Consider the following 144179-nt stretch of genomic DNA (forward strand, 5'->3'; position numbering starts at 1 on the left):
TGTCCGTTTCATCTGTAGTCTTATAGTAGCCTACCCTTCAACTGATATTGAATTGGACATTTTCTTTCACTTCTGCCTGAACATAGCTATCCTGTGCTTTACAGGTATCTATTAACCAGGTAGTCGCTGCAGGTGGGGCTCTGCCAATGCACCAAAATTACCTACCTGAGGAACCTACCAGAATGTAAGTGTTAAACGTGGCAATCAGTCTGTCTATAGCAGTGGTCTCCAGCCCTGGTCCTGGAGAGCTACAGGGTCTGCTGGTTTTCACAGTGACTCTGCACTTCATGAGTCAATTAGCGCAGTTGATTACACAGTTAACTCAACTCACCTGGTGTCTTGGGTCTCAACCGGGTGCTGATTTTAAGGTGAAAACAAAAACCAGCAGACCCTGTAGCTCTCCAGGACCAGGGTTGGAGACCACTGGTCTATAGTAAATAAGGGAAGTGGGCTGCTAGTGCCCCGTCTGCACTGGGATATTGCGCCCCCCCCCCCCCATGATCTCTGCTCGCAGTAGAAGTTGCCCCTAAACACTGACACAGGGCCAGCAAATTTAATGAATGAGTGAATGCATTTGATGAGAAGCAGGAATACACCCTAGATAGGCCGCCAATCTAATCTATCTACTGGGTCGGTTAATAGTCAGGCAACTTTCCCTTTGTTTCCCACTCACTGCGTAGGAGCACAGGTCACAACCCCAGAATGATCTCAGCAAAAAATCAGACAACACAGACACTTAACATGGAAAAAATATTTATTTCAACAGAGGACTTTCGGGAATCTACAAGCCAACACCGGGTGTGAATGAAAAAGGATGAAAGTGTGTAAAAAAAATAAAAAAAAAAGTAGATATGCGAAACAACAATATCTAAAATATTTATACCAAAGTGGGTGAATTCCCTGATGTTGAAATTCATTAGTGGCGAGACATGGCTGAGTGATGACTCGTACACTTACAGATTAACATTAATACGCTTTGGCCGATACCTCCTGCAGTCCCATTACCAATCGTTGTCTAACTTGTGCTTTTTCCGTAGATTCGTAGAACATTATAATGACTTCTTAACAGCCCACTTTCTCTCCTTTGGAAAATCCAATTGATGCAAAACAGTCATTAAAAAAAAAAAAACTTGAACATCAACAAAGAAAATAAATTAAAAAACACCTCAAGCTGTGGCACACACAACACAGTATTTACAAACACAAAGCACTTTGAAACCGAGGGAAAAAAGGACAAAGGGCGAGTTCGGACTAACGCGGACGTGATTTCTCTGTGGTTTTTGGCCAGATTCAGTGATGGCCTTGAACTCACCCTCCTCTCAAATATTGGTTTTCTCATGGAAAAGTTGGCGGGTCAGGCAGAATAGGCCTCTACAGAACCAGCCTGAAAAGTGTCAAGATGTGGCAACTGAGCAGAAGCAAAGGATTGTGGGAGACTGAACTGTGAAAAGGAAACATCTGGAGGAGGCCATCTTGTTTTTGCGTAGGCTAACCTACGATTTGTTTCAAGAATTTTTTTTTTTTTTTTACAGCTGAAATTGCTTTTCAAATATACTGTGTACAGAGTACCATGAACAGCAAAATACATTTACAATTTCTTTACAGCTTGTTAAAAGGTCTTTCTTTTTTAAAATACTCTACCTAAACCATAAACAATCTAATAGTAGACGTTTTCATTTGATATAGCTTTTGTTTTCGTCTCAGTACACGTTTACTTTTAACATTAGAAAACAGTGCAATATTACATCATGTACACAATGTATTTTATTATGTATTTTTAAGTGGAAAATACACACGCCTTCAACCTGAGCAACCTGTCCTTTCAGCAAAACAAAATGGCAGGAAGTCACCCTGTTTTGTCGATGGTAATCACACTGGCATTTGTTCATGCATGGTGGCGTTACCGCGGCAACCCACACAGGCTTCTCCGAGTATATTTCACACGCAGAAGGTGACTTTGCTTTAAGAGGCTTATTGTAAAATGTGCAATGTTTAAAAAACTTGGCCTCTAGGGCCAAGCTTCCTCCCCAGAGGACTGCAAGATTTGGATTTGCACCTTAAACACAGATATCAAAATTGAATAATCTATTGATTTTTTTTCTTCTTCTCCCGCGCCACACCAAGTACCGAGCAACTACCACATTACTACATTTTTACTGCACAGGGTAAGTACGAGAACTCGGGCTTCATAAAATCAAGTCAACAGAAAAAAAATATACAGCAGGACGATGAGTGAAATGCCAGGCATGTCATTTCAACATCAGTCATTATATCCTAGTAATTATCATGAGGAAAAAAATAATATTTATGAGAACCGGAACAACGTAAACAGCAAAGTATCCATCACATTTTCCTATTGAGTACTATTTACTTTTTCCAAAAGTCAAAATGTACTTGTTGTCAATCAAGAAAAAAAAGAAGGAAATATGTGCAGCTACAAGCATTTGGCACCGCTAGGCTGGAGCAAGCCACTCTTCACAAACACGCGGCCAACCTCCAAACCGTCCGCCAAACAAGCAGAATTCTTTCGCAAATGGGAACAAAAAAAAAAAATGTTTGTACTTGTAGGTTCCAGACCTTCAACATTAACGATTGAAAAAAAAAAAAAAAAACGGCTCACGGCAAACGACAGAATAAGCGTTTACACTTGCATTGCAGAAATGAGGAGCATGAAAATGTTTTGAGGAGGTGAAAGAGGGTCCAGGAGGAGGTGAAAGAGAGTCTGGAGGAGGTGAACGAGAATCTGGGAGGAGGTGAAAGAGAGTCTGGGAGGAGGTGAAAGAGAGTCTGGGAGGAGGTGAAAGAGTCTGGGAGGAGGTGAAGGAGTCAGGGAGAAGGTGAAAGAGAGTCTGGGAGGAGGTGAAAGAATCTGGGAGGAGGTGAAGGAGTCAGGGAGAAGGTGAAAGAGAGTCTGGGAGGAGGTGAAAGAATCTGGGAGGAGGTGAAAGAGTCTGGGAGGAGGTGAAGGAGTCAGGGAGAAGGTGAAAGAATCTGGGAGGAGGTGAAAGAGTCTGGGAGGAGGTGAAAGAGAGTCTGGGAGGAGGTGAAAGAGTCTGGGAGGAGGTGAAGGAGTCAGGGAGAAGGTGAAAGAATCTGGGAGGAGGTGAAACAGTCTGGGAGGAGGTGAAAGAGTCTAGGAGGAGGTGAAAGACAGTCTGGGAGGAGGTGAAAGTCTAGGAGGAGGTGAAAGAGAACCAGGGAGGAAGTGAAAGACAGTCCAGGAGGAGAAGAAAGAGTGTCTGGGAGGAGGTGAATGCAGATGATTCCTGGTCTTCAGAGAGCCGAAGGAAGAGCATGTGTCCAGAGAGGACGGCCTCCTTCCAGAAGAACGCAGGACTGTCCATGTGTTTGCATGAAGAGTGGTCACCAAGGAATGAGTGTGTGTGTGTGTGTGTGTGTGTGCACGTGAGTGTGTATGTGTGTGTATGAGAGTGGATGTGCAGTATGTGTGTGTGTGTGTGTGTGTGTGTGTGTGTGCATGTGCGTCTGTATGTGTTTTATATGTGTGGGGGGTTGGCAAATTGTCCCTTAGTTCTCACAGGGCAGGATGGAAGGCAGTCGCTGGAGGCAGGCGGAAGGTCCAGGATGAGAAAACACATTTCAGTGACTCTGGAACCAGAAAAATAAAGATGCTTCACTTATATGAACCACAGGTGGGGGGGGGGGTGGTCAGCCGCTAGGCCTGAGAGCTTACCGCTAACATTCGCTGCAGAGGTTACCCGGCCTTCGTGTCCACCATCTGCATCTGGACGTTGACGGGCATGGCCTCCCCGCCGTACCCGCCCTTCGACTGCATTTGGTTCTGAATCGAGTTCACCTGAAAGGGGAAACGCGTCAGACCTGGGTCAGGCGTGTACAGGCGTGCGTCTGACTCCAGAGATGCTGCCGGTCCCAGAAAATGTTCCGAACAAACAAGCTATTCACCAAATATGAATTGTATTGAAATTGTATACAAAATTGAATTGTAACCTGCAGGACCGCTATTTAAAGTGTAAAGTATTTAAAGTAATTACTTGACATAGGTGTGGAATACATTACATGTAAGTTCTGCCAAGTGGCTTTCATTTATTTTAAAAAAATCATACAAGTACATTGTGGTATTTTTAAGGCACCCCTCTTACTACTTGTACATTATATTTAAATGTATATTAAAAATAATTTTTTTAAAAATGATCCAACCAGCATTAACATTTAAGCTTCCGTCTAACAGGCCCGAGGGCCAACTCAAACAGACACGCTCTGATGGGACAGCACTGAATGCACGATTCAGCATTCCAGGCTGGAAGGGCGAGGGAGTCTGAGGCGATGGCAAAACTTCCTGTTCTGTTCCGTCCAGCCTCAGGACCCAGCACGCGTGACTGACAGACGGCACTGTTAGCCACGGCCAGAGGATTCTGGGTCGTGCAGAAATAGCCTGCTCCCCTAGAAGCCTCCATTTTGTTTCTGCGAGACACACAGATGCCACCTCTCTACAGCGCATCTGGCCCGTCCTTCAGTCACATGACCATCAGGCAGAGACACTTCAGGCCGCCGCCCCGTCAGGCTGTTACGCGTCACGGGCCACGGACGAGCCTGGACTCATCTCCCCATCCCATCCCACAATGCAGTGCGGTCGGGTCCGACCCGCGACTCACAGAGTTCATCCCGCTGAAGAGGTCGCCCGAGCCGACGTGCGCCGTGTGGACGAAATTCGTGGGCTCGCCGATCATGCTCCGGTCGATGCGCCGCCGCCGTTTCTGCGGGGGGGGGGGAGGGGGGGGGGCAAGAGAGAGGTGAGAGAGAGGCGATTTCACACACATCACACAATGCTGTGCTATGATAGTAATATCAGGAAATAATGCATTACATTACATTACAGGCATTTAGCTCTTATCCAGAGGGACATACATAGTATCCAATTATACAGCTGGATATATACCGGAGCAGTGCAGGTTAGGTACCTTGCTCAAGGGTACAACGGCAGTGTCCTACCAGGGAATCGAACCTGCAACCTTTAGGCTACAAGACCAGCTCCTTACCCATTATATTACACTGCCGCCCCCATCACAGTAATAGCAGGGCTGTGTGAGTGTCTGCTAATGAGCTCAGCTTGCGGCCCATAAGATGGTGCAACATACGTGTGGCAGGCTGGTACTGGCAACGGCTAAAACGGATATTTAAATATAGGTTATTATTGGCCAGTGTAAGTTTATGGAACTGTATTCCATCAACATCATGATTATTATTATATAACACACCTCATCCAATGCAGCTTACACATCTGCTACACAATACCACCCATTTATACAGACAGATATTTCACTTAAGCAATTCATGTTAAGCACCTGCATCAACATTAGTTCTGGCACACTGGCAGACCGGGCCCACAGAAATGATTCGCTTCGATAAATAATTAAGAGGCCCTTTAAATCCCAAAATGAAAAGCATAATACTTCCGCGAGCGGACAGCAGGAAAACGAACACGTGCGACACGTGCCTGCTTATGCCTGCGAGCGTGGTTTATGAAAGAGGGGAGCTCACAAACGACTCTCCTTGGCGGGATACAGGCTTGCTCTCAGAGGCCGCTTGTTCTGTTTTCATGTAAACACGCATCCCTCCATTCACGGAAAAACGTAAATAAACTCGACTTTCCGGGACGGGTGAACCGGCCGCTGCACAACCATAAGGGCCCGTCAGAACAATTAGGCACGGTGACGTTAACTCTGGCGAGCGCAAACGGGCGTCCCGCTTCAGCGGCAGCGCTAGAAAATCTGGCGGACCTACGCGATCGCTGGAGCGGGGGGCGTGAGGACGGGGACGGGATGGGAGCTGAACCCCTCTGAGCAGCAGGCTCTTTTCTGAATGTTTTTTTTTTTATAAATTCAAAGTCGGTGTTCAAGAACTCAAGAACGCTGCTTTCAGTCTCCAGTAGTGACTGTGACATCATCAGCGTTAGAACGTTCAGTTTAAGAACATTCTGATGACATAATTGTGACCTCACACCTTCAAGCAGGGGTGTCCAACTGAATCCCAAGGGGGCCGCGGTGTCTGCTGGTTTTTGTGGTTTCCTTTCAATCAGCTGCCAATTAAGGCCTTGAGAACAGGGTGTGTGGATTCCTTAGCCAATCAATGACTTAAAAGAAACACTTGTGCTGAGAAAACCCCAAAAAACCAGCACACTCCGCGGCCCTCCAGTACTGCTGTTTGACACCTGTGCATTAAAGGGTTAACGACAACAAGCTTAAAACAAAACAAACATTTCATAACAAAAGGATTCATATCGCTGCATGACTGAAAATGGCCACTGTGATTTATGACGGACAGACACTAACAAGCAGATTAATTACAGTGGCACTGCAGTTCAGACGCATCACATAAATTATGAATATTACTCTTGCTGCAAAGATAGTACAATTTTATGCACTGCATCAAATCTGAGCCATCAATCAAAATATCTCAGCCATTGGGACATGTTGTTACACGGTTAGGCTGTTTATTGATGCACGGTTGTCCATAGCCAGAATGGTCCTGCAGGCCTAACAGGCTAAGTCTTAAATAAACTGTAAATTTCTCACCGAAAAGGATAAAATAACATCCACGACAGAGCCCTGCAAAATATTCTATCCGGTTGAACAGGCCTTATTGAGGCTGTCTGAGTTATTATTTTAGTCCTGTGTAAATAAAGCTGTGGGTAACCGTAGAGACCACAAGGCAGCTCGATGGATCTTAATGCAGCTTGTCTCTAAAAGAGCAGGGTCTGCTAAAGGTGGCCAGGTCTCTCGTGTGAGCGCAGCGACGCTTCCCAGACACACGTTTCACAGCAGAACCAAAGGTGTACCCCGGGTCTGGTTCCACCGCTGGTTCGCGAAACCCGCCAAGGGCACTGCGGGCTTCGGTTCTGCGGAGAGGGAGCGTTTTCCACGCGCACACACAGACAGACACAGACACACACACACACACACACACACACACACACACACAGAGCACTCAGCCGCAGAACACGCGCACACAGCGAAACCCAAGCCGGTAATGACAGGTTTCCAGGAGGAGGAGGAAGCGAAAACTAAAAGCGTGGTTTTCTTCTGTTCACCGCAAACTAGCCTGGACGCCACAGTGGAGGGGGAGAGCCCGTTAGCATGGGGCGAGCCCGTTAGCATGGGGAGAGCCCGTTAGCATACAAAGCCCGGTGGCATCCAGACCAAAAACCTGAAGGAGAACTCCAGGCACGCGAACCTCCGTGACATCGAAACCGCCAACCACCCCCTCGCACACGACTCAACGCAACGCAGAAGAGAAAGTGCTGAACACAGACACTGGAGCTGAACAAACACAACTGCGTTAACTGAGCACAGAGCCGCAACACAACCTCGTTTTCCGCGCTTTGAAATCGTCCGACCTCGTTCACCAAGCAACATACTGTGAAGCAGCTTCATATACATAAGAGAGAAAAACAAAGGCTTTAAATGGCTTAAAATTTATATTTAGAACGGTTCATGTTTGTGTGGAACAGACAGTCCGTGTGTGACACAAGCTGAGCACAGCACAAGTCAAAATGAAGCTGAGATCACAATTAAACCTCTCCCCCCTCACTGTGAGAATGCAATTCAATGCAGTTTGTGAGAAGTCCATCTGCTTATGTGTTACAGACTGTAATCTCTACCGCTCCACCCACCCACCCCCGTGTATATACAGATGTCTAGCTGATCCTGTACAGTTATGATTAACCACACGCGAACGGCTCCGAGTTGCTTATTGCTTCTTGTAGGTTGATTACGACGTGCTGTGATTCTGAGAGTATCAGACTGGATCTCCTTCTCTGTACAGTGTAGTGTGATTACAGACTGTGATCTCAGAGGCTGATTCTCTGTACAGTGTAGTGTGATTACAGACTGTGATCTCAGAGGCTGATTCTCTGTACAGTGTAGTGTGATTACAGACTGTGATCTCAGAGGCTGATTCTCTGTACAGTGTAGTGTGATTACAGACTGTGTTCAGGCTACTCTACATAGCGCAGACAGCGATTCCTTTGTGGTCAGACTGTCCTCAGTGCAGACAGAGTGGAACAGCGGATCCAGCGTCTCGTACATTAATTACGCTTTCAGCGACCCTACAGAGCGCTACAGGATGTTGCAGTGTCCAGCACTGTAATCAAGCATCCCGTAGACAACTGCCAGGGACCGTACAGTGATGGACAGTGTATTAAGCACTGCACAGGATCAGTGTATTAAACGCACAGGATCAGCGTATTAAACGCACAGGATCAGCGTATTAAACGCACAGGATCAGCGTATTAAACGCACAGGATCAGCATATTAAACGCACAGGATCAGCGTATTAAACGCACAGGATCAGCGTATTAAACGCACAGGATCAGCATATTAAACGCATGACTGAGGCCCGCTGTCAGCTTGAGTCAGGCCCTGATCCTGTATCATCCCCATATCATCACTCCCCGCACCCCCCCAGATCCCATACCATCGCACCCCACCCCCCACCCCTCCATCCTGTACCATCCCCCCCCCCCCCCCCCCATCCTGTACCATCCCCCCCCACCCTCCCTTCGCCCCCCCAATCCTGTGCCATCACTCCCCCCTCCCCCAATCCTATACCACCCACCATGTGCCCCGCCTCCCCGATCCTGTACCAGCGCTCACCCCCCCACCCCGTCTGTCTGATGCGTATCACACTAGCGCTCCCTAGCGGTTTCTGAACAACCTCTTCCTGGGGGCCTGTTTCTTTTTGTAAAACGAAAAACACTGCACACAGGACAGGCTTCTTCCTAAACAAGGTCTGAATAAGACTGTACTGCAAGTTACTAATCGATCTTCCTACAATGTGTGACTCTAACCTGTTTATTCTTTCCCTAGTGAGAGGTATGCCGACTTTGTGTAGTTACCGACCTGATGTCAATTTTAACCTGAAACACTTCTTATCTCACAGATCTAAAGGCACTTCAGTGCTGTCAGAATTCAGGCCCTCTGGGCTGCTAGGTCTAAGGCTAAACCATCACGTGGTCACATGGGGTTTGACTGCTGCCATTTTGTTTGTTTGCTTTGTTTTTGAAGTCTTGAACCGCACTGTAGTTGTAAAAGCAGGCATAACGAGGCATAACGTGAATGCTTTTGAAAAAAACAAAAACAAATTCCTTTCTTTTTCATTTCTTCAGTCGTTTTTTTTTTTTTGCATTTGTTAAAATAATAACCTGCGCGTGCAATTCAGCGTTCCTTCTTGCAGACGCGTGCGAGTTCGTGCATGCTTTAACGCACACAGAGGAGACAAAAAAAACCCCACATCACTCAAACACCGCTGCTGCTGCTGCATCTGCAGGACAGTCACATGGCCAAAGTCCCACGTCGGCAAAAAAAACGCAAAACTTACGGTCATAATGAGATATTTACTTCCTCTAAGGGGACACAGCCTGATCACAAGGTTAAAACGCAGCCATTAAAATAATCTGCTTCCATGTTGTTTTTGCTGTTTTGTATTTTATTTTAAGTCGAACGGGATTCTCCGCCCTCCTGCTGGTTCCGGCAGGGAAGAACGGGCTCAGATCCAGCTCTCCTCGCGCAGCCAAACCTCATTTACACACGCGAAGCGGGAACGCTCCCGTAACCGCAAAATACAATGCAAATGGGGCTGCAAATGAGCGTATCAGCGCAATTAAACGCCGGCAGTTAGGAGGGAAATTAGTGTGAAAACTGCCGTCCTTATCTACAGCTTGTTTAAGAGTGGGAGTGCGGGTTGGGGTGGGGTGGGGGTGGGGGTGGGGGGGGGGGTAAAGCATGGGAAATAAATGTGCCATGGGAAACAACAAACTGCAACATTTCCCCCCCCCCCAAATTTCTTCCACTCAATGTGGCAGTTGTTCCCCAGTGGCTCTGATTGGTTCTGATTGCTGATGGCTGGGGAGGGGGGAAGAGGGGGGGGGGGGCAGGGGAGTGGTAAACTGAGGGGGGTGTGAGAAAGTCAGCCCTCCATATTCCTACTTGTTCTGGGTCCTCACAGTGGTAGAGGGTTAGGTGCCTAAATGAGAAGAGGGGCGGCCTTCTCAGCCAATCTGTCTCATCTGGGTCACAGTCACACAGGCTCCTACATCTCCGGCCCGAGGGGGACCAGTGACCTCATTTTTTTTTCTCTCCACCATTTCTGGCCGCACCAATTAATGTACAGAGCCCGAAACTCATGATGTCATACAGGCACGGGGATGTTTAATGCACGCAGAACAAAAAAACAGGGGAAACAGGAATTAAAAGAGAACAAACATTTCAATGAGTGTGCTGCATTACAGGCCAGTTAAATGCGGAAGAAGAGAACTGCGACAGACGGAATTATCGTGTATCAAATGAGGTCACGTGACAAAAGAAAACAAAGCGTCTCCATGGTTTCCAAGCGTTTCTAAGAACCCCACTGTTGTAGGTCAAACCCCCTTTGCAGGTATTCATAAGACGGGTCAAATTCAACTGTTTCGGCTTCAGTGTCGGGGAGTCGAAACCTTCCATGTTTCTCATATAAGGATGAGGACCTGGTGAATCCGCAGAAAACCTGGAGCTGCAGGCCGCTCTTTGAGAAGAGCGCAGACAGCGATGCGTTTTAATGGCCTGCAAAAAGCATCCATCTGCTCGGGAGGGATTAAACATCTCAGGGGTCTGATATCCAAAACTGAACGTTTGAAAAGAGTTTAAAAAAAAAAAAAAATTTTTTCAATGGCTGAACCTGGACAGAAATGGATAAAATGTCCATTTGAGACAGACCAGCTTCTATCCGTGACAATATTTACTTCTCCAGAACGACACTGAGTTGCGAGGCAGGTGCGCTGCTCGGCTGTGAACCGCATCCTGGGATAAGCTCCGTTTTAGTCCTACTTTACATGTGTAACTGTACGTTTAATCTGTGTGTAACCTCTTGAATGGAACTGCCTAAGGATGCAAAATGAATTTCAGTGCAAACTGACAATAAAGTTGTATCGTATCGTATCGTATCAGGCTGAGAAAGTTTTAATGTTTTACGATGACTTTAATAATTAACTCTTGATCGTCAACGCCTTGACAGAACGTCAACAGGACAACAACCCGAAAAACGTTTGCTGCCACATCGTTGACTTTTCCCAGCTGAGTTAAAACACAGAAAACAATGAGACACCGAAAAGCAGTGGACTTGGTTGTGGTCAAGTGCAGTTTGCACGGTTACCGAGAAGACGTTTTTGACTGGTCCTAAACGCCAAGCTTCGCGACAAATGTTCTTCTGATTTGATTCTACTTCTGAGCTCAGAAGGAAAAGATGCGATGGCGCACTGAAGGATCTGCACACCGCAGACCGGCGAACCGCAGCACTAAAAACACTCTGTACGAGGCTCGGGCTACAAACAGGTCCGTAGAGTACATTTAACGTCACAATAACCGCTCACGTTACGGTCTCTACAAACTGAATAAACGGGCGGCGACGAGCGGCTGAATCTTAATAAAAAATGCGGGAGGTGGGAGCGGGAGATCGTTGCGTTAAAAACCATCTGTGTTTACAAAAACCCACCGGTTTTATCCGCTCACGGTGTTCGTTGTTCACAGCTGCGGCTCTCCTGTAAAGATAACCGGGACACCTGCGGCCTACGGGCCTACGGGCCACGGGCATACGGGCCTGGGCCTACGGGCCTACGTGCCTACGGGCCTACGGGCCTACGGGCCTACGGGCCTACGGGCCTACGTGCCTACGGGCCTACGGGCCTATGGGCCTACGGGCCTACAGGACCAGCACACACCTGGGTTCTGTCAGCCCAGATGACATCACCTAAACCGTGCACCGGTAACATCGCAGGCTAGTTACGGCTAACCCACCTTCAGTGCGAATACCAATTATTTTTTGTTCTGTTGTGTGTCAGACGCAGCGAGGGGCATCCCCTGATAATATTTCATTTTTTGAAATAAAAAAAAAAATGTAAGAAAGACATTACATTTATTTGGCAGGTGCTTTTATCCAAAACGACCTTCAATGAGTGCATACCGAAGGTCAGTGAAACAACTACGGAACGCAGGCCCGATAAGGTACAGTACTCCTTACGCAACAGCTATTCATAGCCGTGAACACGTTAAGTCCAGCTCACACAGTGAACATTACTCTCTGACCCAACCCACCTTCGGTGCGAATACCCATAATGCTCTGCTCCACCGAAAGGTCAGCTCTATTTATTCTCCACTCTACTGCATCTTTAATGAGACAACGGCCTCATTGTTCCCTTGTTATCTGTGCTTAGAGCTCCTTCAGCCACTGGAATTTTAATAAGTAAAATTATAGCAGTCTGTGGGCTGGATGTTTAGCAATTTTACACACTGTAGGTATAAACCCAAAGATATTAACATTAACTCATTAACAAAGCTACCCACTCATATCCGAGTTACACTATAGTAGCAAAAAATAAAAAAAGAGATCTCTTGACATCTTTTTCCAGGTCTCTCTTGTTATCTTTCTCCAGATCTCTTGTAAAATAGATAAACGATGAAATAACCTGGTTAAATACAGACCAGACGAAACAAATATCCACCACGTTCTATTTGACAAAACGGTTGCACTGGCAACAAAGGCAGAGAGTGCAGGACATTGAAAGTTTTTGCGAAGCGTAGCAGTTTGGACATTTCTTTCCAGGAATTAGTCAAATTGCAGGCAGCAGACTACACCAATTACACTTCACTTAAGTACAGTAATAAAGTACCTTTTCTCTCTGGCAAGAATGGGTTTACCCCAGACCCCAAAGTCCTCAAAGACAGGACCATCAACAGGGAGCCAGAATGAATTTCTCAATTCAAACGTAATTAAAATTTCCATGAGGGACATGATTCAGGTGAGTGCCAATGCATGGATCACAGAGTCTACTGCTGCAATGAGGCCTACTGTACGTGTGTGTGTGTGTGTGTGTGTGCGCGGCTGAATGGAGTGTGTGTTCTGTCCAGCCGCTAGGAGTGTGTGTTCCTCCCTCAATTTGGCTCCCTGTTTAGGGCTCAGGGAATACCTGTCCACTTGTTTTCATCTCCTCTGGAAAGTGTCCACACTCCTAAGTGCCTCGTGACAGACTTATGGTTAATGGCTCTGCAGTAAATTAAAATTGATCGGCTGTGTGATTGATTGAATGATCGAATGCATGGATGAATATACACACACTCCATCTACAGGAGCCTTGCCAGCCATGGCTTTAAATCAGTGGGGATGCCAAGAAAGCCACCATAGAGACCTGAGTCACAGAGTCACACTAGGACACAAACCCGAGAAGGAGGGGGGGGGGGTGAAAGAAACAACTTCAACCGCCTTGCACAGAAGCACACCTTACCCCACAGTATAATATACAATACATAACAAACAACCTGAATTTGGAACTACAAGTCCCATAATGCACGGGGCATCCAGAACTGTTCTGGGGGGTGCGGCAGCGGGTACTCACCGGCTGGGGCTGTTCCGCTATGCAGCAGTTGAAGCACAACCAGAACTCGCTCATGGCGGACACCCCGAAAGTGGCTCCAGGTGCGAGGCGTCCTCAGGGAGTGGTGCTAATCCCAGGGGAGGGAGGGGCTCCAGTGTCCGGGGGTGGGGGGGTGGGGGGAAACGAGGCGGCCGGCGTCGGTCTCTCTCCACCCAGAGGGGGGGGGGGCGGAGAGCGGGACAGGCACAGACAGACAGACGGACGAACCGGGAGTCTCACAGCAGGCGTTTCCAGGCGCTGTCAGTCTGACCCTATGGCGAGAGAAAAGGATAACACAACACCGTTATTTATACTTTTAACTCTTTGATGAGTGGGATTTTCTGGGATTTTTTTCCAACGTTCTAAGTCAGTGTTCTAGAACTCAATCGCGCTCGGTCGCCAGCAGTGATTGTGACATCAGCATTAGAACGTCCAGTTCAGAACACTCTAATCACATATTTGTGACCTCACAGCTTAAAAAGGTTAACTCTGCAGCACAGACAATGGATCCTGGGAATCCCTGCAGATGAGTGAGTATGGAACACTGCGGACCCTTGACGGAACAGGAAGGTGAGCTGCAGGGACCGGCTGTTTCCGCCGCACCTGTGTTTACGCTCTCCGAGGCGTCCGCTTCACCGCCAGCGACAGCGTCCAATCAAAACGTCCGGTTTAATTAGCGCTCCTGAGCGGGCTGCGTGCCGCACGCCTTCCAGACCACAGAAGAACGTGACGCCTTCCGATATTTCACATCAGCAGCGACAGTTTTACACGCTGGGGGTTCAGGAGAGGTTATTGGGCAGGAATGACCAGTCGCGGGGGTCTCGAAATGACCCTTATCACAGCTGGCAGGACCGAGGCTTTCAGAAAGAAGAGAGGGAGAGAGAGAGAGAGAGAGAGAGAGAGAGCGAAAGAGAGAAAGAGAGAGGGAGGGAGAGAGAGAGAGAGAGGAGAGGAGAGAGAGAGGGAGAGAGCGAGGAGGAGAGAGAGAGCGAGGAGAGAGGGGAGAGAGAAAAGCGAGAGAGGAGAGAGAGAGAGAGAGAGGGAGAGAGAGAGAGAGAGAAAGAAAAGGAGAGAGAGGGAGAGAGGAGAGAGAAGAGGAGAGAGGAGGAGAGAGAGAGACAGAGAGAGAGAACGAGAGAGAGAGAGAGAGGGAGAAAGAGCGAGAGAGACAGACAGAGGGAGAGAGACAGAGAAAGAGAGAGGGAGAGAGAGAGAGAGAGAGGGAGAACGAGAGAACGAGAAAGAGATATAGACCCTATTGGAAAGTGTGCACCCCAGGAGCATCAGCCTACAGTAGGAAACTGCTGTTTACAGTAACGCAGTGATAAGCAGTCTGATTTAATCAATGGTGTAGTGCAGAATTAATTACTGCCGAAGCTCCCTGTAATCACGACCCTCCCACTCCCCCAGTGCAGTCTCTCAAGGAAAACAATAGGCTGCTTTTTAAAACTCCCACAATGCACTGGGGCAGAGTAAGTGCCTGCACACTGGAGTCGTTATTCTCCCGTTCCTCCACTGCTGGGCCCTTTTTTTTTTTTTTTTAAAAAAAGCGCATTTCCGCGTGAAAAAAACAGACCAACTGTTTGTTAGAGGAAGTCCGCAGACCCACGATCCCTTGCGCTGAACACTGGGACTGTGGAAAAGCCCATTCGGGAGTGAATTTGGGCGTTACACGTTCCTCCTGGGACCGCGAAACGTCACGCTATCTGTCCCGTGTGAAGCCGCTAAGGATCCCTGAGGGTCACAGCAGAGCACACATGCCCAGATCTCACTCTGTGGTTTTATGTGTTTGAACCCAGAAAAAAAAAAAAACATGATTACACTGCTGGCCAAAACGCACAGCGTAGTCATTCCATAGTAACGCACGAGCAAGGCAGTAAACACCACCATCATAGAGAAGAAATGCAGATGATGTTTCGTTTAAACTTGCGAGGATATCCCATCTCTCTTATGCAGCATGAGTCATGGTTTAACTGTGGTTTGGTGCGATTAGGGTGTTTTAGATTAAATTTTCTTCACTCATAATTCCTAACCGCAACTTCAAAGTGGGAAAACATCTGCATTCCACTCATCAATGCATCACCCTGAAAGCTTTGTGTTACTTACAGCTCACAACTTTCAAAACTGTCTTCCAAATGAGATAAAATAAGATCAAACACTTAATTCAGTCGTCTCAGTCTGCACATTTTCCATTCGTCTCAGAGGCAGCCACATCCATCAGGGGTCACCATGCACTCCCAAGTTAGAAAGTTTAGGAGCACACTACTGCAGCCCAATTAGTACACATGCTCCTAATTTATATCCCCGGTTATCACACATAGAGTTTCAAAAAATGGGAGCACTGTAGAGCCCTGCGTATTGTTGTGCAAAAAAAAAAACTGAAAACTAGCACTAGAAATCAGTGGAAGAAAAGTGACGTCATGAAGCCTAAAGACCACAGCGAGTTCTGCAGCAGCCTGTTGGGGATGCAGCTCCCCCAGCAGTTACAGCCGTGAGAAAACGAAGACAGGACGACCCGCTCCTTTACAAGCCGCGAAAGTGTAACGGTGACGTTTCGGGCCTGCTGGGGCTCTGCTCTGGCGGGACATCCATTAATAGCCAGCTCCTGCCGAAAAGCACACAGACAGAGGCAGGAAATGGCCCTCCCCCCAGAATCAAACACAATGTTCTGTGCCGTGACAGTCTGAGTCTGTGGGAGTCCTCTAAGGTGTGACATCACAATCGCACGCTGGAATGTTCTTAACTGAACGTTCTAATGCTGATGTCACAATCAGTGCTGGTGACTGAAAGCAACAGTTCTTAGAATTCTGAGTAAACGTTCCAGTACATTCCATAACATGAACAGGCATTTAAGCAGACGCTCTTATCCAGAGCGACTTACACAACATTGTACATCCATTCATACAGTACTTTGCTCAAGGGTACAACCCGGGAATAAAACTTGTGACCTCCAGGTTACAAGACCAGTTCCTTACCCACTATACTACACCGCCACCCACAAAAATCCCATGCTCCAAAGGGTTAACACAAGCTCTCTGAAGGAAAGGGGTTAACCAGGCTTTCAAAAATCGAATCCATTCCAGCACTGGCAGCGGGGAGCACGTTTCACCCCCCCTGCAGGTTATTACCCAGCGATAACCCGCACTTGAACACCTTCAGCTGAACTCTGCAGAAACACCCCCCCCCCCCTTTAGAACCAGGGAGAAGCTCCCCCACCCGTCAGACCGGGACAGAAATCAGAAACAGGTGTGGGGGGGAGGGGGAGGGCGGGCGTACACCTGGCGGGCAGCAGACTCTACGCAGCTGTACATTCCTGCACCCCCCACCCCCCACCCCCCCGGCACAGGGCAGGTGAGGTGCTCCGTTCGTCTAGACACCCTCAGCCTCGTCTCCCGAGGGCTGCGTCGGGCCCAGGATCGCGCCCCCTTCTGCCCCCGGGGGGGGGGGTGGCAAGGGGGGGGGGCTCTGAATCAAAACTCAGCTCCTCACAACTTCTGCAAATCGCACAATTCACACTCGCACAGTTCACACTCGCACACAGCAGGAACACCTCTGGGGCAAAAACAACCAAACTGGCCCCAACTGGCACCATTTTGCAGATAAATTTGGACACGTTTGCGACATGTTCACATCCCACTGTACACAGGATATTCATCTGCGTCTGTTACATACACATACAGTCCAAACCGCGACTGTCCACAGGACAGTGGGATTAATGTGGAAATGGTTAATACACGAAGTGGCTACGATAACATCTTATTCAGGCCGAAATGAAAGCCAGAAAAGTGACCGTCTCCCAGCTCCCCACTGTTCCCACGTGCACAGAACAGTCTGGCGGGGGGAGGGGGGGGGGGCATTTCCTCACACAGGTTGAGCGTTACCTGACCTGCACACACAAGCCAGCCACAGAGCTATGGCACACCCTGAGGCCAGGATAAAATGGAATTTCCATTTCCTACATTTAACTCAACACGCTCTTACGACATTTCTTTTAAAACAAACACTCAAAGGATCCCCTTACAGCCACTCACCAATGCTTCACAGAGCAAATGTTTCACAGAGTGCCAGTGTAGGACGGAGAGGTAACTAATGTGTAACACAGGATTTTGTGTTAGTGGGGGGAAAAAGTACTAAGTAAAGCCTTCATTTCCTGGTGGGATTTTGTTTAATCGATGGTAAACGAATACTTCCGGGCACATTTTTTCCCCAACCAGGACTAGAAGAGAAAACCTTTACCCTGAATCCCAAAGCAAGTCTCCTAATGATCTCTATAAAACAACATTGACAGATGACAAACATAACATATTTAGTGACATCAGCCCTCTCGCTCTCCGCAAAATCGCAAAATGTACGCATAAATCTACAAAAAATGTACGATTATTATAATACTCCTACTCTGTCCCAATAACATAATCTGGTGGAAATCAAAAGGTATCGGTCTGAGAACTGAATTTAAACGCAGATCAAACCCATAGTGGGGCACTGTCACTGCTCCCCTCAGTGATGTGGTTTAACCATAAAGAGGTAAATAAGGGTCTACACCGGTACATATGGATAGTATGTAAAATGCCGCCAGTAGAGGGCGCTGTGGAGCAGGTACAGGAGTACATGGGAAGTACAGTGCTGGGGACTGGGGGGAGGGGTGGGTCGTGAACTGCTGGCGACCCGGGTGGGGCTAAACCTGAGGGTATTCAGAGCGTGTCTCGCCTCTGAGTGCCCCCCCCCCCCATCACAGCCACCTCGTCACCCCCCCCCCGAAGCTACCGCAGAAGAGTAACGTTATCGCTTATCCAAAAAAAAAAAAAAATTTTCCCTCCTTCCATTACCGCAACTCAGTCCTTGGTTATTGGCTGCGTTCCCGCTAACGATAACGTTTAAAAAATAAATAAAAAAACCCCCCACTTGATCCACAAGACTGATTTTGATGCTCACGCGTACGCTTTGTCACTGAGAAAACTCACAGGGCTCGGAATGCAGGAACTGTGGTGAGAGGGTTACGGTAACCGTCGGTAACCGGACAAGGAAGACGCTCCTTCTTCTTCTCTCACTGGACAAGGAAGACGAGCAGTTTAAATCTTTGCATCATGTTTTCGAAGAACGCTTACTTCACGTGAGCCTCCCCTGATCACGATGAATGATTGTAGCTCAGAATCTCAGATCAGCCCAGATCTAAACACACTGACTACACCGGTGTGCTCAGTTTGTCACATCCAATTTCAAAACACACTGAAGCGCTGTACTGTCTGTACTGAATAAGTCCCGAGTCTGACAGATGTCAGTCACCATATTGAACTACACTTAAATTAAAATCAGGCATACAGCAGACAGGCAAAATGCCTACAAAAGCTTAGGCTACACTTTTACATGCATTTGACGGGATACTTACTGAAGTAATTCAGGCTCAGTACTCTGCTCATGGGCACAATGCCAGTGCCTCAACCCGGGAAACCCGAATCTCGCCCTGAGTGAGGAGGGGCTGGTTCCCTAACCACTAAACTGCACCGCTTCCCCGTATCAACGAGCTGCCCGCAGTAACAGCAAGGCGATTACATCACACGCTGATGGCAGCTCTGTAAGGAAGGGGAAAGAAAGGATGAGTGTAAAAGGGTAAATCCCTTTCTCCCCCGGCCTCTGGATAGTCCAGCTTACGCAATGCCCTGAAGACACGAGGATGGGGGTGGGGGGGGGGGGTTGTTGGACTCCTTGCTGAGATCACGTTGTGCTGCCTGTTTAGCACAGCACAGTTCCTCCACCGCGCCCTCGAACCGCAGAGCTGGAGGGTTTAAGCTCCGCCTCCCAACAGGCCACGCCCCGAAGGGGACCCCCAAAAGACTTCACCAGCCTTCTCCTCACCCCCTAACATGAGGGATAAGAGGTCTAAAGCAGGGGGTCTCAAACTCCTGTCCCGGAGGGCCACAGACTCCGCAGCTGGTTTTTTGTGATTTCTTTTCAATCGGCAGCCAATCATGGCCTTGGGAACAAGGTGTGCGGACTCTTCAGCCAATCACGGCCTTGGGAACAAGGTGTGCAGACTCTTCAGCCAATCGGTGACTTGAACTAAGCACTAAAGTGCAGGAGCCCTTCAGGATTTGAGTTCGAGATCCCTGGTCTAAAGGCTCCCGGGGGAACTTATCAGACCGCAAAAACAACGCCTCCACATTGTGAAAGCAGGAATTTTATTATCTGTAAAATATGAGGAACTGGACAAGTAGTTAGAGACCGGTTTAACTGCCCGGGGTGGCCGTTACAGTATCTATTCATGAAAGGAAGTAAATTACAAAAGTGAAACGCCGTAAAACTCACGGCAGAGACGCACAGATGGAGCATAAATATTTTATATTTGCTCTTTAAAAAAAATAAATTTATTCCTCAGCTGATGTAAGCGCTTCAAACTTGACTGATGTTATTGTAACAGGTTAGTTGAACAGCAACATCATATCCAGGTCCTGAAACACATTTTGTTCCGCATACAGCTATCGCAGGACAAAAACAGGTGTAAACATGTTTTTGTCCTGTGATATTCAATAGTAGTTTATACTACATGTACAGGCCTGAGCAAAGGGATCTAAGAACAGCTATTTTGGCTGTGGCTTCAAATTCAACCCACCAAAACCAATAAAACTTGATTCTATCCAGGGAAAATAAAAAAGGGAAAAGAACATGGTGTCTGTGACAGACCAGAGGGAGAGAAACCGTCCTCCAACGGTGAGGCCGCGTTTAAAAAAGCCTCACTTGAAAAGACTGAGAAAGAAAAACTGAAATAGACCAGCTCTTTTCCAAGGATAAAATCAGAAATATATTTCATTACATTACAGGCATTTGGCAGACGCTCTCATCCAGAGCGACGTACAACAAAGTGTATAACCATAACCAGGAACAAGTGTGTCGAAAACCCTAGAGAGAAGTACCGTGCCAAGTGCAGGGAACAACAGCATAGTTCAACTGAAGGATAAACTGATTAATACTAACATAACGAGAACAGCAACAACGCAGTCTATTGAAAAAATACAAGCAGTGTTTCAGGATCCTCAGATCCCTCCATTAACCCTTCGAAGAGCTGATTTATTTTTTGGATTGTTTTTTTTTTTTTTTTAGTGTTCTAGAACTCAACTGCTTTCAGTCACCAGTGGCGATTGTTACATCAGCGTTAGAATGCTCTGTTAAGACCATTCTAATCACACATGTATGATCTTACTTTTTAAAAGGGTTAAATACTGCTCAAAAAAGATTCTTTCGTGTCCCCCTGTTCTGTTGCCCACTCTAGGTTTCTGAGAAGGTCCTGCTCTGCACAGAACCCGTCAATCTGCACAGCGTTTGTCTTGGGGAACCCAGAAGAACCCTTGGAACTACGTCTGTTATAAGGCCTTTATGTCTGTTATAAGGCCTGCTGTATTTGACAATGCCCCTTAGGGCTGGATGCAGCGTAACCTAGATTTGGACCCACTCGCACATCAATCCACAAACCCCAGAACAGCAGAATGAGGGATAAGTAGCAGTTCTCAGCATATACTGTTCCCAGTAAATAGCTTCTTACGGGCCTCCAAAGTTGTTATTATTGGGGAGAAAAACACAGGCTTGAAATTAATAATGCTACTCACGATTTTATGATATTTTGCCCAGTGATGATATAAAATTTCACTACAAGAGGAGGGGGGACACATAAAGAATTCCAGAAATTACGATCAGTTTAAAACGCGACAATAGCGAGTCTTTAGAGGAACCCCTCTGAGCTGGGGGAATGTGTCTATTGTCCCCGAGAGAGAGAGAGAGAGACGGGGAGAGAGAGAGAAAGAGAGAGAGAGAGGGAGAGAGAGAGAGAGAGAGAGAGATGCAAGTCCTCCTTCTGTTCATCATCATCACTCACTCCCGAAAGCCCCAGCATGGTGATGAAAGTGGCCCACATTTCAGAGGCAGAGAAGAATGAAGTCCCCATCACTTCAGCTGGAGTAACGGGAGGGCTGGGGGGTGGGAGTGGTGGGTTAGAGCTGGGCCATAAGGACACCTCCATTAGTGACCATCCATAAAAAGAAACGAGGCACTTGAAATGGGGGGGTGGGGGGCGTTTCTTTGGAGCCAAGGACACTTTCCACTTGAGTGGGTCCCACTGCATTGTGTGCAGAGCTCTATTGAGGACATGGTGTGGTGGGGGGGGGGGGACATGTCTCAGAGTACAGCGCAGATCTGTGCTTCAGGTCTTTGGGGGGTGGGTGGGGGGGGGGGAGGCAGGGGGTGAAAGGAGGAGTGGAGCAGGGCTGGGGGAGGTGGACGGGGGAGAGGGCCTGGAATAGCATGGATAGACACTGTACACAGTACAGCGCAGATCGTGCTTCAGGTCTTGGGTGGGGGGGGAGGCAGGGGTGAAGGAGGAGGAGCAGGGCTGGGGAGTGGAGGGTAGGGCCGACAGCATGAATGACATGTACTCAGTACCGCGCCCGGGGCCACATCTGGAGTGATTTGGGCTAATGGCAGAAAAAGAAAAAAAAATCCCTGAACAAACAGAAGGACTGGCGTGCGTGTAAACAAAACACAGCAGCACGAACGAGGCCCCGGCCCTATTTCTGAGGGCGGGAAAAACACGCCTGCCAGGTTCCTCCACACCAACCGCCATTTTCAAACGAGACTTGCACAAGCGAGTTTGAGTTTGACGCGGTAACGCGCTCTCGAGAGTACGGACCTCAGACAGCAGGTTTCCCAAGCAGCTGTGTGAGTGACGCGGTGCGTCTCTGGGATTCCTGCTCTCCGAGGACTCTTTAGGGTCCCCTGTAACCGCTGGAGCGAAATTCGAAAGGAAAGAGGGAGGAGATGTTCACCCGCCCTGGGCTGAGTGGAGAGGGGGGGGAAAACGGGCCGTCTGCAGAGCGGCTAGCTGAGAGAGCGCCGGGTTTCCCTCGCGGCTAGAGAGCGGCCGGACGGCGTGGAGCGGAGGCTGTGCCACTCTCTCTCTCTCTCGCCCCCTCTCTCTTCTCTTCTCTCCCTCCCTCCCTCCTCTCTCTCTCTCGCTCCGTCTCTCTCTCCCTCTCTCGCCCCCTCTCTCTTCTCTCCCTCCCTCTCTCCCTCCCTCACTCCCCCTCTCTCTTCCCCCCCTCACTCCCCCTCTCTCTTCCCCCCCTCAATCTCTCTCTCCTTCCCTCTCGCCTCCCTCCTCTCTCTCTCTCTCTTCTCTCCCCCTCTCTCTCTTCTCTCCCTCCTCTCTCCCTCCCTCTCGCCCCCTCTCTCTCTCTCTCTCCCTCCCTCTCTCTCTCCTCTCCCCCTCTCTTCTCTCTTTCACTCCGAGGAGCCCTCACCCCGGGACGTCTTTGTCTCCCGCTCAGTCACAGGTCACCGGGCGAGCGCCATTCACGCCACCGCTTCCCCCGACGCGGCCGACGCTTCGCAGCCCGCCAAAAAGGCGGCCGCACCGCCCCCCCGGGTCGGCGGGACGACGGCCCTGTCCGTCACATGCAGGGTTACGTAAGCTCCGCCCTCTCCCAACGCAATTGGCTTAAAATCAGATTTCCCCTAAAACAGGCTGTTCCTGCTAAAAATGACAGGAAGCAATGCTTGCAATCCTGTAAAAATTAAATGTTTAAAAACCCGATTTTGGAAAGAAAAACAAAGGCTAATCCTTTTCCCGAAATCCCAAAAAAATCACTCTAAGCCCTTGATAATACGCTGCCAGGGCAAACAGGCAGCAGATTTACTCCCCTCTCTGTGATGTCATCCTCTCGTGGCTCCAGCGTGATAACGGTAGAAAAATTAGGAATATATCCGTCAGACCGTCTCCAGCTGGGGTGAATCCAACACGAGAAGACGTTTCGTACTGATAATCATTAAGAACACAGAGGGCTGACAGAGCTGGAGGCATAAATCCTGCAGGACTGAGGAGCTTCTCTCCTTGCTGCTTGCCAGACTCATTTGCCAGAGCACTAAACGGGACAATCACCCGCCCTGTTTTTGGAGGGTGGCTCTCATTCCTCCCTCCCAGACCACGTTGCCACGGCAGCATTCGCCTGACCGGCCCCTCGGCAACACTGTGGCAAAGAGGGAGGCGGGGGGGGGGGTCCCAGGACACAAGATCTCACAATAGGCGCACCCCCCCACTCTTACTCCTGAGTGCACAGAGGAACACCGGTGCATTGTGGGCCAGAACACAGTCAAGTCCTGATATGCCGCAGACACAGAATCTACATTGACTAAAAAAGAGCGGCAGGCTGCAGTTCATAACTCCCGCCACTAGAGGCACACACTCCCTTTCGGATTCGTATCCCTTCAAAAATAGCCAGGGCACATTTACGACAGCAGAGAAAGAATCCACAGAAAAGCTTAGCTTCTGTGTTTGGTGAACCCGGTGTTACAAAACCACAACTTCAAACAGGCCCACTGAACACGGGTGTCGGGTAAACTTCAACGACGTCGGAAGTAACGCAAATGTAACACTGTGTGTAGTTGTGGCAAACGCGGTGCTTTGAACAAAAAAAAAAAAAACAGCTTGGACTGGGGTACGACTCACAGTGAGAATTCAACACGGATCATATCTCTTATGTTCCATGATTGCAGCCAAAACACTGGATGCGTTTGCCAACACCACACCGAAAAAAAAGTATTCCACACGTTCTTTTTGCGACAGAGGAGCCCCTGGGGGCCTCGTACAGTAGCTGGAGTCAGGCTCTGATGGTGGGGCAGGCCTTTCAGCAGGAGCCTGCAGCTGCAGAACTCCACAGGACGGACGATGAATCATTCTTCTGTGCATCTGCTGCACTGTGCGGTCAGGATCAACAGCAGAACTCTTGTGCGAAACATGATTTGTGAAGGCGAACGCAAGGCCCCGTTGATATGAAAGTGTGATTTTAACGCTGAGAAACACACACAGCGAGCCTCGAGCCGGTCTGGCTGCGGTATAATAACGTGACTGGAAGCTGGAAATTCCTCATCTGCGACATGACAATGACTCAGAACAGGAACCGCGAGACAAGCGTTTAATTTCACTATCACCAACAGAAGTCGAGCACTCACTCAAGGTCTAACGATTCATCTGCACGACTGGAATTATTAAACGGTATAAATGGACTTGGAAATACCAGTAGTATTTCAAGTTGGATTTCCACTATTAAATTCTTTTTTTATTTCACCTAAATGAACATCCTTCTTTTTTGTCCTCAACAGTGCACAACTGCACGTGAACTTGCGGTGCACTGAACTGCACATAACTTCCTTGTCGGTCCCCACAGCGTCTCATATATAATAACTTCTATCGAAAGTCCACAGTCATATCGCACCTACGACATTCAGCGGGAGATAACGCACTTCTGCTTTTCTACCAGAGAATTTTTTTTACTAAAGAATGGCTTATCTTCCCGTCTCTGCGAGCTGGGCGTGAATATTCGTGCCTCTTTCGCGTCCCGTACCTGCCGGGCCGCATTCTGCCGGAGGTCTCGCCGGTCGACACGGCGAGTTCTACGGGTCAGATGCTCTCGAGAGCTTAAAGCGGCCATATGGCCACACGTAATCTATGCGGTAATCTTTCACAAGACCTTTCTTCAAATCGCTCTTACATAACAGGAGGTATTATGGGATGTGCGACCCAGCGGAGCGGCCGCTGCACCTGAACCTCAGAAGTCAGCGATGCTCCTCAGCTCCTGAACGATCGGACCACATTAATCAATTAATCAATCAATCAATCAATCAAATTTTATTTGTATAGCATATTTCACAGCAATTGTCACAATACACTTCACAGACAACCCTGGCCTAAACCCCCACAGGAGCAAGCCTAAAGAAACAGTGGCAAGGAAAAAACTCCCCGTGGCAGATGGGAAGAAACCTGGGAAGGAACCAGGCTCAAGGGGGGGAACCCATCCTCCTCCGGTCGGCTCAGGGTGTAGATTGGTTGCTCGGTGACCGACATGGTCATTAGCGCACCGAGGCCTTCTGTAGGCCAGAGGAAGGCCTCGGAGAGCAAATAAAGGCCGAGGAGGACAGACACACCTCGGACGTCCCTCATCTCCGGCATTCCGACACGCTCCGTATGAAACAAAACAGGGAGATCACCGCAGGGCCTCGTTTCCACCGAGACCGGTTTTCCGAAAAGACCGTGCAAGACACGGAAGACCAGGAGGCCTCTCTCTCTCTCTCTCTCTCTCTCTCTCTCTCTCTCTCTCGCGTGTGGCTCTCGCTCGGATGGGCGGATCTGGACGGAATCGCCAATGACGCTTAAAGAATTCCTGCTGAAAGTATGCGGTCTAAAAATAAGATCCAGAAAGAGCAGAATCCCCCCTGTGTGTTCCCTCACTCTGTGGGGGGCGGGGGGAGCATGGTCTGTGGTCTGTTGATCGCGGTTTGGTTCGGGACGGCAGTGGAACAGGGAGATGGGAGGGGGTGGGGGTAGGGGGGTGGAGGAAGCGGACGGATTAGTCCGTACTGTGAATGTGTACAGTCATTGGATTAACAGGGGTGCGATGCAGCAGTGCAGTACGGCTCAAACACGCACATAAACAAGGGCATTCCAACAGCCACCCGCATCTGCTGCCTCAATACCACCCCGCCCCCCCCCACCCCCCTTAGTGCCGCATTTGCCTTTCGTGCCAAAAAAAAGAGAAGCAACCATCGGACCCTCCTAGCCCCCCCCCCCACCCCCTTCCCCCCATCCCAGTAATGCTTCATTACATTGACTGTGTGTGTGCGGGGGGTGGGGTGACGGAACATCTGGGCCTTTTTAATTCTGGGAGTAATCCAAATGAATCCGTCTCCACATCAACAAACTCCTACCCCTCGACTACCCTGCACCCCCCCACACACACACCCCCCCAAGCTGTTTGTGAAAACGTGGACAGATTTAATTCCTCTGCATAACAGCAGACGCCCCCCTCCCCTTCCCCCCTCGCTGGTTTACGAGAGGTGATGAGCAGGGCGGCTGAGAAACGTCAGTAAACCCACCTCCCTACCCCCACCCCCCCCTCGGATTAACGAGGAACACCATGTACCAAGCTCTCCGCACGCGAACGTTTCGCGGTATACGGAAGCGCTTTTTCCGCACCGCCGCGGGGCGAAACTAAGAAATCCGCCCCCCCAATCCCCCCCGTCCCGTCCTCTCTCTCTCTCCGCCCGAGGTGCCGACTTCACGCCTTTACGCAAGGGCCAAAGGTCAAAGGTCGTGTACACACGGCGCACGAAATTCCCCCCCCCCCGACGCCTCGCTGGAACAACAGCGGCCCGCTTTGTTCGAGCGGCTTGCGGAATGCTTGGCGGAACGGCGAGCGATGCGGGCGCCGCCCTTTTTGCCGTGAGGCGCGGGCGTTTCCCTGGCCGCGAAAAAAAGCCCGTTTGGCGGGCGAGGTTAATTATCGACGCGGCGGCGGCCACCACCGAGTGCGCCGGGCCTTTCGGCTGAACTTCAGAGGGCGTTAGGCAAAAAAAGGGTCTCCAGGACAGGTGGAGGGAAAGGCTCAAGAGAGACTGCAGTAGAGGAAGAGCCCCCCACAGTCACGGGGTGACGGGCATCATAGCCTCTACTGGTGAAGAAGGTGAAGCACACCTGCAGTACTCAGGGAGGGAGGAGAAAGAAAGGCATCCATGGCGACTGTCGGTCAGTCACCTCCAGGATCCACCTTTCGAGTCTCAGTCCATTCTTGTGAACACGCAGATAGTGGCCAAAAAAGGGGGAAACTAATATAAAGGTCACCTAAACAGGGTCTAAGGGCCAGCATGCGCTGCCAGATCAGCTGACATCCACTGCGGCAAACGTTTCTGCAGGAGGGACGTGGAACCAGACAGTCAATCAAACTCAACCCGTGATGATGAGAGCTGGAAAGCATTCCAAAACTCCCCCAAAAATTCCAAACGTTCCAGAATTTCCCATGAATGCATAATATGGTTCAGGTCTGGTGACTGAGAAGACCACGGCACATGGATAACATCATTATCAAGCTCATCATCATCAAATCATTGAGTGGTTGCACGTGCTCTGCAGAAAAGAGTTTACTTCCTCCAACTCCACTTTGCACAAGCAATATTTACTTCCTGAACTTGCTGTGTGGGTTTTCCGTTTATTCTAATGGGTATTCTTGTTTTGTTTTGCACGTCTTGCGTGTCACATGTTCAAAATAAAGATCAATACAATTCAATTTACAGGGGGCATCGTCATCCTGGAAGAAAGCAGCTCAACCCTAACAAAGCGCACTTCATTCAACACCTAGAGATCTTGTTGGGCTGCTAATTGGTCAAGTCAGTTAGGGTTGAAATTAAAACATACAGGATGGCAGATCTCCAGGAACAGGGTTCCCCCTGAACTACAGTATTCACGCTGTGCACATTAAGCACCAGTCTGCAGCTCTAAATTAATACAACGGTCGGGCCAGACTTGGGGCAGCACTGCCAGACGCTTGCTATCGAGCGAGCTCTCACATCCAAGTTTTTTTCAGGTGAAGGAAATTCAGGACACACTATTTACAATTACAATCAGTTGGCAGACGCTCTTATCCAGAGCGAGAAACATTTGCGGTGTATGTTCAGTGTTACTCTCAGGAATGCAAATATGCAGTTAATGATGTCTCTCAGAATCCCAGGCTGACCTCACTTTGCATACTGTTCTTTGTGAAACATCAGCAAGTTCAGCAGTCTTAGTCACTGAAGCTCCTGCAAAATATGCCCCAACAACCAGCCCTTGTTCACAGACACTGAGGATTCATCTCAAAGCCATGCTGGTCACAATTACATGCAAGCAGGCCTCCCAAGCATTTTTGCACAAAACCCTGTGCATGCTGGGATGTTTTTTCTTAAATAAATCAGGAACCACGTGTGTGTGGAAGCGCCAGTTTGCATATATTTGTGTTCCTCATTTAGCTCATTCCATCTTATTGTCCAATGCCTGTATGCTGGAAACAAACAGTATCTTGGCTAATACCCATGCCAGGATACACAAACTCAACAGACCAGGGTTAGGGTTAGGGTTAGTGTTTGCGTCTGAAGATGGACAACGATTCTGTTGTCCTGACAACTGTGGGGCCAGTACAGGCAAACATCACGCCCAGGAGACGTGACCAGGGAGGGGAGAGCCAGTCACCTCGAGGTCACGGAGCGAAGAGACCTGGCCAGGGAGCAGGGTTTGGGGACGGAGTGGAGGTACGGAGGAGCTGTTCCACTCCCTGCCCTGTAAGCCAGCATTACGGCTTTAAACGATGTGAGCACTGCGAGAGGAAGAGGGATCAGCCACGAGGACGTTGGGGAACCCTGCAGACGAGCAGCTCGGCCGCACTGTCATGCTTACATGCAGGGGCTTAGTCACATGGACAGGGAGACGAGCAAAGAGCAAGACGGTCCAGGCCTGAGAGAACCAGGGTCTGGTGGTCAGGCAGAGGAGACCAGGGTCTGGTGGTCAGGCAGAGGAGACCAGGGTCTGGTGGTGAGAAAGAGGAGGTTCAGAGGTTGTATGGACAGAATCTGCTCTTACAGCCAGTATGTAAAAGAAGGAGTGGTGTTGAGTTCCTAGGGTTGCCCGACTGTTACCCCTATAGTCTTCTTACTTCTTAGCAAGAGGCCTTGCACGGGTGAGGACTCAAGTGAATTAACTTTGGTTTCTGCCTGGATGAACTCCAGGTGACGGTCCCCCGTCCAGCAGGAGGCGTGCAGAAGACGCGGATGGCCGTTGGGGGGGGGCGGTTTAAATCAGTACAAAAGCGTGAAAGAACACGGAGGCCATTTCCAGGGAGCTCCTGTGTGAGGACGAGCGCTGCAATGACCCGGCGTGTCTCCCAGCGGCCATTTAAAAAAAAAAAAACAAGGCTGGCTTTCATACCCGGCGGGATCACGGGATCCGCGTGGCCGGATTCCGCTCTCCGCCGAGGTCGGGCACTCAGTTTCCAACGGCCCCTCGGAAAAACAAACCGCACTGTGTACGTACCAGAGCCTAGAGCTATAAGGGTCTTTCAGGGTCCTAGTTTGACTTAGCATAGGTTAGGTCAGAGAGTAATGCTTACTGTGTTCCTGGCTATGAATAGCCTAACTGTTACAAAATGAGTATTGTGCCTTACTGGACCTGTGTTTTGAAGTTGTTTCAATGACCGTTGGTATGCACTCATTGAACGTTGCTCTGGATAAAAGCGTCTGCCAAATAAATGTAACGTAATGTCTTTCTGACATTTATTTTTCTTCAAAAATGAGTTATTATCAGGGGATGCGCTTTGCTGTGTCTGACGTACAACAGAACAAAATAATAATGATAATGTTTATGGGCTATACCACAAAAACAGAGAACTGAAAAGTGGCCACTTTTCAGGTAAGGGCAGCCTGAAGACGACGAGTGATAAAAACAGTTCCGAAGTCTGTACACGGAATCAATGCGGCACTAGTATTTAATAACCTTTCTCCGAACAGGACTTTCTCAAACACTCCTTTTTGTGATATCCTGCAGGCAAGCTCAAAATCAGCTCTTTATTTTCAGTGTGTGCACTGTCACTATCATTTGAGGGTACATTTGTCTCCTGCACAAAAGGAAACAGCTTTTTATTAACTGTTTTATATAGAATTACACTCTTAACCTTTTGCTTACATTTTTTTTACTTGTGTTTTTATTGCAGGGCTTCGTGTGTTCCTAGCACTGGCATGAATGCAACGCAGGCTATTTATTTGGAATAATCAATTTTCAGCATTTACCAAAAGATAGATTTTTTTTTCCTCCATACAAACAGTAATACATCTAAGGGGTACACATTTAACACAGCTAGTGTTTTATTTGGCTTAATTGATAAACGACTGAGTTTTACATTGTCGTGGCTGGCAAATTAAAGTTACGAACTTATCTCGATTGTGGATTCTTGATGGTAAGCAATAGCAGCGGAGGCAAGATGACTTCACCACCGTGTAGTAAATGCAGTCAAAATATATTTCATTTCTGTGACCTAGCCGGCTGCATTACCTGAGGTTATGCATTTCCCCACATTAACTCAAACCTCCATGGGTTACGTTTGCAGGCAAGAATAATTAACCCAGTGACCAGCCTTCAATTTCAGCTCCTGCGGATCAGAGGCATGTTACTGGATAATAAAAGAGGACCCCATGCCCCATGCACCAGAGGGACAGAGGGGCTACTCCATGTTAAATAATGCTACTCCACCCCCAAAATCCACACCCCCAGTCACACCTCCCACTGTGGGCGTGACCCTCGCAAGAGGGAATCCCCCAGCAAGAGGGAATTCCCCGGAACAACGGGATACGCAAGGAATTCCAAAGTCAGCACTCAGATGCTCCGACCGGGACATTCAGATGCTGAACGCAAACAGACTTCTTTTGCCCCCAATTAGTCCCCCTTCACCACCTCCTAACGTACACAAATCCAAGATAATTTCCACAGGTGTGTTATTCCTCAAGATTAACCCTTTAAGGTGTAAGATGTGATCCGAATGTTCTCAGCTGAATGTAACAATCACTGCTGCCGACTGCAAGCAGTGGAGTTCTAGAACACCGGCTTAGAGTTTTGGGAAGGAAAAAAAACACATTCCAAAAATCCTACTCTTCACAGGGTTATGGCTTAGGGGAGTCATGGAAACCAAAGTTCCATGTATCCTACACTACAAAGAACTTTTTCCATTGGTGATAATATTAGCATTTGTGAAGTTAGGATGCACCCTATTATGCCATAGACAAGAATGCCTTCTTGTATGCTTCAAATAATTATTTCCAGGTTTAGACATTGGGCAGTACTGCAAGGTGTTTCATGTAATGGAGCTTTTGCATTTGAAATGTGAATTAACACCGACGGTTCTCCTTCTCCGCCTGCGATGAAATGTTGTGGCTTTCCCATGCATGCAGAAACCAGTCACCGAGGTAAAAATAAATAATTCAACAAACATTTATTAAATAAAACATACCAAAATGATTTTTAAGGCATTGTGCGGTCAGTCAACCCAAAAGCAAATTTCAGTGCCAAGTTCAGCCACAGAAAAGAGATTCCAGTCAAAAGAAAGGGGATGCTTGCATTAACCATTCTGTTTCACAAACCTGTTTGACTCTGTTCAAATGAACGGCCCATAAACACGCTCATATTTTACTTACTATTTAAAATGGAGGCAGATTTGATTTATGCCCGTTTCCCAACATGACTAGGGAAGGGACATTAATACAGGTTTGGAAAAGCCTCAACAGAAAGGTTTAGCACCGCACCTGAACGGTTGTCCGTTTGGTTCGTCTCTGCGATACGCCCCTGCCACAAACGTGTCTTCAGAAACTTCCTCGTGACCGTCAATTACATTACCGGTCATTACATCATCACATACTCGTGCAAGAGCAGCAGTGGTCCATTGTGGCTGATCCCCCCGTCGGAGCTTTCTCTGCTTCCATCCTATCAGCGGAGTGGCAGAGTCTTACGTAAGGCCCACTTCACATGGGAGAACACCTGCGGTCAAAGGCACTCTAGAATCTCACGGTTATGTCCGTTTGGGTGGGCAAAAAGGACCTTGCTACACGTGGTTGGAAAACGAATTCCCTCAAGCACACAGTGTGCTTTCGAAACATCTCATCACCCCGTCCGCTCAGTATCACGAGGTCCAAGAAGCAACACCGGCCGTTGAGCACCACCACTCAGGAGCAACGGCACTTATTAGAAGCAAAGCGTTGCGTCTGCTGAATGGAAACTCGTCCTTGAGTCCTCGTAAGAACCGTGACACGACACACTAATCTTTCCTCTTGCCCTCTTGCATCCAATTATGATGTTGAGTCACCTCTTCAAACCGGATCAATTAGCCTCTGAAGCCACGCAGCCAGGCTATACTCTGCCATGGTGGACTCTTCCATAATCCACCTTCACATTAAGGTCCAGTAACCTGGGAGACTGGACAATTCCCCCAGAATTGTCAAGAAATAATTTATTTAGGCCTAACTTTTGTTGACATTTGACTTTTTTAAAAATCTGGAGGTATAGAAATCGGAAGAATTATACAATTCTAATTTTCAATAAAAGGATGCCAGGAAGCAAACAATCTGCATTAGTTGACAGGACGGAGTGTAGCACAGTGGGTAAGGAACTGGGCTTGTAACCGAAAGGTCGCAGGTTCGATTCCCAGGTAAGGACACTGCCGTTGTACCCTTGAGCAAGGTGCTTAACCTGCATTGCTTCAGTATATATCCAGCTGTATAAATGGATACAATGTAAAATGCTATGTAAAAAAGTTGTGTAAGTCGCTCTGGATAAGAGCGTCTGCTAAATGCCTGTAATGTAATGTAATGTAACAGTGTAAATCTGCTTTTTGCGGACAGTGTTCTGCTCCAGACAAGTCTACTGCAGATTTGCGAAGTTTTACTAAACTCTCTCAAAGTAATTTCCTTAGGTGTTACGTGTTGTATACTGTGAGCTCAAATAAATTGCATTTATGCGTGGCACTGGGTAAAGTAAACCATAGCATAGAAAGACCAAGTGAGATCTGAAACATGCAGGTCCAACAGAATGTCCTGCTGAAACTGACACTGGCCTCTGTGGAATTTCACTGAACAAGCAACAATCTTGAGAGACAACAATCTTGTCTTGCCTCCTACTAACCGAATCACTGGTGGAAGAAAGTAATTTCAACATCTGAAACAAGTTTACCACAAACCATATCAGAAAACCAAAGATAGCCTCAGTGGAAATAAAATATACCCCCCCCCAATGATTCTATCGTGGGAGTTTGTGTAATGGCATCTGGGTTTGGATAATGGTGCCCTACCACTTATCACAGTTCTTAAAAAAATTCTGGGCAACTACCCAAAAAAATGGGTACTGGCAACTGACAGACAAAACACTGAGCCATTTCACCCCAAGGGATCCCCTGGCTATCTCCACACAACACCACATTACATTTGATACCACTGTGAGCAACCACATCATTGAAATTTCCCAGGGCACACCTATTCATGCAGTCCTTCACATTGCAATATTTTCTCAAGTGCTGTCAAGCTGCTTGTCATGCTGAGTTCCTGATCTGAAAGCTTGCCTTCTGGCACCAGACCTGGGTCAAATACATATTTCTTTTGGATTCAACTACTGTTCTGTGCTCTATTGATCTTGCCTGGGGCAACTGAGCCTGCCAATAGAAGGTGGGGTTTGCATTTGTTTTGAGAATATTTCATTGGTTCCAATACACCAGCCAAGATCAGTAAAGGGTAGAAAAGTATTTGAATCCAAAACAAATCCGTATTTGACCCAGGTCTGTCATGCACACGTTAAAACGTCTCACATCAGTTTAATCCTCCATCGAGCACAGGAGTCCGTCTTTGAGTTTCAGCGTCCTGCAAGAACAGCACTGTTCAGCGTTGCTTTCATTCTCAACTGAGCACCCACACCTGGCCATCGCATGATCAGCAGGCCGCTGGAGCGAGGTATGATTACCTGGAGGGAATGTTCCGGAAGAACCAGAATTTTGCACGTTGGTTGCAGAGAGCCTGGACTCTGCAGTGGGGAACACTGGAGCAATAATGACTGTGGTTTTCTGACAGAGCGCTGTGCCCTTGTTCTCATCCTGAGGTATTGTGAGGTGATTCATCTCGTGCCCTCGGGGAAAACATTTCTTTCAGAGCAAATCCCTTCGCACACTGAAACTACGACTCAGATTCATCTGCAAACCAGTCCTTCCTGATGTGTAACCACGCAAGTCCAGAGGGGTACAGTCTCACAAAAGCCGCCCTTGGCTGAACCCTCAGTCCCACTGCATCAACAGGGACATACATTTGAAACAATTACGGGCAAATTGTGGGGAAAAAAAACGCTTGTGAAGGACCTCCATTTTGGGACACGGTCCATCGCAACAAAGCTCAGGCCTTATTCGCAGATACCTGGCAGTAATGGAGGTCCTCCCTACAGCCGGCCCGACCGAGAGTGACGCACCCAATCATCTGTGCTGACCGGTTTCCACGGCGACGCATTCTTAACTTAATGAAGGTCTGCCTTTGAAGACGGGAAAGAGGCTGAATCAGCAGATCAGCTGGGAACAGCCCCCCCGTGAGCAACCGCCCGAGTGGGCGGCAAAACGCCACGGCGCTCCTGTCCCCCCGCCCCCCCACACACAAAACCCCAGCCACAGGTCTGTCAGTCCCCCCCCCCCCCCCCCCCCATACAAAACCCCAGCCATAAGTCTGTCAGTGCCCCCACCCCCACCCCAAAACCCCAGCACGTCTCATCCCCCCCCCCCCCCACCCCCAAACCCCAGCCACAGGTCTGTCAGTGCCCCCCCCCCCACCCCCAAAACCCCAGCCACAGGTCTGTCAGTGTCCCTCCCCCACCCTACCACACACAAAACCCCAGCAACAGGTCTGTCAATGCCCCACACGCCCCCTCCATCCCCAAACCTGCTGGATAAGGAATCCACACAGTACAGCTCTGTGTCATCCTCCAAATAAACTAAAAGCAACAGTGGCAGTGATATGTACACACCCCAGCAACTGCTGAGGTTCGCAGGCTTTCAGACAGCTGAGGAGGACTAGACTTAAACATGAAAGGAGATCCTATAAGCCATGCCAGACCAGCCCTTAGAGCAAAAATAATAATAATAATAAATTCCTCTCCCATGTTTCATCCTCAATGGGATATTGTTGAGATGTGCTATTCAACACTATCATTAGCCTCCGGGTGGATTTAACCTTTTCAACTCTGAAATGAAGGCTCTTTTTTTTGGGGGGGGGGGGGGGGGGATGTACACAAAGCAAATATTTTGCATTAACAAAGGGATTACTCTGACCGCAGCACATCAAATTCCATTCAGAAGCCGTTTCAATAGGCCAGCGAGCACTGTCCCCATGAAAACATTTCATTCTGACCAGGGGACTGAGTCACGACTCTCTCACAAGTCAGTGAGCCACTATCTGTTCCTTCATAAAGAGTCCCACTGTCCGGAGAGCAAGACATCCCCAGGACACGCGCACACACACACACACACACACACACAATGGATCAGCTGCACTGAGCACCATCACGATACCAGGGTAACATGATATTATGATGTCGCGTATCTTACTACCTCAAATTGTCAGCAAAAGAAAAATTAGCAGCTACAGAGCTTACGGTTACATCAGATTTATCAACGTCTTCTTCATGGTCTTAAAGGTGCAGAGCTGAATTAATTTAGTTTTTTTTTTTGTTTTTTTTTTTTTAACTAAGAACAAATAATGAAAGCAAGGCCTCAGATCAAGGTTGGTTCTGCTCTTATAATTTATAACTCAGGATTGTTTATTCATACAGTTCCTTGTTTCTGAAAAAAAAAAAAAATTTTTAAATAAATAAATGCCAGATTTGAACTGAATTCAAAACTGATGGATTTCTCATCCCTTCATTGCTATTCATTTAGCTGGATGGACAGTAATGGACCAGGAGCTCGTTTTGTAAATAGGCTAGTGGTTTTTAGTTGCATTCGCAATTAATGTCATTCTAATTGAAAGCGGAGGACCAGCATGCCTGACGAAAAAGAAGGGAGAGAGGCACCGTCTGATCTGCAGGCTTACAGACCCCGCCTTACCAGTGACAGACCAAACAGCCTAACGCTCAGTAAAACCCAGCAGCTCTGAGCCTTACCAGCGACAGACCAAACAGTCTAACGCTCAGTAAAACCCAGCAGCTCTGAGCCTTACCAGCGACAGACCAAACAGTCTAACGCTCAGTAAAACCCAGCAGCTCTGAGCCTTACCAGCGACAGACCCAGAACGCCTAAACAGCGCTCGAGTAAAAGCCCAGCAAGCTCTGAGCTCTTACCAGCGACAGACCAAACAGCCTAACGCTCAGTAAAACCCAGCAGCTCTGAGCCTTACCAGCGACAGACAACAGCAACGCTCAGTAAACCAGCAGCTCGACCCTTTAACCACGACAGCCAACAGTCCAACCTCAGTAAACCCGCAGCTCTGAGTCTTACCAGCGACAGACCAAACAGCCTAACGCTCAGTAAAACCCAGCAGCTTGCTCCAGAGTCTCACTGCAGCGACAGACCAAACAGCCTAACGCTCAGTAAAACCCAGCAGCTCTGAGCCTTACCAGCGACAGACCAAACAGCCTAACGCTCAGTAAAACCCAGCAGCTCTGAGTCTTACCAGCGACAGACCAAACAGCCTAACGCTCAGTAAAACCCAGCAGCTCTGAGTCTTACCAGAGACAGACCAAACAGCCTAACGCTCAGTAAAACCAGCAGCTCTGAGCCTTACAACACAGCGACAGCCCAAAAACAGCCTGATACCGCACAGCTAAACAGCCAGCCAGTAACAGCGCTCTGAGCCTTACCAGCGACAGACCCAACAGTCCAACGCTCAGTAAAACCCAGCAGCTCTGAGTCTTACCAACGGCTCGTCTTTTTTTAGTTTCACTAAGACAGGCCTAAATGATTTACTTTGACTTCATTTTCAACTGTGTCTGTCATCACGCTTCAACGCTTTTAACGTCTTATGCTGTCCTCGTTCCGTTTTGTCGCACACTCTATTTTTGTCACGACAGCTCTTTCCTTGTCATCTCTGTAATGTACTTTGAGCTGAAAATATACTGGAAAAACTACTCTCCTGGGAGACTTTCAGCATGTGTATTTTCGAGGCAGGTAGATGAATGTGGGAGAGCAGATTTGGGAGGATCTGCAGTGTAGTCTGGCAACCGGAGCGTTGTCTATTCGATCCCCGGCCTTTGGTGCGTGGGGGCGTCCTTGATCAGGACACCTAACCCCTAATCACTCCTGCTGATGAGCTGGTGCCTTGCATGGCTGCCTTTTGCCATTGGTGTGTGTGAGTGTGGGTGTGTGTGAATGAGTGAATGAGAGGGTGTGTGAGTGTGTGTGTGAATGAGTGAATGAGAGTGTGTGTGAGTGTGTGTATGACAGGCAGGGCTGCCTTTCGCCGTTGGTGTGTGTGTGTGTGAATGGGTGAATGGGAGGGTGAGTGTCAATGGGTGAATGGCTGAATGAGAGGCATTCACTGTAAAACGTTTTGTGCAGCGGCTGCAGGCAAACGCGCTGTATAAATGCAGTCTATTTACCATTTGCCACCACCCCTCTGTTTGTCGTCCCAAACTTCCCTTCCTTTCAGTCGGTCTCCAGATGCATACATCTCACCCAGAGCGCGGTCGAGTTGAAGCTCGGTCCGGCAGAGACAGCGAGGACGCGAACCCAAACGGCCCAGTCCAGGATGTCACCGAGCGGGAACCCCCCCCCCCCCCCATGTGGTGCAATGTTTAAGCAGCCAGGTATACCTGCTGCCTGAATGCAGGGCGTGGCCCAGCTCTTTTGTTCCCGGGCTAAGGTAACCCGCATTGTCCTGAACATTTAATCTCTTAAAGCTAACAAGATACAGTTAGGCAAAGAGCATTACGTAAAAAGAGCACACTCTGTAAATTGCACAATGTGGGACAGTGCATTCATAAGGCTGAATGCACTGAGGATGAATTACATTCCTATGGACGAAACAAATTTGCTAAAGTTACGTTCAGTACATGTGCTAAATGTACCCTATAATCTGAGAATCCCCTTGAACGAAGTCCGGATTAAAAAAAAAATTTAAAAAAATGGTTGTGCTGTCACATGAACTAATCCGCAGGTATGACGTGCCATGTGCATCTGTCTGCATAGCCTAAATCGAGTCTGGAATGAAATTCCAAAACTTCCAAGACGAGCGCCAAGACGCGAATCCCTGACCGTTAGCATTTTCATACAAGAGAGAAAGGGGTCTTAAACACAAGACCATCTCCTAAAAGGAAACACATGGATGCTAGATTAGATTAGAGGGTTAGAGAGCACCCTGCCAACCTTCCTACAAACATTCTGCTTTTCGTTGAAAGGTACAATATGTATACAAGGCCGAGGTTTTAAAACAGAGCAAGCTAACAGAAGTACACAGAACTGGCGTTTCCAAATGACGGGGGCAGGGCGGAATCTAGGGGTACAGCAGCCCATGTGACGATGACCATGAACCATTACACACAACCGCGATTAGAACCCAGCGCTAAGCATTCTGGGATTTTCTTCCCAGCATCAGCTCCCGATAAGGAAAGTTGGGCCGAGAAGGTCTTTCAGGACAAATGAGCTGGATCAGAGCCCAGGACCCCATTACTAGATCAATTCAAAAGGGGCACATAGGACAAATGAGGAGGGGAAGAAAAAAATCGCCGATGCGTTATCGTCCCGGATGGATTGGCATATCTAGCTGTACAATAGCTTGAAAATGAATACGATGTAGGCTAGTTGTATGTAATTTTTAAAATGTCTTTAGAAATACAAATATTCAAAAATAACCCCCAGGAGGGGATTAGTCGAATATACCACATGAACGCCAAGTAAATAGCAGCCAAAAAATGACTAAAGAAAGCTTGCAGAGGTCATATTACAGTCCCCCTAGACCTGCACTTGTGCAACACTTGCTCGAAACTACACAAACACTGTAATTATCTTGTTGCTTTTAAATTTGCGTTTCTGTTCCCTTCCCTGGCGTTTCTTCCCCTACCCCCCCCCCCCCCCCCACCCCCCACCCACCATGAGATCACAGGCTAATTCAGGTCTGGCTCTCTCCTGGTTCAAACCCGAGCTATGATGTAACCTGGATGCCAAAATGCCTCAACCCCTCCTGATCTGCATAATAATACACATTTCATACCCTGGACTTTCTATTTTATCAGCCAGTTTATAATACTGCTGGCTATACCTGCCCAACCAGTCAGTCTATTTGCTCCGAGAGGTTCTCTACATTGTCTACCTTTCTACCTACCTTTAGCTACCTTTAACTACTGACACCTGCCCAGCCAACAAAAATCAATCACGTATTTGTAACCTCACACCTTAAGGGGGTCTAAAGCACACTTCGGTGCAGAAACACAAAGGAACCCATCAAGCTCATCACAGGTGTATTGTCTGCAGGTAAACCGGGGTTTTGGGAGAGAGTGCAGCACTCCGCAAACAGAGGCAATTGCATAATCATGATCTATGGAGAACGCTGAAAAGAGCAGAAAGTGTGTGGACACGAGGATAGCAACACAAGGCAACCCAACAATGTTGCTGCGTCTTTTTCCACATGGACACGTTGGGGCTTTAAAAGTGCACTGTTGCATCTTAAGTGAATGGAGAAAGGGTGAAGCGCTGGACTTTCCTGGATCCCAGGAGCTGCACAGAACAAGCAAAATCCACCATTATTGCACCGACGGTACTCAGGGTTCAACCTCATGATCGCTCAGAGCAAAAACGGGCAGGGGATTCGGACGCTGTGCACAGGCACAAGGGGTTTCTTTATAAAACTAGCCACTCGAGGCATGTGACACACAGCCAGCAGGGATGACCTTTGACCTTTCTCTCTCTCCGAGGTGCGACTCCAGCACAGCTGAAACAATGAGGATCCTCTGGTCACTTGGCAACGTGGGGCGACTCGCCTGGTCTGTTGTACTTGGGAGGAATTTTTCCTGGGGGGGGGGGGGGGGGGGTTAGGGAGGAGGGGCGAGGGTTAAAACAGCAGAAGAATTCTGACACGCAATCCAATTACTCCGAGTGCTTTAACTGGCAGACCCCTCCAAGGAGTTTAAGGCGGGGTCACGCCGGATTTGTCCGAGGGTTCGGAAGCCCTCCCAAAAAAAGGCCGGTTGGGTTAAGACCACATCTATAGGACAGAGCTGGCAAATTCCAGCCCAGCAGACCGCCTGCCTGGGAGATGAGTCTCATCCAGGGACTAAATGAAGAGGAGGAGAGCAGGCCTGATGTTCTCTGTGTAGTGTGAGTGCAAGATTCAGCTGACCTGCTCAGAGTCACACCGACGTAAGACATGACTTAGCGCTTATCCAAGCCTTACAATATGCTCTCATTCGCAAGCAGTAGAGGTTAGGAGTGTCTGCTCAGACCTCACATCCAGGTGAACCCGGCAACCTCGACTGCCAGACATGTTTACTCTGAGCTATCGCACTCAGAGTACACACCACTTTGTGCAGAGCATCATGCGCTAGCTGCAGAAAGATAAACCTGCCGAAGCTCATCCTAAATGATCGACTGACTCAAGCACGTTTCCCCTTAGTTTCGCCTTTAGGCTTCTGAGATGAGCTAAATCACAACACTCTGTCCGCACAGGGAGACAATGCACTGCACCAGTCCGTGATGCTGTTCTTGCGCTATGTTAGCAAAGCTAGGTACACACTGAGACAGCGAAAAGCTCTTCTTTTTGGCTGAGGCCCATTGTGAATGCCAATATCCGCTAATAAAGTTGTCGGACATAATGAAGGTTCAATGGATGAGATCTCTTACTAACGAGAAATGCGATGGGAACGGTTGCGTGAGACAAATTAAAAGCAGTGATTTTGAGAACGAAGCCAAACCTCCTCACTCCGGAGGCAACAAAAAAAAAAGGAACGTCCCAGACTGTTTATGGTCAACAGACAACATGATGGACACAAAGATGCACATCCACAGCGATTGCGGAGCGTGAGGTCGACGCAAACGAACAACCAGAAAGGAGCGCCATTTCCATACATACCCACAGAGCCGCGAGTAAGCTTGCTGGAGGCGGGATGACCGCTAACCACTAAATTAAACAGGCCGTTACTGTGGCCAGACCGCAGTCACGGCAAACCCTGGCCTTCAGGATCCTGTGAGCAGAAGCCGAATAAGGAACTCTGTTTGGCTCCTTTCTGGCACGTGACAAACGTGTCAAAACCGGAAGGTGGAAACTGGGATTGAAACCCATTACCCACACTGCACTGCCCGCCCCCCCTTCCCTGATCCTCCACCTGATAGGTCTACACTACAGCTGAGGCTGACCTCTGTGGACTCGAAGCAGACCCACCTGATCTCTATTCCTCCACCTGATAGGTCTACACTACAGCTGAGGCTGACCTCTGTGGACTCAAAGCAGACCTCACTTGTTCTCTATTCCTCCACCTAATAGGTGTATCCTACAGCTGAGGCTGACCTCTGTGGACTCAAAGCAGACTGACCTGTGTCCACTCTGTGGCCAGCGTTTTTCCGGCAAATCTGGCTCGACTCTTCTTAGGCAAGAATGAGACAAACAATCAATAAAGAAACTAGACAGTGCAGCTCAGCAGGGCTCAAACTGTGGGCATGGAATCACTGGCTGGTTGTGACAGGTGTTATGGTGGGACAGAACTTTTTTTAACCATTGTTGCTTCTACCATGACTTTTGTCCCATCTTTGTTTCTACCATCAATTTTTTTACAATCGATGTTCAGTTGGAGAAAAAAAAAAACATGGTTGCTATTCAAAAGCCAGTTCCCTTGGAACATCTGTCAGAACAGGGTGCTGACCACACGCTGACTCAAAACGTGAGTCAGCTCACACATCAATAACCACCGATGAGAATCTGCACGAAGAAAGGGAGCTGTGTAGGGTTATGGTCAATGCTCTGGACCAACAACATCAGAGGTTCAAAGGTCAGTGCTGATCCACCTTTTAGCAAACGTGCAGATGGTGAGTAGGTCCAGGAAAAATAGGGCATAAAAATGGAAGCCAACATCCATCAATGTGAGACCTGAGATCTGAACTAGTCCTGCCCAGGCTGAAAGACTCAGAGAGGAAGAGTGTGGACAGCTGACTCGGGGTTCAGTGCCAATTCCTGACAGGATATCAGAGCTTCCTGAAAACCACCAGAGGACTGAAACCAGAAACAGATCGGGGGTAAGATCAATCAAACCCCAACGACACCGCCACGCGGCACCAGCAGTGGCGCGTTCCTCAGGAATGATCCCCACAGGGACAGCTTCTCAGAGCAGCGACAGGAGCCGGCGGCTATCCTATTGTGTGGCGGAAAATTTAATAACGACTCCTAGCGCCCATAGAACTGAGGGCTGAGATCAGGGCTGCCCAACCCTGTTCCTGGAGATCTACCGTCCCACAGGTTTTCACTTCAACCCTCATTTGGTACACCTGATTCCACTAATTAGCAGCTCAGTAAGATATCTCTATTTGCTGAATGAGGTGTGCCTTGTTAGGGTTGGAGGGAAAACATACAGGGCGGTAGATCTCCAGGAGCAGGGTTGGGCAGCCCTGCACTAGATCCTCTGACAGACAGGTTTCAAAAGACTTCTGCTACACTCACAAAACAAATTGCTCAGTGAGTCAGGTTTATACAACCAGCACAAATAAATGCCTCATTACGGATATGACAATATCAATAATGAAAAGCCTTTCACTGAATGAATATAGGTCTGGACTGAGTGGCATTCCACTTGACTCAGCTCCAGGCTATGTGTTTAATATTGGCTTCATCACAGTGCCTGATAATGAAAGGCCAGCTAAATCAACACCATTCATTTCCATTAGTGAAAAACCAGGACATTTTGCTTTTGATTCTGGCCTGTAAAAAACTACAGCTTCACCATTTAGAGGACTGGACAGAGAGACACAAGGGAAAGTGATGAAATAGTCTGTTCTTCAAAGAAGAACTCTGGTCAAACATTACAATCTGATGTGTTTCGTGGGAAGGAGCAACCACTTACAGGTGCAACTGAGCATTTCAAACTGCTGCCTCTAAACTTAGAGAGTGAGCACCTTCTCCCAGCTGATGCAGCCCAGGAGCTATGCCTTTGCATGAATGACGAAATTCAGAATCTGCAAATGAACCGCTGCTTTCCATGCAGGCTGCTCTCCGATCCCTTCAAGAGTTTCTGTGAGGTCACAGGTGTACTGCCTGTGCATGGGTGTGCAGCACGAGTGTGATGCATGTGCATGGGTGTGCAGCATGTGCACGAGTGTTCTGCATGTGGATGGGTGCCCTGCATGTGCACAAGTGTGCTGCATGTGCATGAGTGCACTGCACAAGTGTGCAGCATGTGCATGGGTGTGCTGCATGTGCACAAGTGTGCTGCATGTGCATGAGTGTTCTGCATGTGCATGGCTGTGCTGCATGTGCACAAGTGTGCTGCATGTGCATGGGTGTACTGCACGGGTGTGCTGCATGTGTATGGATGCACTGCACAAGTGTGCTGCATGTGCATGGGTGCATGCACGGGTGTGCTGCAGGTGCATGAGTGTGCTGCATGTGGATGGGTGCGCTGCTCTGGCAACAGTTAGGCTATACCCTGTGACTCAGTGACCCATTACAGACAATGGACAAAGCAGGGAGTAAACCCAGTCTGTCATTATGTTACCCTGTCTATCTGGTAAGTAGACACCTTACTCCGGGGTGAACAACTATTCCTAAAATGTAGGCTACACGTTATGTAACCCATTCATGTGGCCGGAGTTTTAAGTATCTTTCTCAAGAGTGCAATACCATTCCATGCTTAACTTTGACTTACAGACCACTGGTCAAGAACCATGCTAGTCCACAGACGGTCTCATCACAACGCCACTGTATTGTCATTACAACAACGGGATGTTCTCTTGACGTGGTCAAAAACTGGAAATAGGCTAGCCTACATCCTCCAATATTCATTTCTAACCAGAAGGAACCAATGTAGGCTTCACCTTATTTTCAACCTATCACAGCTTTGCAAACTTCCGCTTGTCTTCCTAAATAAGATCATTCAACAGAACCCTGCCACCTATCCCTCCCTTTTTAAAACTCAGTCTTTCCCTTATGAGCATTTGGAATGACAGAATGAACCCGCCTTACGACATTTGAACTGCAGTCTCCTACATTACCTTTAACAGACAGGTTTCTTTTCCAATTTCCTTTCCATGTATACCCCAAACTTTTCACGTTTCATTTGCGCGTGTTATTAATGCGCAATCTAATGTCTCCTCTGCAAGCATTGTTCACTTCTTGTTTTTCTTTCTTAAACTCGTAAAATTCGCATTTCATCAAATGGCTACACGTAACGTGTCAATGGTGTTCAAGATGATGCATTATGTACTGTAATCGATACGGATACCTGTTACATGACAGACAGACGATAAACAGAAACAGAAAGATAGATCAATCGATATATAGCTGAATAGATCGCCGTTGGGAGTAATTATATTGCACAGGGCACGTTGCGCTCCTGCAGAGGCTGCGTGACCGATGTTCAAGTGGACAGAGGACAGAATTTTTAAACCGTTTCATTCATTCATTCATTTCTATTAGGTCCGAGAACCTCGAAACCTGAGGTGCAACCCAGTCCTGCATGTCACATTATGTCAGTTAATGTACACTAAACTGATTTCCTTAAAGCAGCACAATTAATAAACGAATTAACAACTTTGAGGCTAGACTAAGTGGTTGGGTAAAGTAACTGGTTGCAGGTAGCGCTGAATGATGTCATGCAAGTTTCATGGCGCAAATCAATTGGTAAAACTCTAATATGCGCATAATTCTCTCAATGTGATACAAATCTGTCACATTGCAAAACGCTTAATTCATAAAATAAGAACAGCATAGTACCTAACCCGTAATGGAAAACTTATTAATGTCAGTCAAGCCACGTTAGGAAAATACCCAGTGAAAGAAGCTATTTGGTAAACACGAATCAAAATAACAAAGTTAATGCACAGCAAAGGCAAGGGGAAAGTCAAATCACTTTCGTCTGTCATAATTTCACCAGGACAAATTATTGAACTTATACGTTAGAAACAATGAATGACAGCCAGCCGTAACATTAACTAGCAGTCGAATATATAACAGTAATCAGGAACGTATCATCATTAACGTTATCAAAAATGTAATAATAAAGTTAATGTTTTTTTTATTTATTATTAGCTAAATAAATGTAATGTTATTGGCAACTGGATATATAGTTAAGCTACCTACATAAACCTAAGACCATAAATAAACTGAAATCAGATGGATAGCAAACGTTAGATCTGGGGCCATTGCTATGTAACCCGACAGCTAAGCTACAGTCGATAGCCAACAGCATATCCTACTGGGAAAAGACAGGCATCAGAATGAATGGACTGACTCTTGTTACCAACCCAGTTGGATGAGGATAACGTAGGCCAGGTCACGGTCTAATCGTCGGTATATTCACAACAGGGTACTAGCTAACTTTAGCGAAAATTACCTCAGATCAACCTGTACAATCACTGTTTACCCGCCGGCGAACTGGTAAGTCACACCGACACAAACGTTAGCGAGCTAACAATGAGATTCAGTCATCCCCGCCCCCCATAGAGCATTAGCTAAAAAGCTAACCATCTATTTTAGCGCACATTAGCTATGACAAATATATCCAACATAACTAGTTAAACCATCAGTGCCATTATTAGTTAGTCGACTTTCTTGTTTCAGCAATCTGTAAAAGATGGGGAAAGGCATTAAAACTGCATTCTTACCGCTGCCGGCCCGTCCAGCTGATGATGTCCAGATAGCTAAGCTACCTTATACAATCCTTTCCACCAAATGCGGAAAATGGTGTTTCACCTGTGTAACCGGGCAGATCTCTGTCGGACGTGCGCTGATTTCCCAATGCAAAGACGTGTGCATGCAACCAGCAATTTACCAAGCTTATTAAAACAGAAGCGGCAGCGCTGCCTAAAGCTATATCGCAGAAGATGGCGACCGAGCCAGTGCTGCAGAAGACGGGGAGGAAAAGAATAGGGCTGCTGCTGGCGTTTTCAGAGAAGTTGAATAGAGAGAAATCTGTCGCTATCAAAAGGAGGAGAGCTGACAGATGGAAACACTCCCACCGCTATTGCCACAATCCCACGCCGGAGAGAAAGAGAACAGCGCCTCCCATGGTGGAACAGTGAACGTCAGAAGCAGTTGACTGTACCCTGTCTCCCATAAAACGTTATTTGTTCCCATATCTGAACCAAAGCCATTGCATTTTAATGTTATGGTTTATCTTTATCGGTATTTAACGATTTTAATAAGTAAGCATTCAGGGGAGGTGTAAATGGATGTTTTGATTTGGACATATACTTCATGGGAGCTGTATAGGAGCTGAACTGGGAGGAATGTCGTGGATCGTGGACCTAACATATTACTTTCAAAATCAAAACAATTGTCCAATAAAACAGCAACTACAAAAACATTCTACATAGTACCATCACTTTGCTGTGCTGGCACAAAAAATGTGAAGGACTTTAGCATGTTTAGGCAGTTATGCAGTTAAGGGTTACACAAGGCAGCGTCACACCTGAGATTTCACCATCAACATGCTAGGAGGAAACTAACTTATATCATTCAAGTCAAACACGGCTATTGTTCAACAAAGAAAGAATGTAAAAATAAATAAATAAATAAAAATCAGAGAAAATCTTGTCAGAAAGACGTGTCCAGTAAATGTGAACGTTTTAACTTAAAATAGGTCTATTTGTAATCTTGCACCGAGCCGGAGAAGCTTCAGTATGAAGAACTCTTTAGAAAGAGCAAAACTATTTTTATGTTTGTGCTCATACGCGTGTCGTGGAACTTAACTGCCTTTTAAGGTGAAGTGGAATCCGAAACACAGCCGGCTCACTGTCACAGACTAACCCCTCCGCGCCCCCCGCACCCCCCTCTCTGCGATACAATCCCAGTAAGCGATTTTCAGTTTAAAACCCGTATAATAGACGCCTAGATGACTTTCAACGGCTAAAATAGAATTTTGGTAAATTTTGTTGAAAAGTAGGCTAAGTATAGTTTAGTAGATGGCTATATCATAGCCTAGTCGTTGTTTCAACGTCATGTAAACGACTACTGAAATGCGGTTTAATCAACGGCTAAACTTTATATAGCCTATATAGATCAGTGAATATTTTGCGTCAAGAAATATTTCCGTCTTAACCACAGCCACGCTCCTGGGAAACACGTGTAAACTGTATGTCTGTTAAAAATGAAAAAAAAATAAAAAATAAAAAATCTGTTTAGCAGACATTTTCCTGCTTATCAAAGTCACAGGAGTATCATACGCTGCTCCCATCCTCCTCAGTATTCCGAAGAAAACCGATCACGTGGCCTCTTTGTCTTGGCATTGCTTCGCACCGCATGATTACATCCATCAGCAAAGTCTTTTGCGGTCCGCCTGATTGCATTAGGCTACACTTCTGCACTAGGATTACACCACATCTCTACGACTGGCTAATTACATTCAAGTGGGTATGGGCGTTTTATTGTGGTATTGAGGTAATGCTTCCATTAGTGAATCATTTTTTAAATCACTACCTGTGAAACATAACTGCTTCTAAGAGGGTACTTACAAAGACTATTACCCCATAAGCCTATGCATGTCTCTGTGTTGTTCTGATTTTATTTCCTTTTTTTAAACAATTGTTTTTGTACGTCTAAGTGCATAAATAATTAATGTAAGTTTAGCAGTCGAAATTCCACTCCTGTTACATTCACATTAGCAACTTAAAGCAATACTGATGAACACACAATTTATTCTGTCTATTTGCCAATGTCCTATTGCATAGCCTTATCATATTTCAGTATAATGTGCGAGTGCAATCATAGAGATAAATACGATACAAGATACTACCTCAGGGAAAGGAGGGGCACAAGAAAACATTTTAAAAAACTAAATAAGCAACCAGAGAAATGCAGATAGACAGCACAATTTGCCGCCTTCACCAAATGGAAGCTAATGATTTTCTGTCTGCTGTAGCTCTTAAAGAGATTGCCTCCACATAAAAGAAAGACAAGGACACGACTGGAGGATGGGAGATATGAATTATGAGATCAATGTAGAGTTAATTAATCTGGACCTTTCTATTTTTAAGTGAAGAGAAGGTGTCCACTGGAATGAATGATGGCAAATCAAACTCAGCACAGGCTACTGTATGTGATTAGGCTTGCCAAGCCAGCTTCAAAGCTATAGACAACAAAGAACTACAGAGGATTACTGCAACTAAACAAAGGGTTCTTGCCAGTGTTTATCAAATTTGTAATCACTTTAATACAGCCAATTGCAAAATTGCGAATTACTTTAAAAACATGTTCCAGCGTCCCTGGGGTTAGTGTATCATTGTTAACCTGTTTGAGAGGTCTGAAAGGATTTGACTTTGTCCAGGTGTTTATGAAACTCTGTGGGTGAGCTTCAATATGCAACTACTTTAACAAACAATTTATTTGTGATTGGCATAATTATCATGATTTTTGACACTGCTCACCTTACCGCATCATATGATTTTGGAGTTATCGCAATTAATACACCTGATGCTACAGACCATTTGGCTTTTCTTGAACTCTATTAGTTGCCACAGGTTGCTTGAGAAGCTAGGAATTCTGGGCCCCCTGAAAGAATATTTCTTTGGAAATGGAATAAAAAAATTTTTTTTTTTAAACTGTGGGCCCCTAGAATTGTCACTATCTTTCACCCCACTAGCAACAGCCCTGCCTCTAGTGAAAAATGGTGGTGGATCATTGATGCTATGGTGTCGTTTAGTATCTACTGGACCTGGGACTCTTGTTAAGGTCAATGGAATTATGAACTCCAGCAACAACCAAGTCAATTGGGGAAAAAAAAAAAGCCAGGAGGTTCAAACTTGGCCACAAGCTGATCTTTCAGCAAGACAGTGAACCCAAGCATACCTCAGAATCAGCCATGAAATGGATTGCTTCGGGAGTGGCCATCTCTTTGGTAACAGTCCAGATTTTAACCCAATCTAAAACTTGTGGTTTGAATTTCGTAAGTGCAGACCAACAGATCTGAAGGATCATGAAAGATTCAGTTTGGAGGAATGGTCTAAGACCCCCCCCCCCCCACCCACCCACCCAAACACCCAAACATGTTCACCAATCTCATATTTAGAGTTTGAGAAGTTTTTTTGTGTGTTGATTCTGTTGAAACAACCAAAAACACATGGTTGTGAATTAAAATATATTTCTCAGTGCTATTATGTCACAAAGTCTCTTTTGTAAATTTTTAATTAATAATGTTAACAATTTTGGAGGGCCCTGTACTAGAACACCTGGCATGACATTGCAGGTGAAAGGTGAAAAAATGGAAAACATCCTGGTCAGTGATATCTGCTATATTTTACAGGTACTTTTCAACCAACACCCAGTCAAGGACTTCTCCTGCAGTCAAAGTGAGACTCTTTCAGCAAATATATTGCCTGCCTTGTCAATATTGGTGATAAATAGTTTTCAAGAACAAGTTTAAACAAGCCCCAATAACACAAACAATTCACACTGGAGAATCTGGCATATCCATCTGCTGATTTAGCAGAACTGACAGGCCTTTGAAAGTCACCTTCAAAAGGAATTGCGGGAAATGGTCTGAAGCGGACAAAAATAACGCTAACAGAAATGTGTGTTTTAAAAAAAAAATCTCAGCGTCATGAGCAGAGTACCTCTACAGTTTCAGACTGGCACTGTTCAAATGTTCAGTATTAATGAAGCCAGAACACTTTAGGGTTTACAACTAAGGCAAGCTACAAACACAGTTTGGAGCACGCCCTATTTCCAGAAGAGATGTTTACCAAGTACAGTGTAGGTATCCATAGTGAATATTATTTAAAATGGTAAATAATTTGTGATACTGTATCAATACAACAGTTGGGAACCAGGCCGAAGTTGAGCACTTTAAGCAAACCTCGATTTACTGTCCTATAGCAGATTTATGTAAAACATAGAAGAACACTGCCACCTAGTGTCAGCCAGGGTGACATCAGGACAAAAGAGAACTTACGGAAAATTTCTGACAGTAAAATCTAAAGTTTGGATGGCAGGTATGCAAGTTTTGGCAGGGAATTCCCCACACATATTGATTTGCTTCACTGCATTGTTCATCATCATTTCTATTATATTTTAAAAAATAAAACCATGGGTGGGGTTTGCATCTTGTTAAACCGAAACACTACTTGTTTAGTTTTCCTTTGTATCCCAGCTGGAGACGGATTGACTCGCGTTGCAGTTGTTCATGCAAGTTAGGATCAGGCTATCATCCAGAGGCAAAAGTCTATCTCATTAATAAACCTAGTTTTGATTTAGCTTTCAAGCCTGATGACTAGATACTAGTGGGGTTGAAAAAAACCATCATCTGCTTGCGTTCATTCGTGCTACCAGAGAACACGCACTTTTTCCAGGGAGACTTTGAAATTATGTCTGCATGCAAGGCTTTGTTTAATAATTGTATTCAGTAAATTGAAAGGTTTTGGACATTTTTAATAAAATCTGGGTTTAGGGGGCTAGTTTTTTGGTCCTGGTTACGCCCCTGGTTGTCCCTATAACCAGGCCTGGGAAAGACCCAAGGGTGGCAGCTCTAGGCCAGCTGCACTGACCTCCCACTGGTGTGAGCTGTTGGGAGAGAATACTGGATGGTAGGCTGTCCATTATTTCTGGAGAATAGGGGGTTTGTAAGCGGGGTATGCTTGATATGCACTCAATGACCTTCTCTCTGTGCTCTTACACACAAACAGTACTACAGTGTGTCACTGCAACACGCAGCAGTCAAAACAAACACGGTTTTGTGCGAATCCTGATAGTTCAATAAATCAATTAAATCACACCGAGTTCTCACAGGGCTGAACCACACAAACAACTCAATCCCCTCCGCAAAACAATGCAGGAGGTGGCAGTTTTATGTGTACCACAGACATTTATTCAAGTTTACTCTGCAAATTAAAGCAAACAAAATGTATATTAATAATAATAATAATAATAATAATAATAAAAACAATAATAATTACAACAAGCTAAATCTGACAAATTTGGTATAAAAAAAGAAAGAATAAAGCAGCGTTTCTTCTTCTTTCAAACAACAGGCTTGATTGGTTGGAAAAGCAGTTTACATAGTAACGAGGGAAGAAAATAACATGACTCATCCAAGTGCAGAGAGGTCCGTTCCTCTGTAGTCACTGTCCCAAAAGAATAAATTAGAATGGAAGCCGCATGACTCCCTTCCCCCCCCCCCTCCTCTTCCAAAACACAGATTCTACAGGAAGCACCTTTAAAAATCAGGTCTTCTTGGGGTCGTCAAGATAGGGTGTATTTTCCAGGAGCAACTCTTCTCTGGGCCGAAGCACTGCAAGAAGGTAACGGAGAATCAGACGCCATTTTATTCTTCTGAACCACCAAATGTTCTATTAATCAAACTGTCATCTATCTATACACACACACATGCATTCTCTCTCTTTACAATTAAAAAAAAAAAAACACAGCTTAAGAAATGTCAAGTAAAGCAGAATGAAAACTTAAGGATTAATTGACATAAAATGATGATTAAATTCTGGAATTCGGATTGGTTTAATAAATATTTAGAGAAATTAAACTCCAGCAACAAAGAAAAATGTACACATTACAGACACATTGAACAGTAAATCTGAAAGAAACCAAACTTAATTAACTTACAAATCTTATTGTCGTCCACATGAACTCCCTGTATTACTGTCTTGCGAAGAACAATGTCAACATCTGACGCCATTTTGATCATCTGGGGGGGAAAAATTGTAATGGCAACACTTACAGTACATTAATACTTAAAAACCGTACAAAATTCTGAAAGTTTTGTAAAAACATCTTAAGATAAATTCAACAAGTCAGCAAGACAAATTCAATTTACACGTTTCAAAAAACAGTACCTGATTTATTTTTTCGTCTGAAGTTTCTTCTTTGTTTTTTCTAAATTCTTCGTTTATTTTCTGTCTTGCAGCTTTGGGGGATTAATAATGAATACACTGATGAATAAATAGCAGCCATCATCACAAACATTTTGTTTTGATTTTAGGTAAAGTGACATAACATCCTAGCTATGTTAGCAGCATGTAGTGACATTACATGTAACCAATGCCACGATAAAATCCCACCAAAGGCATTCACAGAGATTAGCAATATAGCGAACAACCCCAAGGAACGTTCTAATGAAGATCTGCAGCTGGCCACCACTCTTAAGCGTGATAAAGTAGCTAGCCATCAACCTTGCTAATATCTATTAACCTTAGACAGCCTTAGACCGTTCAAAAATATATTAAAAAACACATTAATTTAGCAAGCAAACCAGGCGCTTAAATAGCAAAAACAACAGGACATATAAAACGTAACGTTTAGTTACGATAACCAATCAACAATAAGACAATGTGAACATACCTGTCAAAGCACGAATATCGTCTCTGAACACATCCATTCTCGTTTTGTGGAGGGCCTTAAAAACTCTTAAGACCTGTGCAAAATGGACAAACGTGAAGTTTGGCTAAGAACACTGGCAGTTAAAAAAACCATACACCAACACGAGTAAGGTTCACTCAAGGTAAGCCTGCCAACCAGTTAAGTTTCTTTTGAATATTATGAGAGTTGGCTGCAGTGAAGTTCATCTGGCATCTGTTGACAAGCAAGGAAATGACACAAAGAACACTTTTTTTAAATACAAAAAAACCACAAGATAGTCAACGATCTAATTCCTGACGTGCACAGTGAAAAGACAAAAGGAGACCTGGTCAATATAGCTAGCCACCTCTGATAACTGTTCCCCCTTCTCACCTTCAAGCGCGACTCCATGTTGACTTCGAATATCTGAAAGCTGTGCCGCTGTCAAAGCGTGATGCGTCCTCTTCTTCTTCGGTAATATTTAATAGCGGCCAGTTACCCGACCATCGTTACATTACCGCCACCTACTGTAGTGGAGTGTTGAGACGAGGTCGTCGGCTAAAATATTTACTTCCACGGCTAAAACTTCCGTATACTTGCGTAATTTAGCTACCCCACAGAACTTCAACAATTTGAAATGGAAATACGTCTGTCAGTCCTTTTCCTGTTAGCATTCGCATGTATTGACACTAAACTGTTTCATACTGTATGGTGCCATTTAATCTGCTATTACTATTTATAATAGCTTTACTATTCATATTGTACTGGTTCTTCATTAATATACTGTGCATCGGTCGTATGGAAGATGTGTTTGCTTTTTAATTTCCTACAACACAAACACACTATGTATTTCATGAGGTGAAGCTGCTGAATATTTTTGAGAGTTGAAACAAATGGCGTATAACGTGAGAAAATCTACATAATATACATTACCAAGCTCTCCATCATACATTCATCACAACGACTTTCTGTTGACGCTATGAAGACAGCAGGTGTAATTGCTATGGGATATGGCTTGTTTACTTCCAGTGAAACATACTGTTGAAAGTTTATTTTTAACATGGGATCATTTTTATATCAACAATTGAATATGCAGGCAGATTTGTGTGTTGATTTCTGAGATGCCGCTTTTGTTTAGCGTTGTGCATGTGTGTGAACGTCAGACGTCTAGAGACACCCGAGTCACTAAATTGCACTTGAGTCACGCATAATTTTACTTAATAAATATTCAGGACATCGCTTATAGCGTGAAATGATATGATCAGCGCTCATCTAAACTGTAAACGAGTGGCGAACACGAAGAACAAGTTAAGGCAGCATCGGTGTAAATGAACAAATGTGTGCAAAACATGCGGTTATCATGAGGAAATCCCGTGTTAGGACACAGGTAATTCTGCGCTGATACCGTGAACTTGTTGTCATATAAGCAGCCAATCGACAGCCTCTCTGCAATTTTCATGAACCAATCGCACCATGCTGACCAAAAATTGGCTCTGTCCTGCGAGCAGATAGATCATTTGTTTAATCAGGGAGTGGCTTTGTTTTTAGTTGCACTGTCCCTTTTTTATTAGTCTTTTTTTTGTACATACATTTCATCAGACACAAAACAAGACCAGGTTAAAACCTAGTACATTGGCTGGACCTGACACACCAATGGTGTGACTTAACAACTCGGCCGACCAATGGCATAACTTCACCACTCGTTCAGTCATTCACTCAGTCAGTCAGTCACAGACAGTCGCGTTTTTAGGGTTGGCCCCGCTGTTGCGGTCCAGCCAAAAAGTTTATTTGCGCTCTTCTTATATGGCCAGAGATGTGTTTGGGTCATGCGACAGCATGAGACACAGGCTGAGTTACCAAACCATGGCACATACCACTCACTCTGCAAACCTACTGTTTTAAAATAAAGCATTTTATTTAAAGCACATGCAGTTGTATCACATATCCCACTTTGCCATTGCTCTGTACAGCATACAAAAGACATATCTCTGTTTTTCTGCCTCAGACTTAAGAAAAATTACGATTGAAAATGCCAAAAGAAAGCACATTCCCCAGAAGTCTAACCATGATGAAAATGTTCTGAATAATCTGATCTACTGTCATTATGTTATTATATTAAACATTGTACTTTCATTTTTTAGGCTTGACGCTGGGGTTCCAAACAGATGATGTTCTGCAACTTACAAATAATTAAATAATTATAATAGTTTTACAACTAATTACTTTCATTATCAGCTGAAGAAACATATTCCCCACATAGATGATAAAGGACAATACATAATGACTTAAGTCAGATTTTCTTTTACATTTAAACAGTAAAAATAAAAAAAAAGTCCAACTGATTACACTTAAGTGTTACCTCTCATTTGTAAATTCTGTGACAAGCTTACAATGACATTGTTTGATCTCAGTATGATACGGTAAAGGTATGTGATATGAGAGGGACACTTTTCCAGCATTTCTGATCCAGTCACATGAGTGGGACTAATATGACACCCAAACTCACAATCAACATTCTCCACCACCACAACCCCAGCGTACCATCACATTCGTTGCTTACCTATTCACAAAAAGTAATGTGGAAAATAGCATTTTTTTTGTAAACATGTCATAAGCAGTAAAAAAGTGAAACAGTATCAGAAAAGAAAACACAATCCATACAGATCTGTAGTTCTCAACCCCTGGGCTGCATTAAATAATAAGGAAGTAGAACGAAGAAACATACAGTAAGGAGCGGTACCTAAGTACACAATCTTATCCAACGCCAACAGATAATGACAGAAGGTGCTCTTTGGTATTGAAAAAAGCAAGGCACTCTTAAAAAAAAAAACAAAAAAAAAAACATTCTATAGAATACACTTAATAAAATGGCTGTATTCTACGGCATGTTCCAATTAACGATTTGCCAAAATGTATGGTCCACTATAATTACCATGGAATAAATGCATTTTATTAAGTGTGTTCTAAAGAAGAGTGCCCTGGATTTTTTTCCTTCTCTAAATAACAACGGCGTATTGAATTCATCCAGCATCTGTCTCCTCACAGTGAAAGGGGGGTGGCGGGGGGGTGGGGCATCAGGCGAGGTGGGGAAGGAGAGAGAGTTTTCCAGTTAAACCAGAGGAAGATTAAGTGGCTGGATGAGAGAGCTGAGCTATGAATTCTGGGAGGACGCTCGTGTTTAAGACGTCCTGTGGGAGCTGCTGAGACCACGGCGAGTCAGGGCCTCGGTTTAACGTCTCGTCTGAGAGATGGCACCTCCTACGGGGCAGCGTCCCCATCCTCACGCTCGCTCCTCAGGGAAGACCACCTCTCAGGAGCCGTTTTTCCACAAGGTCTCCCATCCAAGCACCAACCAGCACAAGCTTTTCAGCTGTGCACCGGGCAGCCACAGTGCAGCGCCCGGGGACCAACGCCACTTCGGAGGCCAGCGCCTCGGTCGCCAACTCCAGCATACCTAACCTAACTGATGTAATTAACAAAATAATTATCAGAAATGTTTTTCCCTTTCCTGTTTCTCTTCCCTGGGACATCTGCCACCAATCCCCCCCCCCAATTTTTTGCCTCACTTGCTGGGATTTCCGGGACTTAGGCTTTCCTGAATTTTCCATTCCCGGTTTTCCCATTTTTCCCATTTCTCGCTTTCCTGAAAAGCGTCTTTGTGACTGTGTGCCTGCAAAAAAGCGCTATACGAAAAAACCGAATAATGCAGTTATAGATTGTGCCTTGCAAATGAAAACTGGAGTTAAGAACCACTAATCCAGAAATATGAAAAACACTTATAAGTCATTTGCAGAAAAAACTATTGAAATACCAAAGCTAAAAAACTAAAATTAATGAAGGGTAAAAATGCATATTCAAAAAACTAAATAAATGTAACTGAATAACCAACTGTCAAAAAAGATTAAACAATCTGTACCCCGTTTTACCGTAAAAATTTGAATGTGCAGTTGCAATATGTATCTTCAAATATTTCCACAGTATTATGCGTTTCAAGTTCTGGCGATGCATCTGGGACTTACCTGATCAGCACACATCTACATTCTCATATAAAATAAGAATTAGAAATATTTTGTTTTTTCCCAAAGCAACTCAAATAATGTAACTTCACGAAGGGAACAGAAAACACCCGACACTAGATTTGAAGCTCTGATCTTCAGTTCTGGCATCTGGACTACAATGCAACATTGCCCCCTGGTGGTAGGCAGTGTTGATCACTGTGAAATGTCATAGTAGTAGTCCCTGAGTCTTCGTTCAACAATATTGAATCCTGGTCTCTCGTCCGGCCTAAAAAACAGAAAAGCAGCACACACACACACACACACGTCACACACACACACACGTCGCATGTCAAGGAAAGGATACACAGGCCCTGCAGTGGTTAAGTGTGCAATTTAATACTGAGACGTAAAAGCTACTGTAATGACCATATATGGTGTCAAACATTTGTGGAAAAAATAAATTACTGTACATGCTGTGGCCGAACTGGTAGCATGTTGTGACTGAGCCACGGCAGTTTCCATGGCGACTTACTTATACGTCCAGCACATCTTCATGAGGTTATAGACCTCGGGGGGGCAGTTGGCCGGAGCCGCCATCCTCTCCCCGCTCTCGATCATCTGAATGACCTCAGCTCCCTTCATTCCCTGGCGACAGCAAAATATACAGTACATAAAATACCCAGGCGTCTGGTGGTCTGTCACATGCATGTACAAAAAGGGCTGTACTGCTCCCAACACAAATGGATGTAAATGCCACCCAAATTAAAGCTGACAGTCCGAACTTTCAGCTCGTAGTCATTGGTTCAGTTCAAATCCAGTGTGCTGGAGTGCACAGCCAAAACAACAAAGATTGCGTAACTGTACCAATATTTTTGCATTTAACTGTGAACATATATATATGCATGTAAATATGCATTTAATCACTATTTTTAATTGATAATTACATTTTTTTTTACATTCATGTGATGCTCAAATTTGATTTTTTATTTTACAGCATGCAAGTTACATAATATTACCCGCCAGGGTTCTCTGAAGCGGATCTAAAAATGAACCTGCTTGTTTCGGTGTTCATTAACTATGCGGGAGACGTCTCTTTCTATCTGTCCTTAGGTTCTGGATTTGGGCTTAACGGATTCACACAGCCCAGCCTGTACAGGGAAACCCCCCTCCGAGGCTCTCTGAGGCTACGCTGTAACTAAAGAGTGGGCCTCCCACATCAGGACCCCGTACCTTGTAAGGCTTCAGGCCTAAGGAGTAGGCCTCCCACATCAGGAACCCTTACCTTGTAAGGCTTCAGGCCTAAGGAGTAGGCCTCCCACATCAGGACCCCTTACCTTGTAAGGCTTCAGGCCTAAGGAGTAGGCTCCCACATCAGGACCCCTTACCTTGTAAGGTTCAGGCTAAGGAGTAGCCCACATCAGGACCCTTACCTTGTAAGGCTTCAGGCCTAAGGAGTAGGCCTCCCACATCAGGACCCCTTACCTTGTAAGGCTTCAGGCCTAAGGAGTAGGCCTCCCACATCAGGACCCTTACCTTGTAAGGCTTCAGGCCTAAGGAGTAGGCCTCCCACATCAGGACCCCTTACCTTGTAAGGCTTCAGGCCTAAGGAGTAGGCCTCCCACATCAGGACCCCTTACCTTGTAAGGCTTCAGGCCTAAGGAGTAGGCCTCCCACATCAGGACCCCTTACCTTGTAAGGCTTCAGGCCTAAGGAGTAGGCCTCCCACATCAGGACCCCTTACCTTGTAAGGCTTCAGGCCTAAGGAGTAGGCCTCCCACATCAGGACCCCGAAACTCCACACGTCGCTCTTGCAGGAGAACTTGAAGTAGTTCATGCACTCCGGGGCGTACCATTTCACCGGCCACTTTCCGTGACCTTTGGCCTGGAAGGAGACACACGCACCGTGTTAAAAAAAACAAGCGTGTTTAACATGGGCCAGAGGTCTCCATTAGTGTGACTTCTATCATGTGACTTTCACGTGATTCTGAATTCATTCTGTCACACGGATAATGATCAGACTTCTCCAATGATCAGAGTTCACTGGGGTTATAGCAGTGAACGGTGCAATTTGCCCAGTTATCCGTTTTACTTCCCAGCTGAAGATTCAACCTTAAATCACCCAAAGCTGGTCGAGCTGGTTTAAGTCGTGTTTTCGAAACTTCTAGCAGGTTTTAGCCAGTCGACCAGCTGTTCACCAGGTGACCAGCCTATAATCAGCTTAGCCCACCAGTTTGGCTACTAGCTTACTCTACCAGCTTAACCAGTTTAATCAGCTTTGACCAGCCATAGACCAGCTGTGGCCGGCTTATAATCCTAGCTGGTCTTAGCTGGAATTTTCAGCAGGGTTACTAGTTATTTAAACTTACAGACAATGTAGTACACAGTGAGTGGATGAGAACCAGGTCAAATGATGCACAATTCCATTTAGCCATTAAACCTGTGGCTACAATTTTCTTCTAACATACAGTCCATTTATACAACTGTATATCTTCACTGAAGCATTTCAGGTGTACTATGTCCCAAACCCACTTCCCTTACTGCTACCATGTACACCCTACTCTACCTTGTAGAACCACATACACCCTACTGTACCTTGTAGTACCGTGCACATCCTACTCTACCTTGTAGTACCGTGTACATTCTACTCTACCTTGTAGTACCGTGCACACCCTACTGCACCTTGTAGTAGTTCTCCTCCTCAGTCAGGGCTTTGGAGAGGCCGAAGTCGCTGATCTTCGCGTAATGCTGGGTCACCAGCAGCACGTTCCGCGCTGCCAGGTCCCTGTGGACGAAGTTGTGCTCCTCCAGGTACTTCATCCCCATGGAGACCTGGTGCACCAGCTCAGTGATGTTCCGCACCAGTATGTGTCTGTCGGGGGAGAGAGCAACACCGCTCAGTGTGCATTTGGTGGACGCCGGCTTTTTCCGGGGGTCGAATGCACAGAATTTAAAATGTTGAGTCGGGCTGGCACAGACACGAGCCGGAGGAAGACATTTTTCACGTGCGGCTCAACAACTGATTTTGAGCCCGATTAACCAATCACTGTAATCCCAGCCCACTACAAAACACCTTCCACCCCTGACTGCCACTAGACCCCACTGTATGTTTCCCAATAGAGTGCTGGCCTCACTTTGCACTAGCACATCAGGGATATGAAACCATAACACGAGCCCCATCTAACACACTACAGCAGTGCCTTAAAGCACAACTTTGCTTTTTTTGCGGCCCCAATTTGTGGCCCCAATTTTGTGGCCCCATTAATGGCCTGCATTGCAAAGCAGACTAGAGTGGTTCTCGGGGTAACCAAAGCTCCACAAAGAAAGATGTGGCAAAACTATGGCAGGTCGAAAACAGTTCTGAAAAATGGATCCAAGTATCGAGCCAGCTTGTATTGACTAGCGATAAACTGCGCAATACTGGATCTCTTTGAGCCCATGAGGGCTGGTTCTGGCCGCGTGAGGGCCGGTTCTGCCCCCCCCCCGGGAGGGCCCCGGTTCCCGGGGACCAACCTGTTCTTCTGCAGGAACTTGTTGAGCGGGCCCAGGTCGGCCAGCTCCATGACCAGCATGAGGTTCTCGGCCTCGCAGATGCCGATCATGCGCACGATGTAGGGGTTGTCCAGCTGCTGCATCACGCTGGCCTCCCGCAGCATCTCCTCCCGCACCGCCGGGTTGTTGTCGTCGTTCTTCAGGATCTTCACCGCCACCTGCTTCTCCGACCTGCGGGGGGCGCAGTAGAGACGGCAGGCGTTAGAATCCTGTATACCGGCGGCGCCTGTGCAGGACTGCCCCCCCGACCCCCCCCCCCCTCCCGAGGTGCGCAGGTGCGACAGACAACAGGAAATCATTTGTAACTGAAGAGTTTGCAAGTAAATGAAGACGCCCGAGTCGTTTTGTTTCAAATTCAGCTGCATTTTGTGTGTTTTCCAGTCAGAAACTTCTATGTGTTATTTAATAAAATGAAAAGGAGAAACAAATCCTAGAGGCTGCCAAAGTACGCATGGTGTGTACTCTACATACAGGTGTGTACTCCGTATACAGGTGAGTACTCCGCATACAGGTGTGTACTCTACATACAGGTGAGTACTCTACATACAGGTGAGTACTCCGCATACAGGTGTGTACTCTACAGAAATAAGAGAAAGTGGACCCCCTCGTCTAAACTTGCATTTGCCGAATGTCCAGACAAAACTCTCCATTCCCCGTCCTACTCTGATTTAGACGGCGAACGTACCATCTTCTTCGCCTTTTTTCTTCTTTTGCATAGATAGATAAACTAAAGCCACTTTAAACTTTTTGTTTTGTGTTGTGATCTCGCATAGCCCTTCTCTTTATACATCCATGGCGTAGCCGTGAGACGGAGGTCTGGTTGAGATTCCAGCCCCAGTTAATAGCTGCCTCGTAATTATTCGTAATTATTCACGCCCCAGCGGCGTGGAGTGACTTTAAACGGTGCGGTGTTCTCACTGAGTATTACCGACAACAGTGTTCGTGGACGTGTTCGCCGGTGGTTCTCAGTCCTGAAGTTCTTTCTTCTTACTGAGTATACTGCCAGCTTAACCATGCTCCCACCCCCCACCCCCTACCCCCCACCCCGCCACCCCGCCACCCCGCCACCCCAGCCCGAGGGCCGCAGTGGGCACATACTTCCTCATCTTGTAGATGCCCTTGAGGACCGTCCCGAAGTTCCCTGACCCCAGCTCCCCGTCCTCCAGGACCAGCTGCTTCCGGTCGACGGTGGCCGTCCTCAGCTCGTCCGGGTCCGCGTACGGGCTCTCATACACCTTCGTGTCCATGGGCAAGGCCTCCACTGTGTACAGGCGTACGAGACACACACGCGCGCGTGCGAGGCGTTCGAAGGTCACCACCCTCGCCAAACCAAGCGAGGCTCATTCGTTCTGAGGTACCGTGATAATTTTAGGGAGGCTCGGTGGTGCAGGATATCTCAAGTTCGAATTCAAGCTCAAAGCCCAAAGCGGTTACTTCACTCACTCAGAAACAAAAGATGAGATTTACTGACCACACTGGCTGTCCAAACAACTTACACTCTCTAATACTAAACCTATCTACACCATCTTATTAGACACTCCATTATCTTAAAAGACAATCAATACATTAGCCACCTTACAACTCTTTACATATAATCAAGGCAAGACATTACAGTAAGGGCCAAGCAAACTCTAAATGCAAATGATCTCAGTAAGTAAGGCCAAATGCTTAAATCTGTGATTAAATTGGTGCTTACCTGTGGTACTTTCAGGTCTGGTCGCATATGGGTTGAGGTTGTCTGTGGTTTTGTTGCGGAAACGAGTCATGAACTGTTTTTAGTGAGAAAAAAATTAAAATGAACAAATGTAAAAAATAAATAGCGGTAGCAAATTGGCCCACAAACTGGGTGCATGACCAAGGAGCGCTATCAGTTCGGACAGCATCAGCAGCACCTGAAACACATTCATTGGCTAAAAGCAAAACGCACAGGCCAATCCCAGTCCTGGGACATACACACATCTGGAACTCTTTAGACGCCAGTAAAATCTGAAACCTCTACTGCAGACCCCCATTATAAACAAAACATGGTGCCCACAAAAAAAGGAAAAAACTTTTTAAAGAATAATTTTGCTTGGTGAAAATAGATTTTTAGGATTTCACAGGTGTCCAAAGAAGGGTTTAAAGCAGGGTTTCCCAAACATTTTCACAAGTGAACGTTCCGCAGATTTACACGATCCCCAACTCTCTACCCACACACATATCTCTGGCCTCTGTTGAAAATAAATGACTGTAATCACAGAATAACACAAAATAGATTACTCACCAGGTTTAGTAAGGCTCAGAAGCTTGCTTGGCTACGCCTCCTGCCCAACAGCACTGGCAATACTTTATGGCCTCTTTTCTCTAAGTTTTCTAAAATTTCAGGTGACCCCATCCTCAAATCAGGTGACCCTACATGTCACAACCCACAGCTTGGGAACCCCTGTTTTAAAATATATCCCAGATCTGGTGTGCGTACACATGCAAACACACACACACACACACACACACAAATACAGGCACTGATACAGACCACACCCACATCATTAATACACTGTGCGAGGCCCATCACTGTATTTCAGAAACATGACAGCAACATGATGTCAGGATTGTCTGTACCTCCTGTCACTGAACCCTTTCCTAATTGGCATCAAAACTGAACAAAGATTCAACAAAGAGTCATTTTCTCTCAGCTGCAGAGGTTACTTCATGCAGTCCATATGATATGCGACATGCTATATGTGTCACAAATAGATATAATATATCTATTTTTAGATATATTAGCACTGAAGGGGGTGACATCATCAACGAGAACAAACTACAAAGAAATTTGAAGAATTTATTATTTTATTATATTATTAGCTTGGCTATTAGCTATGGCAGAAGATGGGGTAGAATTTGTTATTTATTGGAGTAGATTTATTATTAATTTTTTTTAGCATGCCGTTCCTAGATACTCAATTCTAATTGTAGCCAACACTCCAAACATGGCCATCTACATTTAAAACTAAAACTAACCCCTCTTACATGGCACATTACTAAAATTATGAACCTTTATTTATACAGGGTAGGTTGACTGAGCATGCATGCTTTTTAAAAAAAAAAATTTTTTTTGAAGCAACGGCCTGTTAACACCCCTCTCAACTAGTCTAAACCGATTGTCTTTGAGAACAAAATCAATGGAAACGTCCAATTTGAATTTCTGTAAACACTGCAGTCCACACACTACATATAAACAAAAAGATCATGAGCTAGTTCGGCTGTAGCATACTAAGAGCTGTTGTTCGTTGGAACTATTTTCGCGGTGGGTGGTGGGAAATGCGCAAAGTACGATTCTGAGACAAGACTTCCTTTATTTTTGGCATCATTTAAGTGGCTGCGGCGTCAGCCAGATGAAGCTCAGCGAGCTCGTCGTCAGCGGTCTCAAGATAAGCCCCGATCAAGATGCGTGTGCTTTGCGCTTATGCCACACCACACTCTTGGTGCTAACTTGTGAAACAACCAACTTTGCTGGCGGTACAGTATCTCTGGCACAAGTACATGTTAACCCATCTTAAACTGCAAAGGTAAGTTGGGACCTGATGCCCAAACCTCAAAGCACCTGAGAAGGCGGCAGATTTGTATTCGCTGTCTTCTGACTCGGCGTGTTCGTTACATCACGAAATTTAAACTAGAAGTCTGGACGTCACCATAGACTCCCCAATGCTGTCTGCTTAATTAATTTAGTAATACTGAAAGCGTTTATTTGCAATCTTTCACGACTGTGCTTGGGGCATTGTGTTGTACCGGTCACATACTCGTTGATTCCTACCATAAGTTCATAAATTTTTAAGCCCATTAGAGCAATTAAATTTGTTGTTGCATATAATTGTATTTTATAACTGATGCCATAGCCTCCATATAAACCATAACCCTCTGATTCCACAGTGGTGGAAACTGGCATTAGAGTGCCAGTGGGGTTTTTTGAAAGCATTCACAGCTGCACTGGGCTGAACGGAAATTTAAAATGTTCTTGAAATAAAAATGTCAAGAATTGTTAAATATAACCAAATTCTCAACCACTTTTTAAATATAAGCGCTTATTTTATCTTTTTATTCGAGACCGCGATATCAACAGTATAAATATAACAGCAGTTCAGAGACCTCAGGAGGAGGAGACCAGGTTGTTCTAGTATGTTAGTAGCGAGATCCACACGTGAGTTAGCTGGTGAGATTGTTAGTCATGCGTAACTCCTACCACGACCAGCAGGGGGCACAGGCTGTGTTAGTGCACCTTTTTGCTGCCAGGATTGGGGAGGGTGAAGGATTTGATTCTGGAGAAAATCCCATCAGCCAGACCTTGCTAGAAACCACAATTTTAAAAAGGGGAAAACGTTAACTTTTGAAATGTGAACCAACTGTAAACCCATTTGCACACAGAGTTAAAGTAATAATCTTGAAGATTTTCATTAAAATAAATGTCTTTTAAGTCACTATCTATCGCTGCATTGGGTAACACAATGGTGATTGAGCCTATTTTTATATTAATTTATACTATTATTATTATTATCATAATTCATGATTAAAAAACTTGGTGTCTGTGGCGACATTCCCGGGAAAAAATCACAAGCGGTGCACAGTTAGTGACGCGTTTTTCATCACCCATCAGTGGTTGGTCCGCCAGAGAGGGTAGGCGGAACTAATGCAACAGACTCACTCTTCAACTCACTTGTGTGTGAGCAGCGTACTGTTTTTTCCGGTGTCTGCATGCGTTACAATAACAGAGAAAGGGGGGGGGGGGTTGGGGGAGTTATGGAACCCTAAAAAGTTTTTGTGTAACATGAGAGATCATATTATTTGTTGATGTAGATTTCGTATTACATTTAATGACAATGTAACTTTACTAAATTACATAGCCATTTGCACAGCTAACGCTAGCTTCCGGACCATGTCAAGAAAGACATGCGCACAGTATCCATCTCTAATATCAGGTAACTTTGCGTTAGCTAGCTAGCTAATGTAATTAACACAATCTAAGGTTGGCTAACCTTAGCCTTTATGCCCTTTTTGATGAAATCTCCTTTGTTTTTGTTTAATTCTTCTTGTTCTGATTGCTATTTTAACACCCAGCTCAGCTTTATTCTTGCACAGTTTAGTTAGCAAAACCAGAAACACCAGGGGTAACATTTTGCAAGGCAGTTGTTTCAAAAATACCACACAACAATCATTCACGAGAAAGACTGCTTATTGTGCACGAGATACATAATTGCACAAGCCACAGCGAATCCCGCAAATAGAGAAAGAAACTGAAATCTTCGAGATTGTCACTTAAAAAAAAAAAAAAACTAACAAAGGGGACACTACCTCTCTCTCTGTGCAAAGAGAAAACTACCTCTCTCTGCAAAGAGGACACTACCTCTCTCTCTGTGCAGAGGGGACACTACCTCTCTCTCTGTGCAAAGAGAAAACGACCTCTCTCTCTGTGCAGAGGGGACACTACCTCTCTCTCTGTGCAAAGAGAAAACTACCTCTCTCTGTGCAAAGAGGACACTACCTCTCTCTCTGTGCAAAGAGAATACTACCTCTCTCTCTGTGCAAAGAGAAAACTACCTCTCTCTCTGTGCAGAGGGGACACTACCTCTCTCTCTGTGCAAAGAGAAAACGACCTCTCTCTCTGTGCAGAGGGGACACTACCGCTCTTTCTGTGCAAAGAGAAAACGACCTCTCTCTCTGTGCAGAGGGGACACTACCTCTCTCTCTGTGCAGAGGGGACCCTACCTCTCTCTCTGTGAAGAGGGGACACTACCTCTCTCTGTGCAAAGGAGATACTACCCCTCTTCTCTGAAGACTAGGTAGGTCCTAAATGATTTTCTTGTATGTGTCAGAATGTGAATGTATGTTATTTCCATTATTTTCTCGTATGACAGCGTTGTAGTGAATGGATTCACAACTCATATTTCTGAGCTGTAGATCCAGTTAAAAAGGCGACCGGGCGATCATTAATTTAAGATTTGCTTTATTTTTACGCAGAGAGCATGAGTTTGGTGACCTACCGAGTCTGCTTGTGAGCTTGGCTGGTAAAAAAAAACATTTTGAATGAAAATGAAATAAATAAGATTCTGATTACTAGGCTATTCTTAGCGTGACATTTTATCAATGTAACAGCATCAAGGGGTGCATCAAATGCACAGTCGGTATAGGGAATATACTGTGTAATGCATCATAAAAATCAGCCGTAAATTTAGCAAAGGGCTCAAGCCGATGTTTGTTTTAACGTGTTAACAGCCCACACCGATGCAACCATCGGTGCCATTTTGATACATCGTTACATAAGTAGGTATGAGCACATCCTGCACCCTTTTTTAAACCCGTTTTTAAAAAATCAAAGACCGGCTGAGAGCATGACATCAACACCCACAGGAAGCTCTTCACACCCTTCATGCTTAATCGCACCCAAATGCAAATCAAAAATTTGTTTTTTTGTTTTTTTGTAATTCTGTACTTTTTCCCGTAGATTGAAAAGGGGGCGTCCCGTTACCAGAGCATGAACGTATCGTGTTCCGGTTACGGTCTGCCCGGACCATCGTTTAGTCATGTTTGTCAATTCTTTCTGTCAACCCTGCTGGAACTGTTCCAGTAACTGGGGATAGTGAGGGAATGTCTTCGTGACACTCACAAAGCAGTGGACATAGCTGACCTGCGTAACAGCGTAAACACACAGCTCAGCCGCGCAGGCTTACTGCGCTTACTGGCTCAACAGGACTGACTGAGAAAAAGCCAGTAGACAAAAAAAAAAACCCGCAATAACAATAATAAACTTATCTGAATACCTCTCTTACATTGCACCAAGGTTCTTTACAAAACAGTCTATAACTCATATCTACAAAATAGAAATATATATATATATATATATATATATATATATATATATCTCCATGTAACTTATGAGCTGTGGAGTACTGAAAGTCATCAACATCATTACTGCACCAGTGTAACTAGCCAATATTTTCTGTCAATAAATTGTAGTGTACTTTTTTTTGATATGCATAACGTAATGTACACAAACATACTGCAGGCCATTGCTGCCAACACCTGATCATTAGAGCCTGGAATTGATTACAATGCACCCATCACTTGTAATTAAGACTACAGAAATAGTTATTTGGACATTCTGTAATGGAACGTGCTCATATCGTGATATTGACACAACCAGTATAATGGATTTCTCAACATGACAAACTGTCCATGTCAGAATTTGAAGTCTCTAGACAACTCCGGTACTGTCTAAGAATTTAGTACTCATGATTGTTAATAATAAACTAACATTATTAAAAATGAGCAGCTTAGTTATACCGAGCCTTGGGAAGATACCGTTTTCATTTTCACAAGTCGTTCTTTGGCATTTAGTCACCTCAAATTACATTTCTGTGTCAGCTTTCACAATGCTGAGTGAAACTAGAATTATTTGACAATGTTAAAATGTATTTTTTTTTTTTTTTAAATGCAGATCGTTTAACTAAATGCTCCACAGAGTTGCGCACAGTCGCTGAGGTCATATTAAGACACTCACTCAAGGGCAACAGCCTGTTTCCGTGTAGCTTTCAGTAGGGCGGGGCAGAATGGGGGGGGGTGGGGGGGGCAGCAGGGGGGGTGGGGCGGGGCAGGATTTGGGTTAGCGAAGCGTGTGTAAACTACATGAGGGAGTGTCATGTTATGGCTGCATGCAACTGTAGGTGTCTAAAAATTCCACTTGGGGTTGTAAGCTAACGCCTTTTTATTTGATTGCACAACAGTTGTGTTATTGGTGAGGCCAGTATAGCCTACCGTAAGCCTGGATTCAGTCAAAATTTGTCCCTAAATTTTATTTAAAATAAGCATCTAGTTTTACACACCTCCCCAGTGCAAACGTGCAATCAATTTTCTAGCCTCAGGACCCAAAGCTGAAACCGTACTCAAACTGGCCATTTTGGCTCAGTCTCCCTTCTGTCATAAAATGGGTGAAAACTGAGGAAGAGGAAGTACGTACCCCAGGGTGATTTCGGGGAAGGGGGGGTAACGTGGTAGCGCCATCTGTGTAGGGGGGGGAAAAAAGACACATTTGAACGTCCCATCACAAGGCCCCCGTCCGTGAGCCACTTGAAAACTTTAGACATACACAGAAAGGCTACGACAACTGTAACGTCAATGATTCGTATGACACGAGGAAAAAAATAAGCGATAAATTTTAATATCGCGAAACTCATAATTATATAGCGTATTGAGATGTGTAATGATGGAAGGAACCGCCCACTACCAATGCGGCCTCTTCACCAAGGGTGGTAGGCTAAAATAGTGTCACGTTCCTTATAGTGCACGACCAGTGGTCAAGATGCAAAGATGCACAGGGTTTAAGACATCACGTTACATTACAGGCGTTTAGCAGACGCTCTTATCCAGAGTGACTCACACAACTTTTTACACAGCATTTACGTTTCATCCATTCATACAGCTGGATATATACTGGAGCAATGCAGGTTAAGTACCTTGCTCAAGGGTACAACGGCAGTGTCCTACCTGGCAATCGAACCTCTGACCTTTAGGTTACAAGACCAGCTCCTTACCCATTATACTACACTGCCGTGATAGAAAATAAGAAAATTCGACTAGGTTTTCCAAAGAAATCCCCAGGGTTTCACATAAACACTGGTCAATGTCTGAATCAGTGCATTGTGTTTAAAAAACGAAAAAACAAAAAGGAACAAGTGACCTACCGGCTCCCGCGCCCCCCAGGCGTGAACAAGGCTCGGTCAGGACCCGGAGGAGGCCATCGGGTTTGTAGGAATAGTGCTCCACCAGCTGGTTTGATGGAGGTAATGCATGCATGAGTTATCGCCGCCGTTTCAATGCTACAGGAGAAAACTGGAAAGGCTGTCGGCTATGATGTGACGTCACATGTCGTGGATCTGCATTGTGGACCAGCAACGCTTGACTCGACTAGCTCCTTTCCTAGCTTGACAAGCAAGGTAGCTAACCAGGCAAGCTGACTACAACGCAGGTGTGTTATGCAATGCCTTCTGCAAGCTAGCTCTCGTAATATAGTAATAATTTATATAGCTGCCATGTTTTCTGTGAGCTAGCTCTCGAGCAAGCTATCGCATCATTTGGTCTAGTTGCCTCAGCTCTATGAAATTTCCACGTTCCAGTTTGAATCATATCCTAAAATTGAATATATTCATTCATAAGCTTCATAAGCTGATGGACTGTGTAATGGCATAAGGACACAGAGATTCATCTCATTGACTTAAAAACCCACCCCGGGCAATGCCATGGCAAATTATATACAGACCTTGGTCCATTTTAAAATCTACCCTGATGTTAACAAATAAAAACACATTTAAAAAAAAAAAACTTAAACGCACACAACATGTCTGTGCATTCAGTTTCTTGGCAGAGAAAGCTCACTGAGTAAAGTGTAAATATAGGGCGGTACAGTTCTCTAGTTTCCTCATTTTTGATCATAGTAGGGACTTACGTTTGAGAAAAAAAAAGTAAAGTTTTGACAATTTTAAACTGGGTCAACCATCTGAATGAAAATATATTAAATGTGTTTGTCGCTACCTGCCAGAGTGTGTCGAACTTTTTGCCGTCGGGGATGGAGAGCTTCCCCGCCTTGTCCTTGTCGATGCGGTAGTGCATGACGTTGCCGCCGTGAAGAAGGCACAGAGCGAACGAGCCGTTGGAGTCCCGCTGTCGGATTCTGGGGGGGGGGGGGGGGGAGGGGGGCGGTGAAAAAAATGTCAGATTCAAGCGAAATTTCTCCTCAAGGAAACACTTGAGACTATTAAGGGAAGCTTTGAATCATGTCCAAAAGGTGTTAGCTCCAACAAAACCAATATGGCCGATTTATGCATATTTCACAGTTGATTGAAAAGGTTAAAACAAGACTTGGAAACACAAAATTATTATACAGCCCCTGAGATGTAATGTGCTGGAAACTAAAGGTAAACATAAAGATGAGGCTCACTCACTAACTATACTCCATGGTTACTTTGCCAATGATATAGACCCTACAGTGGTAAGTAGCATCAAGATAATCAACTTGATAATAACGCTGCTATTTACATGTCACCACAAGGTGGCGCCTGAAGCGCCCGTATGTATGTTTAACTGCGGTAACACAGGCTGATTATTTTTAACCGGGCACAGGACCGAATGGCAAACTGCCAAATGACTGCCATGCACACACACACACACACACACACACACACACACACACACACACACACACACACACACACACACACACACACTTTTAAATGCATGCACTGAACTGATCATTCAGAGGCACTGGTTATAAATATATGCTTTTTCAACGCTGAAAGTGCAAGTAAACCCAGAATAAACCCATGACTGTGGCGACCTTGTTTGACACGCAAGACAAAAACGTCTCCCTTTGGATCTGACGCCTCTTAACACGAACGTCTTTGGCCAAAAAAAACAAAAAAAAAACAGAACATGTCGAAATGGCAACAAGGCTCTTTGAGCTTATAGGCGCTCCCACGCTCAAGCGTCTCTCCGTCCGCAGAACTGGGGCCTCTTCCATTTGGTCTTCGGTCACTACAGGAAAGTGTCACACGCGCGCTGTCACTACGGAAACCACAGAAGGGGGCCAGCTTTCAACAGCGCGAAATACGCGGCGCTGCGGCCCTGGGTTTATTTTTTCATCTACGACATTTGAGAGAGGATGTTCTTTCTCTCAAACGCAGGGACTGACATTTTGTCATGACGCAGACCAAGAAGAATCTGTACGTTTTGCGCCGTTTCGCCGGTCTTCATGCTCTTCCGGGTAACTAGGCTACAGTGTTTCACAGTTTTAAAGCGTAGAGGAAATCTGTATTCTGGTAATGGTTAAGAAGTAGTAGTTGTCATACGAAAAGAAGCGTATGCTCGTCTTTTGTTGGTTTTGTATCTTCATACATTAAAAAAGCATTTTCTTTTTCTTTTTTTTGCTTTGCTGACACAAGAGGGTAGGCCCTTACTGAAACAGAAGTGCAGGCTAAAGTGAAACCACAGAGGAAAAATGATGACGGGGACAAAATGGCACACAGTGCAGACAATGAGGGTTATTGACATGAGAGTTGGGATACATTCCAGTTAAATTAAGCCAATTGAGGAAATTATCTGAAATTCAGAGCCCATAATGTTGTATGATTTTTTGTTGTTGTTGTAATTAGTGAATTTCAATAATTTGCTGAACTGACTGCATGAAAATGAAATGGACCCCACCCATGATTGACATATTTTTCATAGCAGCAAACAGAGCCTCTCACAGCTGTCCAAAGGAGAGTGGGCTGGTTCTGGGGGGTGGGCCCTTACAGGAATTTGCCATTGGTGCGTGGCGGGGAGAGTAGGCGGGGCTCGGAGTCTTCCCGTGTGATCTTGCCGTGGTACCAGGGCATCTTCTCATGGGCTGTGGTGGCGATCAGCTTCTCCAGCTGGGGCCTCTGGCTGATAATGGCCTGGTCGAGGGCAGCTCCCTGCAAACAAAAATCGCACACGCTCTGAGTACTGACACAAACACGCTCACTCTGAGTACTGACACAAACATGCTCACTCTGAGTACTGACACAAACATGCTCTGAGTACTGACACAAACATACTGTAAGTTCTGACACAAACACACCTGCACTGAGTACTAACACAAACACGCTGTAAGTACTGACACAAACATGCTAACTCTGAGTACTGACACAAACACACTGAGTACTGACACAAGCACGCTCTGAGTACTGACACAAACACACTTGGAGTAATGACAGGAACACGCTGTAAGTACTGACACAAATACGCTGTAATTACTGACACAAACACACCTGCACTGAGTACTGACACAAAAACGCTCACTCTGAGGACTGACACAAACACACCTGCACTGAGTACTGACACAAATATACTGTAAGTACTGACACAAACACACCTGCTCGGAGTACTGACACAAAAACGCTCGCTCTGAGTACTGACACAAATACACTGTGATTACTGACACAAACACGCTGTGAGTACTGACACAAACACACTCTTAGTATTGACACAAACACACTGTGAGTACTGACACAAACACGATGTGAGTACTGACACAAACACGCTGTGAGTACTGACACAAACATGATGTGAGTACTGACACAAACAGGCTCTGAGAACTGACACAAACACACTGTGAGTACTGACACAAACACGCTCTGAGTGTTGACACAAACACGCTGTGAGTACTGACACAAACAGGCTCTTAGTACTGACACAAACACCCTGTGAGTATTGAAACAAACAGGCTGTGTGTACTGACACAAACACCCTGTGAGTATTGAAACAAACAGGCTATGAGTACTGACACAAATACGCTCTGAGTACTGACACAAATACACTGTGAGTACTGACACAAACACGCTCTGAGTACTGACACAAATACGCTCACTTTGAGTACTGACACAAACATACTCGCTCTGAGTACTGACACAAACACACTGTGAGTACTGACACAAACATGGTGTGAGTTCTGACACAAACATGCTCACTTTCAGTACTGACACAAAGACACTCTCTTTAAGTACTGACACAAACATGCTGTGAGTTCTGACACAAACATGCTCACTTTCAGTACTGACACAAACATGCTCTCTTTTTTACGTACTGACATGAACGTGCTCGCTTTGAGTACACAAACACACTGGCTTTGAAAAGTAAAAGTCACTTGGAGGTCTGTATGGAAAAACTGTAGACAGCACCATTTGGGAGTTAATTTTTAAAACAGGCCCAGGGGGCATCTTAGGATGCATCTTATGTCTATGGATTTATATATTGAATTATACAGCATAATAGTTATATTATTTGTCTAAGTGCTACTGTTTTCCTGTATTGTACTTACTGTATTGTGTGTAGTGACTGTGTAGGGACTGCTACACGATTTAATGTTTCCTAACATGAGTACGGATGTGACTCAGCTGGAACTAAAGTTAAGCAATGCAAAACTGGAAATGGGTCACAGGCATTGAATCATACTCCTGGCCATCAATGTTTAGGGTCATAGGGTTGATTATCAATGATGAGTAGTTTAGGGTTATATGGTTGATTATCAGTGATGAGTAGTTTAGGGTCATGGTTTTGGTTATCAGAGTAGTTTAGGATCACACTTTAAACACAGTGAACTAATAGACAGCTAGCGCTTGGAGGAAAAGACACGTTTCTGGCAAGGTGGTAGCTAGGTGGTGCTTATGCAGTGGTGACGAGAGAAATCCTGAAATCCACCTTCCCTCCCCACAGCTCAGGACTAAAATGGCAGATTCAGGGCTAAAATGTCAGACTCAGGACTAAAATGGCAGGCTCAGGACTAAAATGTCAGACTCAGGACTAAAATGGCAGACACAGGACTAAAATGGCAGACTCGGGACTAAAATGGCGACTCGGGACTAAAATGGCAGACGCAGGACTAAAATGGCAGACTCGGGACTAAAATGGCAGACTCAGGACTAAAATGGCAGACTCAGGACTAAAATGGCAGACTCAGGACTAAAATGCCAGACTCAGGACTAAAATGCCAGACTCAGGACTAAAATGTCAGACTCAGGACTAAAATGTCAGACACGGGACTAAAATGTTTATGTTTTAGAGCCATACGTCTGAACCCTGAGCATGCTTGGTTGAGTAGGCAGCACACCATTGGGTGATTTTTGTTTTGGTTCCTTTCCGGTCATTGTACAGAGAGAAGTACCATTCTGTCCACAGTTTAAAAAAAGAAAGAAAAAAAAGAACTAGTGCTTATTCCTCAACTTGATGAGTAAGCGGGCTTTCCCAATTTTACGGAAATGTCAGTTATGGGCATCTCTAGACCTTAACGGAGAATCTTGTCTGAATAGAAATGCAAATCACCTTTGGGAATTCAGCATGGTACTACAGGATACTGATGTAGGACATTGGGGTGCTACAGGTCCACTGCAGCCAAAGCAAAAAACTCGGTCACTATTTCATACAGAATGTTCAAGTCAACAGCCATTCATAACTACCAGGGTTGTGGTCCATTCCATTTCCTTTCAGTAAACCCAGGAAGCAAGTTGAAATTAAACTCCTCAGTTGGGGGGGGGGGGGGATCTAGAACATTCTACAACATTTGGGCAGTTTTTAAATTAAACCAATCAGATTTCAGTTGATTTCCTGTGTTGTCTCTGCCCTGACATCCAAAACCCTTTGGGCTGTGGTTTGACTACTTCCTCTTTCACTGCCGGCGTCTAGGTCTTCGCCCCTGAACTTGCTGGAGAAACATCCACCCGGTGGGCCTGGACAGGCCATATTTGGCGAGGGGAACTTCTGATCCAGTAAAAAGCTGGAAGTTTCACGAGCAAATCCAGAGAAACTGGTCTTGTAACCGAAAGGTTTGAACAAGGTACTTAACCTGCATCGCCTCATTATATATCCAGATGTATATATGGACGCAATGTAAATGCTGTGTAAAAATAAATAAAGTTGTGATAAGGGCATCTGCTAAATGCCTGTAATGTAATGTAATGGAAGGGGGCATCACAAAGGGGACGAAAAAAAACAGCATTTGCCCTACACAGAGCCCCATCTGTCACTCATCTTTTTTATTCACTCAGCCACTGCGGTTGCACCCAGAAAATAAGACCTTCGAATCGTTGGCCTCGCAACTCACAAATAAAACCTTCAAACATCCCGCATTTGTTTAGCATCTCATCACAAAGCCATATTGCCAAAGTACAGATCCGAGGCTTCGTAAGCCATTTGCTGAAAGGACAGCCAATAATACAAAAGATGAGCTCACAGCAACTGGCCAGATCAGAATATGTAAAATGGAGAGTTCTCAGGAACCATTTAAAACCACAGCTAAAACTACGCCATTCATTGACCAGTTTTCTTTGTCTATTAGCCAGGTGGACACTGGCTTGTAAGAATGTTCACAAAAATATTTGCTTTGCTTTCGTTCACTGGAATGGAATGACAATTGCACACATTACAAAAGAACTGACTCAAATCCTCCCTTGTTGTTCTGTTGTGGGAGTGAGCAACATCACACAAGCAGAACATGCTTAAAGTGGACAGGAAGAAGATTGACTCAGTTCACTTTTTTAAAAATTTGCTAATTTCTTTTAGCAACACGTAGTAGCTCCGAGGGAACCAAGGTCAAGCCAAAACGTATTTCCTGCACAGATAATGAGTTGTAGACTCATGTCTGTTATAGAGATGAAAACATCCTGTACATATTTCCAGTGATATACTAACCGATCAGTTGTTCTCAATCAGGCCATTTCAAGGTGGGTTGACAGACTAATAAACCTGACTGTGGGATTTCATCATGTGCATCTGAGATGATGTCATCCCTGATTTTCCCTCCTTTTTAGTCCGGGACAGTAGATGTTGCAGATGGGTTCACACACTGAGCAGGTGGACATTCCTTCATATGTTTCCCAAATTTATCCTTTGGCTCAGGGTGAGGAGAGAGTGGGGAGAAGGGGGGAGAGGAAGGGAGAGAGGGGGGAAAGGAGGGAAGAGGGGGGAGGAGAGAGGGAGGGGAGAGGGAGAGAGGGGACAGAGGGGAGAGAGGGTGGGAGGAGAGATGGAGGGGAGAGGGAGAGAGGGGACAGAGAGGAGGAAAGAGGGGATGGGGGAGGGGAGAGGAAGGGGGGTGTCGGGAGGTGGATGGTGTGGGGAGAGGGAGGAGAGGTGGAGAGGAGGGGAGACAGGGGGAGAGGGGGGGTGAGCAGGGGATAAGGAGGGGAGACAGGGAAAAGGGAGGCGAGCAGGGAGGAGAGAGGACGTGTACTGACCTGCAGGTTCCAGGTCTGCCTGACGTACTGCTTGATCAGCTCCTCCTTCAGGTCCTCGAAGGCCCCCACCTTGGGCTGCACCCCCCGTGGCCGACTGAAGGGCTTCTTCAGCAGACACACCAGCCCGTCGCTCTCCTGCGAGTGGAAGTCGATCAGCTGGATGGGGTCGGCGTGGGAGCGGCCCCCGGCGATGGCGTAGGTGTCGCTCAGCTCCCGCTCGATGGTGTAGTGGAAGTACGTGTGGTCGTGCGCCACCGACAGGGCGTAGCCGCCCAGGTTGTTCCGGCTCTGCCGCAGCAGGTAGAGCCCGCCGCTCAGGCCGCCCTGCCGCAGGTAGTCCTCCGCCTCCTCCCGGGTGATGTTGCCGAAGAAGAACGGCAGGGCGTTGACTCTGTCCGCCGTCATCCTAAAGGCCGGACGCTCGCTCCCTAACCGGGCCTGTCTCCCCCAAACTGCTTCTGGCTCTGGACCGGGCTGTCCTCCAAACCGCTTCCTGTCCGGGACGTCCCGCAAACTGCTTCCGGACCGGGATGTCCCCCCAAACTGCTCCCTAGTCTCTCGCTAAACTCCTAGGAGAAGAAAAGAACTGAATAGATTCGAGCTGAATAGAAGTGTGTATTGTCCCTTAAACAGATACTGGACATGTTTCTTCAGTATAGTACAGCTTACAATATTAAAAACCATCATACATAGATTAACAAATGTATACATAAGCTTATGGATATGGAAAATACTGCAATTATTTTTGTAAATATGACAATATACTTTTAAATGGTGTCACACATCACAGAAGATCAAAGAAGAAATCACTTGTATATTTGCCAATATATTGTCATGGGTTGCAATATACTGACAATATATTCCGATAAATAGATATATATTTCATCTCCATAATGGAATCATCTCAGTAGAGCATCGTATCTTACCGGGAAAAGAAAGTCTGCTGTAAACTTCAGAACTGATTTACTCTAATTATAATATATGTTATTATATATATTTTCCATTTAATTGCACATGCATTCCCAGTGAAAGTGCTGTAATTCATTTATTTATTAATTAAATTTCAATTGATGTAAGACCAAGTTACAGTCCATGAGACATGAGAGTTTAGTGAAGAAAAAATATTTATTAATCTCTGAAAAGTGAAAGTGAGTGTGAAATGGTGTACTGTACACATTATGTATATCATGCACATGCTTTACACAACCCATAGCCTGCAGGACTGTAAAATCTCACTACTGCAGCAATATCAGCGCCACCGCATCCAGTGATAACTACGCCCAGTACATTGCTTCAGTCAACAGAGAAAACAGCACTGAATTGTTTTATTTGCAAAACAAGGCCCTATTCATTTCAGGATTTTGTGCCAACTTCTGCTTTCAGTTATTTAATTAGCTCAGTCATATCTTGATCCGACATTTGCATAAGCCACAGATTACAAGTGTTAAGGTTAAAGTTAAAGGTTTTTTTTTACTGTGCTCAAGTAGACGAGTGAACTAGCATGGCTTTTTGAGCAGTCGAAAAACTAAAACTAAGGTAGACGGTTGGAACAAAAAACCAGCAGACAGACCGGCCCTCCAGGAACAGAGCTGTGCGCTGATGATTTATAACCTGATCGGTTTAGTTAGGATGAACGTGAGCCGGTAAGCATTTCAGCAAGGCCTTGGAATATTTCGCCCATATTTAAAATTCATAAATCACATATGTGTTGTTTTAGATATATTTTATTCATTTTGGAATTAAGCCAGGATCATGGAGAAGAAATTACCAACCCCCCCCCCCCCCGCCCCCCCCCCCCTCGACCCCCCATCCCCCCATCCCCCAGCCCCCACACATGTGTGGCATCTATGACTCAGGATAATTACTATAATGACATTTCTTCCTCATCGCATTTTGAAACAGGAAAGGTTATTTCAATTACTCGTATGCTGCGCCTATAAACGGCTTTTTATAGCGTTTGCGTATCTTAGCAACGGCCAAGAGAGCAATACATGGGTGTTAATCACTGCCACAGGAGGCCAGAGGCCTACAGTCGGACCGCCCGACAGATCGGAGAGGTGTCCCCAGTGACCCTTTATCAGGGTCAGAGGCTCCCAAAAGAGCAAGTGCTCTCAGTGACTATCTCCGAGAACCTCAAATGGATTTGATATTTCACTGATGTACTTACGTAAATCAGTCTCAGTGCATTTGTGTAACTGATGATAGTTTGCATCAAACATCGGACGTACCGGATATCAGTCAGCACAGATGGATGTGTTTTACTTAAGTAACGTCACTCAGGGGAAAAACAGCCTACCAGGGCTCAAATCAAAAATCGTTTTAACCCTTTTACAATGTAAGATCACTGTAAAGTGTAACTAGAGTGTTCTTAACTGAACATTCTAATGCCGGTATAACAATCACTGCTGGTAATTGAAAGCAACCGAGTTCTAGAATGCCGACTTAGAACTTAGAAAAAAAATAATTCCAAAAAAACCTACTCATCAAAGCGTTGAAAAAGAAAACACAGTTAACTTCAGTTCTTCGACTGCTTCTCTGTTATTCTCTTAATCATCGAAGGCATCAACATTACATTACATTACATTACATTACATTACATTACAGGCATTCGGCAGACGCTCTTATCCAGATCGACGTACAACAAAGTGTATAACCATTACCAGGAACAAGTATGTTGAAAACCCTAGAGAGAAGTACCGTGTCCAAGTGAGGAACAACACATAATCAACTGGACCACTAAGGTTAAAACTCGATTAACCTAGCACAAACGAGAACGGCAACAACACAGTCTATGCAAAAATCAACCATTTCAAAACCTCCTATGATTTTTTTTTACAAGGGATGATAAAAGCTTTCTGGCTACTATGCGACACCTATTCCCGTATGTCCATGGCTACGAGGGACGCATGGGCGATGATAATCTCCGGCACATGCCACGCTTATCCCAGCTGCGGTCGGCACACTGGGCACTGCTCGCTCTCACACGCAATTATTCTTTTTTCAGGCTTCGTTTGTTCCGACCACACGGCCTGACTTCCTCTCAACCTCTTAACCCTTCATTCTCTCTGCCGCAGGCAGTAAAAAAATTATCATTATTAAAATTCCAAAATTTTCTTTCCCCCCCAACATCTAAACTGCTGTGAGCCGGACAGTACAGCGAAATCCTGCGGGTGGTCTGAGCGTACGACTCCTGTTCAACGTTTTTTGGGCCGATTTCGCATCCAACTATTGCGCAACACGAGAAGAGCTTCAGACCTTGGCCCGGGGCGACGGCCTTCCCTTTCTTTAAAAAGAGCCAGGCTTATATTTTATAACCCGCGCTTGGGAGGCCATGCGTTTGAACAATGCCGAAGTGCAGTCTTACATAAATCAGGGGTTAGGAAATATCACTCCTGGAGGACCTCTGTAACATGCATGCTTTTGTCTCCATCCCTGGCCCTGGTTTAATTACCTAATTACAGTAACTGGATTCACTGCTGTATTCAACACTGGATTTATTGATTAGACCACACCACAATAAAACCCCTCAGACAAAGACATGGGTCTCCAGTTTTCATTTTGGCAAAAAAAAAATTTTTTTTCGCAAACAAAAAAAAAACTTTAGTGAGAGTAAGTAAAATATAAAATAAGAGGTAAATAAGTAAAATAAGGGAAATATGCGAAAACGTGAGATCACATGAATAATTGGGTTAATAAAATAATTAAATGCAGAAGTTGGCATGGAATTAAAAAAAAAAATCCTTACCCACATCTGTCCAAAATGAAGCCCTATCTAAAACTTTCTTAGGGTTGTTGTGCAAGTTAAAACATAATTTAAAGAGACTTCAGTTAAATAATTACTGACTTGTGCATAATTTAAAAATGACAAAAACCCATTCTATCGTGAGAACCCATTTGTGGACAAACGTGTATGAACTGCAAATGACTGTGCTTTTGCTGTCTTACATTATACCTATGGTACACTGTAATGAGAACATAAGATGATGAAAACAAGCCATTCAGCCTTTCGAGACTCGCAATTTAATAATGTACCTGGCTGATCAGCTTAGTGAGCGACAACCTAATCTACTCACAAACACAACTGCCATGTAGAACACGCAAAAAAAAGAAAGAAAAAAAGAAAAAAAGTCATTTAAAGACTGTGTTAGACAGACGGTGGTGAGTGTTTCCATAGAGCGGGGTTAAGAGGCGCTGACATTTGCATCGCGTAGCCTAGTGGCGGGAGAACAAGCGCGAAGCAGCCCGAGTGCGCGAGACCCCATCAAAGCTGGATGGAGGAGCGCGAGCCGGCCCCCTTTGTCTTTTGTTTTTTTTTTTACTGAGAAAAACCTGTTTGAAGTTCTGTCCCTTTTGAAAAAAAGCCCTAAAGAAGACATATGCAGTATATGCGTGATGCGACCGAGGCAGCGTGTGACCACAGAAGATTCCAAACCAAATCAGGGCACTCGATTGGCTGTAAAAAAGTCATCGTTATGGCAACCGAGCCACTGAAAGCCAAAGGCTGTCTGCTGCAGTGGAAAAAAAACACACACACACACACACACACACACACACACAGACAACAAATGGTCCTGTCGATCTGCGATGGAGAACAAGAAGCTGTCAACCTTTTTTTCCCTCTTCTTTTTCTGGGTGGACTCTTTTGCCTGTTTCGCGCCCGCTTAGGTCAGAACGCTCTACTCGGTGTAAAGTGCGCCTGGCGTCCATTTTGTGAACTGAGAAAACCCAAGAGACAGAAGACCGTCACGATCTGGGGAACGTTGCGATTAATCGCAACGCAATCACACGATGTATCACCCAGCAATCAATATTCAGTTTTGTTTCATGAAATGAAATGTGGGGAATTTAAAATTAAAAGTGCGTTTTCGCAAAACTGAGCTCACTTATCACTGTTAAATGAAAGAACTGTGAAATAAATAAATTGCACTTGATTACTATGAACACATTCTGGCTTGGGCTTAGATTACTATACATCTGAATGAATGTTCTGTGCACGTTCTCTGAAATTGAATTTTTTGCACTGTGTAAGCAACAGAATTGAGCTGTGACACACTTAAAACAGACCCCATTGGTCATTTTGCAGGGTGTCTTGCTCGTCATCACACCTCAACTGCTCTGATTGATTAATTAAGTGCAGAGTAGCCACAAAAACCAGCAGGGTCTGTGGCTCTCCAAGACCAGGGTTGGAGACCACTGTTCAATCTAGGCCATAGACCGTGTATCACCAGTCTGGCTTCCAGGCCGAGGAAGCCCCATTCTGCAGAAGCAGCTTCACTCTCCTCCATTCCAATCCCTCTAACCGCCATCTTCACCCACCAGTCATCTCAGATCTGTGGTACTAGACAAACACACTGTCCTCCTCAAAACATCACGGTAGAATGTTGGGTATGCAGATTCATCCTGTAAAACATCCAGAGAATCCACTCCTTCCTCACAACCTATTCAGTCCAGCTCTTAGTTCAGCTGCTGGTAATTTCGCATGAGGGCCAATGCAGCCCCTTCCATGCTGGGCTCCTCGTCTCTACCACCAGACCTCATGATTAATGAAGCACAAGAACTAAAAACATTCCTTACTCAAGAATATGCAAATAAACAATTTTTGACACCCACTCTCTCTGAAAGTGCAAAATTGAAAAGCAAGCTGATTCCAAATCTTAAAAGATTTAATTTTTGTGTTTCAAGGCCCCTGGATTTTGGTGTTTAAAACTTTTTGGGGTGTGGAATGGGGACACGTCGAAAGAGGATGCAGAGTTCACAAATGGACTATAATTTCTGTAGACGTCCAAGTAATAGCTACTTTTATTGCTACGCCGGGAGGAACTTGTCGGAGTTCATTAGTCGCCATTGTGAATAATTTAGTCTTTAATCTTGTGAAAAAACTGGATGTGTAATCATGATGAAAGTGTCTGAACTATGACTCACAGATTCTTTTAACTGACAAGCTTACATTCTCAAATTTTATTTCACCCTAAAACACAAACCCCACTCTGCATGGCACGTAGTTGTATTCCAGGCGTGAGGGGGCGGCGTGGTCGTGTTGCCGGCGGAGAGATGGGGGTGCGGTTTAGCCGGCCGGCAGCCGCAGCTGTGGGCAGTTACGTGATTAGTGCTTGGTACTGTATGTGCTGCCTGCAGTGAGACCGGGGGAATGACAGACGCACACGGTCAAAGAGCAGAGTCACAATAGCAACCGCAACAACGACAACTACTACGACGACGACTGCAACGACAGTGACAGTTCTGTGGCTCGCTAAAACCTCAATAAACGTGAGCGTTGTGCCCGTCCGCGCCTGTGTGGTCCTGCGGACCTGCGACACCAGGTTTCTCTCATGACTCATGCATTCTATAGCTACACTTTCGCTGCCAGTAACAGCTTGCAGATATTCAGCACAGGAAGGTCTAAAGAGGTCTAAACTGAACACTGCTTGGGAAAAGAGCGAGATGTTTAACCCAGCACTGCTTGGTGAAAGGGTGAGATGTTTAACCCAGCACTGCTTGGTGAAAGGGTGAGATGTTTAACCCAGCACTGCTTGGTGAAAGGGTGAGATGTTTAACCCAGCACTGCTTGGTGAAAGGGTGAGATGTTTAACCCAGCACTGCTTGGTAAAAGGGTGAGATTTTCAACCCAGCACTGCTTGGTGAAAGGGTGAGATGTTTAACCCAGCACTGCTTGGTGAAAGGGTGAGATGTTTAACCCAGCACTGCTTGGTGAAAGGGTGAGATGTTTAACCCAGCACTGCTTGGTGAAAGGGTGAGATGTTTAACCCAGCACTGCTTGGTAAAAGAATGAGATGTTTATCCCAGCACTGCTTGGTAAAAGGGTGAAATGTAGCGGACTAACATTCCTAAATTCGAAAGGGCCTCCATACACAACAAATGAATATTTAACATGCAGCATATATTGATATATAACAGGTGAAAACCTACAGATGGCTAGTCTGCACACACAACATAACAAACCGCTGATTCATTTTTTTTGCCAAAGTCAAGCTAGACACTTTGACTTTGGAGGTCCTCTTCAAACGGCTTCCCCATCCAAATCGAGGTTAATTTCAGGCACTGATTGGACATGCATGGAAAATGCTAACGGGACTGTGAAGCACCGGAACAGGTGAAGTTCAGAGGTCCCTCATCGGCATCCCAGCTCCCGGTACTGCACCAGCTGAGAGCGAACGGTAAACCGCCCTCGCACCCCACTCAGGTGCCTCCACAGAATTTATGCAGATGGCAGCATGAATAATTTATACCCCCTGGCCCAAAATAAATACCCCCGTCTCCACGCGTCCTGCTGACTGGCAGATCTTCGGGGCTGCCTGGGCTGCACGAATGTTCTATTTCTGTTTATACCTGGCGGGAACCGTTCATAAAATTTGTCTCGTTTTAGTTTATTGTTTTATTTCTATTTATCACTCACCACCAGGCACAGGCTGTTTAAACATTTTTTTGCTGAAATGACTGGACTGAATGGTCCAGAGTTAATTCAACTTCAGTATGGTCCAATAGGGACCACATACACTCTGTAAGAGCTGATTCAACACGAAGCACTTTACTGTGCAGACATCCACAACCTGTTGCCTACAGCACACCCAACTGTCTTCTCTATAATACATTCACATCTCTTTAAAATAAGTTGAGCTCTATTAACTGTTACCTTTACAGTGACAGTTTTAACATTTAGGCACAATAAATGTTGTTTATATACAAACACATTGCATCTACATTGATGGAAATTTACTGAATTCATGCATCCATCCATCCATCCATTATCTATACCCGCAGGGTCACAGGGCATGCTGGAGCCTATCCCAGCATGCATTGGGCGAGAGGCAGGATTACACCCTGGCCTGGACAGGCCGCCAATCTATCGCAGGGCATGAATTCATGCAGATTAACTGTATTGCTCAATGGCTGTGGGAATCAAGGAATCAAACCTGCAACATCTGAATCACTGCAGGGGCCGATATGGCTCTAGCCTTTCTGCCGGTCTAGGCGGGATTGCACACGTGGAGGGGGAGGGGGAGGGGGGGGTGGGGATGAGACGCGGACCCGTTTGCCTCCCCCACCCCGGACGAAGGCTGCCCAAGCCGCCTTTGCCTATGCTCATAACTGGCCCTGTGTAGGAGTTTGTGGTCTTCATAGTTTTCACAGTCGCTCTTCGAGGCTCATGGCCGTCGGAAGCGTGTGGTGTGAAGCAAAGCTATGAGCGGAAAAGCTCACATTGGTGGTGGGAATACCAAAAAAAAAAAAAAAAAAAAGAACGAACTCTTTGTGGGTTTTCACAGCCTTCTTGTCCAAGCGAAAACGTGCAGAAACGCAGGAGGTACGTGAGAACAGGAGAGCCGCCTCGATTCGACAGCGGGCGCTCGGAATGCCCCGGCTCGCGCCTCTGACACGCTCTAACCACCGTTTGCTAGCAGGCTAACAGGCTAGCGTCCTCACAAACCGACGGTTAGGTATTAATTAATCACCCTTTGATCCACACCACAGCCAGCAAGCTAGCATGCTAGCAGGCTAACAGGCTAGCGTCTTCACAAACCGACGGTTAGATAGTTAATCACTGTTTGATCCACACCGCGGCCAGCAGGCCAGCAGGCTAACAGGCTAGCGTCCTCACAAACCGACGGTTAGGTAGTTAGTCACCGTTTGATCCACACCGCGGCCAGCAGGCTAGCAGGCTAACAGGCTAGCGTCCTCACAAACCGATGGTTAGATAGTTAGTCACTGTTTGAGCCACACCACAGCCAGCAGGCTAGCAAGCTAACAGGCTGGCGTTTCTCACAAACCGACAGTTAGATAGTTAGCCACTGTTTGATCCACACCACAGCCAGCAGGCTAGCAGGCTAGTGTTCTCACAAACTGACGGTTTGATAGTTAGTCACCGTTTGATCCACACCACGGCCAGCAGGCTAGCAGGCTAACAGGCTAGCGTCCTCACAAACCTACGGTTAGATGGTTATTCACTGCTGTTTGACTGCTGCCCCTTTGTTGTCTGTGTCTTAAATTACTGTCATAAACTCAAAGCCGACCTGACACAATAAGTGACCCGCAACTGTGTGTGCGTGTGTCTGTGTAGATATATAGACACAAACTCACACGCACACTCATATATACATATATATATATATATATATAGATATATATATAGATACACAAGTCCTGTTTAGGGCCCCTCAAAAGGCAAGGTCCGGCACTACAAAAGCTGCTTCACATACACGCCCAATATAACCCATTCTTTTTGGAAAGTATACATTTGGAGTTGTGCAAGAGAGCTCAAGAAGATAAAAAAAAATTTGTGGTTTTATTTTACCGACACAGAACTTTGGTTTAGTCATATGAGGGGTGTGGCCATCTTTAAGAATCGATGCTATCACTCGCTGCTGGTTTAGTTGTTGAGTCATGAGATAATTTATAGTACATTACATTACAGGCATTTAGCAGACGCTCTTATCCAGAGCGACTTACACAACTTTTTACATTTTTACATTGCATCCATTTATACAGCTGGATATATACTGAAGCAATTTCGGTTAAGTACCTTGCTCAAGGGTACAATGGCAGTGTCCTACCCGGGAATCAAACCTGCGAGCCCAGTTCCTTACCCATTGTAGAAGAAGTTTGACAGGGTCAATTTTGTTTTCCTGGCAACATGACAATGAACACCAACATGGCAACAAACCATTCCACCACCATTCCACCGTAGAAATGGCCACAAAAATGCAGGAGAATGGAACCTTTACCCAACAGACCACTTCACCAATGTCCTTAAGATTTCATTCTTAATTCACTGATTTATTTGCACGGCTATTTGAAAATGTCTCGTAATTCAAGAACAACCCCTTTGTAGCCTTCAGACCTGGGTCAAATACATACAGTATTTGTTTTGGCTTCAAATACATTTGTACACTTTACTAAGTTTGCCTGGTGTATTGAAACCTATGACATTCTCTCAAAAAAGTGTAAAGCCCACCTTTTGGTCCTATTGGCAGGCTCAGTTGCACCAGGCAAGATCAACAGAGCACAGAAAAGTATTTGAATCCAAAACAAATACGTATTTGACCCAGCTCTGCTAGCCTTGTCGGTAAAAATAAATATAGACATTTATTCAGTTCAGATGTAGGTTTAAATGTATATACTTGACTGAACTGAGAAGGGAAATGATCACAAGTCTGACTGGATTTTGGTTGTGCAAAAAGGCCTGTATTTCAGCAAAGAGTTCTCTGTTCAGAGACACATAGGCAGTCTTCATACACTCACACACGGTTATTTATAGAAGCCTCTACACTGGAAGGCTGGATGTCTCACTCTGAAATCAGAAGCATCTGAAGGTCTACTCTACTTTTATAAAAAATGAAAGGCTGATGACTTCCTTGGCGCCACCTGACCCACTGAACATCAAGTCATTTTATACATACAATACATACACAAGACATTTCTTGATCTGAATTTGACTATTTCCGATTAGCTCATATTTGCAATAGTCCCCATCCGACAAGTCTTAGAGTGAAGAATTGAAGAAAGTTTTCTTTTTTAAAAAGAAATAAATAACAAATTGTGGCAGAGTGCTCAGCGGGGGGTGGGACAGTTTTATTTTTATCAAAATAAAACACATTTGTTTGAAGCTGTGAAGAGCTAAAATTTACAAAAAGAGTATTTACTTGCATTGCACTTGATATTTATTTGGCACTAAAATATTACAAAGTCAACCGCTAACGTATTTCGGCTACAAGGTCTTTTTCAGAGCACAAGTCCTATTGCATTCTCTGTTACTTTATATACACAGCATGGAATAGAGTGGAACACAATGTCATGGCCGTTTATTATATTTAAAGGTATGCGGCCCAATTGCCACGTCTGTAATTTATTGCACTTTTCATTTCTGACTGCGATCGTTTCAACCGCCATTATTTATGCACCTTTTTGAGAGGCCTCAGCTGTTCAAATATGAAATTCAGATACAGCTCTGTTCATGACCACAGGAAATGTTAAATAATCGAGGCTCTGCAACGTGTGCGTTTCTGTGACCCTTGTTTACTGTTCCTAAAAGCTTATCATTTATTTACAGACAACCAAATAGCCTTCGTGGGAGAATATCCATTCACATAAATGAGCGCTCTCCCCAAAAGGCCATTGCCAATAAAGACCTACATTTAATATACAGTTTGTGACATCAACTTCTTTGATTTTTCAGGCTGTTTGTAGGATCCCTTATCAATGCACTGGCTTCCCCAGAGGTAAATACACATATTCTTGCATTGAGTGAACCCACATAATGTTCTGTAACATTAAAATACCCATCAGTAACACATTCTGCTTTGAATGTCCCATATTTCTGAATAGATAGAATATATTTTTGCAGGTACAATATACCTACAAATTTGTAGTTTTAAGTATAATATTTAATAGATTACCTAACTGTGTACCTTAATTTATTTTTTTTAGCACCCGGAATTAAATTTCAGAAACATGTACGATGTAATATTGATATATTATTTCCATATCAGAGCAACAACGATAAAAAAACAACACATTTTTAAGTTCAGTTCAGAGGTCTCCACCTCACTGCTTCACTACAAACTTCTCCAAAGTCTTCGAATACTTGAATCCCAGTATTTATTTGTTTAAGTTAATTTAAAAAAGCATCATTGCACAGTAATTATGAATTTCAATGTTTTCTGTACATACTGAGAAACATCTAGGTAGGATAAATACACTAAGTTAAAAAAAACAATAATAAATAAATAAATAAAATATCATTATTTAGAGGTAGACATACTGTCCGTACACAAACAAATGAAGATCCAACAATGTAAAAAAGTAATGTTCTACATTATTCACTGATAAGACAGCTGGAGGACTGGCAGTTGGAATGGCAGTTGGTGTCTTATTGTCCGACTCGGGGGGTTGTGTAAAACCTTATAACATTTACTCTACACTGCTGTCTGACCAGGCTGGCTCAGGCCCTGAAAACTGTGCGGTGGTTTAGACGTTTGACGTGGGGCTAAAGGAACATTCGCTCTGTAAAACCACCAACGGATTTATCAAAGGAAGTCAGCGTTAAGCGTGAGAGCTGTCTCCAGTTCCTGGTTTGAGTGTACAAACGCAACCCTGCCCAGTGACCCTCCAATTCAAAAAAGAAAAAAAGAAAAAAGACAGCGCTGCTTATACCCGGTTATTTTAAACGATCAAAGTTCACGTAAAAAAAAAAAAAATGCTTCCTTAAAATTCTTAAGATGGTCAGCTTTAAGCTTACCAAGTGAATTTTTAATAGTTGTTTTGAAAGGTGGTCCTGTAAGACAGTGTTTTATTGCATGTGTACTACGAAGGCACACTTTGTTGTATCTAGTTATGTGCATTATCTTATGTTTACCATACCTTTTGTAATGCAGTAGCTTCAAGACACATTTCTCTATGGGGATTATAAAGTTCACCTTTTTTTATTTATGCAATACAACTCATTGTCATTGCTAAGGAATAGATTCATATTACAGAAATAAAACGTTAACCCTCTATGTTGTTCTTATATCCTCACGGACTGCAAGTGTAGGCTGTGGATTAGTAATATAATTATTTAGAAGCAATTAATGTATCATGGCTTTTAGCTTTTAAGTCTTTTCTCGAAATAATCATTCATCTTTGAAGATATGCCAAATGCGGGGAAGACTTCAATGTAATTGCCTATGTGATGTTTTTTTTTTTTAATTGAGGTAGTGCAGTGAGGTACTTGTGTATGCTGTTTACGCTAAATAAATGCACCTCTATTCCATTTGAGAATGGGTATGCCAAAAAGTTTTCAATAAAAAATTACAAAAAGGCAAACATGCATCTCAAATGTATGTCTCAAGTGTATTTTAGTACCATTTTAGAACCACAGATTTTTATCTCTAAAATGCATGTTGCCTCAAGTGAAAATCTTGCCTGAAAATCTCTCTTGATGGCAACTGTTTTTTTGTAATGGCAAAGAATGTATATTTAAATTGTTCCTTCTCACCTCAAAATATATATTTAAAAATATTATAATCAATGAAGAAATATTAACATACTGTACTGTGCTTTTTGAAAAAGCAATATCTAAACAACGTCATTGAATTTAATTGAATGTATAGCAGCATTAATTAAAAGCATTTATTATTTTCTATTTCATTTTGTAGGAGTAAAGACAAAACTCGGGTAAATTCAGTCAGCTGTAAATAATTAAATACATTTTCCCTAATTTACATCAAGTCTTAATTATGACATCAGCACCATCGTCGTAGTCCCCCTTCTCCTCGTGAAACTATTTTTATTAGTAGGTTACAGTAATAATGAATTTTCCTTTAACCAAACTTTTTTTTAAAGTATTAAACCTAATTATATTTCACATTATTTTCATAGATTATCTTCTACTAACATATGCAGCTTCATTTCACCATTCTGTACACTATGTTAAATAATGCTACTGAAATAATAAATAAACAAATTTAATTTTTTTAATAAACTATCGTTCATGACAGCCAACACAGCTCTTATTTGCTCTTACCTAAATGCAGTCTGGTCATAATACTGACCATTATTTTTAAATAACGATCCTTTGTATACCTCAATATATCCTTCAGTGAAAAGCTGGCTGTTTCTCCTTTAAGAAACTATTTTGCATATTTCGATACTACAATACTTAAATGAATGTACGTTTCTAAAAATATATTAATATATTTTAATGCTGGTTTTACTTTCATATTGTAATATTCTTTGACCTTGAATGTTTCCAAAGTATTACAGCGCCAGTCAACCACTCCACCTATTCCACTTTGAAACAAATGGGATTGTCCCAGCCGGGAAACAGCCACAGAATTATCCACAGGAGGTTCCCAACTGAACGATCCAGGCAACAAAAGGTGACGCTGAAACATTTTAAAACATTTACCTGGATAAAAAGATCTGCCCTCCGTCCTCTCGGTGAACCACTGTCCTCAAACGGCGGCGACCATGTTCGACGGCGAAGTGGACTCGAGCAGGATGCAGCGCAGCTTCTGGCTTCTGATAGGACGCTCAAACGCAAATGTATAGCGCCAGGAAGGGTCAGGCCTTAGCGACGGAACCAGTTCTAAAACACGAAGCACGGAACGCAAGGCTCATCACAAGTGATTTACTACCTATGCATTTCTTTTCCCCTTCAAACACACACTGCAGGTCCAGCTCTGCCTGAGACTGGCTTTTGTAGAAACGCTGTGCGATGTGGAAGTGTAGCTTAACTTCCTCTTTTTTAAGTTGCTTGCTGCAACTTCCTCAGTTAAATGTTTTTTTTTTTTAATGTTTGACTTCCCCCTTCTATCTCAAGTACTGTATTAAGTCAAGTTCGTTTTTTTTTTAGTATAAAGGCTGTGTGACAGTGTCCACATTCTGAAGCTGTGGCTGAGAACTTCCACTACTGTACAAGGAATTTGGTCCTTGTGTAAACTTTGAATGAGAAAGATAGCGTACTGTACATAATCAAAAACAAAAAGGTCCACGGATTGATACCCCTTGGAAATATCTTGAATGTTTTGCTTGAACTATTTCTACTGTGTAGCTCTTTTTGATTGCCGACTGGTCTAAAAATTGGTGCTGTTGGTTACTAGACAATTGTACTAGATGTGTTTACATTTGTATTAAACAATCACATTTACAGCATTGTGTTGACTTCAAACACTTCAGCTGTTCACAGTAATTATGTTTTATGTAGCTGGTTGCATACTCAATATTTCCGTTCTGTATTTTCTGAATTTGTAATTTATTGATAAACTTTCTAATTTGCCCCTTTAATTTCTAATGCTCTGCAGGCTCACCCGGGATAGAAAACCGCAAAATATATAAACCATAAAATACCGTTTTTAACATACAGTATTCATCCACATTCCTGTAATCTTACAGATGAAAATCTTTCATAGACATGACACGCTGCAGTCCGATTGGTGCACCAGTTTCAGGCATATGCTTCAGCTATTGGCTGCTTCAACGACCACATTAATCTAGCTCTGCCTGGCAGGCCGACCACACATAGTAAATTTGAATAGAGAAGGTCAGCCCACGTTCAGGGTTTCTAAAGGGCAATTTGTCACTGGCCTGGCTGACTAGATTAGCTAGTTACCTTACTGGCTAATATGGCTGGGGCTATGGGTGGGGGGTGGGGGTGGGAGGGGAGGGAGTCCACATACAGCAGAGACGTGTTTAACCCCTTTAAGGTGTAAAATGACAAATATGTATCTGGAATTCTGCCGTTGTTGTATAATTGGTTTCACGAGTGATCATTCACAATATGATAGACTGGAAGCGTGATAGTATATATGCATGAAATGCACAGAGCCGGTCTTGGTTTGTGAGATTAAATATAAAATGCATTTAATCCTTTATGTTCTAAGAACATGTGATTAGAATTTATTCTGAACATTCTAATGCTGATGTCACAATCACTACCGGTAACTGAGAGCAAAGGAGTTCTAGAACACTGACAGTATTTTGGAAAAAAAAAAAAAAAACCCTACTCTTAGAGCTAATAGCTATAAAAATGACTTCCTTTTTTTATTTCACAATGGCTGTATAATCATCAGCATTTGATGTTTGGTTTGGTTTGTAAACCAAATTGATGTATTGAATGTTAACACTGCAATAAAGACTAATTATATTTTAAAATAAAATATGGCTGGTTGCAACCTGACTGGACTATCCAGCAGCCTGACCAGGCTACTGAAGGTAGATAGTTACATTACATTACAGGCATTTGGCAGATACTCTTATCCAGAGCGACGTACAACAAAGTGTATAACCACAACCAGGAACAAGTGTGTCGAAAACCCTAGAGAGAAGTACCGTTCCAAGTGCAGGGAACAACTGCATAGTTCAACTTGGACCCTGTAACTGATTAACACTAACACAAACAAGAACAGCAACAACGCAGTCTATGCAAAAACACAAGCAGTAGTTAGGACGAGTTGGAGTGTTGGGGGAAGCACTTCAGGAACACCTAATCTTTATTTCATGTGAGGAAACGCTACCATTCTTGCACGTGATTTGATATGGAAACTGTCAGGAAACGTTCTGGCTCAGCAATTGCTTTCAGCATGAGACGACACGGGCCATCTGACCACACCCCCACCCCCCCACCCCCCCACCCCTGCTTACTCCTACTGCAAACAGAAATAACACAGCAAAATACTCTCTGGTCAACTTGCGCATTATGCCGAAATAAAACGGACAAAGTAAAAAAAAAAATTGCATTGTATGAATATTCCATGTTTTGTCTGAGCCAAAAATCCTTGACAAAGGAGTGCCTCTTCATTACCTCAGACGGATTAAGGAAATGTTTAGTCCAGTGGACTTCCGTCACCACATCCAGGCCGTTCCCACATAATAGGTTTTCGCGTGAATATAAAAAAAAAAGTTGCCACTCTGGTGGTACTTATAAAAAAAGCCCAGAAGTTCAGTTTGAATCGGGGCCGAGCTTAAGGAGCAGTGTACCAGTGCAGATATCTGCATCACCGAGACAGCTGCACTAGGCCACAGGAGGGTGAAAAGGCAGCGCAGCTGAACACACTCGGGCTGAACACCACAGCCGTCCTCGCATGCTAACCGCTGTAGCATTCTGGGTTCGTCTCTCAGACAGGGTGATGCGGCCGGGTGACCATGCAGTGCAGACTCAGGAGAGCGTAAAAAAAGAACAACAAGAAGAAAAAAAAAAAGGCAGGCTGTTTGCTTGTGGGGAGGGGGGTTGGCCAATATGCAACAAGTTCACGCTCCTATAATCGGCACCATTCACAGCCGCCATAGACACTAACACTTTAAACCCTTCGAAGAGCAGGCCTTTTGGAATGTTTTTTTCTTTTTTCCCCCAAAGAATTCTTAAGCCGGTGTTCTAGAACTCCGTTGCTTTCAATCGCCAGCAGCGATTGTGACATCAGCATTAGAATGTTCGGCTAAGAACATTTCTGGGCACACATTTGTGACCTCGTGCCTTAAAGGGTCAAAGGACACACGGTTTTATGAGTAAGAGTGTTGGAGACAATACGAGAATAATGCATTGTGTCATGTGCATGTGGTTGGCAGTGTAACACCGTGACATTAAGTGGTGATATTAAAACTTATAATTCAGAGGTTGCGGGTTTGATTACACATGGGGCACTGCTACTGCCCTCACGGCCAAGGTACTTAACCTGTACTGCTTCAGTAATTATCCAAACCTGGAGACCGAGATGGATGTACTGTATCTAAACACCAAAGTGGGCAGCATGGGCCAGATGCAATATAACATGCAGAGCTTTGCTTTTAAGTCTGAATAAAAATTGAATTAAAATGCAACCGGGTCAGGGCCTTCAGGGAAGTGAGATGCACACATAAGACAAACATAATTTAAATTCAAACGGTATGCACACATTCCAAATAATTAATAATGCAAACCGACACACCATCATAAGTTAGTTTACAAAAAATCTACATTGAGATAATATGGACACTTCTATATATACTTTACATGCTTCATAGTTAATTTCCTGTATTATTTTTGGCTTCACCGCAACAATGACTGAGTGACAGAGTGATGAAGTTAAACTATTGGTCGGCCGGTCCAGCCATATACTAGGTTTTGACCTGGTCTTGTTACCTGTTGTTTGGTGATTATTTTCTGCAAGGTGCATTGTGAGCATGCACAGATAAGTAACCTACTATAGTAATATAGGTCAGAGTGTATCTGTGCAACACTGAGTGCTGTGTCTCACCCGGTAATTTTACGCACTTGTATTAATTTCACAGTTGTGATCTTGGTTCATAGTGCGCGTCATACACTGGCACAAAAAATACTGTTATTAATTGGTTTTTTTTTAAATTGTATTGTTCCTAACTGGAATGCATACAAAATATGAGCACTGAAATACATTACTGAGACCTGCGAGCGGTATATTCCATGTTTTATCATTTTACACCTGAATTTCTGCACTGTCGTGCATATTTCTCTTGCGCTATGATTTTGGATCTGTGATGGACTCTGCGACAGTGCACTGCTCTTCCAGGCTTGTGACACGAATACGCATGTCAGTCGATTTGGATTAGAGCAGCAGCCAAAAGCGTAACGTGACAGTGTCGATTTGCGCGGGCTGACACTAAGAGTATCGCATATTTTTCTGTGAGGTCTCCATAAACGGCGAGGAACCTTGAGGTGAAACCGTTAGCATCAACAGGAAAGCTTATCTTCATATCGTTAAAACAAACCCGTAGGTACCCCTGTCTCTGAATCTTTGCGTCGCTATTTTAGGCATATGGCGCCAGATACGAGTCCTCTGAGAAAAGAAAAAAAAAACGTCTTGAAATGGTTTTCACTCACCGGATGCAGCGGGAACGATTGAATGACAGTGTCGCGTGCCACCTCTGTTTTGTTACTTGCCGCAAATCCAGCAGGGGGCACACTCCTACTATAGTCTCTGAAATTAACAGCCAATTCTCCTGCTGACTTCGGCTCCTCACGACCGTTTGGAAGATTCACTGCCCCCTCCACTATCAGTACAACGCCACGGCACCAAGTTCTTTACAAGCGCGCGTTCTCTTAATAATGCAACTAATGTCCAATATATACCTTATCCAATGTTCGTGGTAAAGATGACAGCCATTCTGAAACGTCTAACTGTGCAAATCATATGCACTTATCAAAAAAAAAAAAAATCATCAAAATATGGAAAAGGCTGCAAATTCGGGATTTAATCAATTTTATGCATTATTTTACCCTTTCCAATGTCAAATTTCAGATTAGTATTGATGTTGTCACCATTATCAAGCATTATTATTATTGTTGTTGTTGTTACTACTGTATCTTCAAAAAATAGAAATATTTCATGAAACACGAAAGAACGTCCACTAAAAAGCAACAAAATGACTTCAAACGCAGAGAATATCAATCAATCAATCAAATTCTCTCATTTCATTCCCTTTTCAAATGTACATTTAAAAATGCTGGGGTCTTTGTTTACAAACACACTGAAGCACTTTTTGACAGTTTCTGTTTGCAGTACCCAGGGGTGTGGCCTTTGATTTCAAAGCAAATTCAACTAACTGCAGGCCTACCGTTTCAAACAAGGGTGCAGCTGCTGCTGGGGTTCCAAACTGGCGGAAATAAAGAATGCATTTTCAGAAAAAACGGACATGTCTTTCTCTTTGATGACGGAAAAAAAGATCTTTATTACAACGCTGCAATACAACGAAAAACCGCTTTCAGCAATCAGCAATCAACCTGAGTGACTCAAAGACAGCTTGATCACGTGGAGGCACCAAGGCACTGCACGGATAATAACGGGCTCTCGGGTCACGTGTTTTCAAATCCCTCGTCGAAGAATGGGACCGACAGACAAAGGACAGCAGAACCCGAGCCTTTCGGGGATTGGGCGGCATAATCGCCTTAATGAACGATACGGACTCTAATAAACCTATGGTGATTAATGCCTAATAACGTTCACACCCTTTTTCAGAGGGTTCAGGGCTGGGGCCCTATGGCTGGTGTATGTCTCTCGAACGACTGGGGGAGTCCCATTGCCTTTTAGCGAGCAACGCCTGCAGTAATAGGATATGGTCACCAGAGGGCGAAAAGGCTGGAAAAATTGAGGGACTCTTCAATTGTTCTTGTTCACGTGCTGTAAATGTGATTTGATGTCATCGGTCTTATGGCATCTCACCGCCCTTTCAAACGGCAGATGCTCAGTTTCTTTTCAACAGGGCTTTTCGGGTAATCAACGTTCGCTGCATTTTTTGTTGTGTGTTATGACACACATACCAATACACCTATACACCCCGTGCTGGTATACGTTAGGAGTAATCCTTTACGAGGTGTGTGTTAAAGGGTTTTAACGAAGAACATGAAATGAAGGACCACCCTCCGCAGCTTTCTAGCCAATCAGAATCGAGTATTCGCCCAGACCATGGTATCAATACATAATGTACTTTTTTTAATTCATGCTCTAAATAATATTTCAAGATCAAATTTCCTAATTGTCTTAATTGTATAATTGTGTTAGCATACAATACATACCTAGGAATTCCTTGCTACTATATACAAAATTAAGAAATTATTTTTTCTCAATGTACACAAGAGGTGGGCTTGGGGTAGAAGAAGGACACTTATCTTCACTGAAACATATTGGTATTTTGTTATGTTATTCATCTTTTGGCCCTTGTCAAGGTCAGTGGAATTGTGAACTCCAGCGTGACGACATCTGGCCAAAAACCTTTTTCTGTCTACCAGGAAGCTCAAAATGACCTTTCAACCAAGCCAATGATCCCAACCACACCTCAAAACTAACCATGCTTAACCAACCAAAATGGTTAACAGACCAGTAAATTACTATTTTGTTTTCCAATGCCCATCTCAGTCTCCAGACTTGAACCTGATTGGAAATCTGCGGTTTGAATTTAACTGGGGAAGACCACAGCACAGACCAAAGGACGTGAAGGATCTTGACTGAATCTGTACGGAGGAATCCTGATGTGAGGGGAATTCTTTGATCGTTCCTCATAAAATACCATAACAGTCTCATAAAAAACCATAACAACCCCATAAAACACCATAGACGAAGACTGTAAGGGGAAGTACACAAAGTCCTGGAGCCAAGGGAACCAATAATTTTGACACCTGTCTTTTTTTGGGAATTAAATGATCAATTGTTTTTTTTAAATCACTTTACCATTTTATTAGAATAAAAGAATACAGTTATCCGCATTTTCAGCATACAATATAGGTATTTGCCTGAGATTACTTTATACAATCCTATTTGCCCATCTTTCACAAGGGAATCTATCATTTTATAGGTGAGTGTATATAACATTTAGAGCAAAAATGAGGTCTCCATTTTAGATTTCAGCACTTAGAATAAGCACTTGCTGTCATCTTGGACACACGTACACACACTTATTATATGCATTATGAAAAACTCCCCAATTTTGGAGGAAGGATTTCATTTTTCATTCCCACGTAATAAAAACTTATTTTAAAAATATTTTTAAAAAGCTTAAAATAAGAATTTTCAGATAGCATCCCCACTAAATTAGGTGGTTGAACCGACTTTGGCAATCACGTGCAGCAATTTACTTACAGAGAGCTATGAATTCAGCATAAAGTACAGTAGAGTAGTATGAAACATTAGATATCGAGAAACTCGACGAGTTTAGCCGTTAGAACTGGAGACATGTCAGATATATTTGAAATAGCAATCCCCCCATCTCATTTCACGCCAGTAGCCCCCGCTGCGTGGGACCCTCGACTTGTGTTGTTTGCATGTTTAGGGGGGGGGGGGGGGGCGGAGGCTAAAGCAGTGAATTCCGCCTTACGTCATCGGGAGAGAAACCTAGCAGGGACGCACATCTCTCCCGCAAGCTGCGCCTTTAAATATCGGAGCCTCCGCGCGGACGGTTTTAGAGGCATTGCACACCTCGTTGCGGACGAACCGGGCAAGACTGTCGTTAATTTGGAGGCATTCGATTCAATATGAGATTTGAAGTCTAGATTCTCGCCATTTCTTCGCCAACATTGTTACAGTAAGTACTTGGGTTGGATTCGTGTTTTGATGTGGGCTGTCCTTATTGGAAGAAGAATTTATTTTTTATTTTTATCACATACCAATTTTAAAATACCCTTTCCTAATCTTTGGCCGATGTTCATTCTGTTCACATGGTTTGCGTATTCGTTTTCCTTAAAAAACAATGCTTTATGTGAAGATTAGTATAAATTATGCGGTAGAGGCATTTCTTGTTTTGGCAGCATTAGCGGCACGTCGATTAGGCTACTGCTGTTTGGCATAGCTAGGTTTGGTGCATTCATAGTGGCATTTATCTGGCATTAAATTTCGGCTCCATTCTAGTGTCAGTGATCGTTTGGGGTGGAAAGAAATTTGCTTTAAACAGGGACTCAAAGTCTGCAGGTTGCAATGTTTGTTTACTGCTATAACGAATTATCCAAGACTAAAACGGAAGCTTGCCATCTATGCGAGCTATAGCCTGCTTGACCTTTTCGTGAAGTGTCACCAAAAAAATTAATTGCCGGCTTTTGAGTTATGCACCGTTGTGCTGTTCGTCTAAAAACCGGCGACTTGCTGTAATTCAACCCCATCACTTCCAACCGTGTTTCAGGCATGGTGCGGTGCTTACTCGGTGTTTTTAATCAGTGCATTGTCTTGTACAGTAAATTGATTTAGCCTTCTCTTTTCTCCTATGTGCAGTCGCTGACTAAGCATATGGCGTTCGCTGCCGGAAATCCATTCACTCTTTCACTGTGGCCAGGTTTATTTCGTTTATTCTCGGCGGCACGCGGGCATAATCGATGAAATCCCGTTTCGAAAGACACACTTGTATGTGGACCGAAAGGAATTAAAGCTCAGTATTACTGCTTCTCCGGCGCGACACGTGCACGTCGCCCCTCACGTTTGTGGCCCGAGGATTATTTTTTTAATCCCGTTGTTGGATGTAAATGGAGCCGAAGGCGCGCTCCTGTTTTATGCGCGGCCTGGTTTTGTTGGTAGTTTCCGACACAAACGGAAGGCTGCGCGCGTACGTGAATTCGGGGTGAAATCTATCATCAGAAAGTTAAGAACGTGTCAGTTTCAGTGTAGTAAAGTTATATAACGTGTGTGTTTTGTGTGTATGCCTACATACTGCTGGTCAAAAGTAACTGTTCCCCTGTCACCCAGATACCGGCTCGTTTCCTTATGACTTCTTCAGTGTGCTGTTGTTGTTGTTATTATAATAACTAATCATTTCCACTGTATCCTGTTTCAACCCAAATGGGAATTTAGGAAATCAGTACAACATGAAAAGGATATTACAGTTTTAAAGGAACAATATTGTAAAGCTACATAACATCAGGCTTAGTGAGCTGGCGAAAGATTGCCACTCAAACCCAAGATCCTCACAGCTGATTAAGTGTATGTGTCAGTGAGGTGTACAGTGTGAATTTTCAGTTCGGTGAGAGATTGCGCTTGCTCCCCACCCCCCTCCCCCTGCCCCCCCCCCCCCCCAGGTCCCGTGAAGAAGGATGCCGGAGCAAAGCAACGACTACCGCGTGGTGGTGTTCGGCGCCGGCGGGGTGGGCAAGAGCTCGCTGGTGCTGCGTTTCGTGAAGGGGACGTTCCGCGAGAGCTACATCCCCACGATCGAGGACACCTACCGCCAGGTGATCAGCTGCGACAAGAGCATCTGCACGCTGCAGATCACCGACACCACCGGCAGCCACCAGTTCCCCGCCATGCAGCGCCTGTCCATCTCCAAGGGCCACGCTTTCATCCTGGTCTACTCCGTCACCAGCAAGCAGTCGCTGGAGGAGCTCAAGCCCATCTTCGAGCAGGTGTGCCAGATCAAGGGGGACGTGGAGAGCATTCCCATCATGCTCGTGGGCAACAAGTGCGACGAGGCGCAGGGCCGGGAGGTGGAGACCGGCGACGGCGAGGCGGTGTCCAAGAAGTGGAAGTGCGCCTTCATGGAGACGTCGGCCAAGACCAACCACAACGTGAAGGAGCTGTTCCAGGAGCTGCTCAACCTGGAGAAGCGCAGGACTGTCAGCCTCCAGATCGACGGCAAAAAAAACAAACAGCAGAAACGCGCCGAGAAGCTCAAGGGGAAGTGCGTGGTCATGTGAGCTGGGAGGGGGGCGTTAGTGGGGGAGGGGGGGGGGCGAGCCTGGAGGAGGACTGGGGTGGGGGGGGGTGCGGGAGGGGATCCTGGACTCTCACTCAGACAGTGACTGAGAGAGGCCACACATGACAGAGGGAGACCCATCACGACACACCGTGCTAAACAGGCCAACCGTTTACACCAAACACTGAATGGAGACGGGGAGTTTCTGCGACGATTTGGTCGGACTGTATTCTTTGTTTCCCCTATTTATCTCATTTTTAAGAAGAATACCGGCACCAAGCTATATCCGAATAACAATAATAAACACCAGTTCCACTCCCAAGCTGAACACGCTTTGAATGAAAGACAAGCCCCAGCTTGCAACAGAAGGGAAAGAATGAACCTTTCAACCTACACCAATCACAGCGCAGGCCTCTACCTATCAAAGAGGCTATCAGTATGGGCCTCCACCAATCACAGAGCAGGGAAAAAAAAATTATCCAGCGGGTGCATGGGTCCTCCTGCTGACATTAGAACCAACGTACGATGGACATGATCTGGCTATTGAAAACAAAGAACAAAAAAAAAAAAAAACAGAGGAGGGAATCTTACTCTTCATTATTTTTTTCAATTAAATTTGGCGCAATAGAAGTTTCCTCTCCAGTTTGAAGCAGAAATGTATTGTAGAATATGTTAATATTTGCCTCCAAAGAGCAGTGATATGCCGAAGCAATACTTGCAAAATGTCTAAGGAGCTAGCAGTTCATGGAGGAGTTCAAAGGTCAACGAACAGTTTCTGATGGGAATTGTAACCATATCCATTGACATTTCATGAAGCTCAGTGACTCTTGTGTTTGTTTTTTTTTGTATGATTTGTTTAATTGTTTTTGCATTTATTTTATACTTTGAACTTCACTGTGGCAGATTTTCTTTAGCCTGCATGTGAAAAGAAGCAGAAAGGATCCTTAATCCTTAAACGTGAGTAAAAATGGCAAAATTTATACACACAGTATGACACAGTATAAATGTAGTTGTAAATGAACAGGACTGTCTTTCTGCGCCTGCAATTCGAGATGCATTGTGGGGGGGGAAAAAAGTGTTATACAATTGCTTTCAACTATTTCCAATGCATACAAACCTACAACAGCAACATTTTGTACGCTCTTCCACCAGCTGTAACAGCATTGGAACCGGTTTTAACAAATGAAACAGAAACTGCAGTGCAAAGAGAAAGCTTTCAGTCTTGGACAGAGTGGCCATTGGTCTCACCCATCTTTGGCTGCCACCGTCAGTTATGGCCACCCTGCCATACCGTGTTAGCAGTTTGTTGGGATCAGTTTAATTATTATCATTTTTTGTCCAATGAAAAGGTGAGGCGTCAAAGTCGTACTGATTTACAGCAATAGCGCACACGTACTGTATTGCCTGTGTCAGTCGTACAGGGCAGTACGGAGGTACGGTACGGAGGCTGCAGGTCATTTTTTAAAAATCAGGCTTATTTAATACTTTTGTTGTTGTTCGTCTGTGTTATGTGCTCATATGCAAACACTGATGTCACTGAACACGGGAGAACGCGCTACAGTACAAGAAAACATAGCTGTAATTTATCATCCTTTACATATTTGTTTAAATACTCAAAATATGTGAGAGAAAAAAGCTAATATTTTCACTGAAACTATATTGGCTGACCACCAGGAATATTGCTGTAGTGGGAAGCATAAAGGAATATCTACTGTACCATGAAGGAAGCAAAAATTGAAATATCAAACCATTGTTTCTTTAGTACTTGCATTTGCCTGCTGCCTATGAATATTTGATTTTAATAATCGGCTTTAATAATGTGCATATTTTTCCACGGCCTTGCGGTGGAACAGTAACGCAAGGCGATGAACATGCCTGAGAGCGCACGATTGGTCGGTGGAGATGAAACACACGATACGCATCAGTGCGTGACGCTCTGTTTTAGAGAACGCAAGAAATAAAATCAAATATATAGGCCGAAAATACATTTTTAATTGAAATGCTTCCATGTATAGAAATATCATACAAACTTCAAGCAAATGGTTCCAGTTCAACTTCATTTTCACAGTTACAAAATGGATCCTGAGTATGTATTCTGTCTCTTATTTTAACACATTATTATTATCAGGTGAGGAAAATTATACACATCTTCGACATTTAAAAATCATTTTTGGTGTGAAAAAACTTTGTTTTAAGTATTGACAGAGCATTACAATTCACACGAGGGCAAATAGCACATATGTATATATTTTTAGAAAGGTGTTGTTTATTTAATGATTGGCCTGGTTTTATGGCTAGCTTGTATTGCTGTATTGGCTATATTTCTATAGACAGATATTGACCTTCACATTTCAAAAGCAAGATATTACTTGTAAATTAAATTACAGCTTTGTCATAAAATGTGGAAATGTCCTTGATATTTGTCAGACAACATAAATAAGCTCTTGCAAATAGGCGTATTGAAAGTATATGAAAGATCAATTAACCTATCGGCTCTTAAAGTAATATTAATAGTATGTAAAATTCTCATAGGTAACGTGTAACATGGATAACTGGAAACTGCTTAACGGCCTGTGCTTAAAACATCTATGCCTGTCTTTCTGTTGAACGATTTTAAAAATCCAGAACTACTTAAATTATGTACGTTAAAAATGGTTTATTCAAATGCCTGTATAGAAATCATGCGTGCCTACAAGTTTATATTTTCTCTTATATATATTATGTCACAAAATAAAGGAAATTATGCATTTAATACATCACCTGTCTTTTCTTTGCTTGAATGTTAAATTATTATTATTATGTTTTTAAAACTTGTATTGGGTTTTTTTTGTTCATATTTGATATTTATATTACATGGTTGATAATGTTTATATAAATTATTACATTTTTATGAAGCTATTTACGAGAACTATAACTCCTAGAACAGAAATAAACAGGCTACAGTACAGTGGAACTTCTTTATAATCTGTGCATAGAGTAGTAACTTGTATTTAGGATATTATTTCCCAGCTTTTGCGAAGTCAGATAAGGCTGTATGGGGATTTTTTCTAAGCCCAATCCCTCGCACGAGGATGACACCACTTCCTAGAATCTACCATTTCCTAAAACAAAAGATAAAGTGATTATGTTCGTTTCAGTCTTACGAACTTCGTCGTCGCGGAAGCAAGCGGAGAAAGGAAGCGTTTTCTTATGAATATCTCTAATCATGGAAACACGGCTCGTCACTGCGGGGAGTGTTTTTATCGAAGTACAAAATAGCAATACCTGTTGGAAGAGCTTAGCGCGTGAGCTGCTCTGCGCAAGGTAGGCCTGCCCGCTCGTCTCCGCGCGCTCTCCAAGGTCCTGCTCCATACACGTCTCCTGGGGGGGGTTGCTGTGTCTGGGAGGCAAACAGGAAATCGGGCCATTAGTTCGTGTATTTCCGTTACTGCGCGCATGCGGTTCGCACAATATCCCGCGCGCCGCGCTTTACAATCTCATCATAAGGTGACTAAGGAAAAAAGTAGAAAAATAGGCGTAGGAAAGACCAGTAAGTGGTGTAACACGGTAAATTACTGCTAAATTAGAACATATTTGGTTATCAGTTTCATATTCACTTTAATATTTAAGCCAACATCCTTTAAATAAACTAAAAAATCATGAAAACGGGCTTCTTGCCCCACTATTGGGGTTAGATGCCCCCACCTGGGGCAAAATGCCCCCAGGGTGCAACTTGCTCCAGTTGCATCTGATTTTTACAGACTTCATTATTTATATCTAAGATATTTTTATCAAGTGTATCTGTTACAAAATTGGCATTCTTGGATTATGTGAAAAAATAAAAACACTGGGTCTCAAGAGGATAAGTAATGCTATTATAACTACAGTCTTAGTCTGTATCTTGCTCAAGGTTGGAGTCAGTTCCATTTCTATTCAGTCAGTTTAGAAAATGAACTGAAATTTAGTTTCTTTATTGACAAACCCTCATAGAGCATCATTAGAGTTCTTCAGTTCATAAATGTTTTAACTTTAACAGTGCATTATTCATGATGGATAAAGTGGTCAGTTTCCCTTTATATACCAGCGTACTGTTGTGTGCTACAGACAACACTAAATTTGTAAAATCTGTATGTAGAATAGGAGCATTTGCATGAAACAGTGTTGTTCTTACGCAGTTACGTACATACCTTAGCAGAGCTAGCTGCTAGCATAAACACCGTGCAGTCCTTTAGGCTCAATCCATTCCAGGGCCACACAATCTAAGGTGGGTGTGATTTACGCTGGAGCGCATTAGGGTCAGCAAAACCCCCAGGGTCGCCTCAGTAACCGAGCACACATTTCCACTGCCTGTTCATCTTCGGCTGCAAGGACAAGATAAGAAATTCCCATCATGCCTCAAGAAGGCTGTCAAGGCCCAGTGCATTCTGGGAAAATCAGAGGTATATATTTAAGGACAGCTGGCCCATGTTACCACGAGAAAAGGGACATGAAAACAGCCTGTGGGGCAGTTTCATTCTGCAATAATATCCCAAATGCAGTCAAGCCCCCCTGCACAGGACACACTTACACAGTACTATATTACTGACTAAAAGCTCACCTCACCAGCAATGATATTAGCACTGCCAGCTCAAAAGAGAGCAGGATAGGTGGTTTATGCGGTGTTCCCCCTCTTTGTGAATAAGCACCATATTATACACACACGGTGGCTGCTACCTGTGCACCAGTGGCTAAGGTCACTGCCGAGTTGTGGTTCAGCAGCTGGACCTGTAACTAGAGGGTTGCAGGTTCAAATCTCAGGTGAAGTACATCTGGCATACAGGCACGGAGTGCAGGGGGATGCGGGACAATGTCCAGTCAGCTTCATGGGGGGGGGGGAGTGCATAATGGAGTCAGAAGGAGATTCTGATGGCAGCAGGCACTCAAGCTGCAAACAAAACAGTCTGCGGGATGGCTGACTACCGCGTGACGGTGTGACCAGGGAAACAGCACCATCTCAGGCTTCGCACCTTGAGAAATAACAACAAGGGTGCAGACATTACCGCCACTGCACCTGCTTTGCATCCATTTCCAGGGACTATAACATACAGTTCTTAATGTTGTGACGTTACAAAAAATAAAAAATGCATGTCTACAAAAAGCACAACTGTAAAAAAGAAAAAGCAGTACACTACAAATACTGTTCTCCAGCTCACTACATAGAAGCACATTTAATGGCCATCATAGTAGCTTAAAAATATGACATTGAAGGCCATCTTCAGATATAGAAATACTGGTTCCAAATATTTTCCAAGCAAACTTTTTTTGCAGGCCCAAAATACCAATAACTTTCTTAGGCAAACATCAGTCTGAATCAATAATAAATTAGGGGAAATAAGTGAATATATATGTGACACTGCACTTTCTTCTTAGTTCTTGCACAGGATTATTATAAATGCAATTATCATTTCAGTTACATGTATGTATACATGTATGTATGTTCAGTATGTATGTAAATTAGCAATGATAGTTTACTACAACATGAAGGTTTAGGCAAACGAAACACTACAATATTGTGATTGCAAGGTTCTTGGGAATGCCCCTCCTTGTTACCCACAATCCCCTGGGGCTGCCTGATGCCAGGTAACAGGCCCCAGTGCTGTAGGGCCACTGTGGACAGGCTTCCCCCCCCCCCGGACCTCCTTGGAGTGCAGTTGGAAGCCTAACAGTCTGATGCCGGGGATACTGACAGGGCCAAGCCCCGATGGAGAGCGGGGTGGTCACCATGGAGACCAGGATGGATGGACCCCCGCCACGGGGCGGGTGGGAGCGGAGGGTGGCATTGTATTATTCCAGTGAGAAAGGGAGTCTGGAAGTCCAATCAGCTTGGGGCAAATGAAAATCTACAAGCAACCTATGAATCTGGACAGCAGGTGGGTTTTTTTTTTAAAGAAATTGAGACAGATGGAATCGTTTGTTTCGTAATTTTTCTTTTCTCATTCTCCCGGCTCCCATAGTCTTATCTGTCTACATCGGTTTCCTGCGAGATAATGGAACACAACTGACAGCCTGGGAGGCTCAAGGTTGGATCCTCTCAAGGTTACCCATAATGCACGGGAGCTACAGCTGCCTGCAGTACAAGCGCCAGACAACATAGCCATCCGTAACCCCAGCCTATTGGTGTAACGACACACGTAAACATATCATATTTCATATACACAGTACATTTGATCCTACAACCATCTGGTGCCTTTCTAAGATTCCCTGACAGTACGGCCACTTGAATACTGGTTCACACAACTCAAATTTACAGAACATTCCACTACTTGTGCATGCTCTCCCACAACTAACCTGGGAAAAACTTAAAATGAAAGGTTGATCCACTTACGTTCCTGTTTAACTGGAGGGTTTGACATATGCATGCTGTCATCCTTATACAGACCCTGTGGAGCGCATCTGAACCAGTGGTTTTCCGCCATTTGATAACCAAGCTGTTTCCACCTACTGTGTGTGGTTCAAATCGCTTCCTCTCATTGCTCACTCTCTCAAATTCAAAGTCAACTCGCTTCATTGGCAGGAAAGGAATAGTTAGCCCACATAACTCATCTTGCCAAGGCCCACATAAATCAATTTAAACATTAATACAGATTAATAAGCACATCCATAACGACAAAAAACAATAACAAAAAGGTGATGAAATAGGAATAATAAACAAAATGGAAAAATAAAAATAATTGTGATAATGAATATGTAGTCACAATAATGGCAATGATAGCAATGCACAAACCAACATGAACAGTGGATCTGTTTTTAAATGTGTGGATCAGTCTGCTCCACTGGGCTATATGGCCGCCTGAGATACGTATATCAGGCTGCTGTTGGGGCAGCTGATGCTTTTTTATAACAGGATTACTAGGTTTACATCCTTTGGTAGGGAAATGAAATTTGTTGTAATTTGATCAATTTCATGGAAATATATTTTTCTTCTTTTTGAATATTTCATGCAATTAAGAGAGGAAACACATCTCTGTCTCCACCTCTCCTGTCTTACAATGACCACATATTTGTTCTTCATTAGGTACAGATTACATTTTTGTCTGCCCTTTTCAATGCCAAATGTTTCTTTTGGAAAATAATAATCTTCGTCTAAAATTCACTGCCAGGGCCCAGTTCTGTCAGAATTGTTCCAGCAGAACCAGATTCTACTGCAAATCTTGTTCTGTGGGTGACAGCAAAATCAGGTCATCAACATATACAGAAACAAGCAGCTTTTTATAAAGCAGTTTATCAAGGCCAGGAGCTTCTGACTGCTCCAGAAACACCTTTAAGTGTTAAATAATGTAAATATGAAACTGGGCTAGATTCAGATTACAGCCCTGTCTCACACCACAGCCCTGTGTGAATAACTTTACCCCTTGCATAAATTATTATTATTATTATTTTTAGAATTTTATAGAATAGGCCTTGGAGTCAAGAATCATTGCAAGAATCGTTCCATTTTTGTTTGGTCAAAATGTACATTTATTTGGCCGTGTGGGACGTCGATATTATACGACAGTGGTTTGCTAGAAATATTGGTTTGTCAATCAGACTTTTACTCGAACACATTGTGATTGGTAAGGGAGTTTATAAGCCTTGTATTGAGGACACTTCAAAATCACTTCCCTGCTTCCTCCCCCCCCCCCACCCACCCCCACCCCACATTACTGCTTAGTACACATGCCTCTGATTATTAGGGACCAATTTGTCTCCACTGTACAGAATATAAGCCCTAGATTCCAGATGTCACAGAACCAGCTGGATCTCAGCACCAGGTTGAATAACTGGACCAGAGCCTTCTGTGGCTCAGCAGTGCTGTGTTTTAGCATCTCATTTCACATAGTCCAGAAATTATTTTGATTGATTGTTTCTTAAATTAAAATTTAAAACTTATTTTTCCTTTTTTTTCCAGCTTTATTTGTCAGGACAGTGTGACAGAGAGAGAGAAAGAGAGGAAGAATGGGGAGCGAAAGATAGGGAGAGACATGCGACCAAGGTCATGTGGCCGGCTTCAAACCACCAACGTCACAGCTCACAATGAGCATGTAGACAGGGCTCTACAGACTACACCATGAGACACCCCTCCCAAATTAAATTTAATCTTTTATTGATATAATTCTGTTTATTTCTCAATTTTCTGAATTTCCCATTGTTTAAATGTATTGCAGGACTTCAGATGTAAATGCAGGCTATGCTGATGGTTGTTTTTTTGGGTTTTAAAATAGTCTCAGTTGTCTTCTCACAGGCTTCTGCATTCAGATTCAAATCATTTTTCAGCACATTTTTGCTTTATATTTCCGTATCACGATTTTAGCAGGTTGGCTCCAATTGCTGCATTCTGGAATTTTTAATGAATGTCATCGACTGCCAGATTTATGCCAGCTTTGTCACGTCGGAACCGTGCGCGTTATTAAAAATGTTAATAGAATTACAGAACTATTTCAGTATTTATTGCTTTAATGAATTTATCCTTTCCTCTTGGATTGAATCTGGACAGTGCCAGTACTGTCTGCAGCCATTAGCTTCATAGGTGAAGTACATCTAACGAACGCGTTAGCCCAGGGTATGGGAGGGTTCAGTAGCTGGGGGATCCACATTCATCCATTGGTCATTTGGGCACCCGTAGACTGCAAGTGAAAGCCGTATTCCCCCCTGGTCCTACCACCATGTCCCACCCAGGACTTCGGCTCGATAGAGTCGCAGGACCTCCATTACATTCTTTATATATTACCGTACTGGGGTTGCCGGTTTCTATTAGCGTGGATGTGAGGTACAGAGGGACCCCTTTTTTTCAAATAAATGTTTTTTTTCCTTTTTGGCTCTAGGCATTCATGGCCTATGCCAGGGCGGGTATTACAGTTCCCCACAGGCCGTCGCGTTTCCTGGTCCTGGAAACGGACTGTTTCCATGAGGAGAGTGTTAAGGAACTGTTCACTGGAGATTCTGTTGGGCGAGTGCACATAAATATAACATAACATGACATGACATAACGATGAGAACAGGCCATTCAGGCCCAGCAATGCTCGCCCCTTTCCTGACTAAATTAGTGCTCTGATTACCTACAGACTACATAGTATCTAACACGGTATCAAGCCTAGTCTTGAAAATCCCCCCCAAGGGGCGACATAGCTCAGGGGGTAAGAGTGGTTGTCTGGCAGTTGGAGGGTTGCTGGTTCGATCCCCCGCTCTGGGCGTGTCGAAGTGTCCCTGAGCAAGACACCTAACCCCTAATTGCTCCAGCTAACGAGCTGATTGGTACCTTGCATGGCAGCCTTTCATCGTTGGTGTGTGTGTGTGTGAATGAGTGAATGAGTGAATGAGAGGCATTAATTGTAAAGCGCTTTGGATAAAAGCACTATATAAATGCAGTCCATTTACCAAATCCCTTTATGTTGCCCCCTGTGTTCAACACCTGTCACTGCTGTGACTTTCCCCACTGTCACTTTCTGAGTTTTACAAGGATCTCCTGGCAGGAGTGGAAGCTGGCTTCACCCTTGAATAAGCACCGTCCCACTGTTATTTACAGATGGTCTGAATGGGGATGTCGAGGTGTGCATCATCATGGATGATGAGTTGGCTGCTGTTACTTTACCCACCAGAGACCTGGCAGAAAAACAAGTTTTAAGTATATAAATTATTTTTGACATAATACAAGTGTCTTGGATGACAAAAACATGTCACAGTGAAAATATTTTCAAAAGCATTACTTATTTTAGAAGTGTAGTTATCAAGATATTGCAATTTATGGTTCTTGAGATTAGGACCAGTGACTTATGTCCCCTACAGTGGACAGAAATGAATTGCAGGAAAGTCTTAGGAGGTTAATGAAAGGATGGGCCACACACAGCAGTGTTAGGGTTTCCCCCCAAAAAAATCCTAAAGAAAATGTCCTGTTGTCCCCCCCAAAAGTCCCACCTCGGATGGTCACTTATACCCAGGGCTGGTTCGAGGCAAAGTCAACATAGGCAGTTTCCACAATCTCGCCTAGGGGAAGCAGAAAGGCGACAACTGTGCCTGCTTACACCCCCTTCACACTGGTACATTCGTGCCCAACTGGTCCTGTGCTGAACCCTTGCCGATGATTTTGCACATCATGTACAATCCCAGTTGGCGAAGACCCGCTCCAGGAAAAACAGCCCGATTTCATTTCCACTGCCGGCTCGATTGCAGTCAAGCTGGGAGCCAGCAGTGATGTCAACAATGGTCACTTCAGATTTGGCCACAAGAACGTGTCTGCAAACCGTGGAGCACACAAATGCGGGAAGCACAGTCAACAAATAAATTCACAAAACACGACTGTTTCGCTAACTGTGCCAAGATAAAGAGAGGACACAAAGAAATAGTCCTCTTCGCACTTATTAAAATCTACATTTTTTAACCATGGTAATATTTTTCCCTAATCTTGAATTAATCTTAACTGATAATATATCCTGTGATATTAGCTTATACATTATATAAGCAAAAGTATCGGGACACCCTTTGGTCCTGGGGCTGTTTTTCATGGTTTGGACTTGGCCCCTTAGTTCCAGTGAAGGCAGATCTCAATGCTACAGCATACAATCACATTCTGTGCTTCCCCAACAGTTTGGGGAAGGCCCTTTCCTGTTTCAGCATGACAATTATCCCCAGGCACACAGCGAGGTCTATACAGAAATGGTTTTGTTGAGAATGGTGTGGAAGAACTGGCCTAGTGGCCTACACAGAGCAGTCCAACACCTTTGGAATCAATTGGAAAGCCAACTGCGAACCAGGCCTAAACCCCCAATCAGTGCCCCAATCAGATTTGATATAATCTCTCTTTCTCTCTCAATTCTCTTGAATTCAATATGCTTTATTGGCATGAAACACATAACATACAGTAAATATTATCAAAAGAATACGTGCAAATGGGATTCAAATGGGAGGGTAGAAAAGTATATGAAAAATGTAAATAATTTATACTGTAATTATAATATTTCTACAATATACAGGCAACACATTGACTGTTTATCCATGCAGTGGTTGTACTCTTGCTGGGTGGTTACTCACTGTCCCTCAGGTTGTGACAGGCTGAAACATATTGTGCTGTGCGTGGGGCTGTTGACCCTTCTCCCAGAAGGCTTTTCAGCTTTTCCACATTTGTCAGGGAAGAATATGTTCTCTCTCTCTCCCGCCCACTTTTCTTCTCTCCCTCTCTTCCTTCCTCCCTCTCCCTCCCACCCTTTCTTCATCTCTCTCTCCCCCCTTTGTATCTCTTGCCCTCTCTCCCTTTCAATCTCTCCCTCTCTCTCCCCTTTCTATCTCTCCCTCCCTTTCTTACCTCTCCCTCTCTCTCCTTTCTATCTTCCACCTCCCCTTTTTCTCTCTCCCTCCCCCCCCTCTTCTCTCCTCCCCCCCCACTCTCTCTCTCTCCTCCCCACCCCCCTCTCTCTCTCCCTTGCCCACCCCCCTCTCTCTCTCCTCCCCACCCCCCTCTCTCCCTCCCCACCCCTTTCTACTGTACATCAGCACTTCCTGTTTAACAGGATGTATCATGAATGCTCATGAGCAGCCCAGAAAGCCAGGCCCCGCCATTTCACGTGCACCACATGTCTCTGAGCCAGCCTGTTGTTTTGCATCATCCATTCTGGTGCTTTCCAATCATGGAGACTTGGCACACACATTACACTGTATCAGCTCTATGTGTTTACACAATTACCATGTGTACTGGAGTCTGGCAAAGTTATTGTATTACTGGAGAGGTAATCATTTCTCCCTCAAAAAAGAAAAATATTGTGTTTTTAAATTACATTTTTGTGCTCCCAGAATATTAAACTGAACCAGCACAGCAAACCAAGGTTGTAAGAGGTCTGTAACCATGAATGTAGTAAATGTACCCTACAAAAAAGCTCTTTCTGCTTCTGTTTTTGAAGTTGTCTATTTGAAAAACAGCTTTTTGATTACTTGAATTTAAATCTAAATAAAATCTCATTTTATAATAAAACATAAATCTAATCTAAACTGTCAAGCCACCCAATCAGGAACTTTTGCACATCTGCTTAAAGCATTCATGAGTTTAAAAGAAAGACAGAGCATTCTGGGAAAAAATCAACGGTGTCCACAGCATGTCTGGAGGTTATGGTGTTTTCTTGTATCCTTTGGTGTGTATCTGTTACCTTTATGACAAATGTGAAGTAAGGCAATTTATTCTTTACACAATAATATTTGCGACTGTGATCATAACGGTGATGGTGGATCTTTTTCTTCATCATATCCGCTCATGTTGTTTTAATATTTTATGAGCACAGTTCTTGTACGATTTATAGGCTATTTTGATTATTTCAGAATGATGAAATATAGCGTGGACATTCATTGCACAGCACAGGTGCACAGCGTCCGCAAACGTTTACCGTGCGTGTTTTGCAATTGAGGATCTTTGTTCAGAAATCTGTCCCTACAGTCTGTCAAAAATGTATATATAAAAAAGAAGGTTATGCTACTTCAGCTTTCACACTCCCTGAGAACGCACAGGCCAGCTCTGTGTGTGGGTCTCAGGTAGGTCTCCTTGTAGCAGGAGCTTTAGATTGATAGCATCTGGCTGTAGTCTGACATAATGTTGGATATGGCAAATGGACACGACATTTATCTGAGCGCAAATGAATTTGAAGCTGTCGCTGATGAACTCGTAAATTAGCAAACGCACATCTCCAGGACTGGGCCAGACAATATCTCAGATCAGAGCACCAAACCGGTCATAACCTCACCGCAGTGCAAGCCTGAAATGGATGGCCACTGTTTGTTAACGTAAACAGCGTTAAGAAAAATGTCCCTTTGCTAATGAGGCTAATGGTCTACATGGACTTGCCCAGTACTGACTTACTCAGTTTCAATAAACTGATTCGTTAGGCATGCTGAAGCCCAAAGTACGTATTATGCAAAAATAATTTTTTTAAAAACCTTCATTACATTACAGGCATTTAGCAGATGCTCTTATCCAGAGTGACTTACACAACATTCTACATAGCATTTACACTGCATCCATTTATACAGCTGGATGTATACTGAAGCAATGCAGGTTAAGCACCTTGCTCAAGGGTACAACGGCAGTGTCCCACACGGTAATCGAACTTGTGAGCAGTTCCTTACTCATTATACTACACTGCCGCCCAAAACTTCAAACCAAAAAGAGAAAATAATAAACAAAAAAATCCATTCACTGAGACTAATATAGCCTACCCTGGCTTATCCAGTCTCCATATAGGCCTGTTTTCCCCATCTTCTCTCAATGGATATGTCTTTCAATCTGGCCCTGGCTTTACATTACCAAACAATCAAGCCTTATCATTATTATATTTTTTTATTATTATTGTTATTATTATAACTATTAGGATTATTATTACTACTATTATCATTATTATAATGACACTATTAGGGCTAGTTTGAGGGAGGGCAAAAGCAGGCAGACCATCATTTCTTTCCAGGGCTCCGTGTGAGTGTTCTGATGTTTCCCCGCTACATACATTGAATGCTGCTGTAGCATCGGTCATAGCATATACACATTATTCCATTATATACAATTTCTGTGCCCATTGGATTACTAGATTTGATCCGAATGGGTGTTGATAAAGTAAGTCTTTCTATATTATTAACCTGAGAAATGGAAGCAAGCGTCTCTCGTCTTCAGTTAGGTTAATTTTAGAAACGAGTTAACCGACGACGTTGAAGTGCACGTAGCTATAGCATCCCATTGGGTCTAGTGCTTTCACCTTGGGAATGAAAGAAAGCGAGAAAAAAAGCTCTTTAGCCCCGTGGATAAAAACGGCCCAGTCCTCTGAACGTAATACAGAGATAGTCCTGACTGCTACCCTGCTCTATTCAGATAAAAGGGTCAGAACAGCATTAGCCGAGAACACAACAAAAGGCCTGACATCCCCACAAGCAGAAGCCACATCAGTCTTTCATTGTCACGGCAACATCCACGACAGGCAATATTTATATCTTCTCCGATGTGCGTAACGATGATGCACGCGGCAGTCACAAAAAAAGCCGGTTTCGCCTGGTTCAACCTCAGTCAGGTTCGGCAATGCGGCGCAGCGAGCACGTTATGAGAGTCCAGAGGACACCGTAGTCCGAACAGAACGTCACGGACACTGTTTGGAAAACGGAGCTCATTTTAAATCATCTTTCTTTCTCCGCTCTTCTAGCGGAGAAATTCGTATGAATATTAAATGTCGCCAGTGTGCACGTGAACTCTTCTTTTTCTTGTTCTGCTTCTTCTTCTTCATGTTATTACATTCCATTTTAGCGGGACTTTCTTTTTATACCAAGACCTCTGCCATAACCATTCTACATCAGACGGTTTGCTTATTTATCAGAAGTTATCATTCAAATACATGTAAGCCAAATACAGAGTGCCGGTCATGCATGTATGTAAATATGTGGGTTTTATCAAAAAAATACTTTTTACTTACACGTGATGATGTGTTTAAATGCATAATTCTGCTTTGAGTGTGCAAACCTCTTGGCACCATTTAATCTTCGAGGTTATTGTGCTCTCAAGTGGCACTAATGCTCATTCTGTTCTATTTAAGCTGCACATTAGAAGTGACAGTTATAATTCAAATCCGCATATTTTATACAGCTCATTAACAACAAGGGAATTTATTGGATTTATATGCCTCCTGTAGAAAATCTACAAGGCGATACTGGCCTCAAAGGCTGAAAATATTTAAGCAAGCGCAGTAATTTGAGGATATACAGTAGCCTGAAATTATGCAATATATCATCATCAGACTTCCTGATAAATGGTTACTGATGATGTCACAAAACCACACCTACTACAACCACACCCACACACGCACAAAAAACAACAAGTGCACACACACACCCACCACAAGCACAGACACATGCACACACCCACTACAAGCACACATACATGCACACACCCACTACAAGCACACACACACACACACACACTACAAGCACACTGACACACACACACACACGCACCCACTACAAGCACACATACATGCACACACCCACTACAAGCACACACACACACACACACTACAAGCACACACACACACTACAAGCACACTGACACACACACATACACCCACTACAAGCACACACACACACGCACCCACTACAAGCACACACACACGCACACACCCACTACAAGCACACACACATGCACACACCCACTACAAGCACACACACACACACACACACACACACACATGCAAACCCTCCCCCGCCCTCCTGATTCTAAGGAACAAAACACAGATCTCAAACTGGGGATTGCCCAGCAGGGCCACCAGTGAAGCCAGCCTCCCCCACAAGTCCCTCACCCCCACACTCCCCAAGGTGGGGGGGGGGCGGGGGCGAAGAGGCGGAGAAGGGGGGGCGGGGGGCGGAGTTTACGAACCATGAGGCAACCGCAGAACGCCTCGCCGCCCCCCCCCCTCGGGAGCGCTGGTTGCCGTGGCGACGGCGCAGCTGAGCAGGCCGGGGTCCGTGGGCTGGAGCGAGAGAGCGAGAAAGAGAGAGAGAGAGAGAGAGGGAGAGACGGCGTGACTCATCCTGTTTGCTCTGCTCAGCTTCAGCGGGCAGCGGAGGGAGAAGCCGCCGCCGCTGCCGCCGCCGCCGCCGTGTGCGTCTGGCCCCGGATTATCTTTCATAACATGTTTTCTTTTTTGATCTCTGGGAGCTGCTGTTCCAAAAAATAATGATGGACGCACCCCAAACACCATACCAGTGTCCCCTGAATATATATACTTTCATTAAAAAAACATAATGCGGAATGACAGACACTGGGTAGTGCCTGTTTACACCAACCCTCAATTTCCCACCGTCACGTTTCTGCATGTTATTTTATTGGCCTTTATCTAATTACATACCACATTTATTTCAAATTCAACACATTTTTTTTTACCTTGGTGAAATGGTACTGAGATGCATTTTACCATTAATCTATTGTGTGACTCTGTTTTGCTTTTGAGTATATGTATGTATACGTCATGCCAACAAAGCAAACTGAAATTGATCTGCCATCAGCTACTTCATAAGGTCACAAACTATTAATACACACTTCAAATGTTTGTTATTATTTAAACAAATGGGGTAGTTTACAGTTTGTGGAGCCATGCCATGAACAAAACAGAGAATATGTAACCTTCAGAAAATCCGTAATAAATCCTCAGCTCCTGATAACCTCTGCTCCTGAATTGAGTATAATCAGGGCCTGGTTTTTGTTTATCATCTGAAGCTGAACTCTGAAGCTGAGATCGGTGTCCTGACCTCCCGATCCGCCACCAGCTTCTCTCTCTTCTGCAGCACAATCGCGCGGCTCGCCTTGCTGTTTGCTTCCGTCTCATAATTTATTTATTTTCAAGCTATATTTTTAGTCACATCGTTTGAAGATTCACCCCCCTCCTCCAATCCCAATACCTACAGAATGGCTTTGTCTGTATTTAGGGAAGATAGGGGTGAGGGTGGGGGCGCGGGTGTTGGGGCGGTCGTTGGCAGTTAGCCTAGTTCAGGGGCAGTTCGAAAATGCATTGAACCGGCGGGCATTTTGAAATATCACTTGAGCTTCCTTCAGCAACCTTCACGCATCAATTTCGATTTCAGCATCTTGGGCAGACGCCAAAGCAAGGAACTGGCAGACACAATGGCATGTTTCTAAAGGGGTGTAACTTTAACACAGAGAAACATAAGCCTAAAGTCATAAACTTGAATACATTTCCAATTTTATGCAACTGTCCTCAAGAATGTCCTTAGAATAGCTAAGACAAAAAATACTTGGGGACAGGTTGGGGAGGTGGGAGGGATCGTAGAGTGGTGGGGAAGGGGGCCGATATTTACAGTAGCCACTGTTGGGTTGTACAAATTAGGCTAATGGGAACGTACACTAGGTCAAGGTGTAGAGCTCCATGATACATATGACGACATCTTCTGAGTGATGGAAATAAGTTAGCAATGCTACATCTTGATTTATCAACAAAGCCCAGTTGTAATTTGAGGTTAAACAGTACGTGAAGTGAACAGGGCACTGTGTGTTTGGGCAACCTGTGCTGCCCTAGTCTCTCCATGCCAGCTAACTCAGGGCCCTGGTCTGTCCTTTATTTTATACTGGATAAGGTTAGCATACGTACTGTATAGCGGATCTGCACTTCTTTATGAATGTTGGTTCTTGGGTGCTTCCCTGCTCATCCAATCAGGAAACAGCATGACTGAAAAACGGTCCAATAGCAACGCCCAAATTTCTATCACATCTAGAGTTCACTGACTTAACTGGCTGTTACAGTATTTCGGGTAATATTTAACAAATATAATTATCTTGAATTTATTAGATCAACAAAAGTGAAAGCCAGGATTGGAGACATCCCATTACTTGTCTATCCTGTCACTCACAGTTGTACATGATGCAGTCTGTATTGTGTTTTCACTACACAAAGTTAGACCAGCTGCAGTGCGTACGTATGTTATACACATACATGTCAGCTACTTTACAGTGCAGTTCCTCTACAGCATTGGGGGAGTCTTTATAGAAAACTCAATTTCTGCTTGAAACACACACACACACACACACACACACACACCAGAACAATGCCATGACACCAGTTCATAGCAAATACTTTCCACAGAGACAACACCCAGCAAAAACAGCTAGTGTTTTATGAGTACATGTTTACATGTTGTGGACTCAAACACTCTGAGAGTAGAACTGACACAGGTCATTTTCCTGTGCATATAACCCTGCGCACACTAATAATTTGTGTAAATGGGGAAGACCTACATGACATTGAACAGTTCAGTTATTGCATTTTTTGCATAACAGCAATGCATCAAGCTGAACCATTCAACTTCGTTACTCAACAAGTAATCAGGCCAGATGTAATTTAATTGGTGAAACATAGTCCTCAAATTTATTTATTTATCCAACGGCTGTGTGGAGCCTGCTTAAGTGTTTGTGATGTTAATCAGCATTAAAAGGACATCCAGAACTGTTCTCTGAAATGGTTTCTGTCATTTACAGGACAGTCACAGTCTACAGTACTGTATGTCTGATCTTGAAGTTAACATGGGATTGAACTGCAACAACTCCAACAAGCAGGACTACTGCCTACACAAACGTCCAGGAATGCAATTTTTTGGCTGGACGGCAACAGCGGTGCCAGCCCTACAAACGCGAATATCTGTGACTGACTGACTGACTGACTGACTGACTGATGAAGTCACGCCATTGGACAGCCGAGTTATGAAGTTACACCACTGGTCGGCTGGATCACGTGTGTTAGGCCCAGCTACATACTAAGTTTTAACCTGGTCTTGTTTGGCTATGTCCTGCAGTAAGGTTTTCACTGTATGCCGTGTACGACATTCTTTGTTGCAAACTCTGAGCATTGCATACACCTCAATACCAGCGTATCGTGGCTGATAAAGATCTCCAAATTGTATTTTGGAGATTTTTTGTGTGGTATGCTGGTATTAATAAATGCATGTGAAATAGCATTAATTCAGGGGAGACCAGCTTGTGCATGCACTTGTTTTAACCATTACCTACACTGTGATTGACTCTCTTGGCTGCTTAGCCCATCCTTAATACAGACAGTTCAGTTGTTTCTGCCTAATTGGCAGCGATGAAGACACTCACACCTGCTGACAACAGCGATGAATCCAACTACCGCTTTATTTATTTATACCTAATTAAAGTTTATCTCCTTCACACTTCGGGTTTTGCGAGCAATTACCTGCACTTTTCGTTCTGAGATCCGTATGAGCACGCAGTTAATAATGAAAAGATCTCATCCATGAGCGAACACAGCAAAAAAAAAAAGAAAAAAAAGAAAAGTTTTTCCTTCTGTTTTGCTTTTCAGTCGCCCTTTGAAAATATTTTGTCCCTCTCCGTCTCAGCCTGCTGTGACTAACTGGAATGTTCACGAACACAAGAGAATGGCGAGAAGCAATTTTAATTGAAATGAAACGCTCTTCGGGGTATTTTCTGTGCGGAGCGCTATCGGATCGCATGCTATGTTTATTCATGAACGCTCGCGGGAGAGGCACTCGAACGGCGAACAAAGCTCGCGCGCGCTGCCAACCAGCGAGAGGCGAGCGATCTGAATGCGCCCTAACCTTCATTACCGTGGCACAAAGCCTGCGAAACAATAGCTGAGCCAGAAATTAACTGATCACAGCACACTGGCTCAGAGCTATGGGAATGTGCCGCGGAGCCTCAATTGCGTTGATAAAAATTAATTGCATAAAGGTGCATGAACTGCATTTTTGTTTGCTTGTTTGGACTAATATCATACCGCACTACTCCAAATAAGGATCAGTTGGAAATGGACATGGTGCACCAACAGGTGACATCATTTTGTCCTCTCACTAAGGTGTAAAAAAAAAAATCATGTTTAATTAGATTGCAACAAACTAAATAGTAGTAGTAGTAATAGGTTTTTTGCAGATTACCATCAACAAATAAGAAACATCCATTGACACCAGCATTCAGGACAACATTTCAATTTCTGAATCGACTGAATTGAGGGGGAATTTAACCAACCCTGATGCCAAATACCCGCTTTCACCCTAAACGTTTAAAAAAAATTTTTTTTTACACACTTCCATATTGTGCACTCCGGGGGGTGGCTCAGGTACACGTCGGACGGGAAGAAACAGCTCGGCCTGACGTCGCCGCGACAGATGGCCTCATGGGGCGATCTGTGAATCAGCACGCCGAGCACCAGGCGTTTCAGCCGCTGTCTGCGTTACTAAATTCAGCCTACACAACGTCTGTGGCTCGTCAAAAGCGAACAGCGTTCATTTCTGCACGGATGAGGTTTGATGTGGACCCAGTCCAGTTTTAAGGCATCTTCACATGAATTATTAGCATAGCATTTGTACGGGCTTGCTAATAAAGCTTATTTATTTATTTATTTATTTATTTATTTATTTATGTATGTTCTCACAGCTTTTTTTTCTCACAATTTATTTATTTAACCAAACAGGTAAACTGAGAAATAAATGAAATTTTCTTTCATCAGTTGATTTTTATTTATTATTCCTTGTAGCGAACCTGGCCTATTCGACAACCAACCAATCGAGTAGCTGGTAGTTCCAAGTGAGTGTTGCGTAGGCCGCAGAGGGCAGAATCGTGACCTTTAGCCTCAGAGTGATTTAATTCCCACACTTTTTCTTTCTTCTCTCTCCTCGTTCTTTTCCATCAGCTGTGATTGACAGAAAAATTGTCAGATCCTGCAGCACCCTCTGCCGATCCCCCCCCGCTGCCACCGCCACCACAATCACCCCACACCAGCCCTCCCACCCGCCTCGCCCCCCACCCCCTCTATTGCTCATGGATGGCGGTGCACCCCCCCCACCCAAACTGCCCCCTACCGCCACCACCACTATCACCCCCACACCGGCCCTCCCACAAACCCGACCCCCCCTCCCTATTGCTGATGGACGGCGGTGCCCACCCACCCCTTGCCCCCCAGTCCCCCACAATCACATTAACTTGTGACAGGGTACACAGCCTGCTCCTTGTCAGCAGTCACATTGATGGAGACAAACAAGACAATCGCATGGGAAGTGCAGATATGATTCAGTGGTTTGGTGGTTTGTGTGAAATGTGTCATTGGTGATATTAGTACAGCGAACGCTAAAGGGCTTCTGACAAGTGGCACAACTCAGATATTAAATTCTTCTTTTAAGCCTCTCCACAAAAAAAAAAAAAAAAAATGACAAGGGACTCGACATTTGCAAATGTCATAATTCAGATTCTCGCACAATAGGTAAAAAGAAGTGTGTGTGTGTGTGTGTGTGTGTGTGAGTGCATGAATGCATGTGCATCTGTGTACATAAGCACATGCACAGCAAAATTTGTGGTGTTAAAATGAACTCATTGCTGAGCACAGCATGTGAGCACATGCAGTATGTCCCATATTGGACTCACACTATAAACTCTGTCAAGAGACTGATTGAGCACTGATCATTTTGCTGTGTGTACACATGCAACAGATTCTAGATTAAGCATAAAAATGATCGAACACATTACCGTGTCATATTTGCTCAGCCTACTCCACCGTTTCAAAGTCCTCTACTGGTTGAGCAAAGACCAGGGTACAACCTCTATTTTCCCCCAACAGAGAAAACATGTTAGAATTGAGAAAGACAAAAATAGTTGAAAAGAGAAAAACAATGATTCATTAATAAATCCCAAACTGCCATATCTGACCAGGCATTTGGAGCCCAACCATCCACACCCGTCACCTTCAGACTCGCAATTAATGGAGCATTGTGTCAAATCTGTACCTCAGACCAGCGGGCTTGAAGGTCATGGCAAATAGCCAATTACCACGGTACTGGAAGGCTGCGAAACCCGTAATTTGCGGCCTATTTTTAAACCCTGATAGTGTGACCGTTTCCTCCAGCTGAGGTGCACTGGTCGCTGGTGGTGAAGACCAGGGGCCTCTTATACAAAATGGTGGTCAAACTGCATCTTAAATGGCGGGTTACTCATTCACTTCTGAAAATCCCACTTTGGCGTGGGTACGATTGCATCTCTATGTAAAGTTCATGCTAGTTTTTTTACCAAGCGAATTGCCTGCTGGTTACGTGGAGGTACTACATGCTCGAGGACTGCGGTCAAAACCTCAAAAGCGGGCTTGTGTTTGTGCTTTAGGAATAACGAGTAATTTATAAGCAATCTTAGGCATGGAGAGTGCAAGAATCGTGACCAATAACCAGGTGTGTTTTATCCAAGGCATGATAAGATGTCATAAATAGCGCGCTACATGAGCTATTGGCTATTACTCATTCATGGCTGCTCTCGCATCATTGCAGTTCAAATTGATGTTCGTTTGAGATTTATATACCCCACAGGTGCCCCAGATAGCAAGCAACTCTGGTTGCGCTCAATTTGAATGGGGGGGGGGGGCAGCCATACCGAGTTGGCACTAGCAAGTCTGTGGAGTGTGGGGAGCATAATTTTAACTTCCTCATTTTTATCCCAATTTCACTGCTGTAGGCCCTCTCTCTCATTCACGACACAGCCAGTTGTACAGACAGACAGGCATACGGACGAACAGCACAGTGACCTTCCTGTTGAAATGTTTGAGATGTTCTTTATTCTATTACGACCCTCATCTGTCTGATTACATTTCTGTTTCTTTGAAAAATTATGTCAATTCTGCCATGCTGAACACACACACACACACACACACACACACACACACACACACACAAAAAAGCTGCCGATCAATCAATATCAGCTACTCGTCCAGGCATGCAACGTACAGTCACAATACAATATACCGAGCGTAACGAAGTTAAAAACTGAAAGCAGTGACTTCTCTCGTTTCAAAGTTAGGTCACCTTTCGCGAAGGAGAGCAGAATGGAAGCTCGTGGAGCGATACTGAGAGAGGAATGGAGACTTGCGGAGCGATGCTAAGAGCAGAATGGAGACTTGTGTGGAGCGAAGCTAAGAGAGGAATGGAAGCTTGTGGAAGCTCATGGAAGTTTGTAGAAGCTCATGGAAGTTTGTGGAAGTTCATGGAAGCTAGCGGAAGTTTGTGGAAGCTCGCGGAAGCTCACGGAAGCTAGCGGAAGCTCTTGGCTCGCCGCGCAGATGAAATGTCAGGCCTCTCGCTACGCGGATTAGCGGTGAGTTTGTGGGAGGTCCCCCTTCCCGCCTGCGCCCCTGGCCCTCGCTGTCGGGTTTGATCTGGGGATTGATGTTTCGTCCGTGGCGGCGTGTTGAGCAGAGTGTCTCTCTGTGTGTGACGCTCTCTCGCTGCCGGGCTGCGGTCATTAACATGCGGCTTCAAACGGAGCTGGGATGTAGCTGAGCGTCAGGAGAGGGATCGTGCCTCAAACGCTGCCCCCCTTCTGCCAATTCACCTAAAAGAAACCTTCCTCCCCACCACTGCAGCCGTTCTCTTTTCTTTACGTGTCCCACCTTCCCACCCCCTCTCTCTCTTTCCCCCGTTCTCTGTATGTCCCTCAGTTTTTTCTCTCTCTCTTCCCCTCTCTCTGTTTTCCCCCTCTTCCCCTCTCTCTGTATCGCTCCCGTCTTCCCCCTCTCTTTCCCCTCTCTCTGTTTTTCCCCTCTCTTTCTTCCCCCTCTCTCTGTATCTCTTTCTGTCTTCCCTCTTTCCCTTCTCTGTTTTCCCTCTCTTTCTCCCTCTCTCTGAATTTCTGTTTCCCCTCTCTTCCCCCTCTCTCTGTATCGCTCTCTGTCTTCCCCCTCTCTTTCCCTCCTGTTTTCCTCTCTTTCTTCCCTCTCTCTGTATTCTCTGTTTCCTCTCTTTCCTCTTCTGATCGCTCTCTGTCTTCCCCTCTCTTTCCCTTCTCTGTTTTTCTCTCTTTCTTCCCCTCTCTCTGTATCTCTTCTGTCTTCCCCTCTCTTTCCCTTCTGCTTTTCCCTCTTTTCTTCCCCCTCTCCTGTATCTCTCTGTTCTCCCTTCTTTCCCCCTCTCTGCATCGCTCTCTGTCTTACCCTCTTTCCCTTCTCTGTTTCCTCTCTTTCTTCCCCTCTCTCTGTATCTCTCTGTTTCCCCCTCTCTTCCCCCTCTCTCTGTATCGCTCTCTGTCTTCCCCTCTCTTTCCTCTCTCTGTTTTTCCCCTCTCTTTCTTCCCCCTCTCTCTATATCTCTGTTTTCCCCCTCTTTTTCCCCCTCTCTCAGTATCTCTCTCAATTTTTTCTCCCTCTCTTCCCCCCTCTCTCCGTATCTCTCTCTGTTTCCCCCCCTCTCTCTTTCACCATACACTTGCACTTTCATTCTCATCAAGAAGTACGGGTCCTACAATGAAGTTTCAATTTAATCCAGAACTATTAATGCTGGGGCATATTTGTCTGGCCGACGGAGTCCCTCTCACTGTAAACTGACCCAAGTCCGATTAGCCAGAAAACCAATATTCACAGATGTCAGTATTTTTTTAGTCATTCACACAAGCATCCATTAACATTCCAGGAAGTGTTTAAACATAATCTACGTATTCAAGGCTCCGCCTTCAGTGAAGAACAGGGCCTATAGGCCATAATCACCCTGTAGTTACAGAGGAGAACCAATGAGAGCCCTTCGGCTCTGACAAACATGAAAAAATCTGACAAAATTCAATGATAAAATCATGCAAGCCATTAAAACAATAGTTCACCAAAAGTATTGAACAAATACATGCACAAGTGTCTATGAACAGCCTGTCACAAATCCATGTGGTGATTGCAAAGTGAAATGTGTGTGTGTGTGTGTGTTTCTTTTTATTTCTAGAATGATTACAGGACTCTGCTTCTATTTTTAGTCTTCACATAATCTCCTTCCATCTGTCTGAATTGCTGTGAAGTGTATGGGGGGGGGGGAGTGGGGAAAGCATGAGATTCAATGTGCCACAGCATTACTGTCTGCTCGAGAATTACGCAGAAATAAATTAAACATTCAGAGGGACCGACAAATCCATGAGAGGGCCTGGACTGTCGAATCACCACCATGTCACTGCAAGATGAGAAGAACAAAATAATGCGTGTGAACAAAATAATACATACACTAACGGAGCAAGAGAGGAAGAGTCAGGAACAGCACCCAGAAGATACCTGCTTATTTCCAAACAACCAAATCTTTCTTTCAATGTCACCGCGCCAATGCAAACTACCACTCTGAAGTAACTCTGTGCAAATTGCGTTATCTGAGGTTCTTTTATATTTTTATTCTATTGCTACCTTCAAACCAATTATCTTCCAAATATAAATGTCTGGAAGATCTTGCTCTCACACACACACACACACACACACACACACACACAGTTTATTCTTTATGAATACCTTTTAAAACGTATAACCGAGTAAGCAGTGGGGCTCGCTAAACTTTTTTGTTCAGATACGTCGCCGAAAATTAAATATTTACACTTTTGATCCCGTATTTCGCTGTCGTACAGCACGCGCCCCGCCAGGCTCCCAACGGGCTCCCAGCAGCACCCAGATGGCTCCAGACCTTCCCCGAAACGGAGCGCCATATGGGCGTCGGTCAGGTGTGACGTGGGATGCCCGTAGGACACGGGCAGAGGCGTCGACGCGTGCCAGACGCGCGGCCCGGACTTTTCGTTTAAGCTCACGCACGACCGCGTTTCGCGAGCGCGCGTACTTCTCATGACCGCTGAAGCGGTCTGGGGCGAGCGATTAAGTCTTCCGCGCGCTCGGCGAACAGCCGCGACTTGTTAAGGTGCCGCGTCCGCCGCTCGGCTCAGGTTCGGCTCACGGGTCACCGTTGCTTTGTTGAAGCTGCCACTTCCTGTCGGAAACGTCTGGTGCCTTGTTAGGGCAAATAACCGTGAATCTCAGCGCGGTCTCAACAGGGTACGAGGAACGTGGCGGGATTACTGCGATCGCTCGCGAAGCTCTACCGTTTAATGGCAAAGAGCGTACGCTCCTCAAAAAAATCCTGCAATGATCTCAACACCTTTGTGAAATGTGTTTGATGATGAGGGCCTGGGTTTTTTTTTTTAGTTTTTTTTTTTAACCTGAAGTACAGACCTGTGAAACTGGAGAGCTGTGCTCTTATCCTCTCATTGCATTGTCGACAGAGGCGAAAAGAACGATATAGAACGATTTAGAGAAGGGAAGGGGATAGAGTGAGAGAGAGAGGGAGAGAGAGGGAGAGGGAGAGATAGAGAGAGACAGAGAGAGAGGGAGGGAGAGAGAGAGACAGAGAGAGAGAGGGAGGGAGAGAGAGAGAGATAGAGAGAGAGGGGGAGAGAGAGAGAGAGAGAGAGAGAGCACTAGCACTGATCTGGCCATTTGTTGTGTGGGTGACACAGAGGAGCTGACAGGCCAAGATGGCCAGTATTGACTTCTTGGCTTCGGGGAGAATTATGGACGACAGCATCGAGCCAGCCGGCAAGCAGCAGAGTAACGGTGAAAAGTGCTCGCGTGCACAATTAGGAAAAATTACCCCCGCTGAGCCCCCCGCAGTAAGTACAGCGGGCTAGACGCCATCGCCCCATGGATTATGTGTTGATCTGCAGGAGTAAATTATTATTACTGTGTTTATGCAAAGGCAGGCATGGGCAGAGGGAGGGGCCCGACTCTTTGCCCGGTCTGTCCTGAAGTCCCCTTGTTCTTTTTTTTTTAAAGAATAGGTGAATAGGTGCCCTTTGAAATCGTAATCTCCCCTCCCACCGGTCCATGATCGTAATGTCGCAACCTCCCCCGCGCTCACCCCCCCCCTCCCCCCCCCACCACCCCCCCCTGCTTTGGTAACGCCCCACAGAAACTCTGTGCCCGGCTCTAGGCAGAGGCCTGGGTCCATTCAACCTGAACTCTGACTCAGAATTACACCACAGGCGCTTATTTCCCTTCACAAACAATGTGGCAAATCGTCTGGTTGCCAAAGATTAAAGTGGCAAACTTTCCTTAAGGGAAGGGGAGAAAAAAAACAAAAAAAAAAAAACACACGTATTTATTAATTCAAGGCCAAGGAAAAAAGTTTATTGAATCCAGGCCATTGATATTTTAATCACTTCCTATTTAAATGCTGGTTTTAATCGGGCGTACACGGTGGATGTGTGCAGGGCATGCCCCTCCTCAATCCGTTCCAAGCCACCTACTGCATAACAACTGCACAGTCTGCCAAGCGCATTTACAACAACAAATTATATTTCGGTTCATAATGCATTAACAACAACAAGTTCTATTTCAGTGCATAATGCATTAACAACAACAACAACAACAAATTCTATTTCGGTCTATTTGTCCCCTCATTAAAAACAGAGTGAGTTGGCTGACATTTCTTTATCTGTTCACTCAACACTATCTGTGTGAAGAACTCAAGAACTTTATTTGTACTTTATTTACTTTACTTCATTTATTGTTTTTGCCATCCCGCTACTTTGTGCTCTGGCGCCATTTCCTTGTGAATAATTTATGTATTTTATGCAACCTTGGCCTAAAGTCCCTTACTTTGAGTATCATTTCATCTAATTAAGTTGTCATTATGACAGTTTTGAAACTTTTGCAACCCCCAGGAAAATAATTATGATACAATGCATAACATCTTGTTTCCTGTAATCAAGGTTGTGTAGCTAACGCAATAAACAGCCAACTGATTTGTCAGGATCACACGGCGAGAGCACGTATCTTCACATGAACACATAGAGAAATTGGGCTTATTACTATGCATCTTCAACATTAAAATGGCAGGTTGATACACGGCCCTCATCTGACAAAGTGGGAGAACATTTTCACACGTATAATTTGCTACCTTTTTAACTCCAGATTTTGCGCTCATGAAGTGCCATTTAGCAGGCATTTTTGGCCATAAGCTTATGCAAGGAAAAAATGCAGTTGAACACGCAGTTGAAAAATCACGTCAGCCCTCTTGAAGAAAAGGTCTTAATGGAAATGAACGGTTTCCTGAGCCTTTGATTTCTTTTCATACCATTTTTAACCTTTGAACAAGACTGATTCAAACACGCAACAGGATTCGGTGACGAATCTGTGGCACCTTCCTATCGGGCAGTAGTGTATGGGCCATTATGTAGTGATCAAATGATCACGTCTGTTGACTTGAGGGGTTGTTGATTTCTCGCTCCCGGTTGCTATTCTACTACTAATCAACGTGTACCAACCACACTGTAATCATGACAAGATCAAGGGAGCGTTTGGCAAGCAGACATAATAGCATCCATCAGTCCTGACTTTGACGCTTCACAAAACCACAGAGCATCATGCACACACAAGGTGTATCAGTGAAACTGCTGTCCTGTGTTAGGTTGCCCCACTACCACGTGGAGAATTGTACCTGTCGTTGGGAGCATCACCACGTTCCACTGGTCGCTACAACCTGGGTGCTATTTGGCTAAGTAACCCTTTTAGGTGTAAAAATCACAAATGTGTAATTAGAATGTTCTTAGCTGGACATTCTAATGGGGGTGCAACAATCACTGCTGGCAACTGAAATCAAAGGAGTTATAGAACACTGACATAGAATTAAAAAGAAAGAAAAAACAAAACATTCCAAAAAAACCTACTCTTCAAAACCTTTGAACATTCTCTGGGCTTGATTCCAGGATTCAAGAGAAACAGTTCTACCAAACTCCTCAGTTACAAATTCAATGCTTCAACGGCCCTGAGAGAATTCTGGGACAGAGGTGTGTCTCAGTGGAGTGGTCGATCCTGAAGCCAGACTGGAAGGACTTGTGAAGTTTATTCTATGGGAGAACTTAAAGAGAGCTGGTTACTTGCTGCGCATTCCAGATGCTGCAAGTTTTTGCGTGAAACAGGAGCAGAGAGACTGGCTGATAATTCTGGATGACAGATGGGTCTGGAGACTGTCTCTTCAACAGGGCTGTGACTAAGTCCTCCATGAAGGCCAACAGGAAGTGATGTAATGAACATGCAGGAAATGAGTGGGTCAGTCTGCCTGGATGAGATGGGAGGGAAACGAGGTCCAGAGCACTGATGGGTGGTTGATGTGATGTGAGAGGTTTGGATGTGTTGACATACGTAAGGGAGGTGGGGGGAGGGGGGGGGGTTGGGAAGGCGAATGTAAGTCAGAGGTAAGTGGATGAGCAGAACATGATGGTAAAATGGCGGAGGAGAGGGCTGTGATGCCTATAAAGAGGATGACCGTGACCTTTCTGCTGCAAGTCACCCGCGAAGTCATCTGCTGAGAGAGCGGAGGACAGGGAGGTGTTGAGGAGTGAAGAGAACATGGAGGACAGTACCCTTCGGTTTGACATTAGACGTGCACTGTGAATGCTGGGCTGAACATGGGAGACAAACACAAGGGGAAAAAGCAGAGACGAGAGAGTAACAGGTGGACAGGTCTTCAGGGGTGCTGGACTTCCTCCATTTCGGTTCAGTCTTTCACAGGATGTACCCTCCCACGCCCCCTCTACACATTACCGAACGTTTCCACCGAGAAGCTATTGGATGATATCTCAAAGATTCTAACTGTCGAGACTTGTATAACAGCTTAATTGTCTCATTATGAAGGTAGGTCAGCTGGCGAAAGTTCATGACGTAACGATGTGCATAATGTCATTACCTCTGCCGAGGAGATTATGCAATGACGTTCGTCCGTCCATCTGTGACAGACATATCTGGAAAAGTAATGGCCAGATTGCCATGAAATTGGCTGATGGGCACATTCATGTTCCAAAAGGAAGAAACCTATTCAGTTTAGTGACCCCCGTGACTTTTCCTCTAGCGCCACCATCAGGCCAAGCAGACCTTGAAAAGTAATTACTGGATTGCTGAAACGAGTGAATTCTTTCCAGTTTTATAAATGAAAGCATGCATTCAGAGGGCATTCTTTTTAGTTTTTGAAATTAAAGCATGCACCCTAACAAGTGCATTCCCTCTAGTGTTTTAATTGAAAGTTGTAGAAAATCAGTGAGAGTTACAGCAGTTACAGCCAAAAGAACTAGAACACAATACCGCAGCACAGTTGGCGAGCTCAACCGACAGTTGGCAATCTAAGCATTCAGCAGCTTTGCTGATGGTTTATAGTTTTCTGCTGGAAATGATGATGACTGACCTTGGGCAATAATTAATATGCCCCCAAGGAATGTAATTTATCACATTATATTCAATTCACTGTAAATAGAAAACATATTTAGACTGCCCTGGAGCTTTTAGCTCATATTTGTTCTGTGATTGCCAATAAATATTTTAAAAGCGCCACATAGCAATATCATACCTCTCTGCGGCTCTAATGACATTTATGCATAATGCATGATATAATCCGTGAATATATGCATGCATGTATGAGGTATGGGAGTTTGCCTACTACCAACCAATACATAATTTGATAATATAGATGATCATATTTGAAATATATATATATATATATATTTTTCGAGTATATTATATATTTTTTTTTTCTGTTTGTTAATCAGGTCGATATATTGCAATTGGAACATCGTTCACTAGCCTGCAATGGGAATCCTGGGATGTTAGCTCACTTCCAACACCCTTACATTGGAGCAGTCAGAAGAAAGAAAAAAAAAAGACACTTGAATGTTTATTTAAAAAAAAAAAAAAAAAGAACAAACAGTGGTGATGGCAGAGGATTGCTTCCATCAAAGCTCTTGTCAGGCATTGAGGCGGTCATGATGCATGATGCTGACTACCCGTCTCTGCTAATGGACCACAGGCGAAACCACAAGAGCTTTGGTTTCAAGTCAAACACGTGCTCTGAATACTTTTAACCCCGTAGATGCTGGTGAACTTCGGAAGCGAAAGCAGGTCACTGGGACCTTTCACATACCGTAATGCAAATACATTTCGCATTATGGGGCAGGATGGGCAGCCAGATTAATAAATATGCCCCTGACTGCCCCCCATGAGATGCAAATTTACCAAGGGAATGTGTGCCTCGTCTATCCCGAGAAAGACTATATTTACATGCTTCATAGAACGAGGGCTCTTATTCGGACAAACAGATGTGCTTTTGGGGGGGGGGGGGTTTCTGCTGAGAACAGTCAGTTATTAATATTCACTCTTCCTGTTGAGCATGTTAAACACGCAGGCACACAAGACTGTCAAGTAATTCAAGACTGTCACAGACAGCCATTTAACTCTTGCTTGCGTGTGGTTTGCAGTTCCTTTTAGTGTACAATTTAAAGGATTTTTTGCAATATAAAACAAACAGATAAAAAGATTGTAAGAGCATCCAGAGCAATAAGATCAACCACTGGGGTGGCAAACAAACAGGAGCAGAGAAGGAACCGAAACAATAACTATTAGTTTCACTATTTGCCATCTGCGGATGACAAACTACCCGTCAGATGAATCAGACTGGGGGCATTTTCTCTCTGCCCTTGCCCTACGCTTGCTAGTGACCATGCTAGTGTGCTAGTGTCCATGCTATTGTGTTAACACCCAAGCTAGCACCCATGCTAGTGTGCTAGTGTCTATGCTAGTATGTTAACACCCATGCTAGTGTGTTAGCACTCATGCTAGCGAGTTAGTGCCCTTATTAGTGATTTTAAATTTGACTTTGCAACACAGAAAAACAAAATAACCAATGAAATAATTGCAAAAGCAATAATATTAAACTGTAAATACAATTGTAATCTACATCTTTACATTCAGCAAATCAATAAAAATGGACTTAAATATTAGTATGAATACACACTGGAGGAAAATGTGAGAATAAGATTTTCAAACTAAGACTGAAAACTTGGCCACAGTTTGCAGGGAAATGTCTATTTTCGGAAAGATAAATAAAGAACATTTTCAAAACTTCATCAGTTTTTTCACACTTCATTAGACACTGGGAAACAGGGGAAGGATCAGACTTGCTAATTACATTTTTGCTTGCACACCGCTTGCTGGGAGAGTTTAAAAATAAAACCGTGAAGTGTGTGTGTGTGTGTGGTTAAATTCAGATCCTTGAGCTTCGGGGAGTGGGTCTGGCACCCAGAGATACTGCTGCATTATAATGATTATCTTTCTAATTCTTACATCTCACACATTTATTATTATTATTATTATTATTATCATCATCACCACCATTATTATTATTGTTATTATTATTATTGTTATTAGGGCCCTGTTCCTCATTTGTCGCTTAACTAAATCTGGATTTTTCGATGAGGTCTGCCGGATTCAGCTAGCCTTGCTAATTGATATTCAGGATCATCTCTTCTCCTAGCGCTCCTCTTCGCTTTTAATGAGCCGGTTTCGCTCGAGCCAGATGTCACTCAGTCTAGGGTAACTAACTGCCTGTTCCCCGGAGGAGGAGGAGGAGGAGGAGGAGGAGGAGGAGGATCGGCGAAGCGCACAAAGACAAAGATTTTTCAACGGCGGCGTCCAAAGAGTACCTCCGCTTATTTTAGCGCCGAGGAGCGGACGATTAATTAGCCTTTTTTCGCTCTGCGATGCTGACTGTCAGACGCCGGGCCCCGGCACTTCAGCGGCCTGTCGTGGAAATTTACACTAAAACAATACAGTCCTTAATAATAGGATTTTTTTTTCCACAAGGCAGCGTGCCATGAAAATAAAGTTCTATCTTTATTGAGATCTCAAGGGGGGGGAAAAAAATCCAGATCCTCCAGCTGCTCCCAGAGTTTACAGCAGGATTTCTTCCAAAAAATCGTTTGTCCACAGCACATATTTATGCATTTCAAGCCAAAGCATAGTTATATAAAAACAGGATTTCATTGGTTCATTTTTCCGTACAGGTAGCCTACAAATTTAGACAATTCCGGTTATAATACTACATGCCTTAATCTCACAAACTGAAACTGAAAAAGCTTTGATAGGTAACACGTCTTCAGGTCTGCCATTCAAGGTGACCAGGCCTCCTGTTTCTCATGATATTTTTGGATTTGGCCAAAAAACAACAATCTCCTGTTATCTCATCAGAAAAAGTTAAACAAATAAACTTTAGCGCTCACTAATGGTTATAAAAAGATTTTCTCACACAGGCAATAGAGCCAAGGCACTTCTCCACATATCTCACCGACCTCTCTAAATTTTACACATCCAGTACGGTCATGATCGTGAAGTTATTTTTAAAACAATATATTTTCAGGTATGTTTCATAGCGTTGTAACTTGCTAGGCAGCTAATGTTAGCTGGCTGACTATCTAACACTGTGGTATTACTGCTGTTTAATTTTGGTGCATGCTCAGCCAGTTGTATCCCAGCTGTATAAAATTAAATTAATATAGACTTAGAATATGCATTCCGTTCATTTCTAATCATGCCAGTTACAGTACACCTGTTTGAAATGTATTTAATTAGCTTTGAACCACCACTTCACAAAAAAAGCCCCTTCACAAGCTGGCATATTTGTCATAGACTTCAGTATGCATCTAAAATATTCTTCATCTCACACAAAAAAAAAAACTTGTCTGGAGGTCTGAGCCAATCAAGAGGATTGGGCTACACTAATACTGCTGTAATACCGCAGAACTACCCAAAGTGAAGTGAGAAAGAAAACTCTCACAAACAAATGTGACTCATCCACTGCAGCCACACCCCAAGGAGGAAACCTGGCATTAAACGCTAATAAACTCGTTAAACTGAATAGGTGAAGGGACTTCCTGTTTAAGAAGATCTGCCTGAGGACGTCGTCATGGGGACCTGCGAGCGATCCGTCGACCTCTGGTGCATCGTGAGCTTTTCATCGCTTATACTGAAATGATACTTATGGGATGAGCATGGTCAGCTTGCATAAAAAAAAAACGTAGCCTGTAATTGAATTATCTGCGATTGCACAAAAGCCCGTTTTTTTTTTTTTTTTGATGGCATTTACTCTCGTACGGCTGGGGAAATGTGACGAACGCCTTTCTGCGACCTCTGGAGTGCTCGCGAAGGCTCTTCAGATAGCGGCGCGCGCGGCTCATTTACTGACATTTCCTTCAGCTCCCCCCGGGGTAGAGAGCAGCAGCGCCGCTAGCCGAAAAAAAAACCCCACAATAATTATTATTATTATTATTATTATTATAATTATAATAATAATAATATCATTATCGTTATTATTATTACTGAAATACCTATGTTATCCTCCCCCCCATCAATACAATACAAGCATGTGGTCTCCTTGGAAACGTGCCAAGCTACTACTTCTCACATGTGAAGGCTAATAATGCAGAGTGGGGAGGCATCACATTGAAAAAAGGGGGGTCACTGGTGAATTATGGGACATGCTGGTCCTCCAGGCCAACTGCATCCCTCCCTCCCTCCCTCCCTCAGTGAAGTTGCAGAGAGTTATGTGCAGCTGAGCAGGGGCCGCCAGCCAATCACGTGCCATGCTGCACAGCTGCAGCCAATGACATGCCATGCTGCAGGGCTGCATTCCCCTATGAAACCAGTCGGTCCCTGCCCATGTTCCGCCGTGGTCAGAAGATGCATCTCTTCAGACAGTACCTGGAATAACTATCACTATATTTATAGGGGGCCCCTAAGACAGCATTCAATAGATCCTGATCAGCATTAGCATAGCACTTCAACCTATCAATGCGTTTGGGCAAACCGTTAAGATGCTCGGTTTCGTCCTGGTTTAGGGCTAATGGAGACCTGTGAAACGCTCCCTCAGAGTACGCCGTCGTGTCCACTCTCAGTCTTAAGCAGAGGTGTGATCCTGGCAGTTTGCGCGTGTGGGCAATTTACACAACCTAGGGCTCGTATAAGAATGGCGGATATTTATCAGCGACAGGCATTTAACTTAATCATGCTATTGGCTGATTCTGACATTCCCCCGTCTTTCATCCTGCAGAATACGCCATCTGTGCTTTAATCTCATGACCTGGGTGATAAAAATATGGGGGAGATAATATTTTTTTTGGCACGGCAGTGTTTTGCCAGCATCCACGGTGGTTTAAAAGCCGTGTTAGTGATGATAACTGCAGACGTTTTATCACTTTACTCCTGGATGGAGTGGCAGAGCCAGTTAAACACAGTGCTCTAGCGGATGGGAGTCTGGGAACTGCTGGAGATGATGCAATTTTGTGAAATGTATTTCCTCTTATGTGTGCTGCCCACAAACTCTTTTTTTTTTTTTTAAGTAACGCAGCACATTTCTTTGTAAAGTCATAGGCGCAGGGCCCTGTTTCATAATGCAGGATTACTGAGCACAGATTTACTGGGCAGCCAAGTAATTGAGGCTTGAATGGATACAATTTTTACTTTTGTTGATCTAATGGATTCAAGACAATCATATTTGTTAAATATTACCCTACATACTGTAACACCCAGTTTAGCCAATGAAACCTAGATGCGATGGAAATTTGGGTATTTTGCATTGGCCAGTTTTCAGTCCTCCTGCTTCCTGATTGGATGAGCAGGGGCCAGTTTGAGTGAACCCTCCATAAGTACGTATGCAACTTATTTTTCCATAAACAAGACTTGCTCACAGCGGTTAGCTGGATACTGCTGAGTAACCGTAACGATGAGGGTAACTATCCAGTTTCTCAGTGAGTATCCAGCTAACCTAATCCTGTTGTGACATGTCTCTTGGACCCCACTCGATAAGCGCCCTGCTCGGTGTGACGTGTGTGAGGTCACACTGAGAGACTCCTGGACATTTCCCCAGCCCCTTGGTTCTCACAGTTTACAGCTTGTTTCATCCCCCCCCCCACCTGCAGAGGAGCAGGCACCACATCCCAGGAGGCGATGCCATAAATCGCTCGAGGAGCTCCCCGCCCCTCTCAGCCACCTCACCTTGGTGCACGGAGCAGTGTCCCCGCGAGGCACTGCTTATCGAGCAACGGCACAAAAGCAACGAGGAAGAAACGGCCGGGTTCGAGTGAGCTTCACAGATTTCACCACGTATTCCATTACACGGTATCCGTGGTTACAATTACGCTACACATGCTGATGATTTTTCCGCGAAGAGCTTGCTGATTCAGAATACAATGAACGTTTAATGAGTGAGTGTCGTGTACTCCATTTTGTCTGTTCGACTACAAGGCTCTTATGCTTTCATTGTTAAAAAATGTGGAAATTTAAAAAGTATTTTTTTAAACTATTTTACTGATTGTTAGTCTTATTTGAATGAATGAATGAATTAATTAATTAATACATTTATTTGACAATTTAAAAACAAGATTTCATAATACTGCATAGCAGACAGCAAGCCTGAGGATAGCTGAGGATAGAAACACAAAGAAACCAGCAGGTTTATTTCCATATTTTTTCATTTACCTATTTTTGTGTAGGTAATTGTATTTTTAACATGTCGACTTACTTACCAATGCTTATAAAGAAAGAAAAAAAAGAGCATTTATATGAATATCACTCACATAAACCAGATGAATGCATTTAAGGTCTCTCACACTGTAAATATCTCTAGATAAGAGCATCTGCTAAATGAATGTTATGTAATGCAATGCCTCTCTCTCTCTCTCCCTCACTTTCCCTCTCCATCCCTCTCTTCTTCTCTCCCCCTCTCTTTCCCTCTCCAATCACTTTCTCTTCCTCTCTCTCCCCCTCTCCCCCTCCCCCCTTCTCCCCCCCTCCTCAGCGAGCCCTTTTATGTAACGTGAGCCTGTTCTGCATTAATAGGCAGGAACTGTGGTTGATGTCCAGCTATTTGCACAGGAGATGTTGTGCAAATATTTGCTCTTGTCTCTGCTTTTACATTAGCGTGCGCACGCACACACACGCACACAGACACACACACACACACACACACACACACACACACACAGACACACACGCACACACACACGCACGCACGCACAGACAGACATACACATACACACACACACACACACACACACAGGCAGACACACATACACGCACAGACACACACACACACACGCAGACACACACATGCACATACGCATGGAGACACACACACACACACACACACACAGACACACGCACACACACAGACACATACTACACACACACACACAAATGCACGTACACACACTGTACATGTGCATACAAACAAGTACACAAATGCATGTGCACGTACACACACGCACACACATACACACACGCACGTACACACACACACACGCACCTGCTATCTACCAAATGTCAATCAATGGACATACAATGACATAACACGGAAGGAGTGGGCAGACGTTGAGAGATTCTGTCAGCCATTCTCGTTTTCTCTTCCACCTCTCTCTTTCTCTCTTCCACCTCTCTCTTTCTCTCTCCCTCCTCTCTCTTTCTCTCTCCCTCCCTCTCAACTCTGAATGTTCCCTCAGCCATGGCCTCCTAATGCATACCTTGGTCAACACTCCTAACCTACATTTTACATGAGAGCCAAATCTATATTTAACAGGCTTTAATTGAGTTTGAGGGGAAAAAATTGCCTAGCTCCTCTTACAGAAATCATTGTATTAGGGACTGAACTCGGGACTTCATATAGGAGGGAAGTTTATTAATCCCTCCATGAAAAAAAGGTCTTCCCTTGACTCACCCCACAAATAGTTAGTTCTGTGTGAAAATCACAAAGGCTTACACACAGTATGGGAGAATTTGAGGGACGTACTGAAGTTGGAGTAAATACTATCCAATCAAACAATAGCTGGCTACGTTAATGAACAACTCAGTGCTCCGTTATGGCCCTCTGAGGTAGGTTACTATTTTATTTTTATTTTATTTATTCTTTTAAATGTATTTATTTTATTTTTACCATAGTTGAAATATCGCTATTAGCTACTGCTGAAAGCTAAGGCTATACAGGTTTTCCAAAAGCAGATTTCCTCACCTGAATTTCCAGCCTCACCTGAGCGCGGCAGTCTGCTTTCATCACGCTCATTAATTAAACGATTATTACATTGCACCTGCCCAGTCATCCGCACGGTTAAGTCAATTACCACTTAACTTATGATTGACAGCAGTGTTCCTGCAAAGTCAGGGCACTGCGTTCACTGTGTGGTTATTAAAACCAGACATTGTAATATATATTTTTTTTTATAGTTCTGTGCCACGTCATTGTTTTTTCATAACTTTTAAAAAATACATTTTTATGGGCTTTTCAGCTCTATTGGACAAGACAGTGTAGAGAGAGAGAGAAAGAGAGGGAGAGTGACAGAGAGGAAGAAAGAGAGAGAAAGAGCGGGAGGGGGAGTGTGATGGAGGAGAGAAAGAGGAGTGGGAGTGGATGAGAGAGAGAGAGAAAGGGAGAGAGTGGGGAGTGAGATAGAGAGAGAGAGAGAGAGAGTGAGTGGAGAGTGTGATGGGAGAGAGAGAGAGAGAGAGAGAGAGAGAGGGTGGGGAGTGTGATTAGAGAGAGGAAGAGAATTACAATGAGGAACGCCCGTTTGGACTCAAACCATCTATGGTTGCAGCTTGTAAGGAGCATGTGGTAAATGCTCTGCAGGCTGTGCCAGGAGGCCCCCCCTGTAATCAGAGTCCTGGGAAGCAGCCACACACACACATACACACACACACAAACTGAGCTTCGTCCACCCGCTCAAAAATGACACGTGAAAGGCTGTCCGCAAGAAGGGAACGCTTGACAGGAGGGGCAGGCTAAAAATAAACAAAATCATTAATGCGGACGGCCCGAGAAAACTTTGTGGCTGAATTTAAATCACTGCTTGATGATGCTTGGCGGAAACACGTCTTGTTAAATCAGAGGTGACAGTTATTGTTCTGGCAGGTATCATTTTGCTTTCTGTGCAATGTTTGGAAAGACTTTCTCTCACTCGCTGTCACTCGTCCAGTACCGTTGCAGTGCTGTTTTAATTAATTTTTTTCTGTCATGCGCAAAAGAATGACCATATTTCAGCATGTATTTGGTAATTAGGTGGTTTATGGAAATTGGATTCACTCTTGAAGTGAGTCTTGGACAGGTTGGGGATGATGGACTCAGGCTTTATGGAGGGCTGTCCTGCTTTCTGTGGGTTTTCCATGATGTTTATTCTCCTCACCAAAAATAAAATGTAAAGTAAAAAAAATAATGCAAAAAAGGTCTCTCCTCCAGGGGATACTGTGCCCACATTCTCCACCAATCGTGGTGCAGTGCTGGGGGTGGTCATTGTGACTCATGGCGAACAGATGAGATACAGAAAACTGTGTTAAAACTACTTTTACAGCTATGTAAAACCGGTCTCTAGGCCTGAACTCTAGACCTTTTATAGAGCCCAATAATTTGGCAGTTGGTATCAGCTGTTGCCATGCCGATGAGTCGTGCTGACGCTGTCCAAGGTCCTGCAGCTCTCCCAGGTCACTGAAACAAGTGAGGTTCTGAAGGGACAGCGCACTAGATACCGGATAAAGGATAAAGTGCAGACATCATAAGATAAGTATATATCTTAAGTGCTACAATGTGAAGCCATTAGTTACAATGAATGCATTTATTCATCATAAAGAAAAGGGGGTATTTGGACGTCGTATTGTGACAGTACGATGAAAGTGAAGAAACGACCCTTGTGCTGCCCAAGCAGAATTCTCGTAGCACTGTATCTCTCACACAGTACACCACCTGTTATTCAAAACTCCTTAAGACTTACTTCCTGATCCATTAAAAAAAATAAAAAATAAAACCAGCATCACAAGGGGTGACACTGGCAGGCCAGGGAAGCATGGAATGCCCCTGAAGATGGGGAGGGGTGGGGGGGTCCTAGGTAGATGGGTTGACGGCAATCCTGGGTTGTCATGGATGATGTGACATCGATGACCCCCCCCCCCCCGCCCCCCGCCAACTTGCCCAAGTGTCACCTGCAGTATATTTCACAGCTGATCAGCGAGTGCCCATGACAAGGCCTTGGCCTAATGGAAACCCAGGAAGTGCAACAGCAGCAGCAAAAAAAAAAGAAAAAGAAAAAGAAAAAAGAACAGAGAGAGGGAGGGAGGGAGGGAGGGGGTGACAAACTCCCTGTGCTAACAGCACGTCTATTATTGTCATAGCGACTTGCCGTGAGAAACGACAGGGGCCTCTTTTGTTAGCTCCCCCAAAGCAACTCAGGTTTATTTCACACGGAACGCTCAATCAGCGACACCCAAATTCGTTATTTCTAATTATGAATGAAAACGCATATTTTGTAGTGTCACCGTTCAATTCCAAAAAATGCTTCCATCAGCTACGAATAAGCTGTAATTTTGACTTCTCATCCATTTAGCTCAAGATTACACAGGTGGTCTTTCATTTGTTATGTGATTAATGACTTCTAACAAGAACATTCACCCAGCTCCTTGATAAAATTAGATTTACACCCATCACAGTTACGTGTACATTTATACCAGTTTTGGCTGTTCGCGCAGGTAACAGCATACAGGCGTTTGTGTGAGGTATGGGACATCAAACTGCAGTTGAATAGAACAATACAGTCAACAAAACTGTTTAAACTAACATTCAATTTGCACTTGACTTGTGTTCTATTTGCATTAATATCCGAGGAGAGCAGTCAAAAAGAAAGCTTCACCGACTTCTTCTCTACAAAAATAAAAAAAATATTTTAAAAAGATTAAAATGTCACAGACCTGGCAAGGCTTAATGCATTACGTATTTAAAAAAAAATAAAAAAATCCAGTTTCTAGATTAGGCCCACACAAGCCTAATGTGATTACCCTGTCTATGCAAGACAGTGGGTCATGCTCTAACTGTAAGGTGATACATGCAATGACGGCCAGCTACAAAAGGACACAGGGCTGCAAACACAGTAGAAAGATCCGGGATACGTCACACCGTCAGCGAGACCCGTCTGTTGGAGAGCAGCACCGATGATGCCTCACGTCTGCAGGCACTTAATTACACCGTGCTTCTTTTTTTTTTTTGGATAGCACGAGACAAAAAAAAACCATCACCAAGCCCTTTCATGGCTATTAGAATTAGAGCTTGTTGACAGAAGAAGAAGAAGGAAAAAAAAAAAAAAACGTGGTCTCAAATGACCATTTTTGTTGGAAAACAGGAAGCAATGTTTTTTTCCCCCCCCCCCAGGGTCTTCAATTTCAGTGTTGCTGATTCACGGTCAGAACTGAATAATTAAGGCTCATTGAGGCCAGTAGCTAAATGTTTATTTTTTTTGGGAAACAGGAAGTAGGAAGCAACTCACCACCCCCCCACCTCCCCCCCCCAGGTCTCCAATTTCAGTGCTGTTGATTCACGGTCAGAACTGAATGATTGAGGCTCATTGATGTTCAACAGCTAAATGTCAGTTTTGGTAACGTACTCAAATTACATTTCCTTTACACTTTGAGCATACGGATACCTGTGAATGCAATCATCAGCTTATCATCACGCAAGGTCAGTTTCACGTGACACTCATTAATACACGTCCACAATAAAGACCGACTATCTCAATCCCAGCAGACTGGTTCGCTCTAGTTTATGTAGAAAAGGCTTGCTGTAGATTAAAATTCAATTACCCGCAAACTCTATTAGCCACCATAAAATACGGTAATGAAACCACTTTTCTTTTTTTTTCTTTTTTTCTTTTTTTTTTTTTGCAGTGCATGGCATTTTAAACACTGGGTCTTGCCAAAATTCCGTAGTAAGTCAAGACAAGTACCAGGAAAGCATTTCATTACGCTCAGTACGTCTGTTAGGGTTCAAGCTGAGGAAAAGAACGTGTACCCCATGCCCCAGTAATGACTTGCCAAGTTTAATTATGGTCTTTATCCTTCCTGTTAATTAGAACACAGTGTTGCTGCATTTCACGCAGGTGTCCTGGAACACCCATTGCATTTACATTTACATTACAGGCATTTAGCAGACGCTCTTATCCAGAGCGACTTACACAACTTTTTACACAGCATTTTACATTGCATCCATTTATACAGCTGGATATATACTTAAGCGATTCAGGTTAAGTACCGTGCTCAAGGGTACAACGGCAGTGTCCTAACCCAGGAATTGAACCTATGACCTTTCGGTTACAAGCCCAGTTCCTTTCCCACTGTGCTACACTGCTGCCCATTGCATTGCAACTTGCCTCATAGGATCATTTTTATTATACAGTGCTGCCTGGAATTGTTGCCAGCCTAGCTGAAGCTGAACTGAAAAATAGGCAAAGAAAAAATTTTTTTTAAAAGATTGACATTGTACAAATGTCAAAACCCTTTCTTGAAGTTTTTTAAAATGTATTTTTATGATGAAATGTCACATAACATATCTGGGACTCTGGAGTCACTGGATTTGACAGTATTGTATTTAATGCACTTTTATCCCTGTGGGTTTACTTTAAATAAAAGAGTCTCATGAGAGCAGATTTTTATAATTAAGGGGAAAAAAAAGATGTATTGCTGTGTTTGAATTTTAAATTTCCTCCAAAATTACAAGAGCATACAAGCACTGGAACTTATAGCAGCCATTTCTTGTATCTGAGGTTTCCCCCCCCCCCCCCCCCCCCCCCCCCCCCCCCATTGGTTACTTCTCTTGATTTTTTGTCTGTGTCGCAAAGTCAAATTAAAATACATTTGTATTGACTTTCTTTCTACGCCTACAGAAGTTACTCACTCTGTAATGTTAAAAAAAAACATTTTTAATGATTTCAGATCATTGATTTTAAAATGTACAAACTGGCAGATTAAGTGGCAGATTACCATGCGATTTTAGCACACCGAATAATGACTAAAGAGTCAATCCGTTTGAGTGAAACCCTAATGGAGTTATGAGCCCAGTGAATAGTTTTGTGCCTCCGTTTCATCACTGTAAATGTGGAACATAATGACGTCTCCTGCCTCGCTTCCAAATGGCCAGAGCCACTGACCCGTGCGCCTGTGATGCTGTTTGCCAAGGCACTCAAAATGATTAACTAAAGTGCAAGTGCAACTGAAAACATAGCAAGGGGGTTTTAAGTGTGTTTAATTTTCTTTTGGAGGAAGAAGGTGGTGGTGGTGGGGGGGGGGGGGGGGGGTGACGTGAATGCTGTTCCAGTCTCCGAAAAGTATCCTCAAATTATTTTTTAAAAAAATATGTTTTTGACAGGATAGTTCTTTCAGGACACATCAACACTGCCAGCCAGCGTTATTTTTAAGTGCATGTTTTAAAAAAAAAAAAAAACGTTTTTTAAAAACGGCCATTTTCTCCATGGCAACGTGCTAACGAAACTGCAAACTGCCCATGACTAAAGACAGCAGGCTTGAGCTCCGGCCACACCCGGTAAGATAGTTTTGCTCGTTTCGTCCGTTTCACAGTATTGCTTATGACCACGGAAAAGCAAGAGCTCTGTCTATGAACTCACAGCATCACAAACACTCAGGCAGAGACGTGTAAAGGGGTGAGAGGGTGGGGGGAGTTCAGTGATTGAGGCACTGCATTTAAATTCCTCCGTAGCCTACTTATGAAAAATGGGATTTATACCTACTTCAGCAGCCCAGCGAGTACGCGGCTAAGAATAAAAGCAATTATTGCAGCGTGTGATTGATAGCAGCTGCTGAAGCCCGTCCAGCGCATTGTTGTGTTCGCTGGGATCCTGCCTCTCATTTACAGAGTTATATTACCGCAGCTTTTCCGCCTGATTGCACAGAGAGGGGCTCACTGTCAGCACTTCATTTCAGACTAATCTTTTTAATTTTAGGAGATTTTTTTTTTTTTAAGTAGGTTGTGACTCTAATAGCCTCTCGCTATGCAAATGGGGATTGAGCAATCCCTCTAAAGTGGGAATCATCCGCAACGATGTTGATTTGTGAAAAACTGACAAAAATATTTCAGCCGGGAAAGTGCCTATTGGGAGAATACAGTATAGATATATACCTAAGAATTATGGGATGTTACTTGCTTAATTGAGGGACCACACCTGTAAAGAAGCACCTTATTAATTGTACATTGTAACTCTAATTTCCTCAAGAGTTTTTTATTTTGGTTGTAACCTGTTTGTGTGTGTGTATGTGTGTGCATGTGCAAGAGAAAGAGAGAGATAGTGTATGTGTGTGTGTGTGTGTTTGTATGTGTGTGTGTGTGTGTGTGTGAGAGAGAGAGAGTGTTAGTGTGAATGGGTGTGTGTATGTGTGTGAGTGAGTCATCATGCATTAAAATGCTGGTCAAACTCAGTTGCCCATTATTTGGCTACCATGGCTAGAAGCACAGATGGAGAAAAAGAGATCTCAGTGCCTTTGAAATAGCTGTGGTCGTTGGGGGCATATCTTACAGGAGCTTCAGCGATGAGGACTGCTCAAGTGGCTGAAGTTTAAAGTTAACATGATGTTAAACTAGGGGTTTCAGCTGTGGCCAAACGTGCATACTCCTCAGCCGTGATGTCCGTGCGTTGGTTTGAGGCAAAACAAACGAGCCACTCTGAATCAGATGACAGCAAATGTCAACCTGAAAGTCCGATGAGTCATCCTTCAGCCTGTCATCGGCAAACGGATGAGCTGCATGTGTGAGTTGTGTCAGAAGAGGCCCAGATGTTCAGGTGGTTCTGTCATGGTGCTGGGTGCATTTTTGTGCTGTTCTTTAGGTCCACTGAACCCCTCATAGGAAGTCAACTGCGATCAAACCATCTCCTGAATACTGTGGTTGTTACTTCAGCTGTAATCCGCTCAACCCACTTTATTTGCTGTGATACATTATTATATTTCAAGTGCATCCGTTCTACCACTATTTTACAGCCAGATTGTTCCCAAGATTTCTTCCCAGTTTTTTTCTCACCACCGTTTGGGTTTTTCTCCCCATTGGGAGTTTTTTTTTTTTCCTTATATGCTTGCTTGGCCTGGTTTTTGCTCAGTATCACTCTGTACTCTTTGCTTGTTTTCTGTGACTCTGTAAGTGTCTTTGTGACAGTCTTCTGTAAAAAGTGCAATACAAATAAAATTTATTTGATGGTAAAGCATTTCTATCCTGGTCTCTTTCAAGATGGCAATGCCCCCATCCATACAGGGCACAGGTGGCCACTGAAAGATTGGATGGGCATGAAAATCATGTGAACCAATTGACTTGCCAGTCTCAGCCAACAGACAAATTAAACTCCAACTGAGCACTTTTTGGAGATTCTGGACTGCAGCCCAAGACCACAGTTTCCACCACCATCAACGAGCAGCCAAATTTCTCGTTGAAGAATGGTGTCACATCTCTCCAGTACAGTTCCAGGCACGTGTAGGAACTTTGCCAAGCTGCACTGAAGCTGTCCTCGCGGTATGTGGTGGCCCAATGCCTTATTAACACACTTTATGTTGGTGCGTCCTTCATATTGGCAGTTAACATATATACCGGTGTATATATTATAGTGAGAAACTACCATGGAAACTGAATATTTTGGCACTTGGAATAAAACCCTGTGACTCTGTTGTTCGCTCATCTTTGCAGTCCAGCACAGATGCTGATACTCATGATGCTGGTCTCCTGATAGGCGTTTACTTTTGGTGTTTGCACAAAGTATTATTTCTCTCTAAAATGTTTGTCACAGCGGCTCTGATAAAAATCCATTGTGATCCCAATGTCCAAGCGAGATAAAGCTGCTAAATATTAGACAGGGTATTTATTTATCTCTAGGAAAACAGAGGGATTTATGAATCTGTGGAGGTTCAGGTAGAGAAAACTCAGAGTTCATTCAGCAGGGATTTATTGGGGAATAATAATAACGCCTGAATCAGACCTAAGGTTATTAAAAATTTCCTTTTAGCTTTTACTTGCTAATAAATCCAAAGGATTAATTTATTCCCTGCAAAGAAAATTACTGCGAAGAAGCACAAATACTTGCATTTAGCT

At 44.4% G+C, this 144179-nt stretch overlaps 4 protein-coding genes and 1 long non-coding RNA gene across 12 annotated transcripts in view; 1 reads left to right on the forward strand and 4 right to left on the reverse strand.

The window, feature by feature from the left end:
- Positions 1-736: 736 nt before the first annotated feature.
- On the reverse strand, positions 737-46416 carry cdc42se2 (CDC42 small effector 2). Its single transcript, XM_064307963.1, has 5 exons — positions 45562-46416; positions 13403-13692; positions 4635-4736; positions 3695-3817; positions 737-3609 (listed from the first exon to the last, which is right to left on the reverse strand). Exons 2-4 carry the CDS (start codon positions 13454-13456, stop codon positions 3716-3718), a joined length of 258 nt encoding a protein of 85 aa, XP_064164033.1. The 5' UTR covers positions 13457-13692; positions 45562-46416; the 3' UTR covers positions 737-3609; positions 3695-3715.
- A 4252-nt stretch (positions 46417-50668) lies between these two features.
- On the reverse strand, positions 50669-52776 carry lyrm7 (LYR motif containing 7). 4 transcript variants are annotated; one of them, XM_064308488.1, is made up of 6 exons: positions 52631-52776; positions 52241-52313; positions 51736-51806; positions 51506-51587; positions 51103-51179; positions 50669-51012 (listed from the first exon to the last, which is right to left on the reverse strand). In XM_064308488.1, exons 1-5 carry the CDS (start codon positions 52646-52648, stop codon positions 51112-51114), a joined length of 312 nt encoding a protein of 103 aa, XP_064164558.1. In that variant the 5' UTR covers positions 52649-52776; the 3' UTR covers positions 50669-51012; positions 51103-51111. The 4 variants fall into 4 exon arrangements, 2 of the variants coding, with proteins under 2 accessions (XP_064164558.1, XP_064164557.1); XR_010325444.1 differs by having other exon boundaries at positions 50669-51179; positions 52605-52672; XR_010325445.1 differs by having other exon boundaries at positions 50669-51179; positions 52584-52653.
- A 1354-nt stretch (positions 52777-54130) lies between these two features.
- On the reverse strand, positions 54131-89785 carry syk (spleen tyrosine kinase). 4 transcript variants are annotated; one of them, XM_064307403.1, is made up of 14 exons: positions 89455-89785; positions 75555-76123; positions 71098-71258; positions 69340-69478; positions 68493-68577; positions 67769-67812; positions 64037-64105; positions 61481-61553; positions 60883-61045; positions 59746-59955; positions 58915-59104; positions 57977-58117; positions 56768-56880; positions 54131-56521 (listed from the first exon to the last, which is right to left on the reverse strand). In XM_064307403.1, exons 2-14 carry the CDS (start codon positions 75957-75959, stop codon positions 56449-56451), a joined length of 1866 nt encoding a protein of 621 aa, XP_064163473.1. In that variant the 5' UTR covers positions 75960-76123; positions 89455-89785; the 3' UTR covers positions 54131-56448. The 4 variants fall into 4 exon arrangements, with proteins under 4 accessions (XP_064163473.1, XP_064163472.1, XP_064163475.1 ...); XM_064307402.1 differs by having other exon boundaries at positions 61481-61556; XM_064307405.1 differs by lacking the exon at positions 64037-64105.
- A 7095-nt stretch (positions 89786-96880) lies between these two features.
- LOC135239689 (GTP-binding protein Di-Ras2) lies at positions 96881-99173 on the forward strand. The gene is made up of 2 exons (XM_064308555.1): positions 96881-97073; positions 98551-99173. Exon 2 carries the CDS (start codon positions 98566-98568, stop codon positions 99163-99165), a length of 600 nt encoding a protein of 199 aa, XP_064164625.1. The 5' UTR covers positions 96881-97073; positions 98551-98565; the 3' UTR covers positions 99166-99173.
- Positions 99174-102426: 3253 nt separating this feature from the next.
- Positions 102427-144179, reverse strand: part of LOC135240054 (uncharacterized) — a 49429-nt gene continuing 7676 nt past the window's right edge. The window contains exons 2-4 of one of the 2 annotated variants that reach the window (XR_010325567.1): positions 114544-114637; positions 103331-103504; positions 102427-102543 (exon numbers count right to left, since the gene is read on the reverse strand). This is a non-coding gene — a long non-coding RNA (uncharacterized LOC135240054). Of the gene's footprint in view, positions 102544-103326; positions 103505-114543; positions 114638-144179 lie in introns of both variants that reach the window. The other variant, XR_010325568.1, reaches the window with a different exon arrangement.

This window comes from Anguilla rostrata, chromosome 14 (assembly GCF_018555375.3).
Source record: "Anguilla rostrata isolate EN2019 chromosome 14, ASM1855537v3, whole genome shotgun sequence".
Taxonomy (NCBI): Eukaryota; Metazoa; Chordata; class Actinopteri; order Anguilliformes; family Anguillidae; genus Anguilla; species Anguilla rostrata.

Coding starts and splice junctions, on each gene's coding strand:
- cdc42se2 (XM_064307963.1), bottom strand. CDS start 13,456: ATGAGCGAGTTCTGGTTGTGCTTCAACTGCTGCATAGCGGAACAGCCC. Junction 4,737..13,402: donor TAGCGGAACAGCCCCAGCCG/GTGAGTACCCGC, acceptor CCCCCCCCGCAG/AAACGGCGGCGGCGCATCGA. Junction 3,818..4,634: donor TCTTCAGCGGGATGAACTCT/GTGAGTCGCGGG, acceptor TTCCCCTTTCAG/GTGAACTCGATTCAGAACCA.
- lyrm7 (XM_064308488.1), bottom strand. Junction 51,588..51,735: donor CAGACGAAAAAATAAATCAG/GTACTGTTTTTT, acceptor TTTCCCCCCCAG/ATGATCAAAATGGCGTCAGA. Junction 51,180..51,505: donor TGTGGACGACAATAAGATTT/GTAAGTTAATTA, acceptor ACCTTCTTGCAG/TGCTTCGGCCCAGAGAAGAG.
- syk (XM_064307402.1), bottom strand. CDS start 75,959: ATGACGGCGGACAGAGTCAACGCCCTGCCGTTCTTCTTCGGCAACATC. Junction 67,813..68,492: donor CCTGGGGGGCGCGGGAGCCG/GTAGGTCACTTG, acceptor CCCCCTACACAG/ATGGCGCTACCACGTTACCC. Junction 64,106..67,768: donor TTCCCCGAAATCACCCTGGG/GTACGTACTTCC, acceptor TGTGGTTTCTAG/CAAGGTCTGGCTGATGGGAT.
- LOC135239689 (XM_064308555.1), top strand. CDS start 98,566: ATGCCGGAGCAAAGCAACGACTACCGCGTGGTGGTGTTCGGCGCCGGC.